This window comes from Periplaneta americana, chromosome 17, assembly GCF_040183065.1.
Source record: "Periplaneta americana isolate PAMFEO1 chromosome 17, P.americana_PAMFEO1_priV1, whole genome shotgun sequence".
In the NCBI taxonomy this organism is placed as follows: Eukaryota; Metazoa; Arthropoda; class Insecta; order Blattodea; family Blattidae; genus Periplaneta; species Periplaneta americana.
In genome coordinates this window covers 123,890,264-124,034,442 of record NC_091133.1, presented here as the reverse complement: position 1 = coordinate 124,034,442, position 144,179 = coordinate 123,890,264, and the positions used below count along the sequence as shown (strand labels likewise).

At 35.1% G+C, this 144,179-nt stretch overlaps 4 protein-coding genes across 8 annotated transcripts in view; 3 read left to right on the top strand and 1 right to left on the bottom strand.

Annotated features, from left to right (window-relative positions):
* Positions 1–41,532, top strand: part of LOC138693266 (protein jagged-1b-like) — a 728,512-nt gene extending 686,980 nt beyond the window's left edge. The window contains exons 8-19 of one of the 2 annotated variants that reach the window (XM_069817112.1): positions 10,597–10,710; positions 10,825–11,031; positions 15,657–15,784; positions 17,182–17,332; positions 20,476–20,640; positions 21,684–21,797; positions 25,372–25,599; positions 28,454–28,798; positions 28,914–29,113; positions 33,109–33,444; positions 38,312–38,474; positions 39,940–41,532. In XM_069817112.1, coding sequence (XP_069673213.1) covers positions 10,597–10,710; positions 10,825–11,031; positions 15,657–15,784; positions 17,182–17,332; positions 20,476–20,640; positions 21,684–21,797; positions 25,372–25,599; positions 28,454–28,798; positions 28,914–29,113; positions 33,109–33,444; positions 38,312–38,474; positions 39,940–40,643 — 2,855 coding nt within the window. In that variant the 3' untranslated portion in view covers positions 40,644–41,532. The remainder of the gene's footprint in view (positions 1–10,596; positions 10,711–10,824; positions 11,032–15,656; positions 15,785–17,181; positions 17,333–20,475; positions 20,641–21,683; positions 21,798–25,371; positions 25,600–28,453; positions 28,799–28,913; positions 29,114–33,108; positions 33,445–38,311; positions 38,475–39,939) is intronic. The other variant, XM_069817113.1, reaches the window with a different exon arrangement.
* Positions 41,533–51,246: 9,714 nt separating this feature from the next.
* On the top strand, positions 51,247–59,829 carry SdhD (succinate dehydrogenase, subunit D). The gene is made up of 3 exons (XM_069816169.1): positions 51,247–51,433; positions 56,559–56,916; positions 59,493–59,829. The coding sequence occupies exons 1-3, from the start codon at positions 51,388–51,390 to the stop codon at positions 59,668–59,670; spliced, it is 582 nt and encodes a 193-aa protein (XP_069672270.1). The 5' UTR covers positions 51,247–51,387; the 3' UTR covers positions 59,671–59,829.
* Positions 59,830–72,651: 12,822 nt separating this feature from the next.
* LOC138693243 (serine-rich adhesin for platelets-like) lies at positions 72,652–92,716 on the bottom strand. 3 transcript variants are annotated; one of them, XM_069817061.1, is made up of 5 exons: positions 92,362–92,716; positions 86,280–86,482; positions 82,830–82,918; positions 80,152–80,233; positions 72,652–73,874 (listed from the first exon to the last, which is right to left on the bottom strand). In XM_069817061.1, exons 1-5 carry the CDS (start codon positions 92,395–92,397, stop codon positions 73,736–73,738), a joined length of 549 nt encoding a protein of 182 aa, XP_069673162.1. In that variant the 5' UTR covers positions 92,398–92,716; the 3' UTR covers positions 72,652–73,735. The 3 variants fall into 3 exon arrangements, with proteins under 3 accessions (XP_069673162.1, XP_069673163.1, XP_069673161.1); XM_069817062.1 differs by lacking the exon at positions 72,652–73,874 and adding an exon at positions 73,901–74,852; XM_069817060.1 differs by lacking the exon at positions 72,652–73,874 and adding an exon at positions 73,908–77,422.
* A 735-nt stretch (positions 92,717–93,451) lies between these two features.
* Positions 93,452–131,170, top strand: LOC138693373 (protein GOLM2-like). 2 transcript variants are annotated; one of them, XM_069817293.1, is made up of 6 exons: positions 93,452–93,918; positions 94,002–94,224; positions 103,275–103,406; positions 105,642–105,720; positions 124,637–124,756; positions 130,273–131,170. In XM_069817293.1, exons 1-6 carry the CDS (start codon positions 93,752–93,754, stop codon positions 130,350–130,352), a joined length of 801 nt encoding a protein of 266 aa, XP_069673394.1. In that variant the 5' UTR covers positions 93,452–93,751; the 3' UTR covers positions 130,353–131,170. The 2 variants fall into 2 exon arrangements, with proteins under 2 accessions (XP_069673394.1, XP_069673395.1); XM_069817294.1 differs by lacking the exon at positions 130,273–131,170 and adding an exon at positions 117,614–117,787 and having other exon boundaries at positions 93,553–93,918; positions 124,637–124,761.
* The last annotated feature ends 13,009 nt before the right edge of the window (positions 131,171–144,179 follow it).

Below are 144,179 nucleotides of genomic sequence, written 5' to 3'. Positions count from 1 at the left end.
TCTCAACCACTATAGACAAAAATGGCTTAACCATGTCAATAGGATGGACCGTTCCAGACTCCCAAGCCAAATTCTCCACTATATAGGCCTACCACATGGAAGACGATCTTTGGGACGCCCCACGAAAAGATGGATGGAGACCGTAACAGGCCACTAGGCCTAATACCTGTAAGGACGATGATGATGTAACTAGTCAACAATGTATGTAATGGAGGGAGAAAAGAAACTGGCCACTCTACCCATTATCTCCTGGCTTAGTTGCCTTATTGGTATCACTTATGAGGTTCAGACCTGTCTTCAGACAGTTGACTAAACAACAATAACAATTTAGGAATTATGTCTTTATTTTTCCCTGCATCTCATTTCCTTTATAAATTAGCAAACTGAAGCCAGCTCTGTTGAAGCTGTTACAACTATGACTTTACGCAAGAAACACGGCAAATATTTTTGCCAAGGACATCGGTCTACGGCTTAAATCTGTTCCCGCACTACGCCCTCTTAATCATCACTACAGTCAAACACAAGAAACACTGCAAGCGAATACATCATTATCACATTGTTTTCCCGCGCAGTTGTAGGCCTAAGTGTATCTCTGGTCTTGTTTCTGATATACATATGTTTGGTGAATTCCTTTACTTCAATAAATATGTACATGTACTATGCTGTCATAATAACCTTACCGAGCGAGTTGGCTCGTATGCGAGAGGTTCCGAGTTCAAGCCCATTGACTAACCAATCTGACGGATTTTTCAGTCACAAAGGCAAATGCCGGATTTGAAATTTACATACCATGAGTCATCAACGTCTCAATCATCAATATCATAAATATTTAATCAAAATCAGTTACATGAACACAAGCCATCTGGAACTCAACATTAGTAATCACGGTCTACTTGTATACCTACAGATTCTAAACACGCGATATGACTACAGATGTTAAATAAACTTAACAAAAAATACCTTACAGTAACTGAAAGCAGCGTATCTTATCTGTAAAGGTAGCATAAAAACTAAATAAACCTGTGCTAACGTTAGAATTTTACTTTTAAAAATGTTATGTAGGCCTATTGTTTCCAGAGTTTGAGGACCTCCCATATATATAGCTTATTAACAAGCTCCTAATTTTTCCAGTACTTGTTGCGTTACTTTATTTAAAAAGAAAGAGGGATAAACTGACTTGCAAGCAAAAACTTCACAGACAGCAATCAGTAATTGAACAATAAGTTTTAAAATTAACTTTTTTTTGCGATTAGATGGGTTTTATCTCAAGCACTCACTGACACAGTTAATAGACAGGTGTTAGAATTTCAATGTTACAGTCACTTTAACGCATGAACCGTCTCTTTGAAAACAAACAATGAATGTTTCGATCAAGAGTGACATGAAAGCAAGTTTGTAAAAGGTAACCGATCCTCCTTTTCATCACGCTTTATGTTGTAACACCTACTGTCACATTTTTTCTAACACTTTCATAACTCTCCGAAAGCTTCTTTAAGCGTATTATTCTCGGTGTAAGAGATCTAGAAGAGTATATTATGTAGTACACAATAATTTAAAAACATTTCACACTTAGGACTATCAAATATTGTCTATCCAAGCCAAGAATCGCACTAGATCAAAGCACGGCTTCCATCATAAAATGTGTCACATAAATGGGAGTTTCATGTGATAACGGATAAGTGTATTTGCAAACTCTGTGAACTAAAATGTGAAAAATACCACGTGCTCTATTGCACCAAGTGCTCAAAATCAATGACAGAACTCAGTATGTTGTTGTTGTTTTCTAATGCCAGTCGTTTGACAATAAAGTCATTTGACCTCTTGCACTCCAATATTTTTCAAAGATAATATCATGGTCACCCACTGAAGCACAGATTTTGAGGTGTTCCGAATCCATTGCTTGGTTTGAGTTGCACAATGGGCAACAGAATTCAGTATTGAAAACTAGATATTTCTCCATTCTTACATACTTGTGCGCATTTCACTTATTATTAATAGTCTGAGTTCTCAGAATCAAATAGGTTTATGCCTAGAATAAATCATGGCATGAGTATTTATCAGTAACATTTTTATTAGGCCTACATTCAAGTACGAGTTACTTAAATGAAAATAAGAAACGAAGTTGTCCAATAAACTAGGCTAAGTGAATACTCAGGCATCATATGCGGACTATATAACAATCTTAAAATGTTATCAAAGACATTTTGAATTGTGTTCTTCCACACAATAAATAATGTTCTTTAATTTATAACAATTTCATAAACATCCATTACAGAATTAAAACTTTTAAAATACTACATTTGGGTAAAGTTTAATTCGGATTTCTTATGTAATTTCTTGAACTTTTTTTTTTCCCCACACTCATTTGACGGGCCCAGTATAAGGCAATATACGCCACAATAATTTGGTAGATGAGATGGACTATAATTTGTTGTGTTCGGCTAGGTTATGCATTGTCACATCGGGTAGATTATAACTTCAGTTATTAAGTAGCGTCAAGCACCCTTTTAACTGTATGTTTATGTTTTCTCAGACTCGAGTTTCAACTTTCCGCATCACTTATTTTACGTACCGTCAACACGCATCACTGGTTCCGTGAGAGTGTGAAACTGACATGGGAAGTTATTCTGTTTATATAGTATTTGCTTCGGATTGTTTAATGTTTATTATACTATAGTGTCAAAGTACTTTGCTATCAGTTCAGTTTTATCCTCCAAGATTCTACCACATCTTTCTGTTTTCTCCATTTCTAATAGAATTGAAGATGGAAATGTTTTGAAGTTGATATTTTTATGAAAGCCTTAACTTGCATTCTAAACAGTGTGTAACTGATTATTCATATAAAATACAACGAATTCAGAACTTTGTGTAAGCACACAAAAGTAGCTAACAAATCTGTTAAACTAATAAGATTTCCTACGTGCTGTATCTTGTGAAACATATGTTATAAAAACGAAAAGTGAATGACTCTGGGATACAGGTAAATAGCGGTAAAAAGCTATAAACCGTCCCATAACATTGTGAGAAACCAAGGTCAAATGTACAGGAAAGTTTTTGAAGTAATCGATAATTCAAAGGAAAATGCTCTCTTATTATTCGCTTTTTTTGTGCAAGGGAAGGTAGGCTACAATTTTTTCAGCCAGGGAAAATACTCGTCTTTATTCGCTGATCAACAATATCACTCGTTTTAACTTGATATTTTGTAACATCTGCTAAGCTAACAAAGTCTCAGGTCCAGGGATAATTATTCGGAATACATTGTATAATTTGTTTCCCCCTCTTCTTTGGTTCGAGGCTCGACACGGCACGGTCACTACTAACAAAAACTTTGCTGTTAATACTGGAGCAGTTTGCTTACCTATATTCCAGAGTTTAGCATAGGACTGCAAATTCTATTTCAAAACAAAGCTATTGTTTAAATAAGTAACATAGCCTACCAGCATATTTACTAATCTTACCTGATTTTAATTTGTAAGCAATCCGAATGATGAAACTTCGAGCTGTTAGAAGAAGCCACCGAACTTCAACACAGTTTTACTGTATATCACAACACATTTTATATCAGTCACGTAACACAATAACTACTACGGATATTCTAAATAGTACTTAAGCACATTAATCACATATAGGATACAATTCACAGTTTATATCTCTATATTCACACGTTTATGCGAAAAGTACGCGGATACCGCCAAAAATAATTATTGGTTATAAGACACAAACTAGATCATCTGACACGAACAAGACTCTTCTTTCGGAGTTTAGAAGACACGTTTGATAGCAACTATCATTTCCGAAAACTTAGCGTAGTAAACCATGTAAACTGTTAATATTGTGTATTAAAACGATACTTTCAAGAGAAGAAAAACTGTAATGAAGTTCTACTTCAACAAATCGTATGTAGATCTTAGACAAAAATATTATGTAAATGAATTACTATAATACCTAAAACTAATAGTCGTGTAATCGTACAGGTATAAGCGAAATAACTAAAATATGTTAAACTACTTCCAAATGAACTCTACTTGACCGAAACAAATGTCGAATCTTACTACGTAATATGAATCTGTTGAAGACGAGAGATGATGCGTAACTTACAGAAGCTAGTAATAAATGTATCGAAATATTCGATATCTTGTTAATAGCTTCATCCCATTGATTCTAAATGCGTTCTAATACCCATGTGGTCCACCGCTGTGGAGTAATGGTCAGCACGTCTGGTTATGAAACGAGCGGGCCCGGGTTCAAATCCTGGTTGGGACAAGTTAGCTGGTTGGGGTTTTTTTCCGGGGTTTTCTCTCAACCAATCGAAGCAGCATTGCTGGGTAACTTTAGGCGTTGGATCTCGGACTCATATCGCCACCATTAATTCACATATTATAATCATTCATACAATAGTCCACACCTGTGGAGTAACGGTCAGCGCGTCTGGTCGCGAAACCAGGTGGCCCGGGTTCGAATCCCGGTCGGGGCAAGTTACCTGGTTGAGGTTTTTTCCGGAGTTTTCCCTCAACCCAATAGAGCAAATGCTGGGTAACTTTCGGTACTGGACCCCGGACTCATTTCACTGGCATTATCACCTTCATTTCATTCAGACGCTAAATAGCCTAGATGTTGATACAGCGTCGTAAAATAACCCAATAAAATGTAAAATAAAAAAATCCATACAATAGCCTGGTTAAGTTCACGGTGCAGCGTGCTGTACTTGTACAAGAGCGCGGACGTTCGGCTACCCAATCATTGACAAAAATAGGAGTGGTAAGCACAATAAGCCTCAGGCTGCAGTGTAAGCCTTCGGGTCCCTCCTCCGTACAAGAGAAAAAAAAAATAAAAAAAAAATACCCATGTGCACACTGCTTACACACGGTGGTTTAAAAGTATAGAACAGATAAAAACATCATCGTCATCATTCTCTTCTTCTTCTTCTTCTTCTTCTTCTTCAGTAGGTGCTACAACTTCGTCGAAGTTTTGACCTTCTCAATTAATTTACGCCATTCTTTTCTGTTATGAACAAGATTTGGCCAATTCTTTACATTCATTGTTTTCAAATCGTTGGTTATGTTTTCCTTCCATCTACTTTTTGGTCTTCCTTTTGCTCTTTTAATGATGGGGTTCCATTTATATATTTTCTTAACTGTTTTTCCTTCGTCCATGCGATTGATATGGCCGAACCATGCCATCCTTTGCGCTTTGATATAGTTTACTATGTGTTGGTTTTGTATTAAAATATTTAACTCTTTCGTCATCATTCTCACCACACCATAATCATCGTCTTTATTGTCGTGAGCTACTGGCTTCCTATAAGAATAAAATATGCCCGGGAATCAATCTTCATTTTTGGATCTAAAACGAAAGTTTGCAAAGAAATAACATTTGCTCTGCAATAGAATTCTTTAAAAAAATAAAAGGCAACACGGTAGCCTTGACGTGGCATCTGCCCCTCTCCCACTGTCACAAGCACGGTTAATCTATTTCCCTCACTCTACTGAGTCTCCTTTTCTTACCTGGATGGTCGACCTCAACAAGTGAAACTTTGCTCTTCCAAGACAATCTAATTTAAACTCATCGATACTACCCTAGCCAATCTCTTAAATTCGAGCAGTAGACATCGAGGAATACCCTAAAATTATGACGAGAAAGGTAGACCATATAAAGGAGGAGAAGTTAGCATCTTTTGAAAAGTGTAGAAAATAGTGACAGAAAGCACTTCTTTAAAGTTGAATAGGTTGTGTTTCGAGGGGCTCTTAATGAGGGATGTGTGGTGGTAGAGGAGGCCTCAAGGAAACACAAGGTGTCTGTTGTAAAAACACATAACGGACAGTGTTGCACATAATAACTAACAACACTCCTTCTTCATAAAAATAACTGTCATTTCACAAGTAATAAAAACACCATCACTCACTGCAATCCTCACTCATCCGCTGGCTTGTCTACCTGTGAGGAATCTTAGTGTAACCGAGTCAGGAATTCCGTGTAGTGGTAAGCAGTTTGTACAGATAAGTTGCCTCTGACAATAATGACATGGTGATATGTCGTGATTTCACTCAAGGGGGGCATATAAATCTCCGGAAGCCAAAATGTGTTTTTTTTTTCTTTTTCTTGAATGGACTTTCCTCAATAATAATAATAATAATAATAATAATAATAATAATAATAATAATAATGCTTTATTTTTTCTGGCAGAGTTAAGGCCGTGAGGCCTTCTCTTCCACTCAATAGTATGGTGAAAAAAATATTTAAACATTTCTAATACCGGTACTTTTCGAGTACTGACCTAAAACGTGAGACTGTGTCAGTTGACTTGGTCATTTACATATGCACAAAACTTCTCATCTTCGATAAGTTTGTCGCTTATTTCTGATAACTTATGTTTTCAAAATCCATTTTCCTCATAACATCCACTTTTTTTTTAGATAGAATTCTGAAATTTTGCAGGGAAGTGTAATTCATACTGGAGAACAAAATCTCTCTTTAGCACTGTTTCATCATTTCAAGTTTTTTTTTCATTAAATAAATAATTATTTATGCATAAATAATTAAATTTTACAATTCATGGCAAAAAATCGCAAAACAATGTTTCTTTTTTATATATTCAGCTGATATTTAGGCCTACATATTCAGCTGATAATGGCTGGATTTATTAGCACACCATTATGAATAAGATAGAAAAGAAAGCATTAAAAATATTCAAAATTGTACAAACCATTTTTCCCTGCACAAATTACTCCCTCAAATAAAAATATAATTACCCTTAACAATAAAAGATTTTTGGATTATAAAAATTGTTTATTAATCTATAAGAGTATTAGCATTATACCAAATTTAAATTCAAAGTTAATTCAGAATATTTTGTAGAAATTAAATTTTGAATTTTACTAAATTTATACTAGCGAAAGGTGTACATACCTCCTCAAGGCTTCTCAACTGAAATATACCTCAGAGATTAAGAGAAATTATCTACAAGTGTTACTATCTATCGATAGATATCAAATTAAGGTACCTACCATAATTAAAAAATGTCCGTCTTTTTAGTATATTTAGTACATTGTACTTTTTTATTTGACATCATTTTCGATGGGACTGATTATTAAGTCTTTGAAGTAATGAGGATAATAATTGCAAGAGTAATGACCATCATAACAACAACGACGATGATGATGATGACGACGACGATGATGATGATGATGATGACGACGACGATGATGATGATGAATAGTTTTATGAGAAGAGAGTTGAGAAGTCGGTTTGGTTGTACAATCCCATTATTTATCTGAAAATACCCTTTGTTGTGTTAAATCTTTGGAAGTACAATCAGTGCTTTTGTTGTTAAAAATTTATTTTGAATAAGAGACAATTTCCCTAAATGATGGTCATGAGATAACGCGATGAAAATGTATCACCTGTGTGATATATTTTGCGAAACGTAAAACTTTCTACTACCTTTCAGTGGAGGATGAATGAAACTTGGGCCAAAACAAGAAACGTCACTCTGTTGGGCATGAATAACACACTACACCTTCTATCATTAAGGAAAAACGTCATGATTTCATGATTGATTGGCCAATATTAGCATATGCATAGTTTGTTGTTGAGATAACCATCTCAAACCTGAGGTTGGTGTTCGAAAGTACAAGAAGTCAGCTACCAATCAAGTTATCAACTACGTTAAGAGAATTATAATTCCTACTTCATCCAGCAGCCCTTCCTAGTTCAAAGAAAATATAAATGTGCATATTCTTAACATGTCTTTATTTAAGTATAGTCATTTCTCTTTCAAATTATATATAATTTGCAACATAAAAATATGGTAATTGTCTGGTTGTTTACTAACACATCCATCTCTGAGGTGAAGAGGAAATATATTTATTTTTATCCACTGATTATAAACGTGATATAGGATACATCATAGCAGTATGATATAATGTGTGAAAAGATTTTGATCCATAAATTTTGGTTAATGGACTCCTATTCAGGAATGGGATATATTTTTTTTTAACATTCAATAAATGTATACGATACGAGAACACCTGCCTTACATCCCTCCTGACGGAAGTCATTCCAACAATTTTATTTTTATAGCCATTAGAAATGATCTTCTTAGCTGTGTTTCAGCCTCAGATTCGATACTGGCAAGTGTGGGAAACACTCGACTACCAAGGATGACATCATTTAATAAAATTATGTAAATACAGTAGAACTTGGTTATAACGAGATCCAAGGGCCCTTAAAAATTACGTCGTTATAAACGAGTGTCGTATAAACCGAGATTCATATTAAACTTAATTAGCCTTATTTTAGATTTATGTATTCACTTTTAAGCCTATCATGAACATAATAAAATACATGTACAATTATAAATTCAGTATTTTGTATTAAAATAGTTTGTTCAGAACTCACCAAACTTCTTTAGTTTACTTTGGAGTGAGGTAATCAGTCATTTTACTCTGTTGGCTCATACTTGCCCAATACACACTTTCTAAATTACGTTCTATATTCATTATTTCAGTTGCAATTTCATTGCTCCATCCCCTAGCTTGATAAATTTTGTTCAAATGCAACAATTTCATCCTTGCTCTTCCAAATCGTTTGGAATTAACTAGGCCAAACTCACGACACACGTCAGCTTTTTTAATTCCATTCTCAACTTAATGAATCGCTTTAACTTTTTCTTCCAACGTTAAAAATTTTCTTTTATTGGCCATATTGCGTTAAAATGCGTGCACTTATGATGGGATATGATGATAGAGACTGGATTAATCTTGAACAGGATCGGGACCGATGGCGGGCTTATGTGAGGGCGGCAATGAGCCTGCGGGTTCCTTAAAAGCCATTTGTAAGTAAGTAAGTAAGTATTTCTTAAAATACTTTGGTTCTTAGAAAATCTTATTCCAAACTGAGGTTGAAAATGACGTTATATGCGAGGTAGACGCATATACGTTTGTCGTATTAAGCAAGGTAGAAAAGCATTTGTCTTACGGGGAATTATTTGGGACCACAGAATATTTGACGTTATAGGCGAGATGTCGCACAAAACGAGGTCGTTATAACCAAGTTCTACTGTATTTCAATTCAAGTTATAAAGGACAAAGGTCAAATTTTTGTCATAATTGTAACTAGATGAATTCCAGTGCTCTGATTCTAGAGCATGGCTCATAGATGTCGCTAGTGTCGAGAAGCATAGACCACTTAGTTCATCAGAGACTATCCAGAGTGCACCACGGCACTCATAATGAATTATGATAATGGAGAATTGTTGGGATGTTATAGAGGACTTGGACCACAGGTTTGCCCAACGGAAGTCATAAATTCAGAGTGGATCAATTGGGACTTGAAACAGGGTCCTCTGCCATACTGATTTACTAGACTACTAAAAGTAACAAAAATTGTCTTATCATAATCATGTCCTTGAAAATATTCAATAAAAGAAATATGTTTGAATTTTGAACACAAACAGTTCCATAGAGTGAATTTTTCAACAGTAGGTCAGTAATGAGCAGTGGCTTATACGGTTAAAGGGTTTGGGCTACCGCTGACCCTATTATTACACAAAATATATCTAACAATTACTTTAATTTTAATTACTATGGTAAAACTAATAATACAAAATTATTACATTATGTTATATTATAAACTTTTTCTTTTGTAATTTTCTTGGGCTACCGCTGGTAGCCCCGGTAGCCCGCAAAATACGCCCCTGGTAATGAGGGGCTAGCAAGCTGGCCAGTTGCCAGCATTCAAAATGGCTGGCATTATTAACATTTAGAAAATTAATTGCACATATCATGAGATCAAAGTACATGCATTACTAATCTTAATGCAATTAATTAAAACTTCACTACACCAAGAAAGTAACAACTATGCTCAGGATTTTTTCTCAGTTATTACATTCCAATACACATTTTAACAAAACCTCGAAGACAAGCAGTAGCACATTTCCGATTGTTTACAGGACACGATTGTCTCATTGAACATCTCAATAAATCATAACAAACTGCCCAAATATGTAACAAAAATGAAATTTTGAACAGCTAGCACCTTCTTCAGTGTAAATAACTGGAATATGATAGTAGGAAGAAGAACAACATTGAAACACTTTATTGGGAAACTGGAAAAAGAATTATGCAAATCAACTTTTAATAGCCATTCGAGAACAACACATTCCAATACTAAAACTAAAAACTTTCTATGTAAAGATTATTTTTTTGGTCTTACAGAATTATCTGTGATGACTACCATTTGTTATTAATGGAGAAAAATTCACTTCAGCGCTGAGGATCGAACCCAAGATCCCCAGTTCTATGCACTGGGTGCTCTAACCATTGAGCTATGCCGAAGTTCAACCCACCACACCAGACCATGGTTAGAACCAAAGGAGAAAGATTCGATCCGATGCGGTGGGTTGAACTTCGGCATAACTCAATGGTTAGAACACCCAGTGCGTAAAACTGGGGGTTCCGGGTTCGATCCTCGGCGCCAGAGCGAATTTTTCTCCATTAATAATAAAAACTTTCACAGATTCATCGATAACAATTTGAAGACTTTTATTCTAATGCTTTTCCATAATTAATTTAACACTTCTGTATCTTTCTATTACAGATGTGGATGAATGCGCTTCTGCTCCCTGTCAAAATGGTGGAACATGTGTTGACTTAGTAGACAGCTTTCGTTGCATCTGTCCAGCTGGATGGGAAGGCAATGCCTGTCAATTTGGTACGTATTCATAATGCAGTTCGCGGTCACTTCAGTGTGGCGTCCTTCCATATGTATAACACGTGCAATAAGATACAAAATTTTTACAAGTTGATATAATTACTAAATTTTCAGATGCTGATGAATGTCAAGGGAGTCCCTGCATCAACGCATATTCTTGTCAGAATCTGGTAGGGGATTACCGATGCAAATGCCAAAAAGGTTGGGCTGGGAAGAACTGCGACCATAATATTAATGACTGTGTGGGACAATGCCAGCATGGAGCCACCTGCATCGACCTGGTCAATGATTATCACTGTGCATGCCAGCCTGGCTACACCGGTATGTTCAAAAACTTTACTTTCCCAACTTCCAAAGTTTCTTCTTCTTCGTCTTATTATTATTATTATTATTATTATTATTATTATTATTGTTGTTTTATTTCTTTTAAAGCAACATTCTCGTGGTCTACCCCTTACTCTTGTCTCTTCCGCTGTCCAATTCAGTATCTTCCATGGTATTCTATTCTCAGTCATCCATTTTAAATGTCCATAATGTCCATACCAACTCAAACATTTTCCTTCTATTGTCTCTAAAATATTTCTGTCTATCTGCATAATTTCTCTGATTCTGTTATTGTTATTATTATTATTATTATTATTATTATTATTATTATTATTTCATTCTTTTTATTGAACCAACATGCTCGTGATCTACCCCTACCTCTTGTCCCTTCCACCGTCCAATTCAGTATCTTCCATGGAATTCTGTTCTCAGTCATCTGTTTTAAATGTCCATAATATTCACATCAACTCAAACGTTTTCCTTTTGTTGTCTCTAAAATATCTCTGTCTACCTGCATAACTTCTCTAATTCTATTATTATTATTATTATTATTATTATTATTATTATTATTATTATTATTATTATTATTATTACCGTACAGTAGGTACAGACAAGACAGACCTTCAAAATACAGACAAGTACTGATAAAATACGGACATTTGGTAACCCCACTACCACTATAATCATCATCAAATATTTAAGATTGTACCATGTAATCTCTTTCTATTAACCTCAACACAGGTGCTCTTAATAGTTTTGTCGACACTGATCGTATTTAATCTCGACATCCTAGAAGAAAACAAATAATCTAGTTAGAGATATACCTTTCCATGCACTGTAAATGATCAACTTCTCTAGTATTTCCTAATATCACTGACTTTATATAACAGTAATCTATTTTAAAAAGGTAAAAGTAATTAAAAATGCCGATAAAAAGGCACCTACTACATTTTATAGTTAATATTACACATACTAGTTACTTTGTTCGTGAAAAAGGTGAATCCAATAAACTTTATGAATAGATCTTCAACTTATTCTGAAGATCTAATAGCCAGTGGTTCGAAACATCTGAACTCATTAACACGTCTGAACAGTGACATATTGGAAAATTCAGGGGCTCCCCTGGAATCCTCTTCTGAGCATCTTGACTCAATAACAAACAAATACCAAAGTCATCTTTCTTTATATCATGCAGAAGAGTATCAGTTCAAGAATACAAAAACAGGTGAGTAATTAAAAAGATGACAAAGTATTCATAAAATCCCTATATTTATGTTTATGTGGAATGTTTAAGATGTTTATTCTATGGGTTTGGATGTTTATAGGTTACGACGTGTATGTAATAAATTAAAGATCATTATGCACATTGCATTATTAAGAGTTATTTTATTTGTACCATTAGTGTTACATAGCGGATTGCATCAGCTCGCTGCCATTAAGGAGCGATGATATGTTGCAGGTTGCATCAGCATGCTCCTACTAAGAAGAAAAATTAACACAGAGTACTGATACTGGTATTACAGAAATGATAATGGACATGTTTCCCGAATAAACGCCCACTTAAAATGTTCTACGTCTATAGAGTTGAAATTAAATTATGAAATATCGAAATTAAGAGACCTTATAACAATAACTATACCTAATGGGATATATAATAGTGTAAACCTAAAAAATTATAAATATAAAATATACCAACCAATAAAGGAAGATATGCCAATAACTGACTGTAGTTGTTGTCACAATAATTAATTGATGAACTAGTGGACTTACTCGTGTTAAATATGTAATATTTGTCCGGCTTACAGCTTCCAACACACTAAAACACACCCTGATCAAATCCTCAACACACAGATCAATTTCAGTACACACACACTATTCGACTCCACACTTCAACACCTTCCAACAATAAAACACACCCTCTTAACAGCCAGAGAAGTTCGAGATGACGCTGTGATCTAGTAGGCTCAGATGATGGTGCGTGAAGCACTGAAACAGCTGTATTCAAGTGTTAAAAGTGGTGTACGCAAGATTCAAAATGTTGTCACAATATCTGAAGGAAGGACTGAACGTGTGAAATATGTTTGATTTCCTTGCAAAATTTCTGTTATACCGTACTACTTAAAGTGATATTATAATGTCATATGTGAAGCATAACAGTTATGATCTCATTTTTTAACTAGGAAAAAAAAAGAGACTGCAGTGGACGTATGTATTATTTGGCAAATGGGAGGAACCAGTAAATATAAAATGCATAGAGGAGAAGAAAGGTGATCTTTTAATAGCCTGCTATGTTTTTGCATGCTTACTAAAATACTAAAATGATTTCAGCTGTGGTGTTTTACTTGGCATCTACACATGATAGATATCAGCTGGAAACTCATCTACAATAATTATGAAGAACACTTTTCCCTTCCAATATGATGTTCATTGTGATGGAAATATGGATATTATTATAGCTTCGAGCTAAGGACTCATCTTTCATACTTATGCATAAATAAGCAAAGTCATTATGTGTGATGTAACACAGTTTGTAACCCTGAATTATGCAAGTTTTTTTAACAGCAGATACTTACCTTGTTCATTCACCCATTAAGCGAGGAAAAAACACAGGGAAAATTATCAAAGAAAGAATAGAGAGAAAGATTTGATGTCCACACCTGTGGAATAACGGTCAGCGTGTCTGGCCGCGAAACCAGGTGGCCCGGGTTCGAATCCCGATCGGGGCAAGTTACCTGGTTGAGATTTTTTCCGGGGTTTTCCCTCAACCCAATACGAGCAAATGCTGGGTAACTTTCGGTGCTGGACCCCGGACTCATTTCACCGGCATTATCACCTTCATTTCATTCAGATGCTAAATAACCTAGATGTTGATACAGCGTCGTAAAATAACCCAATAAAATTTAAAAAAAAAGATTTGATTAAATCATCAGCCCTCCAGTGAGGGTGATCACAAGGACCCTGAATATAGAACAGTTATTTTTTTATACTTGTTTTTTTGAAAGATGGGCCATGACAGGAGCGTTGCGATCGGAAAAACAACTGAATGTCACATAGCGTGGTAGGCCTGTTGCTATGCCAAACTTAGTTTCCACGTGGCGAGTGCTTAATAGCTCTCTTGGCGACATTTATTGTGCACACAATGTTAGTATTGGTACGTTTCGTCTGTGATTCTGTGTAGATTTTTCTATTGTTTTCTTACCTTCGCGTCAATTGTCAATGAATGTTTTAACGTCAGCCATCTTAACGACAACAGCTAGCTTCCATCAGCTAGCAGCATGGTAGTCCATATTGGCAACATGACACTGTAGTTCCAAGCTCGGCCGCTTAACTGTCATGTCCCATCTTTCAAAAAAACAAGTATAAGTCGTTAGTTAATTTAAAACAAAAAAAAAAAAACTTAATTCTGAATTTGAGATTCGCTTGATGCCAAAATGTCATATTGACAAAATTAGCTTTTTTTGAAAATATATATAATATTGGATAATATGTAAAGAGTCCCTAGGAATTTGTAACAGGTTGTTTTGTATTTGAAAGACTTTGAATTTTAATTTCACTAGTAGTTGAGAGGTAGAATGTGGAAGGGAACCTCTCGCTTCAAATAACATACCTCTGATGACCCACTGATTAATATGTAGGCCTATGTTATACAGAGTGTAAAATCTGTGTAAAATCTGTATCATCGATCTTATTGAAGATACATTTGTGCAGAAAAAATTAAAGCTTCAATAGAATAATTGCAAATCCATGGCGCTACAGCCCTGAAGGGCCAAGACTGACCAGCCGGCTGCTGGCCTCACGTCCACATGCAGAAGCAGAGGTGGATGATCATTCAACCAGAATGGAGGTATCGTGTGGTTAGCACGATGATCCCCCCAGCCGTTATAGCTGGTTTGTGAAACCGGATTTTCGCTACCTATTGTAGCTCCCCAAGTGCATCACGATGCTGAGTGGGCACTGGTCCCATACACTGGCCGAAATTTCATGAGAAAATTTCTTCCCCCATGAAGACTCAAATCAGTGCGCATTCCATAATGTGAGTCCTAGGCAGGACGGCACGGCGCAGAATTCAACAGAATAATAGTCCGCATTTTATGTAAATATTCAAACAATTCTACTACTACTGGCATTGTTTCAAATACAGATCATTTTACAATTCCTCAGGAAAGGGAAATACATTACATATACAAAATGTTAAATATTATGTAATTGTATTCCAATATCTTTAGGTTTGGTTTAATCGATTTTACGATGCTGTATCAACTGCGGTGGTTATCTTGCATCTGAGTGAAATGAAGGTTTTAATGCTGGCGAAATGAGTCCAAGGTCCAGCGCCGAAAGTTATCCAGCATTTTCTCTTAATGGGTTGAGGCAAAACCTCTGAAAAAATCTCAACCAGGTAACTTGCCCCAGTCAGAATTTGAAACCAAACCCGCTCGTTTCACTGTCAGACGTGTTAACCATTACTCCACCGCAATGGACTTACCTTGTAGGTAAACAAATACGAAATCATAGCATGTATACAACGATTTCCTACACTGTGACCTTAGCAACCTCCATCTTAAAAGAAATACCGAATTTTTTTAAATATGAGAGAAATGTTAATCAGTCATTTCACTCCACAGGTCGTGACTGCCATACGGATATTAATGACTGTGAAAGCAATCCATGCCGTAATGGTGGAGAATGTTCGGATCAGGTGAATGGTTATCGCTGTATCTGTCCTGTAGGATTTACAGGCGATCAGTGTGAGGTACGTATTATTACACAACTACAAAATCAATCTCGTAGCTAACACATAAATACAGTAGAACCCCGATTAACCGTCACCCTATTAACCGATTAGCGGATTAACCGTCTTTATCTCTTTTTTTTTTTTTTTTTTTTTTTTTTTGCTGCAGAAATATATGAAGTGGTGCACATTGTATTAGCAAGTTAATTTTTCTTTTCTAGAGAATGTTATTACAAGCGTTTTCCTTTACACAGTATGGTCTACTGTTCGAATTGTCGTACTGTATAAACTTCTATATGAAAATTTAATTTAATGTTTTGTACGGGTGTCAAAAGAAATCTCATTGTGCTAAGAATGGAAAAAAGAAAGTGTAAATAATTGAATGGTTTGGGGAAAGAGAAACTGTGGCTCATCTCGCATCAAAATACGAGATTGGAGTGTATAAAGTACGTAAATCTACAATACGAGACTTTCACTACTCATATCTTTCCACAGACAGCCATTGCAAGGAGTTTCCTTGCCCCTTAAAAACCCATCGTTGATAACCAGACATAAATTAGTGAACTTCTGATCCTCTATCTAGCATGTTAAACGCAACACCACGAAGGTAATTACGAAAATGTAAAAACATTATTCACTAAATTTACGAAAATCTTTATGGTACGAATTATCCGATTTTTTCGATTAACCGTTCAGCTCACCCCTTTCATTACCACGGATAATAGAGGTTCTACTGTACCGAATTCAAGTTAAAGCCTTGCAAAATGTTTACTGTACTACTGATATGTAATATCTTATAACATTTATTATGTATGTCTACAGATGTTTCTTTATTTTCTGTCCATAAAGAAAGATCACAGACTAACAATAATTGTTATTCTTCCAAAAACTGTAAATACACATGGATTAAAACTTGAACCGAAAGTTTAAAAACATTAATAACAATCATAATAATGCGCAAAACAAACAATCCAAAGTAAATCTATTCCATTTTTGTAATAAACTTGATATTTGTTAACTTACAAAGCATGAATCCGTGAGAAAAATTATGCAGTGTAAGCAAATATAAAAATACAAATACAAATGGCTGTATGTACAATGACGTGCAAGGATGACATTGAGTAATCACATCTCATTAAACTTCGCCATATTTCTGGAGAGTTGAGATCATCTGTCACAATATTTAAACATCTACTGTCACAATAAGAAAAGTGACATCATTTCCTGTACCGGTACCTTAAAGAATATTTAACTTCAGAGATATTTATTTTATTAGCAACGAGTTATTATTATTCGTAGCGGATTATTGTCATAACTGTATTCATAAAGTTCACTCTTTTCATTCGTGCGAAAATTTGCTGAACATTATCATAATCTGCCCTAATTTAATGATGACGTCATCTTTCTTTAATTTCCAGGTGGATCACGATCATTGCAGTCCTAATCCCTGTGAAAATGATGCTCCTTGCTTCAATACCCAAGCGGACTATTATTGTCATTGTCCAGAAGACTGGGAAGGAAAGAACTGTAGCACGCCTCGTTTACAATGTAGCAATCCTCCATGTGAAGGTACTTCGTCTTCAATTGATCTAATTTTCGTATCTTATGATACTGAAAACATTTACTTCATTACCTATAAACCAAATTGTTCTACCTTATAATAATTTAGATGATTTAAATGCCGTCCAGAATACAAAAATAGAAACTATTCATACTCTCTGATTCTGATTCTGTGGATCATACATAGAGAAAACTAATTACATGTATTAATTTCTTTTCATCAAAGTGTTTTACTGTAGCATGCAAAATAAATTAATATAACTTTTTTTCTAATTTAGAGTAATTTCGATTTCATATGAATCTAGCAAAACTTATTTTTCAACATCTATTTCACTTTTTTAAGTGGGTGCCTATTCGAGAAAATAGTCCATTAACATCTCTGTAATATTTATACGCAATTTGCCCCTTAGTGGGAGCACGCCGATGCAACCCGCAATATATCATATTTTGTCCTTAGTGGAAGAGGGCTGATGCAACCTGTAACATATCATTATTTGAAAAATAAATTAAGTGTGATTTGTCAATGTTTTTTCACAAAAGATGATCATAAACTTACCTGATTTTGATGTAATAGTACAATATTTTATTTTATTTCATGATAAACGTTTTCGGTTTTTTAAAAAACCATCATCAGATCAGAGTAACTCTCGTTGAACAGTTACATTATAAATATTGAAAGAAAGACAATGGGTTACATAAAACCAAATCATATTAAAAGTGTAAAATCATGCAAAGGAAGGAATAATATCATAAAACTTTAAATGTGTATACAAATTTAAAATTGTTAAAATGTTAAAATTAAGCAGTAGGTCTAATATGAAAATTATTATGTGGAGTATACAGCATGCACTTCCTTGCAAGTACTTCTATGAAAAGGTATCTTATAATTGTCATAATGTCTGCATTTACAAGCCACAAGTTAATATACAGTTATAAATCGGTGAAAATGTGAAGATAATATGTATGCAGCATCATGCTTATAGCTGTACGTAATGCCTGAAGGCACATGAGTATTAAATTAATTAAGTGTGAATAAAATCGAAATGTATTACATCTTGCATATTTTATTTTCTTGCACTGTTTGTGATATTCATTAAAATATTAAATTCTTTGTTTTATGTTTATTCTAAGATAATTGTCATCAAGTCGTGAGGCAGTAACATACGATTATATGAAATCACACAATCATCAGCCAATTAAATGTTCCACGCAATTATAAGGGATTCTACAAATCCCCTGCTAACTTTTTATTCTGTAGATCAAAAGAATAATTTTTCATAGAGTAATATTTTCAAACATTATATTTATATTTAGAGTACTGAAAGTAGGTAGGTAATTTAAAATATAACGTTTGGAAAGCAAGTCACTGATATAGATCAGGCATTGCAGCATTTTCCTGATGATCTGGAGCTTCTCTCTCTTTTATGTGGATCATTCAAGTCTATTTCTTCCATACCTTAAGGACGAAAATTGCTTTGTGAAATATGAATATTCTAGTTTCAGTCCACCCTGTGGAGTAATGGTCAGCGCGTCTGGCTGCGAAACCAGGTGGCCCGGATTCGAATCCCGGCCGGGGCAAGTTACCTGGTTGAGGTTTTTTCCCAATACGAGCAAATGCTGGGTAACTTTCGGTGCTGGACCCCGGACTCATTTCACCGGCATTATCACTTTCATTTCATTCAGACGCTAAATAACCTGAGATGTTGATACAGCATCATAAAATAACCCAATAAAATAAAAATTCTAGCTTCATTTCAAGTAATGATAATAATATCATGGATTTATTAATTTGTCCTACACAATAATCTCTGTAATGTTGACAATAATTAATATTTGAGGAGAAAAATTCGCTCTGGCGCCAGGGATCGAACCCAGGTCCTTGGTCAACATAAACGTCAACATATATGACTAACTTGGAGTCAGGCCACAAAGGGAAACACTGAAGGAGGAAGATTCGATCCGGTGCTGTGGATTGAATTCGGCATAGTTCAGTGGTCAGAGCCCTTGGTACATAGAACCAAGGACCCGGGTTCGATCCCCGGCATTGGAGCGAATTTTTCTCCTCAAATATTAATGATAATAATAATAATTTTAAACAATTGTATAAATTATGTTAGATTCAAAACATGACCCATTATTAATTTGAAATGTCAGTTATTACTTATAATTTTGTGCATAAATTTTTCAAACTGGCATAATAATTTCAACATGCTAAATTTTTAATGTGCTGTTATTAATGTGCAAAGAAGAATACGTTTATAACTGCATTAGCGACATTAAGTCACCTCTGTGGTAAAATTTCAAAAATTTAATTTTAATAGTGTTGGAGTGTACCAGGCAGAGGTAGCCAGTGGGACCATTGGAAAGACAGCAGGGAGTCTCATGGCTCCCTGCTGTGACGAGAAATGGAACCAAAACCAGTACCCCTAAAAAAATCATATAATAATTCTGCCTCCAGGCTCGGTGTAAGTCCATTCCAACTTCTTAAAATTAAACAGCTGTTAAAATCTCATTATAGCCGCCGCTCAGTTGGTGATGCAAACATTACACTGCTTTTCTCCCCAGTCCCATCCTCACTTAACACCATCTACAAGACACCGGGGAATTATGTAACCTGTGAATCGGTTTTCTTTCTTCCTTCCTCTTCCATTCTTTGGTAAACATCACAGCTTCGTCTAGTGAAGTGAACAGACAAGGGAATAGATTTAAATTATGATCGCATTACTGATGAGTAAAGCCCGGATTTCTAAGCAAAATGCATATTCTTTTCCACATTTTTAAAGGTACTAAGCAGAAAGGTTATACTTCGTAAGACACACCTAGATAAGCCGTTTTAACTGTGTATGTTAGTGCTTATAAATGCTTATTTCGCAGGAAAACGTTTTTGCTTACTTATTTTATGATTTTTAATTAAAACAGTATATTTTACCCAAATAATAATAATAATAATAATAATAATAATAATAATAATAATAATAATAATAATAATAATAATAATAGCAGCAATAACAAGTTGTTGTTGTTGTTATTATTATTATTATTATTATTATTATTATTATTATTATTATTATTATTATTATTATTCACAGACACACACACAAAAAAGAGACATATATTATTACAATATTACCTAAACAATTTTTTCTTTTCAGTTGTTGACAGCTGCACAGTTCCAGCACCGTCTAATGCAAGCAATAATGATGCTGTATTGGTTTCTTCCGGAATTTGTGGAGAACATGGGAGCTGTGTTAGTCAACCAGGAGGAGGGTTTCGGTGTTCCTGTGACCCAGGATATACTGGAAAATATTGCCATGAAAGTGAGTTTTCACTGATTAACCTTGCTGCATAACACAGGATGTGGAATAATAGAATACTTGAATAATTTTGAGGGAAAAATTATTCCGGGGCCGGGTATCGAACCCGGGACCTTTGGTTAAACGTACCAACGCTCTACCAACTGAGCTACCCGGGAACTCTACCCGACACCGATCCAAGTTTTCCCTCTATATCCACAGACCTCAAAGTGGGCTGACAACCGTCAAGCAAGCAACAATGAGTGCACACTAACTCTGTGTGACTTGAATTGTGATTTTCTGTTAACGAACAGTGACGTGTATTATGCAAATCAAGCTTATTATACTTATTATCAAATTAAATATTTATTCTCAAATATATACCCATGTAGATGAAGAAAATTAATAGATAATAAAGAAAAAGTAATTATACGTACCTACATTTAAGAGTAATGTGGTATTTTTTAAACTACACATTTAGAAATGAAGAAACTTAAAATCAAAATTTCGTTTCCTCTGAGAAGCAGAGTCACATATAAACATGCTATATGAATACAATGTGACAAAAACCTACAGTTTTTAGAGACCTGACAAGGAGGCTTCAGGTTGAGAAGGTGAAATTCTCTGATGAAAGTCTGACTGTTAGATTCGTATCGCTACAAACATTAATGTTCACAGCAATATTACATTAAAATATTGTTCTTCCACTCCTGCCTTTGAAAAATATTAGTTAAAATATTACTTTCAAAATTTATAAAATAAATACATAATTATATTCTAGCAATAGGGGACCCAAGTGGTAAACAATTTTTATTATTGCCATGTGAATGTAAAATTGTATTCAATTGTGAGTCCAAAATAAAAAGAAAATAGATTATCATGCTGACAAAAACAGTGAGTGCCTGTATATTAAAATACTGTCTGCTAAAATTAGAATTTCCAGTTCAATACTACACTTGCAAAGTATTTATTCTCACGATTATTTGGAAGAATAAAGCTTATTAAAACTTTGAACAGATTTTTCTATGCACGAATTTAATTTGAAATATTCTCTATTTGCATTATAGATATTAACGACTGTAAGCAGAATCCTTGTCAAAACGGAGGCACATGTGTGGACAAAGTGAACTCATATCAGTGTATCTGCAAAGAAGGTTGGGAAGGAGAGATCTGCAGTAACAGTAAGTTTCGCGTCTAAAATAATTTATTCTTCTCTCTAAGTCAGAATTCAAACTCACCACAAAATCCGTAACATACTATTGCTTACTTACTTACTTACAAATGGCTTTTAAGGAACCCGAAGGTTCATTGCCGCCCTCACATAAGCCCGCCAGCGGTCCCTAACCTGTGCAAGATTAATCCAGTCTCTATCATCGTATCCCACCTCCCTCAAATCCATTTTAATATTATCCTCCCATCTACGTCTCGGCCTCCCTAAAGGTCTTTTTCCCTCCGGTCTCCCAACTAACACTCTATATGCATTTCTGGATTCGCCCATACGTGCTACATGCCCTGCCCATCTCAAACGTCTGGATTTTAAGTTCGTAATTATGTCAGGTGAAGAATACAATGCGAACAGTTCTGTGTTGTGTAACTTTCTCCATTCTGCTGTAACTTCATCCCGTTTAGCCCCAAATATTTTCCTAAGCACCTTATTCTCAAACACCCTTAACCTATGTTCCTCTCTCAGAGTGAGAGTCCAAGTTTCACAACCATACAGAAGAACCGGTAATATAACTGTTTTATAAATTCTAACTTTCAGATTTTGGACAGCAGACTGGATGATAAGAGCTTCTCAACCGAATGATAACACGCATTTCCCATATTTATTCTGTGTTTAATTTCCTAGCGAGTGTCATTTATATTTGTTACTGCTGCTCCAAGATATTTGAATTTTTCCACCTCTTCGAAGGATAAATCTCCAATTTTTATATTTCCATTTCGTACAATATTCTGGTCACGAGACATAATCATATACTTTGTCTTTTTGGGATTTACTTCCAAACCGATCGCTTTACTTGCTTCAAGTAAAATTTCCGTGTTTTCCCTAATCGTTTGTGTATTTTCTCCTAACATATTCACGTCATCTGCATAGACAAGCAGCTGATGTAACCTGTTCAATTCCAACCCTGCCTGTTATCCTGAACTTTCCTAATGGCATATTCTAGAGCGAAGTTAAAAAGTAAAGGTGATAGTGCATCTCCCTGCTTTAGCCCACAGTGAATTGGGAAAGCATCAGATAGAAACTCACCTATACGGACTCTGCTGTATGTTTCACTGAGACACATTTTAATTAATCGAACTAGTTTCTTGGGAATACCAAATTCAATAAGAATATCATATAATACTTCCCTCTTAACCGAGTCATATGCCTTTTTGATTTCAAAAAGTATGAATAACTGATGTACTGTACCCTTATACTCCCATTTTTTCTCCATTATCTGTCGAATACAAAAAATCTGATCAATAGTCGATCTATACATACTATTGCACAATACTATAAAATTCAGCTTACTTAGAACAATCAGTTTTGTCTTGTGTTGTTGACTCATTTCAATAACTTATTGCAGGAATAGCATATTAGGTGTTTTATTTTAGTTTATGTCTTCAATTTAACAGTGAATTTCATCAAGAATGTAATACTATAATTTGTCTGCATTTAGGAAAGTTAGTATCTGTTATATACTGATATATTTCGCAGTTTTTGGTCATTTTCCAGAAGAATATTGAGACCAGGGGCGTATGCAAGGGGTGGGCAGGTTACCGGCTTTGAACCCCCCTCCCCCCCTCTTGAACTTTAAAAGAACTGACATATTTAGATTTGAGTATTTTTTTTATCCAAAATCGTTTTTCCTTCTCTAATTTTTCACTGTCAGAGTAACAAAATCTACATCGACATGAGGCATAGTCCTTCTACCCCTCCTTCAATATAATTCCTGTGCTTGGTGCTGCGGCACGTTCGAATTACTTATAACAATGCTATCTTTATTATAGAGAGACCTACCAACCTTGCAATAAAATGAAACTAACACAAAATTTAACTTTTTTTGTGGAACATATGGAAAAGGTTGTTTTGACAGTTCTCCATTGCAGATGTTAAATATTGTGCATTGTCGATTTTAAAACTCATTTTAAGAGAAGTATTTATCCATTCGTTCGTTTCAATTCTGACTTTATTGTGAAACATTCGTTTAACATTTTGTTAAACAGAAGTTAAAATTTGTTAAAAATTGCATGGCTGTGAAAAAATTACATTTCAAAGATTTTATAAGGATATTCATGAATATATTCAAATATTAGAAAATAGTATAATATTAATAATTATACCGTAACATAATAATAATAATAATAATAATAATAATAATAATAATAATACACATTTAAAATACCGATAATTTAAATTGTAAACAATTTTAATAATGATCCCTCCTCTTAATACAATTCTGCGTATGCCATTGATTGAGATAGAACCTTACTAAAAGTCACGATCGCTATTTTTCTCAAAGTTATGATTCCATCTTCCAAAAGTTTATATACCGATATCTAATATCTTTTAAAATATTATTCAGTCACTGATGATATTACTTCTGCAGACGGGAAGTGAATGTCGTTAAAATAATAGAAAAACATGAAACATTCTCTTATCTTAAAGCTTGAAACACTGACTCACTTTTCTTCTTTCGCTAAGACACGTACATAAACCTTGAATTGTGTTTCCTATATCCATCTGTACAGTAAGAGTAATTTAGATTTAATGTTGTTTGTTATTGTTAAAATGTCATTTGTTATAGCTGTCAGGATTTCAAATGTTTTTTAAGGCATTTAATTTATGATGGAACTAATGGCATTTTTTACATAACACTGAAAATTTACAAGAATGAGAGTTGAATAAAAAAAAGTAATGTAAATTACACTGAAAAACAGTTGTTCATAAAAGCAATGTTTGCATTGTCACAGTTTCTGCAATAAAGTCATATTCGTAGTATGGAGGATTAAAAGAAACATTTTTACTAATACATACAGAATTTTAAAGTTGTTACGTAATTTCTTTAGCTGTCTTATGGAGGCATATCAATTCATTATTACTTCTAAAGTAAAGCATCTCTTTACTCACATTTCCTATTATAATTATACTCAGCTAGTAGTGAGGGATTTAAAAAAATAAACACATTTTGATTAATAAGGCATTTGTGTAAATTTATGTAAGCTATTTTTGTGTCACATTAAGTTAAATCAGTTTTCGGAAAGAGTACAGAGTTCACATATATGTCAATATTAAAATTAAGAATAATAACGGCTTTCTTAATGGAATAATATTGATTTATATTATTATGATGTACCGAAGTAGATATGATATTTCCATGCAGGAATTCTGCATTATCATATGCTGAAGGATGGATAGAACAGAGAAAAAAAAAGATTGATTTAGATTATTCAGTATAATACCGTTAGTTTACAAGCAAAACACTTTAAGTCAAAAACATTACTTCTGAGATAAAGGCGTATAGGTATAATGTACATAATATATGTGCATAAACTTAGAATTGGAAAATTAAATACACATAAATAGAAATAAATTATACTAAAAATAATATTTTGAGGATTCAGTTTCGTCAAGGGCTTTCAAAACTCTTTTTTCTTAGAGGTAATATTTTTTACTTAATGTGTTTTGCTTGTAAGCTCACGATATCAGTATACTTACAATCTGTTACGTTAATATTGACTGTATAATCACAATATTAATTTTTGGCACAGATAAAGATGAGTGCGCCCCTAACCCATGTCGGAACAATGGCAGCTGCACAGATAGCGTGGCTGACTTTATATGTTCATGTCGTGATGGTTGGAAAGGAAAAACCTGTAACCTGAAGGACAGTCACTGTGATAGAAGTACTTGCCGTAATGGCGGAACATGCCAAGATCTTGGTGACACTTATGTGTGTCGTTGTCCTCCAGAATGGGAAGGCACTACTTGTCACATTGGTGAGTTGAATTTGGTCACTAAAATGGCTGAATTAATATTTTACTTACGACATTGTTCATTCTTGAATACACTCTTTTAACACTAATATAATCTTTGATGGACTATTAAATTACTGATATTTAAATTAAATAGATAATGATTTCACTGTATAAACATTTTAAATTATGGTGTTGTTGTTGTTTTCTAATGCCAGGCATTTGACAATAAAGTCATTTGACCTCTTGCAATCCAATATTTTTCAAAGATATTATCATGACCAGCCACTGAAGCACAGATTTTGAGGTGTTCCGAAATTATGGTGTTGTTTTACCTGGTTGATTAGTTTCCTAGTCAGGTTTCAGAAGATGATGGAAATAACATCGAAACTAGTAAATCATGTAAAACAACATCATGATTTAAAATGTTGACACAGTGAAACCTTATTTATTTAATGTAAATAACATAAATGTTCATTAGGACATTGTCATACTGTAAAAAGTTGTTGAGTCATATTTATACACCTGACTTCGAAACAACAAATTATTTTCAAAATGAAAAATGTACGATACTTCATAAATTAGCACAATAGGTTGATGTACCGCAAACAGTGAAATCAGTCAATGTAAATTAAAAATATATAAATGTTTCATTAATGAAACTTGAGCCGTTGAAATTATTCTAGAAAAAGAAATGGTCAGATATGGCATTTGGCTGTATCTATGTCATCAGAATTTAGTTGACATCTTGACAGTGCTTAAAGTGAACTGGGATGGACCGGGTACAGATCCGAAACTTGGGAAGCATGCCAGTGTGGCATACTTTAATAACTCTGATAAAATGTAATTTAATATACCATCCATCCCAAACAATTAATTTAATTTAAGTTTACATTTAATTACATGTTATGAATACGATGAAAGCTCCTTTACTTAATTTTTAATGAAATTGTTATCAATTATTATCAATTTTTTGTGTAAACAGCCAACAACTTCTAATAATTCTAGATAGACAAGATTCATACCTTGTTGACACGTATGACACCAGTATGTATTTCAAACTGTATTAGACTACACAATATGTCCAACACGAGAGGAAAAAAAAAAAAAAAGAAAGTCTGGGGAGTTGTGGCTTCCTGTTGTGAGTCCCGAATATAAAGTTAACTGTCTTACCCTTTAAATAAATGTAGTAAGATATGAATAACTTTCTATTAGTGTAATTTTTAAGTTATGTTGCATGCTAAGAGGTTATTTGTAGTTTCTATAATTGAAGTTTTTAAGTATGTCATAATTTGAAGTTAATTTTTCTAAATAATTACTAACTCTCAAAATTATCACCACCACCTTTCCTGTATTTATTCATATTAGCTGCATACTTATCCAAGTAAGTAGGCCTAAACGTCAGTAACAGATGCTTCTGAAGGAATTAATGGAACATATAGATCCATAATACACGCATCATCAGGTCAATGTGTCAATGAAGGCCAATAAATTCTGCAACTAGCTCAACCTTGGTACATAATTGTTACTTTCTGCCACTGGTTTTGAATAAGAATAGCTTTTTTAATATATAATTTCAGCGTTTATTAACTTCTCTGTTCAAAATAAGTGGTTGAAATATGTCACGTACAAAACTTAATTTATATTACTTATGAATCGCTTCATAAAGAAAGGGCATCAGTCACATTTTTTTCGAAATTGAGTTTCAAATTTAAAATTTATTCACAATTTAACATTTGAAATGATAACATATGAATAGATACCCGAAATGAGCATATGCTTGTGCTCGGGTACAGTCCAGTAGTCCACATAAATTTTACAGAGATCAATGATAATGTTGATGATAGAAATAATGGTAATAATAATAATAATAATAATAATAATAATAATAATAATAATAATAATAATAATAATAATAGAATAACCGCGACGGAGATGATACAAAGATAGTAATGCAAATTAATTCATTAATACTAATAATAATAATAATAATAATAATAATAATAGTAATAAAATAAAAATATTTACAATAATAAAATAAATACTAGGACGGATAAAATAAAATATAAAACCACTTAGCGAGAGTTAACACAACTTAAATAAGCATAATATAATAACCAGGAAAAAAATGAACTCGAAAATCAACAGAAAAGTTCGTTGCATTGCAGATGACAGCAACCGCCGTATTGACATTGTATTATGTATTATTGGTAGTAGAGGGGGAGCCGAAGGTCTACGTAATTGCCGTTCTCTTCGAATCTTCTCATACAATCATGGGAAGTTAATGCTGAAAAACAAAATGTCTACGAGTCAAACTGTTCATTATTACCAGGATAAATACAAATAATACTGAAATATATTAATCAAGTTTCAGTTATAGATCTCCCCTTTTGTGCAAGAGGTATCATATCAAAATAGTTTTTGAACGACGGGGAAAATATAAATTTCAAGAACTCTCTAGTGACAGAGATAGTGACAAGTACAATCAAGTTAAAATTGAATTTCCCATCTTCAATGCTCAACACATTTTATCAAGAAAAGAAACCAGTCCAACATTTCTTTCATCGTGATATTGTGTTCGGAATGTGAGCATTTTGTAAAGGAAGAGGCATCGGTCCAGACAGTTTTTCTTCATTTCCCACAACTTAGCTAAACTGGACTGAAGCCCTTTCTTTATGAAACGATTCTTATGTAATTAACACAAAATTTAAAGAAAAAATTAAAGCGACTGCATTTCTTCAAATGAAAGAGTTCCAGACGTAAAATTTCTCTATGAACTGTTATTTTATGACAAGCCTCAATGAAGGGCATAATATTATTATCTTGTAGCGAAGTCCTCATTTCTCATATCCTCCCCTTTTTTCCCTCTTGTTTTCAGCCAAGACTCATGCCTGCAAATCGAACCCGTGTCAGAACGGAGCGACATGTGTAAACACCGGCGACTTCTACTCCTGTATTTGCAAAGAAGGCTTCGAGGGACAGCACTGTCAACATGATATAAATGACTGCAATCCACCGCCTTGCTTCAATGGTGGGAAATGTGTGGATGGCATAAATTGGTTCCTCTGTGAATGTGCACCAGGGTTTACGGGTCCAGACTGCAGAATAAACATTAATGAATGTGCTTCTAATCCCTGTGGATTTGGAAGCACGTGCGTAGATGGAATTGGCAAATACACTTGTGTTTGCCCTCCTGGACGCAAAGGAATTCGTTGTGAAGAAGGTGAGAAACTTATATTAACAAGTCACAAGATTGGAAGTAAAAATTACATGAAAATTATAATCAAATTCACGTGTGCGTTATTTTATTTGTTAAAATACAGCCTATATTGTTTCAGTGGAGGAAATGGCATATCTCAGAGGGGTGTGTCTGTGGAAAGGACAGTATTACGCGAACAACGCAACTTGGCAGCATGAATGTAACACTTGCTCTTGTGTGGCCTCCACAGTCAGCTGTACACAAGTGTGGTGCGGTTTGGGCAATTGTCTTGGTCATCCAAATCTCACTGTGGGCTCAGTTGTTTGCCAGTCAAACCAGGTAAGCACAACTGCAGCAGCATGTAAATAGTAATATGCGTTACAAGAGCAGTATGTTGACGTTTTCATGTTCGAGGAAAAGATTGAAAACAAACATACCGCTCGTGTATCGTACATTATTTTGTGCGAAGATCGTTTATTACATACCTGAAAGACGAATTTCTAATTAGTTGCAATGAATCCTCCATGTTGGTTTCTGTTTAATGACGGCAACTTCGGAAAACCAAAATATCTTTCTTCAACATTGTTGCTATAAAATGTTTTCTGTGTTTACTATGCTCCAGCAGGCCGTGATATACGTCTGTCTTTTTTTTCCCCCAGTCTATAAATGCGAACTTAAAACAAACGGTAAGGTTATGTAATGATTTATTTTTCATTTTAATATTTTAACAATATTATTTATATAACATATTCCAGTAATAACATCGGCATCTGGAATCTTGTTGATTTTTTCATGGCTTCCTTAATGTTACTTGTATCAGGAATGTAAAAAGTTTCGTGGAGTAGTAGACTTTACTTAATTTTTGCAAATATTTAAAAACAATAATTAACATTGCAATTTAGGTGAAATTGCAGTGGTAAGTTTCCAATTTATAATTATTATTATGTTAAACGTCTCTAAAAATAATATGTTAAAAGCCTAAAGCAGTAAAATGAATGTCGCGCTTAAGCGGTAAGAAGAGGGAAATTGTTATGTGTGTTACGTTGGGAATATTGAATGTGGTATTTCACACTTACCGCGTATTGGTTCTGTGCGGAAAACAAGCAAATATGCACGATCTCGCACAAATGTTTATTTCACTTAAGTTCCTTTCAGATACCGGTACTACAAAAATCTTAACAACTTCCCGACTCAAAAGGTGTGACAAATCCCCATTAAGTCAATTATTTTGCTTTTTATTTTCTTTGATACTTTCAGTCCACATCTGTGGAGTAACGTTAGCGCGTCTAGCTGCAAAATCAGGTGACCCAGGTTCGATTCCCAATCGGGGCAAGTTACCTGGTTGAGGTTTTTCCCGGGGTTTTCCCTCAACCCAATATGAGCAAATGCTGGGTAACTTTCGGTGTTGGACCCCGGACTCATTTCACCGGCATTATCACCTTCATCTCATTCAGACGCTAAATAACCTAAGCTGTTGATAAAGCGTCGTAAAATAACCTACTAAAATAATAAAAAAAAATTGATACTTTCTCCACACATTTTTGTCATTAATACCCATTATTTTATACATATTTTTAATTGTTTTTCTATACATTTAATAATTCAATTTTAACGTCTAGCCTAATCCTATGAACCAGTTGAATTACCCCTTCAATAAAGATTTGTCCGACTATGCCTGCTAGTTTGACACAAGTGATCGCAAGGTGTTTGTGGACATGTTGGCAACGTCATAAATGAAAAGATGAAGAAAGTTTTGAATAATAATAATGTAGGTTTTCACCACAACAACAATTCCAAGTCACACAGAGTTTGTGTGCATTCAATGTGGGTCACTGGCATCTCGTTAGCCCACTCGAGTTGTGTGGATATAAAGGGAAAAATTGAGTTGGTGTCAGGTGGAGTTCCTGGGTAGCTCACTTGGTGCAGCGCTGGTACGTTCAACCAGAGGTCCCGGGATCGATACCCGGCCCTGGAATAATTTTTCCCTTGAAATTATTTTAATATACTATTACTAATTTATAATTTTAAGATTTTATGTAGCTTTAAGATTTCGACAATGTTAGAAACTTATATATATAATACAGTGTAATACAATATAATATTTGTTTTTATTCAGTCTTATGACAAATTAATTATTAAAAACAATGACATATATTTCATAACATGTAGTCATTGAGTTTTATATAAAGTAGGTTACGAATGTTTTCGCCCATTCAGGCATCTTCAGGTTCATGTATACAATATCTCATTATAGTCTATGATAAATATAATAGTAGTCGATGAGATGGACTGTTTAAAATTAACCATGATATATATAAAATGTACAAGTGTATGGATAATTAAAATGTAATCATGTTACAAGGTCATAAAAATTGTGGAAATTGTGAACACGTTTGTAGTGTTCTTCATTTTAAACTTCATAATACTCATCATTTTAATGGATTCTACAAAACAAGATCTACATACTGAGTATTATGAAGTTTAAAATGAAGAACACTACAAACGTGTTCACAATTTCCACAATTTTTATGACCTTGTAACATGATTACATTTTAATTATCCATACACTTGTACATTTTATATATATCATGGTTAATTTTAAACAGTCCATCTCATCGACTACTATTATATTTATCATAGACTATAATGAGATATTGTATACATGAACCTGAAGATACCTGAATGGGCGAAAACATTCGTAACCTACTTTATATAAAACTCAATGACTACATGTTATGAAATATAAATGTCATTGTTTTTAATAATTGATTTGTCATAAGACTGAATAAAAACAAATATTATATTGTATTACACTGTATTAATATTGACAATCTGAATATTTTCAACATGCTTTCCAAGTTACATATATAAGTCTATTGACAACTAATAAATGAATAATGAATAGTGCATTTAGACTGTGCAGCACCCTCTGTGAGCAGAATTTCTTGTGGTCACTGGCACGTGGTTAATGTTTACATTAAGACCCAAACTAAGAGTGGACTGACTAGTTATAAAACCACAATCCTGAAGTGATTAGTAAACAACAAGTTTAATCTATACTAATAATAAATCTGTAGCCGAAATTTTTCTGGTAATTTTCGATTTTCCAAAAATAATTGGTCCTAACATATATAATTAACCACCCTGAAACCGAAAATCGATTTTTTGAAATTTTTGTTTCTATGTCTGTCTGTATGTTTGTTATCTTTTCACGCGATAATGGCTGAACGGATTTCGGTGAAAATTGGAATATAAATTAAGTTCGTTGTAACTTAGATTTTAGGCTATATGGCATTCAAAATACATTATTTAAAAGGGGGGTTATAAGGGGGCCTGAATTAAATAAATCGAAATATATCGCTTATTATTGATTTTTGTGAAAAATGTTACATAACAAAAGTTTCTTTAAAAATAATTTGCGATAAGTTTTATTCCTTGAAAAATTTTGATAGGACTCATATTTAATGAGATAAATGAGTTTTAAAATTAAAATAACTGCCACCTAAGGCCGTGTAATGAATTAAAAAACAAATGACTTCGTCTATAAGAGGCCTTGGACAGCAACAATCGAAAGCTATGAAAGATAACTTACAGAGAATGTTTCTGTGTTTGTATGAAGTAATACCAGAAGCTAAATTAAACAATTTGTATAATTAATTATTATTTCACCATTGGAAAGTGTAGTTTCTCTAGATGGACATAATGCTATAATGTTATTAGAGTAACTTCTGATATAATATAATATAATATAATATAATATAATATAATATAATATAATATAATATAATATAATATGTAATATTATATGATATAATTTAAGTTATTTGAAGGGTTCAGAACCATAGTGGGCCAAGCGCCATTTACTGAATACGTAGAAAACAAGGGTTAAAATTAAGTTATTACCATAATTCAATGGAAACCTATAACAAGTATAATAAAATATACACATTAAACCTAAATGATGTCAATCTTTATTAAGCTATGGTTGCATGTAATAAAAATTAAGAAACATGTTAAAGGAATTGTCATTGCACCAAATGAGTGTCTCTGGACCAAAATGATCGCATTTTAATTATTTGGATGCAATTTAAATTAAGTAACATATTAAACGATTTATCCTTCTATCAAACACGAATGTTCCCTGGATCAAATGTCCTATTTTAATTATGTAATTACTTTATATTTATTTCTAACGGGTGCAGCGGAGCGTACGGGTACGGCTAGTATATTAAATAAGAATAAATGTCTTTTGGAAGGAAGAAGAAGGGAAGGAATTGAGACAGTGTCTCAACCTACCTAAAAGCAATGATAAAGTCTGTAATCTTTTGCACCAGGTGTGTGTACCATCTCCACGTGAAGCATGCCTCACTCCCGCGTGTGAACCGTGGGGCGAGTGTCGCGACTTGGAGAGTGGGAAGCGAGTGGGGCCGCCCTCGCTGCCTGCGCCTCCGACATGCTGGCCTAACCAAGCAGTGCTCAGCAACTCCTGTGCCCGCCTCACTCTGCTACTGGACCGGGTCCAGCTGCCGCGAGGCGTCACCACCGAGGGTCTCTGCGTGGAGCTGCGTCGCCTTGTGGCCTCCCACCAAGCAGCCATCAGCGCTTCACATCGCCTTGTCCTGCTCTGTGACTTGAAGCAAGGCTACAATGACACACTTGAAGTCACTATGGTACGAGTCAATTAATATCATTCTCATAATCTGTACGCAGTGAGTTGTTTTGCAACACATCCAGTGTTTTTTTTATCCAATTTAATAAACCCTATTTCCTTGGCATCAACCCCTTTAATTAGATTACCCCCCTTTGATTTTAATAATAATAATAATAATATTTATTTGTCAGAAACCAGTGTACAAGGCCTGGATATGACATCGTCAGGTTCGATAATACACACACACGCACACATACACTCACACATGCACAAACAAACTTAGCACAAATAAATATAGACAAGTAAACAAATAATTATAAGCAAATAAACATACATAGTCAAATAAACAAACACTGAGAAATAAACAAAACAAACACTGAGAGATAAACAGAGTATGCTGTAGGTTAACACATTTATATAAGGACAAAAGTATAATTAAAATACAAAGAGACAAATTAAAATATAAAGAAAGGGTTACATTTCTAAAATACAATATTTACATCACACTCCATGAATTCATTCACTGAATAAAAAGGTCTGTTCAGCAACCATCTACGTATGCAGGACTTAAACCTATTTATTGGTAACTTTCTCGCCTCCATTGGTAACTTATTAAATATATTTATGCCATTAAAAAAGCAGGTATTTGAGCTCACACTCAATCTGCACCTTGTGTAATCTAATTTATCTTTATTTCTAGTGTTGAAAGAATGTATATCTGATCTAGTCTGATAAAGATCTATGTTGGATCTAAGGAATATCAAGGTTCTGTAAATGAATAGATTGTAAACTGTCATTACCTTTAACTCTGGAAATAGTGGTCTACATGATTCCTTGGTATTTTTATTGAATATTACCCTCAGTGCTCGTTTTTGTAGTAATAAGATGTTATTGACTCCTGTTGCACTTCCCCATATATGAATTCCATAGTTAATGTGAGATTCAAACAGTGCAAAATATACCTGTCTGAGAGTTTCTGTTGAAACCAATGGCCTTAACTTCCTAAAAACAAAAATTACCCTCGACAATTTAGTACATATACTTTCTATGTGTTTGTGCCATCCTAATTTTGGATCCAAATAAAAACCTAACAGTTTAACATAATAATTTCGAATAATTTCGAGGGAAAAATTGTTCCGGAGCCGGGTATCGAACCCGGGACCTTTGGTTTAACGTACCAACGCTCTACCACTGAGCTACTCGGGAACTCTAACCGACACCGATCCAATTTTTCCCTCTATATCCACAGACCTCAAAGTGGGCTGACAACCGTCAAGCAACCAACTTCGAGTGCACACTAACTCCGTGTGAATTAAATTGTGGTTTTCTGTTAACGAACAGTGACGTGTATTATGCAAATCAAGATTTCAGGTATAACTCCCTGTAAAGTTGATTTGAATAATTTCGAGGGAAAAATTGTTCCGGAGCCGTGTATCGAACCCGGGACCTTTGGTTTAACGTACCAACGCTCTACCACTGAACTACTCGGGAACTCTAACCAACACCGATCCAATTTTTCCCTCTATATCCACAGACTTCAAAGTGGGCTGACAACCGTCAAGCAACCAACTTTGAGTGCACACTAACTCCGTGTGAATTAAATTGTGGTTTTCTGTTAACGAACAGTGACGTGTATTATGCAAATCAAGATTTCAGGTATAACTCCCTGTAAAGTTGATTTGAATAATTTCGAGGGAAAAATTGTTCCGGAGCCGGGTATCGAACCCGGGACCTTTGGTTTAACGTGCCAACGCTCTACCACTGAGCTACTCGGGAACTCTAACTGACACCGATCCAATTTTTCCCTCTATATCCACAGACCTCAAAGTGGGCTGACAACCGTCAAGCAACCAACTTCGAGTGCACACTAACTCCGTGTGACTTAAATTGTGGTTTTCTGTTAATGAACAGTGACGTGTATTATGCAAATCAAGATTTCAGGTATAACTCCCTGTAAAGTTGATTTGAATAATTTCGAGGGAAAAATTGTTCCGGAGCCGGATATCGAACCCGGGACCTTTGGTTTAACGTACCAACGCTCTGAAATCTTGATTTGCAGTTTAACATAAGATATTTCATTATCTAGTGTGTTGGGGAGGCCTAAGATTAGTTTCTGGGTTTTTTCTTCATTAAGCATTAACTTGTTTGAGTGAAACCATTGCTTAGCTATGTTAAGATTATTCATCTGTGACAACTTTAACTGGTTAAGATCTGAGTGAGATGTTATTAAGGTGTTATTATTGATTACCTGGTTGGGTTTTTCCGAGGTTTTCCCCAAACCAAAAGGCAAATGCCGGGTAATATTTTGGCGAATCCTCGGACCTCACCTCATCTCACTACATCTCGCCAAAATATTGTAAAAAATTACACAAAATTGTAAAAATTGTAGAAAATTACTAAATTATAAAACTATAAAAATTTGTAAAAATTGTAATTGTAATATTGTAAAATTTTGACTTGTTCCACATCTTAAAGCTTCATTGCTCATGTAAGATCTATGGAATAAAATAAATGAATGAATGAATGAATGAATGAATGAATGAATCACCCTGAGGTATATTAGGGTTATAGTTGGCATCAAAATACATATTTTATAACCAATAAACAATAGTACAGTTATAATATAAAATAGTGGTCACGATTACAATTCACATGAATTATGTAGAAGAATGCACCTTAATGAAAAAATGGATCCTGTTAAAGATTAATGAGATGTTTGAGGAATAATCAATGCAAAAGATATACAAGAATGTCTAACCGTTTCAGAGTAAATAAACGACCTAAAAAGATAATCAATACAGTAGTAGATTAATATAACAAAGTTTGACTTTCACTTTCAAATTAATACTTAATTCATGAACAATGGAACAGTTAAGAGTAATAAAGGGATATTACAAGCAATGATTTACGGTTACAAGTTACATACGCGATTCAGGAATAAGTACGATAATTAAAATAATAACACAAGTAATGAGTTACAACTAACGAATAACGAAATTCTTGAAGGGCAATATATAATAGTAGGGGCAATAAAAAAAATTTAAAAACAAATGTAAACAGTAAAGGAATAGTAGAAAAATTGACTTAAAATTACAAGTTAAACACATTCTTTTTAAAGCAATAGGTAACAACAAAAAGATACTAATAACAATACACTGACTGTAGTTACAGATTAAACACATTATTTTAAAAACAAACACGCAAAGGGTCAATAGCTATTTTCAGGCATTATATACATGGACCATGTCTTTAATTCACATCATCTTGACGTTACTTCGTATATTACATATCCACTGGGTTTAAAGTATTGAAGTCATATCAGGTGTGGAGTAACGGTTAGAGCGTCTGACCCAAAAACCAGCTGGCCCGGGTTCGAATCCCAGTCGGGCCAAGTTACCTGGTTGAGGTTTTTTCCGGAGTTTTCCCTCAACCCAATATGAGCATATGCTGGATAACTATCGGTGCTGGACTCATTTCACCGGCATTATCACCTTCATTTCATTCAGATGTTAAATAACCTGAGATGTAGATACAGTGTCGTAAAATAACCCACTAAAAAAATCATATCAGTATTCGTGGGTTAGTCCACACCTGTGGAGTAACGGTTAGAGCGTCAGGCCGCGAAACCAGGTGGCCCGGGTTCGATTCCTGGTCGGGGCAAGTTATCTGGTTGAGGTTTTTTCTGGGGTTTTCCCTCAACCATATATGAGCAAATGCTGGGTAACTTTCGGTGTTGGACCTCGGACTCATTTCACCGGCATTATCACCTTCATCTCATTCAAGTGCTGAATAACCGAAGATGTTGATAAAACGTCGTAAAATAACCTAATAAAATAAAATAAAATAAAAAATTCGTGGGTTAAATAAAGTTTAAGCACTATGCAATTATAAGGTTCAGAGTATATATCGTGTCCCAGAAGAATTTTTGTAGTTTCACACTGCCATTTAGATGAAACCACGTCTCATCTAAGAAAAACACAAGCTGTGGATCAATTACGTCACCTTCCTTCCACGAAATCTAAAAACCAATTTCATCGCAAATGTGGATCACCTTCTTTTAGAGCATACACTGGGGTACAATGATAAGATTTAAGATGTAATAAACGTGTTGCGTTTCTTGTAGATGATACAGACATGCCAGTCTACTGAGCTAATATTTTTAGCGATTTTGTAAAAAACTTACAGATTAGCACCAATGTCATCTAACCTAGCTTATGTTGAAATTAACCTGTTTCTATGCCGTTTTCTGTTTAATACCGACCCCATGTTCTCAAATTTATTTACTAACTTGTGTAATGCCTGTCTTCTCAGCAGTCGAGTATTCGGCAATTTTTCAATAAACTCCGTACAGGCCTGGCAAGCCGCATACTTCTAATATGTCTTGTACACAAACACTTTTTCTTCTACAAATAGTGAACCATTCTATGCGGTATCTCACACGAAAGTACACTCACATTAATAGCACAATTGTACAACATGCATGGACGTGTCCAATATGAAGGGAATCAGAAAGCTGGCCATAAGTCAGTAAACCAAACCAATAACAACTATGAAATAATATACTAGGATAATTTTTATAACAAATTAGCGTCATGATTTTCAAATAGTTTTCTACTTAAAATGACTTATACATGGATACATATTGAACTGTTTTGTCCTTGTTATAATTAGCATTTTTAAATAACTAACTTACTGGTATTTTTAATTAAGCAAATACGCTTAAATTTCAATAAATACAATACTGTAAAAATTATTATCGTTGATTTAATTATGATAGCAATATAACATATCTTTTCTAAGTTTAAGTATCAGTGGTTATTCTTTTCGTGTTTTATAATTTTCTATTGTAGTTTATATTAATTACATTGTTCTTATTAACTTCTCAGTCATCTTTGTCGCCTTCATCGGGCCCAGAAGAAAACAGAGCAGTAACAGAAGGAATCCGTGTTCTGGGTGAATTCATCAGTCGGAAGCAAACCAACCTATCAGCTCTCACGTCTATTGTAGAAGTTAAAGTCGAAACTGCGCTCGTCAGTGAGGAAAAACAAGGTAAGTCCAAGAAGTGTCTAATTCTACCACTAGCTACAATCATGAAGCACACCTGAAACATAGTCAGGAAACAGGAATTGTAGTGACTAGGGTAATGGTTTACTCTGTATATTTCACAATATTTTGAATATATTTCTTCTTTGAAGTTTACTTACATACGGTATTGTATTTATTTACTTGTTTCTTTGTTGGTTGGTTTGTTCACTTATTTATTTGTGTATCATCCTCTGAATCCTGATGCAAACAACAACGAAACTAGTCATTCAGTTAACATGACACAAACATTTATAATGCTAACACAATGAAGTCGTTATTTATTTACAGTGAAACCTCTCATTTACGGACATTGAAGGGACGTAACAATCTGTCCGCATCTGGGAGGTGTCCTTTATTGAGAGAGAGGCTCCCCAATCTAACAGTAAATTTATAATATGCATTATGTATCCCTTCACGCTTTAAATGAAATGTATTACTGTAGTTTAATTCTAAATACAGTATACTGTACTACAGTAAATTCTTTGCAACTTTGAACTATAGTAGATAAGACCGAAAAAGGAAAATACAGTACTGTGCCATGCAATTTCATTCTAGGTCTACAGTTATGCAGTACTGTAATTTACAGTTTTCAACTTAACCTTTACGTTCAGGTACCATGTCTCTCCATACAGAACAACTTATTGAAGTGAAGAGAATAATCCTACTAACCCTATCATGTGTCGAATACAATTTCACGATCGCGAAAACCTTGGACTCATCAGACAGGTCAAATTTTATGACTTTGTTTATCCACCCGCTTCCAGCTAACAAGGGGTAGCCGGCTGGGCTAGTGGTAGCCTACAAGACCCTTATTGTCTTATTTCATGTTAAGGAATTTCTGTACAGTTCTTAAAATTAAATTTTCCATTTTTGTAACACATTAGGTCCTGAAATCCAAGCTCTGTCCGCAGTCAGGAGGTAAAGCAAGCTTTAGGACTGTGAAACAGCTGTCCGTGTCCGTGTCTGAGAGTGTCCATAAACGAGAGTTAAATTTATCATTATTTATGTAATATTTCAGTTGGGACATAAAAATCTGTCCGTATATGAGGAGTGTCCGTATCTTGGGGGTGTCCGTAAGGAGAGGTTTCACTGTATTTTATTTATTTATTTTATTTATTTATTTATTTATTTATTTATTTATTTATTTATTTATTTATCAGTACGTGATTGGTTACAGAATTCTTCATTGGTGAGAAAAAAATTTTGAATTTCACCAATTTTTCAGTACACCAAGCTGTATCTCCCCCCCCCCCCAATATAATTTTCTTGTCTTACAATGACAATGGTGAACCATACTTGACATCTGATACAAAGAAAACCACATACTCACGTCAAGACTGGAAGAATAGGTCGTATAGCTCACATGAACTGTTTCGTGATTTACATGTTTCAGAGTGAGAGATGCTGAACGCACACTTTTATGTTCCAGGTAATGGATATCTCATTGCATTGATCTGCATAGTCCTCATCATCTTGTTCGCTGTGGGAGTTGGTGGCTTGTATTACTGGCACCAAATGCTAAGACGAAGACATGGTGCAGGCACCCTGGCAGGTTCAAGTTCTCTCGGAGGACCTTGTCACAGACACCACGATGATGAAAAATCCAACAATCTGCAGAACGAGGAGAACTTGCGGAGGTATGCAAACCCCCTGAAAGACGAAGCTGGATCTGCTATGGCGGGGAGTGCTTCCAGCAAAGTAGGACCAGGGACGGGACCCGGTGTAGAAGGTTCCGGCACTTCGGATCTACCACGTGTTAGCGTTGTAAGACCCCTGTCATCGACTGCGGGACCCGGCGAACCCCCTGGAGTGGGAGGCGGAACAGAGATGATGGAGCTCATGGATGAGACCGTGACGCCCGGCCTGCGTAAGAGCATCCCCGGCCAGAGCTCCGACTCGCATCCCGGCCTCCACTCCTCGCATCGAAGCAGCCAGATCCTGCTCTTCAAGGCGCAGAATCCGGACGTCAGAAAAAACACTGCAACCACATTCGATGACGCAGGAGCGCATAAAGACTTTGCCAAGCGCATCATAAATCTGAAGGTACTTCCTCCAGTACAAAGGACGTTGCAGCCTCCTCAAGGAGAACGAAATGGTGGAGGTGGTGGTGATGTGCTTACAGTGATAGTGTGAATAACATAGCAATGCTGACACAATTGCCATAAAAAATTAATTTAAATATGTCTTATTATTTAGGTTTCTCACCATTATTTTTTCATGTGCATTGGGGTTAAGTGCAATGCTGTCAAAGTTTTTAACTTGCCATTTTATTTAGTTTGTATTAATCATCATCTAATACGTCACCTCCACAAGAAAAAGGATGAAAATGTTGCACATCAGTGATGGGAAATGAATACTCATATGAATTTGTGTGGTTTGTAGTAATAACATTAACTTCTGTTGAAGTCACAGTAGAGTTGAGGTTATTTCAAACCAGTAACAGTTGCTGACTATACTCCAGACATATTTTGTAACATTTGTACTTGATTTTATGTTTGGAATAAATAGTCACTGCAGACTTTGTAACTTGACTTGAAATATAATTTCTCAGTTCAAGAGTCAGTTACTTCGTTAATTCACATTCCTGGAAGACACATAAACCGATAAAATGATCTCGAAAGAACGATAGCCATGAATATTCTTCGGTGCTAGCAACAGACTGGAGGGTACAACAAATACTTCACAGAACAATGCAGCGTGTGATATTACTTATTTTATTACAGTATAACTTGGCAATAACAACTTATGTGTAGGCGTAGCTGTTAGTGCCTTACATAGACCTTAGTGTTGCAGCAGCTGAAGAGGGCCAAGATATCAACAAAGACAATCCCTTTAGTTCATTTTTATAAGATTTTATAGATGAGTTATACTGTAATGTATTTGTATAATTTGTATATTTATTTGATTTGTTCCTGATGTTCTGTGTGAGATTATCACCAACTTTACAAATTATAAAGTATGAAATCATCATTATTTCAGATTACTGTGCCCTATAGATTACATTATCTTAGCCTGCTGAAGCCTTCAAGCTGATTTTGTGATGGTTACAGCTCTGAGTAATCAATTATTCACTGTTGTACAATCCCTACAATTAGAAACTGGTCAAAAAATAATATTTCCATCCACTACAAATTCCCATCTTGAACTAAAATTGAATAATATTATATAAAGTTTATAAAAATATCTTCAACTTTTGTTTAATGTTGTAGTTAGTGTGAAATCTATTTAGATTTTAGGATAAGGGATGAATACAATAAGATAAAAATACGTTCAAAATTATCAAATGAACTATTATGTGAACTGAAAAGAATTTTAAGAATTGACCTGATACATTTCATAGATAGATTTTGGCATTCACGATCTGGTAAAACCTTTACCTATCTACTTGTTACAGTTTTCCTGTTAACAGTTTATTACGTTGGAAAGCTGCTGCAGGTATAGATAGTTTATACCGGGTGGGCCAAGATAAACAGAATTCAAACCAAGTAATGAACATAAGATCTGCAAGGCTATTTAACTCGATTGTTGCAGGTGTTTCCTTCACAAGCAAGCTTTACCCCCTCCCCGCGCCTTACCCTCACTCCGTTCAAGGTCAATGTGCCTTATTATTATTGCGTGCTGCTATATCGAATATCTTCTCTGATATTGGGTTCGGTTTATCTTGATCCACCCAGTATATTTCTACTCATGAAATCTTTCCTATGTCAGACGAAGATTACGGGTTTGTATCAATGATATTTTGTCACCATCTCTGTTTAATTCAATTCTCAATTAATCTTGTTTTCATGTTATAATATATTCAATCAGTTAAAATTATGCGAATGGGAGGGAATACATTAAAAACTTATACCGGTAATGAAACTCTGTAGATGTAAGTTTGTAGGAAAGAAAAAAGACTATATTTAATAACGTGTATTCATATTTAAATAAGTAAATTCATTACGAAATGCATAATAATTCTTTCCCTTGGTTCTTAAAATTAACTTTATTCTGTTATCTATAGTCGCGATGCTGTTATTCCTGGTGTGACTCCTCCTCTTTGCTTACATCTTAGGAAGTGAAGGCTCTATAAAGTCTAGGTAGGTAGTATCGTTCGCCATTTTTGTTCTTTCGTTGCCGAACTACCAGACGAGGGATCTATTTGCCGCACCGTTAAACATGATCATGTCATAGCTCCTATGATAATAAATCAAACGCACTGTAATTGAGCAAATAATTGAGCGGCAAATAACGTCCTCGTGTGCTTTCTGCGAACTCAACGAAAGAGCCAAAATGGCGGGCGATTATATTAAGTATTTATCGAGCCTTAGGAAATGCATCAGCGAATCACAAGACGCACACGTTTAAATGTAGCCGACCGGCAACATGATTGGCTGCCGGAAATTAGAGTGACGGGACTATAGTTTTACGTACCTTGTAAATTATTTTTACCGAACTTATTATAAATGAAATTGTTTTTTCCTTAAAATGAATTAGTGAATGTCATTTTGAGTTTCTGAAGTAATATTTTTGTGATTTGAGATGTGAACAATATCTCTAAATGCAGCAATACAGAAACGAAAATTAAGTATTGTGTAGGGATTGTACTGCACACAGATACCAAGAGCCAATCCATTTGTACATATGTATGTAAATAGTTTTAATTGTTTTTAAGGGCTAATGCTAAGACTGTATAATATAAATATATTTATACATTTATAAAAAGTAAAAAATTCCATGCTAAGCATTATTCAGGTAAACTCAGTTCCACTATTGGATGGAAACCGGCATTTTGGTTCAATCATTGCATAAAGGGGTCATGTCATTAGAAGTATAATGAAACGGTATATAATCGTCCCAGATATTAATATATGAAACATATGATGAATATGAAATAAAATATATGTAGTCTTGATCCCAGTTGATGTTCAGTAAATTTCAGTTAAGATATAAAATTGTAGTTCTCGTGACCAAAACTCTTTATACAATGATATTCATATAAAATCATTTTGTAAATTGCAGGTAATAGTAGTTCTTAGATTAAGTTGTGTGCTTTTGAATTTGTTTAGCTACCATCCATCCAGGTATCATCATAACAGCTTTTAGTGACATTTAAGTAAGTAGTTTAACTGTGGCAATGGAATTAGATGGCTCTTTTTTCAGTTGGGTGGTCAGTGGTTGTTTGTACTTAGCGATTCTTGAGTCAGGTCAGGAGATATGCAAGGTTGTGATTTGTACATGGTATAAACAGTTGCACTGCATTTTATTAATTATATGTACCTGCACTTTCCAAATGTAATTTAACGCCCAACAGTTCTGTCCTTAAAAATTATATTTTCTTAAACTCTGTTTTACGCTAAAATATGAATTTCCAAAGTGCCTTGATGGTAAAGAGCTGGAAGAACGTTGTAAAACTATGGACATCAATTAAAGTGCCTCAATTCAAACATTATTGTAAAGATTAATACCTAATTTATATCTGGAAATGTTTCCAATTTATAAAGTGCTTGAAATAGGGATACAGAAACTTTCTTCGGAGAAAAAGAAATAAAATTTTATATGAATAGTCTACAATATTCAGCTATAGTTTACAAAACAATTGCAGGCTTCACTGCGTTATAATATTTATGAAGTTTAAAATGTAATTTACATAAATAATCGAGGAATTTAATTTGATTTCATATAGCATACGAAATGTCATTTTATGCTATGGTTATGGATGTATTAAATACTGTAGTTATTTTTGTAACTGAAAGAAACGTGTACCATTAATATTCAAGTACAGGAGACCCTACTATTGAAAGCTGTTGTTATCTGTATTCTGGTATGAGAATTTAATAACTCAAAAAATAAAAGCCTGATCCGTTTATTACAGATAGAACATAGTATAAAGTCTTCCTCCCTTGTTAACGTACATTTTTAAAGAGACAGTATAACAATTGAAAATGACAGTAAAGAATGGTTTTGTATGTGACAAGGAACTGTGATTAAATATTAAGTCGCCCTGTTTCAAGCTCTGATGATTCATAACCTAACCAATCCTGCTACAGGCTGTTGACAATGCATTGTGTATTTGCTCTCCAATGTTGACACATACAATAAAATTGGAGCATACACAATTGTATTAAGGTATTATTGTGTTACCATTGGTAATGTTTGGAATGAAGATTGTATTATAATATCTGAAAGTAGGCTAAGTAACGTTAGATGATTAGCAGGCAATTGAAAATCATATTACTTTGTATGATATTACTGTTGTTATTTTTATTTCGAAGCTAGAGGACTCAACCCCTCGAAAACATAAAAATGCCTGTGCTTATATTGGAATAAACTATATTTTTATGAATTAGTCATGTTTTATGTAAATAAAATTATAAAAATACCTATATATTCACTACTAGAAGAAAATGAATCAGGCTAAATGATTTAGTTAAGTGTCACATCATCAGTATTGAATCACAACAGTTAATGTTGCTTTGGAATTCAACATCCTTAACAAAACAAAACAAACAAATTTACATATAGTACCAAGTCTATTCAAGCAAAATAAATTCCAGAGTTACAGAAACTTTGTTTACTTCTGTATATTTTGTAGAGATTTTGATAAATTAAATTCTTTTATAAATATGAAGAAATATGACTGGAGAATTGGGAGGGATGTGCGAATGTGTTGCTTTATTTTGTGTACTATTTCATTTTGTATGTTGTAAGATACCTGCTTGTGAAAGTGGCAAAAAATAAAAAAGAACTATAATGTTGAATAACGAATGTTTATTTTGCTATGTAATTACAAATAATTATGAATAGAAAATGATCTTTTAAAGGAGAAACTGAATGAAATTTTCTACACACTAAATATCACCTTTTAAAATGAAGACCTTCCTCAAAGAAGGTTGTATATCAACGGCTTTTGCATATGATATACAACGTTCTATGAGGGAGGTCTTCAAATGTTGTTAAATAAAATAAATGAATATGCCCAGTGCTTTTCTTCTAGAGAAAAAGGTGGTGGAACTCTTTGTAGAAGGTGTTCCGGCATGTTCTGCTAGAAATGAAAGTACTGAATATATTTATTAAATAAATGCAATAAATCTCTGTTGCAAAGCTACACTTCCAATTTATAGTAAATAGACTGAAAAAATTATTGCTGACTTTTAAAGAAAAAGTATTCTAACAGGCAGTGGCGGCTCCTGCGTATTTCTTAAGAGGCGGAAAGAAGTTAACAGCACGAAATGATCTTCTTGAATAAAACATGCTACAAATTAGCCTACATGCATACATTTAAAACCAGGTAGTGTTGGAGTTGGCCTTCCCTTCTGTATAGCAATAATCTGTTCTTGTAAACTGAGTTTCCTAAATTTTACAAAATATATTATGTTTTCACTTCCATTCATTATTGAATAATTGCACAAATTAACAATTACAAGGAAATTCACAACATCGCAGCATTTCTCGCGCACATTACAGCATCACACGTGTTGGAAGAGACTATAGCTACTAACACGTAATCAGAACCGTTTTACGGAAATGGGAATGGGAAATAATCTGAGGAAAGCGAGAACACTGCACCCACCCACGTGGTCTGTGTTGCCACATGTACATTTCACAAGATCAGTATCACATGCTTTTGAAGAATGTCAGGTCTTGTGGCTGTTGCCCTGTCTAGTAGATAATGAATGGAAGTGAATTTCAGGGGCCAAAAGACCTGCGATACTAATGTAGAACTAACTACTTTCTCTTTGTTTTATATAACCCAACTTTAACTTCCAAATATCCTTGAAAGATTCAAACCATGAATAGTAGCCTATATAAAGTGCAATGAATAATATTTATTTATAATTTTAAAAAAAAGTTTATATGGTATCTTTCATAGCTTTGCGTTAAAAATGTTTTTATTGTGCCTCCTCCTAGATGTCTGGTTGAATGCAAGATCGTTAGATGGCAGCGGTAGCGAGCTTGCTGCACGACCAGTCGGTTTCTATTTCCCGCCCATGCACTGATTCAGAGGAGGATCTCCTCCCTCTCCGTTCATTTACTTGCTTTAAAACTCTGCTTCTTTCTCTGGCCGCTAGTGCGCTGTTGTCTAACTGCAGTAAAGGAGAAATGGATTGGCTTTCCTCTACACAAACAATCTCGTATCTTTCTCAGAGTTTTCTAGCAGCACAAGAGCGCACATCGTTTAAAACTCGATCAACCGAGGTTTTCTTACAGCTGAGAACTTAAAAATTATCGAATCTTCCTCGAATTTCAAGGCACATATTTTATTTGGTATTTACTTTCAAAAAAAAATGTGAGGAGGACGTTCCTCCCTTCCCTCCCCCGAGGAACCGCCACTGCTAACAGGAGACAGTGCAGTTGTGGACATATAACATTTATTATTTTATTTCAACCATTTAAGACACTAGTTCCTCTGATTGAGGTTCTGGCAGTACATCTCACTTATGATATGTGTTAGACAAAGAATAATTTGTTTGTATGATCAGTGAAATTAGTGAAATTACTAATCAGTACTAAGGGAAAAGAACTCTCCACCTTACCCCATTATTTCTTAGTTGCCTCATGAGTGATGCCTTATTGGTATTACTTATGAGCAGGGAACGGATTTATATGGACTAAAAATATATGAAATATGTAAATATATATGTAGTTATTTTTACCAAAATATGGAATTAAATATGGATTTTTACCAAAATATGGAATTAAATATGGACTTAAAATTATAAAAAAATGACTATGTACGTTAAATATTGGTACATTTTAATCAAACTAAACAAAAAATATAATGGACGTACCTTATCTTCCAATGTAGTTTCAACAAAACACAATTTTTATTGTCTGTTACCATAACAATAGGTTACAAACATTTCTTTCAAGTGCTGAAAAGTGAATCTTCTTCTATTGTCTCTGAGGATAGATTTATACTGACTAAAAGAGCGTTCGACGTCACAAGAAGTAACTGGTACATAATTCAATTTCACAATGTCTGCTGGGGATAAGTCCAAGTTAATCTTCACTGTTGATTCACCACTCATCACAGCAACAACTTTTGTAGTTCTTCATATCCAGGGTTTTTTGAAAGTACAGTGTCCACCTTAGCTCTTACTGCATCTGCAACTTTACCTCTACCACGATTCAGTTGTTCCACAGTACTATTTATAATTTCAAAACTTTCAGATAGTGAAAGGTGCCTATTTTGGAGACTTTTGAGCGTTTTTATGATGCATGAAAATGTATGCTGAATGTGAGCTAAGTCATTCTTCACACTTATGTCACAGGTAACTGTTTTCGCAGTATCAATTGAGACTGCATCTTCAGAGTCCAATGCAAGGAGAACATTGTTAATAGAGTCTATATGTTCGGCATAATATTCAACTGCTTCTAGCCATGTACCCCATCTAGTTAAAATTGGCTTTGGTGGCAATGGAATTTCAGGGTACATTTCTTTCAACACGTTAACTCTACTGGGAGCTTTGAGAAATACTTTTTTCACTGATGAAATCAACAAATCTACTTTAGGGAAATTGTCTCTGACCACTTCTGCCACACGATGAAATGCATGCGCCACACAAGTAAAATGAGTCAATTTAGGATATACAACAGATAATGCTTGTCCAGCTTTGACCATATAAGGGGCAGCATCGCTAATAAAGAATAACACATTATCGTACATAATACCCTTTGGCCACAGGATACCCATAGCTTCGTTGAACAGTTTAACTATAGTTTTGTTATTGCACTTTTCTAGAACATCACAATGTAAAAGAATTCGTTCAGAATATTGTTCACTTAACAAACCGATAACTACATTACCAACAAGTCTATCTTCTTTGTCGGGAGTCTCATCAATGGAAACCCAAATTGAACTATCTTTAATTTCATCTCTTATCTTCTGTATTGTCTCATCGTAGATGGATGGAGCATACGTCTTCCTAAGTGTTGACTCATCCGGGATTGTATGTTGAGTATATTTTTCAAGGAATTCCCTGAAGACCTTATTCTTTAGTTTGTAGAGAGGAATATCAGCAGAGATGAGAGAACGGCACAGGTCGATGTTAAACTCAGATCTTACATTCGATGTTGTTGGTTGTGTTAAAAACAATTGTCTCTGCTTGGAATTTAGTTGTTTGTTGGCCTGATGTTTACTAGTTGTAATGTGTTGTTGCACCAGGAACTTTTGTGTAGATGATACTGCACACTGACACAAATTACAAAATAATATTTTATTGTCAGTTGATAAACCATCTTCTTTAAATTCTGAAATGTAACTTGTTAGTTTTGATTTTAAATTGACTGAATGACGTACTTTTGGCATATTTACCGTCTTTATAGTATGATTTACAAAACTGAACCTATGTGTACTCTGACTGGCATTTAACTGTTGAGCTGTTAAAAATTTTAAATTAAATTAATACAGTTTTGTAACTTACTTTCCCATTGTTGATAGGACTGCTAATTTTCAAATAACTCTGATGTTAAAGGGATTACTGAACATGTGTTTAAATCTCTATTGTTGAAATGTATTTTTAAAAGTTAATGGAATTTTGTTTTGTTTTATTGTTAAACCTAATATAATATGGACTGTTTTATATGAAATATGGAAAATATATGGAAATTAACGAAAATATGTACTAAACTCTAAAATATGGAAAAATATGGAAAATAAAAGTAGGATTTTTCAACCCTACACATTGTGAAACATAAAGATAATGCAAAATATAAATTATATTAGCTTTATAAGTAAATATGTATTTACATATAAATCCTTTCCCTGCTTATGAGGTTCAAACCTGTCTTTGAACTGTTGACTAAACATACATACAAAGACACTAGATTGTGTAACATTTCTTCAAGAATTATACTTAAATGAATTTATATGACGAATACTCATTAAAAGAATATTTCATCTAGGCTTGAACCACAGAACTGGCATAAATGTAATCGAAATTGGTTGAGATATTATAATACTACCCTATATAATATATTACAATATAGCTAGATGAAGCAACTGAGTACAGTATGAAAAGAAGGAACTTAATTTATATGTGAATCCATTTCCACCTGTAGCTCTGAACCTGCTGTTATTTGTATCAAAGGACAAAGGAGGAATGGGAGTTTCTCTAGAAGGTAAGATATATTTAAATACTATCGATGTAGGCCTGTTGTATGTTAACTGGTATTAACTCAAGTCACAAGTACGAAAAATTATTAATTTTACTTAGACTAGAGTCTGGCTGGGCTGAAGAGAAGGCCTGCTGGCTTTAGCTTTGCCAAATTAAATAAATATATTATTATTATTATTATTAATATCTGCTGAATTTATAAGTGGAAAAGAAATGGTAATGATAGCACAAAGTAGTAGGCATATTTGTCAGTTTGTTAATAGACTTACAAATATCTGACTGCATATTTAATTTAACAGGACTACAATAATTACGAATTATGACTGTATAGATTCTTCTAAATCTAGTGTAAACTAAATTTAATGTAATTATAAATGAATATATTTGAAAGAGAACGTTATGAATAACAATAGTAACATCATTAGCAGCTTAAGTTATTGAAATACTTAATCGTATTATTAACAGTTCTCTTCAACTACCGGTAATGTTTATTTATTTATTTTTGGATAAAATTATCATCACTGAGTGACATAAATATATTAAAGCTACAATATGCACTATGACTCCAAAAATAACCAAAATCAAAGAAATACCTACATGATATAGGTCTAATCAAACAAATACTTACCAGAACATTGTAGAATTATGACTATGAGATTGCAGACGCATTATCAAAAAGGAAAGTAAAATCCAACAACTAAAAACAATATGCGGCTACAAAAGCCCAATTTCAAAATTATTATCTGCTCCAAAAAAGTCCAAACTACATAACTCCATCGCCACAAGGAACAATAATCCGCCAACTGAAGTACCAAGGTTCAAAACAAATGGTTACAATCCTTTAAGTGAAAGTCTGCCCTTGTGTCAAATTGGTCCCATCATGTGCCCATTTTATGCTATGTCGATTAAAACTCAGAAAATTATTATTATTATTTTCTCTTTGAAGAAAAAAAAAATACAAAACAGCTGAGAAAATTGGGTAGAGTTTGTAAGGTATAGAGTACCAATTTTCTTTCCTACAGCATTGTATGAAAGTTATTATTATTTACTTACTTACAAATGACTTTTAAGGAAGCGGCAGGTTCATTGCCGCCCTCACATAAGCCTGCCATTGGTCCCTATCCTGTGCAAAAATTATTATTATTATTATTATTATTATTATTATTATTATTATTATTATTATTATTATAATATCATCATCATATGTATACATACCTGAAGGATAGACGGTATTTTTATACTGCAAACTTAAAAAAAAATGACTAGGTAAAATAACGTTTATAGTTTATGCAAATAATATTTTAAACTTGATATAAATATCTCAAAATTAAAGTGAAATAGCGTAGTGCACTTGATATCTATGGAAGGGAATGCCTTCCCTACACAACGAACCCTTCGAATTCATCTCTATACTGTACGAAATATTTTCGATTTATGAATTATTGTCAAGTAATAGGTCTTCTGCAGTTTTTAAAAAAACGCGCGTACGTCAGAAATCGTTAGTAGTAAAACACTCCACAACTTCTGAAGTGAAAAGGGAAATTTAAGTGAAAGGAGGGAAAATTAGGACTATTCTCTCTGCTTTATATTGTTAACATTGGTTCAATATCAGCAAAATTTTACGGTTAAGGCATGCCATGGAAAATAAACTAGAGGTGGCAATTGGAGCTAACCTCGGAGGCTGTACAGATCGTAGTCTCGTAGATTTGTGTGGAAAAGTTGGGTAGTCTCTAGTTATTTAAAAACTAGAAGCTCAGGCATTAGAAAAAAAAGGAGAGATGGCTCTTAATTGTTTCCTACGTAGTGCCTCACTTAAATTGAAGGGTAAGGAAATTGGGTGTGTTATAATGCTCTATTATATAACTGTAATTTTACCTGTAAAATTTAGGGAATGTAGGGCTACGACTGAATTTGTACGGTTTTTGCGATAAATATGAATTACTTATTAATTTCGCATAGTATATATAGATCAAGACCATATAAATAGATGTAGCTGGGAAAATAATTATAGTCTAAATTTTTAGCATTTTATCGCATAAATTTTCATACTGAGACGTATATCAATCTGTCAAATATAGTGCGTATTGTGATTTTCTTACGCTAAACTAGGAGATTACATTCTATAAATTCCTAACCTGAGTATACCTATACTGCAACAAATCTCCCCATAATCTGAAAGAACGGTGTAACAGCCGGTTCCCATCGCCTACCCACTTTAGGTCGGCATTTCGGGACTCGCGAGTCAACTCCTTAATACATAAACAGGACGGAGGTGTAAGGCATGATCTTCCTCCCTCTAGCCATCATTAATGTTCATTAAACATTTAGCAGTTTGAGAGCACAGGGGCAGCGGCATTTCTCTTAGTTTAGGTTGTGATAAGTTATGTTAGGTGACAGTCGAAATTTGTTTGTATTACCTTTGAAAAGTTGAGCATAAAATAGTCGTTTGTGGGGGCGGGGGGGGGGGGGGTTCGAAAATCGTGGAGTGGTCGTCCTTCAGAATTATCAAGCTATAGGCTACCATCTGTGCTCTGAACCTCTCAAATCATTTGATACTATCTGTATATTGTAATGCACTGTTGTAGCCCTCTCAATTCTTGATACTAACTTAATTACCCATGTAACATGGAGAGGTCCAGGACTAATTACTAGGGAAATAGTATCAAAACATGCTGAAATTGAACGTGTTTGCTCATTGTATGAATTTATATCTGTGGGGGTTGGAAGGGTCCGATTGATATGGCATCCTCATTTTTCGTTTCAAGATATGATAACCCTATCTGGGACTTTCAAAAACCGGATTTTAATGCAGCTTTGCTTTGTACTCATGACATCTCCATAGCAAACTTTTTCCTCGCCACTTTAATGTAATTAATTATTAGTATAGCTCTACTATCTTGGTATGTTCGTGATATTGGGTAGAAATTCCAATTATTACTTTCCTTAAGATAATAATATTGCTGTCCCTAAGAGGTTTAATATAAAAACTGTAATGCTAAACATAGGCCTTACTTACAAATGGTTTTTAGAGAATTCGTAGGTTCATTGCCGCCCTCACATAAACCCTCCATCAGTCTCTATCCTGACCAAGATTAATCCAGTACCTACCATCATATCCCACAACTATCCTCCCATCTATGTCTCAGTCTCCCCAAAGGTCTTCTTCCCTCATGTCTTCCAACTAACACTCTATATGCATTTCTGGATTCGCCCATTGTATTGTATTGTATTTATTAACATTCCATGGTATTCATACATGCTTACAGCTAGAATATGGAACAAGTCAAAAAACTTAATACTATTATCAAATCTTAATTTATAGTCAAAGTCTAGATGATATATATATATATAGACGAGATTTACAATATAGTCTACTAGTACAACACAAAGTTTTAGTATCAATTTCATGAAGTGTTACTGAATGTCATGAATTCACCTACAGAATAGAAGGCGTGAGAAATTAGGTACTTCTTTAATTTGGCCCTAAATAATTTCATGTTTTGAGTTTCATTTTTTATATTGATAGGGAGGCTATTAAAAATTTTTACTGCCATATAAGTTAACGCACTTCCATATGTGTTACATGCCCTGCCCATCTCAAACGTGTGGCTTTAATGTTCTTAATTATCTTAGGTGCAGTTCTGGGTTGTGTAACTTTCTCATTCTCCTGTAACTTCATCTCTCTTAGCCCCTAAGCACCTTATCCTCTAACACTCTTAACATCTGTTGCTCTCTCTCGAAGTGAGAGTCCAAGTTTCACAACATAGGTTTTCTCGACAGAATTTATTCGGAACTCCTTGATTTGAATTGAATATGTACAAATTACTGAAAATGAGCAGATAATAAAGAACTCTAACTTGTCACCAGGGTGGAAAGAAATCAGGATTTTCTTTTAATTGAAATCAAAATCAGTGTTTTTTTTTTTTTACTTAAATACTTGTAATTATTTTTTTAATTGGATTTATTGAAGTAAAGAAGGTACCGTATTGTTAATAACATATCACACCAATGACCAAACAGAAGTTCATACTTTTTCCACTTTTAAGAAGGAAAACAAATGAAAACCAGAAGCTCCACAACTGAATGCTCAACCTAAAATACACAAGCCTAATATACCAATCAGACCTCTAGTTAATACATATCTGCACCAGTATACAAGCTACTAAATAAGTGAAAAACATCATCAGAAACATAAATTCACCAATCATACTGCAGTCAAGAACACAGACCTAGTCAACCACATCCCACAATTCAACACTGTTTGACATTTTCACCAATCTATGCACTCACTAACATAATCATACGTGAAACACTAAAAATACTAGAACATATGTTAAAAGATAACACACCACAATCACAAATAGATGAAAACTCGGTAAATTATTGCATTTCAGAAGATGAGATCTCATTCTTGCTATTAAACCTTGCATTTCTAAATCACATATTGTACATTTTGCTTTGGAACCTACGTCACTGTTTGTTGAAAATTGTATAAAACCTCCCCATATAGAATCTCTTTTCTTCCTTACATTATACAGGGTGGGGCATAGGAACCAAGTGTTTTTAAAATAATCATAAAATAGTTAGTTTTTGTTTTTAACACATTTTATTCGTAGAACAACATTTGTAAGAACATACCATTTCAGTTATGAGCGGAAAATTACATCTGGCATGTGATGTCCGTCTGTGTTGACGCATTGTTTAAGGCGCTGACGAAAATTCACCTCTATTTTTTCCAGGGGATCTTTGTTGATTTGGGTGATGTGTTGATGTACTGTGTCCTTTAATTCATCTAATATTCGGGGCTTATCCTCGTAAACACGTGCCTTTAGGTACTCTCATAGAAAAAAATCACGTGGACAGGTCAGGGGACCGAGGGAGCCATGGAACATCACCAAATCTCGAAATGAGACGATTGGAAAACAGGAGGTAAAGAACTGCCATTGACGCTCTGGAGATATGCGCCGTGGCTCCATCTTGCTGAAACCACCTATCTTGTATGGGTGTAAATGTAAATTGTCATGCCAAATCCGTCTTACCGTACGATTGCTGATTCCAAGAGCAGCTGAATGTCTTCGAGCAGAGCGGCATGGGCTGCGCAGTATCGCTTATCTGACTGAAAGTTTTCTGGAGTACGCACTCTGCGTTGGGGGACGGGCGATTTATTCTTCAGTATTGCGCCTATTTTTTTTTAAGATTCTTTAACCCAACATAAGATTGTGTCACGCACGGGAACAGAATCATTGCGATTAATATTGAATCTGTAGCAAAACTCACGCCGTATCGAGGTCACTGACTCGCCATTTCTAACAAAACAATCATACGCAAACATACGTCCACTGCTCCATGATGCCGACTGCAGGTGAAATGCTATGAGCCACGGAATGGACTGTCACATGCCGCACGTCTCTCCCTTTCATAATGACCGAGTACAAGCCATTTAAAAAACACTTGGTTACTATACCCCACCCGTACTTTGTAGCAAAACGAAACTAAAACTGCAGATTTAAGCACAGCACACATGAGATAACTTTGTGGTTCAGTTACAAGCTCAAACTGCGCGCAGTTATTAGGTTGCCCATACTGACAATGTCCCAACGTTGGTCTGTAATATATGTATTTAAAAATTTTAAAGTTTCAATATTTACCTCACAGAATAAATTTTTATATATTTAAAATACGAATTTATTATTTGAATCAAAGATTAGAAAAAGAAATTCAGTATAAAAATCACCATACAAAGCACTTCACTAGTCTCTTCCTTAATTCTTTTTCCAGAGGTCCGGCCAAGATGCTCCTTTTTATATTAAAAACTTCTTTTGATATTGCTATCCTCCTTTTGACTTCCTGGCAGCACCTCATGTTACTGCTTATAGTACATCCCAAGTATTTGAAACTGTCCACTTGCTCTACTGCCTTATTTCTAATTCGCACGTTTACCTTTCTTCCTATAACCATGGTCTTCGTCTTGTTTACATTTATCTTCATCCCATACTGCTCACAGCTGTCATTTAGCTTCAGTAGCATATCTCTTAGTATCATGTCCTCTTGTGCTAACAATGCTACATTATCAGCAAATCTTATGCACTTTTATTCTTCCTCCTACTATCACTCCTCCCATGTTCTGAAAACAGCTCTTTACTAAATCCTCCAAATAAATGTTGAACAGTGCAGGTGATAACAGACAATCTTGACATACCGTACTCCTCTCCCAATTTCATTTCCTTCTGACATTTATTCTCCTATTTTATACTGGGTGTTCAGTTCAAAGTGTGTCATGGCTCGCTGTATGCCGTCGTGTGGCTAGTCGATGAGCCTAGAGAATTCAATCTTCCTACACTTCCACAGAGGTGTATTACTTAAGTGCCAGAAAAGTTGCCTAGTAAGTACGGCGTTCATTCAGAAGAGTACTTAGCGATACGTACAGTAACGCCGGTAGTGGAAGGAATGTGAACTGTTTCGAAACATGTACTGAGGTGAATTTTTTCTTACTGTCGGGATATGTGGAGAGGGTTAAGACGATTACTTACGTATTTGTTGACATTAACTTCGACGGTCAACATGGACACGGAGCATCTGATTTGTATTGTGGAATGTTGCCGTAAGCAACCAATGTACGACTTGCCCGCGAAAAACACAGTTCGAAAGAGGTTATGGTAGCACACAGACCGTACAGACCGCCATCTGTTGCTACGACGTTCAAGTTATACCGTACACGTTCTCAAGTTTATATTGAACGTCTTGATTAATAGGCAACTTCTCTGACACAAAAGTTGAAACTTGCTTCAAATCGCCGACTCATCAACAGTGACGTCATGACACACTTTGAAATGAACACCCAGTATAGGCTTATAGCAGCAAAATAATGTTAATAAAGGAAAGTGTAGGCAAGACAAATTTGAGTTTTAATGTATGGTAATGTAGATGATTTTCTCTGCGTTTATTTCAGTGTGCCCATTGCAGTCTTTCACTCGAAGTCAGCTGTTAAGATGCAGTACAATTTCCACCAACTATCAGTTCCACCATACGTCCACATCACAGTCTCCGATAAATTCCCATAGAAATATGGTTAAACAAAGTATTCTCGCTGTGAGGCCACCACACCAACCAGATTCCTTGATGCAGAATGCACAGTTCTCTGTTAGTGCAAAGCGTATGGCAGAGCACGGACATGATCACACGAAACTTTGGACTGCAGAAAAAGCCTTGGCTGTTGGTCTTCTTGGGATTGTACCTTCAGCATTCATTTTTCCATCACAGTTTATGGACTATCTGCTGGCAGTGGCGATTGTAACACACAACCATTGGTGAGTTAACTACTTTGGAATAAATACTGACATTGCACAACAAACTGTACATACTGACGACAAGTTTTGGATACTGTTGTCAAATAGTAGTTGTCCATAATTGTTTCAATTTTAATGACCAAGCGTCTTCAATCTTATGTGTACAATTGAGTTTAAATTGTATACAATATGAGAGGATAGTATAATTTTTCAAATTAAAAATAGGAGCAGTATTAATTTCAACTATCCATAGACCATGCACACCATTACCGAAACAACTAGTATCAGCTTTCCACCTGGTAACTGGGTTCGAACCCCAGTGGGTCCATGTGAAATTTGTAGTGGATAAAGAATGTTAGGTTCACACCTGTGGAGCACGTCTGGCTGCGAAACCAGGTGGCCTGGGTTCGATTCCCAGTCGGGGCAAGTTACCTAGTTGAGGTTTTTTTCGGGGTTTTCCCTCAACCCAATATGAGCAAATGCTGGGTAACTTTCGGTGCTGGATCCCGGACTCATTTCACTGGCATTATCACTTTCATCTCATTCAGATGCTAAATAACCTAAGAGGTTGATAAAGCGTCGTAAAATAACCTACTAAAATAAAAAATAAAGTGTGTTAGGTTTTTGTGGAGTACTCCCATTTCCCCTAACAGCATTCCACAATTGTTCCATTAATCATCATCAGTCATCACATTGGTGTGCTGTAGACCAAGTGCACCAAGGGAAAAAACAGTGACAGAGAGTCTACAGAAGTACAGAATGGAGTTTATCTTCTTCCTCAAACTTTCTGTCTTCCCATTCCCATAGTCCTCTTTTTTTTCCATTGCTTTCTTAATTTTCTGCAGCAAAGTGTTTTGAGATCTACTCCTTCCTTTTTTTCCCCGTTGGAGTCAATTTCAAAACTCTTCTTGGTAACCATTCATCCTCCATACATTTCACATGTCCATACTGTTCCAATTGTCTGTATTGTACAAAATCCAAAATTGTATTATTTTTTCATTCATTTGTTATCTAATAACTTCATTTCGTATTTTTTCAAGCTTACAATTTAAATTCAAACCTTTTCAACCTTGTAGAACTAAATCTTTTGTATTTTCACCACATCCCATATAAAATGTGTAATTATTATTTGGGCGTAATTATTATGAAATGGTTGGCAGTATGTATAGTTACATTAACTCAGTAGGGAAAAGTATCTCTCATTTGTTAAGTCAATGTCTGTTTGGAAAAAAATGAAATTTCAAATTGAAAAATGTGTATACACTAAACTCTCGCTAATCCAGTCTCCTCCTAGTGTACTTTATCAATTCTATTTTCTGAGAAATTTGCACTTATATACATGACATATGTGAAATGTTTTAGTTTCGATTTAGAAGTGCAAGTGGAATAGTTGGCACAGCTTATAACATTAAATTCAATGACATTTTTAAGCATTCTCAGGAATCCGACACCCATGTGCAAGGAATGGCCAGATTAGCAAGAGTCTACTATAGTTGCATTAACTCTATTTATGTAAAATGTACTGTTCACGTAAGCTACATTAATGTTTATTTAGGAAGACATGAATTTTTCCACTAGTGTTTTCATATTATAAAATGTCAGGACTTTTTAAAGTTAATGCCCATAATCATCCAAATTAATGTTAGTTTCTGCTCTGTCAGAATTAAATATCACCACTATTGATGCTATCAACTGGTCAGGTCGTAAAATTCGTAAACATTTAAGAAATGAATCATTCCAAACTTGCGTGGTAAAGGGGTTATTGTTTATAGTGATCTCCCCAAGGCTAACTCGTGGGTAAGCAATCGAAAGGGCCTATTTTTCTCAGAATGGACCAGTGCTTTAAAAATGTCAAGCAATATTTCAGTGGTTCATGCAATACTGGGCAGAACCTTAAACACAACCCACTGCCATTATCCAGACTGTAGTGAGCTTGAAACTTTTGGACACATGCCTGGACGTCCTAAAGGTGAGCTGTTGGTCAGTGTTAGACATCATCATGTACGACATGCTTTGGCAACATCATTGAAAACTTTAAATTGGGAGATTCATGAGGAAGTACATTGTGTATCATCAAATGGTTCTTTTAGATGGGCAGACATCATTGCTATTAACGGAAGCTTAAACAGGTTATTATTCTTGACCCTACTATTGTTTCAAAAGGAACCTAAATCAGGCCACGAAGGTTGATATTGAGAAGAAGTCTACAAATACCTTGTTTGACTCATCTTCCTCAAAAGTACATATCCCCATTAAATAATGGTCTGTCATTGGTTTGCTGTTTGGCAGTAGAGGTTCTATTACAAAATTCACATGGAATTATCTTAAGGAACTTCACATTTCTTTTGATTATGTAATGTCTATTATAAATATTACATCATCTCTATTTCAATTAGTTCACTTATATTTGCCTTCAACAATTAACTTTCTTTCTTTTGAATGTTTCAAATATCACATTATATTGTACATGTGGTCACTCAAAATTTTTGAGCTGATTTCTTTAGTGAATAAATAAAATACAAGCAGAAAGTAGAAACTCTGTTTATGTTAAAATTATATTTAAAAAATAATTTGATTATTGTTCATTTTGCTTTCAGGGGCATTGAAGCTATAGTTCTGGATTATGTACGCCCAATTCTCTTTGGGAATGTGATTCCCAAAATCGCTATTGGTGCAGTGTACGTTATGTCAGTGGCTGTTCTTGCTGGGCTCTTCTTGTTCATTACAAACGACGTGGGCATTGTCAACGCCATCAAACAGTTCTGGAAGCTGTAGTCAGTCATCTGAGAAGAATGAGATAGAGGCCTAGCTGATGGCATGCTTATTGTGTTGGAAATATTTTGTATTTCATATGTTGGAAGGAGATTTTTATCATGTCTGATTATTGCCACATATTTAGTATTGAATTTACAAAAATAAACAATTTGTTTGAAATGTGCTGTGAGAAATATGTACTTGGTTGTACAAACCCTAAAAAAAAAAAAAAAAAACTACATAAATATATTAATGAAAATAATAAATTTCGCACATTAGTATTGGTACTCATACACTCTAGAGGAAGGGGAAGAAGGGAGATTTGACTGAATAATGTTACTGCAGATTTATTTTATAAAGTACTATTTTTTCATATTCATCCTTTAATTATGAAACATTACAAGAATTTCCGTTTTCCTCTTGAGCAATGAATTTTTTTTTTTTTTTTATAATTTCGTTTATCAAAGAAATTAACTCCTGACATTGTATGATAACTGCATTATACAGAATCTCTTAACATTTTCATACGAAAATAACATAGACGTGTTCATTACTGGTTGGAACACTTAAAGATGTACAAATGTATTATCAAACATTCTCAGGAAAAGGGGGAAATAGACGAAAAATCAGTTTTTGTTCTGGCAGTTTCTGTAAGAAGAGACAGCAACATATCTGAAAATTGCAAGCCATTCTTCCTATAATAAGGATAAGATGTACCATTTCATTACAAATTATTCAATTTAAAGAGTGGATAATGTTTGAACAGACCCAGAAACAAAATTTGGGCCACCTGAATTTTCCGAGCTCCAATTATAACATACTGCGCATGGCCCAAATTTTGTTTCTAGGTCTCTACGTATGAACAGAACTTAAAAAAAATATATACAAAAATTTAAAAATATCTGGACCAACATTTTATGAATATATTTCATATAAGACCATTAGAACTTTATAGATCGATTTATGACATGTTTTATAAGACCACATAAGAAGTCTCTGCAGTAATTTGCAACAGAATATAATGAGGCACTGATTACGATATTACTAAAAATAAACTGAATGGCTATAGATTTAGTAGTGGTGTCGGTTAATCTACAGATATATCTGCATTATAATACTTTTCATGCAACTTGTTTCGTAAGTCTCATCTTCATTACTTCAGTATTTTGTCTGGGCACATGTAATACATTTCTTTTTAAACTTTACAGCTGCTTTGACATCTAGGTCATATCGTGACTGGTTAATGTGAAATTGATTACGTTTAACATTTACTTTTTTTGGTTATACAGTTATGAAACAAATTAGATTCGAGTCCAGTGACCAGTATTTTTTGTAGTATGGAAGTATCTTCAGATGGAGTTTGAGATTCTAGGTAGGTATCTAATGCTCTTGATTTAACAATTGAGTTATTTTTCTCTCTTGCTTTTCAGTATTTAGATGTAAGACTTGTATTTTTTTTTTTTTTTAATGCTTCACAGTGTGTTAAATGATTCATATCCATTTCTTCTTGAGAACACAATTCACAATTTGGAGTAAATAGGATGTCAGTTCTATGGAAATGTTTACCCAGACAATCATGACCTGTGAGGAGTCTGAACATGACCACAGCAGATTTACGTGGTACGACAGGAATTAAATTCCAATAGCAATTTTCTGTAGTATTTAATATTTGGACATTATAATTATTTTTAATTTTATTTTTAGTAACTTGTTTTATTGACTACAAAAAATTAGTTTTTTTTTCCCCCTAAATTATTTACTTTTAAGCTGTACTCTTATAATTGTCTTTGTATATTCTCTGTTTCTTTTGGTCATTGTAAGGTTAATGACATTTGTCAATTACCTCTGCATTAAATAAATAATAGTTTTTTGTTCAATTTTAGTGCCTTTCTTTGCTAGAATGTCGGCTCTCTCATTACCACTTATACCCCAATGTATGGTAATCCACTCAAGAACTACGATTTTATTTAAACTTTGGATTTGTTTAATCATTGAATGGATCTTTTATTTTTTCCCAATCGGATCTCCAGGAGGGGACTACTTTGAGAGGCAAACATGTAAGTTTGAGATTGTTAAACGCAGATGATGGATCATTAGGAATTCTGTATGTTTGTCTTTCATTCTTAGATTTGCTGCATTCGTTGAAAAGATGTTGGATGGTGAGTGCTTACATGTTGATTGTGGTGGTAAGAGTGGGTGAGGGTGAGATAGGAATGACCAATTCTGAGTCTGCTAAGTTTCGCCTGTTCTTGACAGGTAAGGAACTGGTAAGGTGAGGTGGTTCCTTTTCTTACATTGTCGTAATTTGTTCTAAGGGTGTTTCAGTTTGTTTATGGGTTCTTTGGAAAGATACTGTAAAATTTTAAAATTATTTTGAAAAACATACATGACAAAGTTATAGTCTTCAACTATCGAACACATATCAGAATAAACCTCCGATTACAGTAAAGTTTTCTATTTTATTAATTTTTTTATAAATTGTAATCAATATTAACCACTACAGATGGATAAAGTCTATCACTACTGTTTAGCTATGGTTCTGCTATAGCGTTATCGCTGAGCATACATTGGTGAGTTCACACCAGTGGAGTAACTGTCAGCACGTCTGGCTGCAAAACCAGGTGGCCCGGGTTCGAATCCCGGTCGGGGCAAGTTACCTGTTTGAGTTTTTTTTCCGGGGTTTTCCCTCAACCCAATACGAGCAAATGCTGGGTAACTTTCAGTACTGGACCCCGGACTCATTTCACAGTCATTATCACCTTCATTTCATTCAGATGCTGAATAACCTAGATGTTGATACAGCGTCGTAAAATAACCCAATAAAATAAAAAAAAAAAAAAACATTGGTGATCATCAAGTGAACGACAGCTGAGCTACTTCCTTTCGAAAATATTATGTAAATTTGGAGGCAATAATTCTGCTGAATCATTTAGTGTTGGAGACAAGTTTAGGGCTTATTTTTCTAGTAGAGAAGCAAGAGGGTAAATGGTACAGTGAGATATATTTGCGTAGGCTATTTATGCTACTTTAACCAGAGATGTATATTTAAATTATTATCCAAGTGAGCAATCTGTGTCAACAAAATGGAATCCTCCTTTCATCACATCGTCCAAGAAGATGACAAACAGGAAGAGCAACAAAATGTCTCCTTGTCTCATACCAGCCATTGTTCCAAACTCTTTCAAGATCTTCCCTGAAGTATGCAGTTAGTTCTGGCATATTCTGTAAAATCTTTTGAGTGCCCCTATTAAGCTGCCTTACTCGTAGCACTTTTGCAAAACACGCAAGAGCCCCTCCCATGGACTTTTATCAGTCTTTTTTCAGATCTAGGTACCAAACATGTGCTTGCACTTTATGCTCAATTAGCTTTTCACTTATTTGGCATGATGTAAAAATTAGGTTGTATATGTGCATTCTGACTAGAATTCACACTGGGGTTCTTCCAATTCGAAGTCTGCTCACCTATAATTAGAATATTCCCAATTATCTTTCTTATATATAGCCATGACAGTTCCCAATCCTTTGGTATGATCTTGTGCTTCCACGCTGGGTGTAGAAGGCATTTCACTTTTCCCCATAGCCTTTAGCATCTTTGGTATAATGCCAGCTGTCTTTCCTAGCTTCAGCTTCTTAACGGCTGCTGTAAGCTCTTCTTTTGAGATGTCTCGTGCAACTCATTGTTCTGGTGCATCTCTGCTTCTTCCTTCTGCATTTCCTGCTCTAAATCTAGAAGCTTCTGAAAATATTCCTTCTATCTGTTCATGATTTCCTCACCATCACTTAGATGACTTAAATTGTGGCTTCCTGTTTAAGTCACACAGAATTGTGTGCACTCAAAGTTGGGTTCTGGCGTCTTGTCAACCCATTTGAGTTGTGTGGATATAAAGGAAAAATTGTGATGGTGTCGTGTATAGTTCCTGGGGTAGCTCAGTCGGGAGAGCATTTGTGCACTAAGTGAAGGGTCCTGCGATCGATACCCGGCCCCGAAACAGGGAGCTACTACCTGAAAGCCAGATTTGCATAACATCATATTTACGAATATTGAATTTAACTTCTAAGGCTGCTGTATGTCATATTGCACCTATTACAGAGAAAGACTACTTACACAGATTTAGCAATTACCTTACATCTCATTCTGCATGATAATGTATAAATTCAAGGTTATATTTTCGAAACAAAATTTGCTTTCTCACTTAGTTCTTGTTACAAGATTTAATATGATGAAATATAGTACAGACAGTGGTTTTACAAATTAGTAAAATTAGCGTCAAACACTTATTACAACATACAATACAATATTTGTTTATAGAAGTTTCAAGCTGTACATTATGATTTGAAGAATATATTAACACCACATTATATACTGGAGAAAAGTCCTTGGGAGTTTTTACTAGCCATAAATGTCAAAGGCATGCAGTGCAGCATAAATATGCACCACAACAAATATAAATACAAGTATAATGTATGAAACTAGTTCTTAATTTTATTAACGACGCTTGGTGTGATGTTTTAATATTGAGAACTTACTAATGTTTAAATAGCTACCATGTTTCTTTCTTTCTATTTAATTCAATGTCCTTTTCTTGAAAGAATCACGCACATTTTTGGAAGACAAGCATTCCAGTTTCCGCTGCCAGCATATCACTACTCTATAATTAATAATCATCCTTATCATAAGTGCTCTATCATCTTTCATGAGGTGCCTACAGTAAACATTCTACATAGCAAGTAACTAGATCTCTGGAGATGGCACCAATGTACGTCCAAGTAAATAAAATGTCAGAGCATTAATAAACATCAACATAGTCTGAATTTTGTCCCTTTTAGGATGTGTATTTTCCGGGCTAGAGGGCCGTGGTCTGTCGGTGTTACAACCAAACGTTTCGTCCACTACTCCGGTGGACATCTTCAGTGGCGTGGTTCACGTGTGCGGAGAGATCTGATTGTTTGTCATAGTGTCTAATTGTCGGAGAAAGGGTTTGATGGGTGTGCTTCCTTAAGGAGGAAGGACTCAAGGTCAACAAAGCTTGGTATCCGGCCCTCAGGCAAACCCTTTCTCCGACAATTAGAACTATGACAAACAATCAGAACACCGAAGCCACTGGTGCGGACCATGCGCGCCAACAAGCAACAACAGCCCCACACCTTAAATATCGACGTGCTACCGGTCTCAATGCCAGTACCTGATACCAGTGGCGTAGCATGAAATTTTGAGCAGGGGAAGCTAACTCAAATTGTCTTCCATGTACATATGAAATAACTTATTGGAAAAATATAGTCTTAAAATAAATAGTAGTCAATGTCAAGTCAGCAGTCCGAAGATTGGTTGGAACCTCGTAAGTAATACCAATAAGGTATCACCTCAAATGGTACGTAGTAAAATATGATTTCATGGTTTACACATATCTCTTAACAAATAGACATGTATACGTATAATTTAACACTAGCTCACTCCCTGTCATATTTAGAGAAATCACAATATTAACGGTCAATAGATACAGTATTAGTAATTACGTATGTATGCGTCTGTCTTGGTTGTGTCCTTCATTGACAGCAAGGGAGTCGGTCGTTTGTTTTTTAAATCACACTTTTGTTCATAAGTCAGTCTTGATAATGGAATTGTCCTAGAAATTCAAGTAAATTAGTGTCAGCAACAGTTATTTCACTCATTATTTATTATACAAGCCACAATGCACACTATCACTTCAACTAAACACAACTCACGAAAGGGATAACTCGGAAACTAAATTCTTTTCAATGTTGAAGCTAGCTTCTTGCAAGCCTTGCGACCAGGGTAATTTTGTTAGAAAGAGATGGAAAATCTGCGGGTAGGGTATGCAGAAGAATGAGGGGATTGGAAGATGGTGTGTGCAGGCTTCTTGTTTACTGCTGCATCACAAATCATCCTAAGCTGCCGCATCACAATATTTAACGCGTAAATATAAATTCTATTAAAATTAATAAATAATTTTGTTCATAAACTGCAGGTTTGTTATGAAATTATTATTAACTGGGGAAGCTTAGCTTTTTAGCTTACATTGACGCTACGCCACTGCCTGATACACACAGCAGATCTCTCCGCACACGTGTACCACGCCACTGAAGATGTCCACCGGAGTAGTGGATGAAATGTTTGGTTGTAACACCGACAGACCACGGCCCTCAAGCCCGGAAAATACGCATCCTATCAACACTGGCTGTGAAAGCCTACATTCTAAGATTTGTCCCTTTTACATTCTTTTCACATGGCAGTTGAATGCCTGGTAGAATTAAACATTACGTGACACGACCTGTGCAATGAGAGTATAATAGTGAGAAATAAGATTCAGTTACTTGAAGGGTCCAGTTAATGTGTGACTGGAGAAGAAGAAATGCGAGCTGAAGAAACGAGGTCAGTCTACATTGAATACATAAATTTCTCAGTTACTTCTTATCAAACATATCCAAAAGCACTCTACTGTATTATAACTTTTGTAACATTCTATCATAAATACAACGCTAAATTAGTGACTTACAGAACACAATATGGTAACTTAATGGATTTAATTTTCGGATGTGCTATTCTTTACCCTGGTTTAACCTCATTTCTGGGTCTCACAAGCTAGTGCCCTTACAGAAGGGATAATTCTTTGGTTCACTCGTGAGACATGGACAATGAAGGAACTTTCCTGGTGAGGTATCAGCTTGATACAGGTCTAAAGGCAATACGAACACATATACAGACAATGGATAGAACATTCGGGGTACCTAGATGGAAAGTAAATTCCAATCTGGTATTCGCCTTTGAAAGTGGGGGGAAACTCTTCCCTCCCAAAAAAAACTCAGCTTAGATTGAACGGCCTCCAGATTTGAACCTGGGCCCCCTGAATACAAGTCCGAGACAATAATGCCTCAACTTCTCAAGTGAATTCATCTGTTTCTTAAAATGTTAATTAGAAGTCTTTACATTACCACAGACCTTCCTTACGTTTATTATTCATTTCTGAACAAAGTTAGCTAAGTAAAGATTATTAATTTTTTGGCCCTACAGAACTTTCTGATATGGTTATTATTTGTTGATGACAGAGAAAAATTCGCTCCGGCGCTGGGGATCGAACCCAGGACCCCACAAAGGGGAAAAACCAAAAGAGGAAGATTCGATCCGGTAATCTGGATTGAGCCTCAGCGTAGCTCAGGTGTAGAGTATCCAGTGCATAGAACTGGGGGTCCTGGGCTCGATCCCAGCTAAGTTAACTACTGTTGTCACAAAACCAAAATGGAGAAAAAATTGCTAACGTGCATTCCAGGTGAAGATACTGATGTAACAAGCTCATAGGGACAAATGTTTTTCCCTTGCACATATTTTCCACTAGTTTGCTTTTTTCAAGTTAAGATATCTGCAGAGCATTCAGGTTATCCAAAACAAAAGATTCATAAAAGCTAAGGTGATAGCTGTCTGCAAGGTTAGGTTTCTTCATTCAGTTCTGTTATTTATTCTCTAAGTATAAATGACAGTCAAGTGTAGATCCCAGCCCAGACATAACAAGTATTCAATAATTTGTCTCAACAAGAGAGATCAGAAACATAAAGACTTCCGTGACAAACAAAAAATCCTCATATCAATTGAAGGACTTTTAACAAAAATTATATTTTAATGAATGGCAATCAATTTTTTATATTCTTAAAATTCATGAATGATTAATGAACCTCTACATGAAGAGAACTACAGGGTGTCAACATGAAACCTTTACAACTTCAGATGTAAATAAATTATTGAGACACGATATTTGGATGCAGTTTTCTGCATGTTAATCGGAAACTGTCAAAGTTTTTATGGGAATTTTGTTGGATTGTTGAAATGATTTTTTTTTTTTTTGGTTGGTGTGAATTTTGGTGAAATATGACAGTGAAAGAGATGTGAACACCTCAAGAGGAGGCATAATGTGTATCCTGTTTATCGCGACATGATCACATACACACAAGCAATGTCATGTCTGAATCCAATATGAAAGAGAACCCCCATCACAGCCAACAATTCGGGAGTGGCACCAAAAATTTATAGACTTAGGAGTGTGCTGCAGCAAAGCACAAGTGTGGAGGACATTGAACGTGTGCAAGGTGCATTTGTCCCCAAAGAAATCCTTCCTTAGCATCAATTCTAGTCAGCATGTCGACAGAAAATGCTGCGTGGCGTGGACGATCATCTGGCTGAAGAGCTTGCACTAGCTGAACTTTGTACACGTACAGCCTCAGATTCTTGTAAAGGACTTTGTGGACAGTCGAATGCGGCAAATTCAATTCCCTGGCAGCACTACAAATGGACTTACTGATTGTGTCTCGATAGACCAGGATACATTTTGTGCACATCTCCTGAGGTATCCACATCTCCTACAGTCAGATTCACCAAAATTCACATCTGCAACCTAAAAACATAGTTCAGCAATCCAACAAAATTCCCATAAAAACTTTGACAGTTTCTGATGAACATGCAGAAAACCGCATTGAGATATCATGTCTCGATAATTTATTTACATCTGAAATTGTAAAGGTTTCATGTGGATACCCTGTATAACCAAAAATATAAAAGCGCTGGATGGGAGGGAAGCTGTTTTTTAAAAATATACTACCTAACATCACATGTGATAATCACAGCTGGTTTCGACATTGGATATTCAAGTAACATTGAAAAAGATCGATTGTATGACCTTGACAGCATCGACATATCGATTGTCCAGTTCAAAAGTGCGACAACTCAAAAATTGCCATTTTTTAGTTATTTATTCTACTGAAAGCCCCTTTCGGAGCTCTTTCCGATTCAGTATTGAGATAAGTCATATTTACAACCAAAAAGAAAAAAAAAACTAAATAAACTGCTTTAGAAGTAATTATAACTATGGACTTTACTAATCCATTATTAGTACATTTCGAAATGTATTAATAATGATCTGGAAGATTGTGATAAACTCGTCCTGAATACTGACTCATTTCTAATTGGATGCACTTATGCAATATGGAACCAACCACCATTTTATGAATATCTGGATTTCTATTGCAAAATGTGTCTTAATGTCTATAGTTTCTTATACAAAATAGAACCAACTCCTATCTGTAACGTGCTGCCCTATAGAGAAATCTGAACCAACCACCAAAAACAGAATCCATAGTGCAGTGTTTTGCAATTTAGAACCAACTCCAAGCTGTCAGTTCCCATGTTTGTTTTGTGTAAATATGGGAGTTTGAATACAATTTTTTTGCTAATAGGAGTGATATTATATTATATTATATTATATTATATTACATTATAGCAACAAGAGTAATGTTAATGTATCAAAGAAAGTTGTAGAACCGAAGATGTTTAGGCATCAAATATGTAACTGCAGAAGAAAATCCAATGAATTTTTTATTTTAGTAGGTTATTTTACGACGCTTTATTAACAGCTTACGTTATTTAGCGTCTGAATGAGATGAAGGTGATTATGCCGGTGAAATGAGCCCAGGATGCAACACCGAAAATTATCCAGCATTTGCTCATATTGGGTTGAGGGAAAACCCCGGAAAAACCTTAACCAGGTAACTTGACCCGATCAGGAATCGAACCTGGGTCACCTGGTTTCGCGGTCAGACGCGCTAGCCGTTACTCCACAGGTGTGGACAGGATGATGTTGATGGAATCAATGGTCCCCTTGACTTCACCTTGGAATGATAAGTCAATGTATGAACAAATGCTAATGAATATATATATTTTTTAATTTTATTTGTAATCCCACAATTAGTGTCTCGGATGTTTAGTTTTCCAATAATAAAGTGTTAAACATGGATTAGAACTAGAATGTTGCCTCTCATTTGAATCACACAAGTAGGAACCAAGTGCCATTTTTGCAATAAGCAATATGGAACCAACTCCAATGTTGCCCTTCTACTCTGTGTGAGTCAAATACTGATGTGAGCTGCACCATTGCACAGTGTTTCCAAGAGGCTCAAAAGCTGGCCAAAAATGATTTTTTCACTTTTAATTTTATGATGTTTGCAATATACCCCAACTATCTCCAAGGTCTGGCGGTCATAAAACAGCCACCCTCGTAGCAGGTCTAATTCTACGCAGTTGTATTCGAACCTTTGAAAGTAGTGCATGAAGTGTCGTTTTTGCTGTGTTGTGATTGTGTGTTTTTCAATTAGAATTTCAATTATATCTTTTGTACTTCTGTGGTTGATTTTCAGGTACATGTTATTATGGATTGTTAGAGTTATGTTTCTGAATTAAGAATACGTTATTATTATAATGATTAAGTATATTATGCTTCGCTGAGGAATCATAATCATATTATGTAAAATTTTATTTTGTGATTCCTTAAGTTCGGTCTTTATGCAGACCAGCAAAAATTGCCTCACGTTGCCCCGTGTTATTTCCTTGACCAACGTGTAGCCTGACATGTTTACTTGATGATCTTGAAAGATAAAATTGCCCATATTTGCCCCTTTTGATAAAATTTAGATAAATATATGTATTGGCGTACTTCAAATTAATCGTCTAAAATACGAATATTCTCAGTATCAGTTAATTTCTTCCCTACAGCAAAACTATGTTCAATTTGGCTATCAAATAGTTATAAAAGTAAAAAGTAACAAATTTTTAGTCATTTATTTTGGTTTCAGAATGGAGTACCGTTGCAAAGGGAAAGAATTGTTTGATACTTTACAGAAGGAAAAAAGTGGTCGTAAGAAACAGAAAGACGTAGTATTGCAGTTTCTTATTACAAAAATCGGTCTAGAAGTATCCCATGATCAAATGAAATTGTTAGAAAGACATGTTTCTCGTTTTTGCATTAATTTGTTTCGCAGAATCGATCAATCTAACAGGATGAGTGTTTGATTTAAAAAAAAAAACTAGCAGTTTAGATAAAGATTTTGTATGTGATTTAAATGCTATAAAACCTACTCTACAGAAAAGAGGACCACAGGCAAAGTTTGGAGAGAGCAGTAGTAGGTCTAAGCGTAGAAAAACTCAAAATGTAAGAAAAACCGCAGAGATTGCGAAAAATTTAAGATTCGCTGCAAAAATAAAGTAAGTGCAGAAATAACCGGCATTGTCAGGAATCTCATCCACAGATGTGGAATTATACTTAAAACCATATCCTGTGGATCTGAAATAAACACAAATGAATTTGAAAAATATGCAACTGAGACTGCCAGATTATTTGTCTCACTATACTCTTGGTATCCCATGCCTGCCACTGTACATAAAATACACATTCATGGTTCGACTATTATTTCCGAGGCATTACTTCCAATTGAATGGTGAATTTACAAAACGACTTATGTCCCTAGAAGTAGTTTTGAGAAAATTAAAGAAAACTGTTTTTGACTTCGCTGAACCATATATTGTTACAATATAATTTTTTATATGTAAGAGAAAAATTTTTAGTATAAAAATTCATACTTTTGTACTCTTCTTCAGGTTGTAAAAAATTTAATTATCTTCAGGACTTAAGTTGTTCTGCAAATTAACTTCAATTCTGCATCATAATTATTAGGTTATTGACACAAACATATTTAACTAAATTTATTTAGCCTATACCAAAATCATAAAATAACCTTATTGCAATTGTTGAACAACATTATTTTGAACAATTTTTTAATCACAAGAGCACAGACCTCTGATGAAGAAATGTTTCTGAGCACTTATTGCCATTAAGAATTTGATTAGTAGCCTGTTCTTATTTTGTCCCAGACAACTGTTGCAGAACAACCACAGTTCTTTAATATACTGGATGTGACATAGTTATCGAAGTAGTGTGCAGGAGAAAATTACATACCTAATTAAGACGTTTCTTGGGCTGTCCCTCATGGTAGACACAAAAGGACATTTCACTAGTTTTCATGCTGTGCACAGAGAAAACTGAGACGGTGAGCTGGCGATAGTAGTACATATCCTGAACTGGTGTTAGGCAAGCTACATTTTTCATGTAGTCAAATGTGACAGCAAGAAAATCCTCTCTCTCTAGATACTTAACTTGGCTCCATTTTGCAATACTTTTCACTTCAGCTACAAGTTCAGCACAATTACTGAACATATTGCTTTTCATTTTCATGCTCTGTTTTTCAAACGTAGTAAATTTTCTCAACTGAAGAATTACCAATGACAACAGACAAAAAACATTTTGTCAGCTGATTGTATAATTAAAATTACATATTATGTAAGTTTCTTCAGTACTTGACAGACAAAACAACTTAAGACCAGGACTAAATTCGTTTTACCCCTTAACCAAACATTCTGCTGCTAAGGAAAACCATACAAAAGTCGTGGATTAAAGTCATTCTGTTACTAAACGATGAGCCTTGCACATGGTAACATAATCATGCTCTCAACTCAAAACTCCCAAAATGTGGACTTAAGTCGTTTTGCAAATTTATCATTCAATTGGACAAATGTCGGAAGAAGCACAAGAAGCAAGGTATAAACACCTTAAGCAATTTCGTGAACTGTATGCCAGAAAGATTTCAAGAGAGGCCACTAATCGGGATATATTCAATCGACTCCTTGCCACCTCTGATCCTTTTATAACATCCTTCCGCCAAGAGAACCGAACAAAATACAAGAAAAGGACACTACATGTGGAAGTCATAAATCTATTGAGTTCTGAAACAAATAAGGGACGGCTCAGGCCTACTGCAAGTGCAGTCACAACTTTCGGAAGAGAGGACAGTACCAATACTAGTAACAGTGATCAATGAACATTCGTTACCCTACTAAAGTGCTAAAGTGTTTCTGATTCTGTATTGTGTACGTGCTCACTTAGAATTTATTATTTATTAAGTGCCTCCGTAATAAATATAATAAACAGTGTAGTTACTTTAACGTGTAACAACATTAAAAAGTTACTATTAAACAGTCATGGACATAATCGTAAAATGTTTGTAATAACTTAATGCACAGATTAATTCAATCAATACTAATATATATATATATATATATATATATATATATATAATACTTTATATAAAGTATTAAATTAAGCGCCTTTATCATGGACAAAAAAAAACTGGGTCTACCACTTCACTGTTCAAGTATATCCAGCGGAACGCGAGCCATCAGTTGAGAAACATTGCCCTATGATAAGCCAGTAGAGCTGATATATTGTTAATATGATATTATCTTTCAGTTGGGACCAAAAATTGGTAAAAAAAAGTGTTGAAGTGGCTTTTAGTATTTTTGGCCAGCTTTTATGCCTCTAGGAAAGACTGTGCATTGATCTGAAAGAGCATTTCAGAATGTTAATAATGGAATCATTACTTCCGTAATAGTATTGATGTAGAATTTTATTTGTAACGACTTGCTAAAACAGGTGTAGCTCAAAAGCTGTATTTTGGACTTGGTTCCATATTGCATAAGTGCATCCAATTGTCGTGGTTATGAACCAGAACTCTGCTCCTTTCTAAGTGATTTATTTGAAACTTGTTTTTTTGAGTTGTCGCACTTTTGAACTAGATGATCGATATATCAAACGCTTACAAGCAGTAATAATTTAAACCGTGCGTTTTTTTAAAGCAACACGTAAAGCGCTGCAGCAAGACCGTTCTTTTATTACATTTGCTTCACTGTCGCTGCAGCAGCGCTGAAGCAAGCATGCAGCAAATCAAAACTTCGCTTTACGAGTTTGCTGCATGATCCATCATGGCGGAATGCGTGTTTCGGTCTTTTGCAATGTTTATTATTGTTAAAATCATCTAGTAATAATAATTCTATGTCATTATCATGGAAGTCGAAACTATTTAACATGTTCGGTTCTTTTAAGGTTAAATTTATTACTGCAATAATAGAAGCCAATATTAATTGTCCACCATTTTGCAGTCAGTTGACCTACTTACGTTTTTTTTCGACCCTCATTTTGCTGCAGCAAAGGCATGAAGCACTTTAAAAAAAAAACCGCACGGACAGTGCGTTAACATATGAAATTAATAAAAAAGTAATACAGTATAATCTAAAACTGAATATAAATAAAGCAAAAACAAGGTACACTTCGTAAATGTAACACTACCACCATTCTTACCTTATTCATGGTTTCAGTATCACTGTCATCCTCTACTGCAGCATCACTTTCATCATTCTCTACTGCACAATCACTTCGATCGTCGTCATATTGTATATTACGACAGGTAAAGATAAAGGCAGCCCCTTCACATGCCCTGAAGGAACATGGGAGGGGGGGAGGGTGGAGGTAGAGCCCAATGCTTTCTTGACCTCTGCACTAGAATGAATTACCACAGGTAACAATTATTGAAAAAGTAATGCGTACATTATGCGATAATCCCCCCCCCCCACATATTAGTAAAAAATGGAGTGCATATCTTATGCGATGACATCTATTACGCGAGTAAATACAGTATTACACCATGAAATAATATAGTAAAGTTTCGTAATAAAATTCTTACACATGACTAAGTATAGCTACCCAAATAATTTTGCTTTCAGTACATTCCTGAAGTTTAACATCTTACAACTTTAGTCTAAAATATTCATCATCATCATTGGCGTTACAGCCCTTGGTGGGCCTGGGCCTCCCTTAGTAATTGTCGCCATCCGTCTCTATCTTGTGTAGCAGCCTTCCAATTCTTGCACCCCAACTTTCTGGCATCCTCTTCCACTCCATCAATCCATCGCAAGTGCGGTCGACCTAGTCTTCTCTGACCTCCCGGATTTGTTATTACAATTTTTTTGCAAGGTTCACTTGGGTCCATGCGTATTACATGTCCTGCCCACCTCAATCTGCTAGTTTTAACTGTATTGATTATATTTGGCTCTCCTAGAAGTCTATATAATTCATAGTTGCATCTCCTCCTCCAGAGACCTTCCTCAAATGTTGGGCCATAGATCCTTCGCAGAATCTTTCTTTCGAAAATCTCCAGTCTTTTTTCATCATTTTTGGAGATTGACCACGTTTCTGCCGCATATGTCAAAACTGGTCTCACTAATGTTTTGTAAAGAATAACTTTTACTTTCCTGGAAAGAGCATGCGAACTAAAGTGATATTTCAAGCCGAAATATGCTCTGTTTGCTTTCATTAATCGATTAGAGAGTCTAAAATATTGCTCTCTTAAATTTGGTCATGCTTGCTCTTTTATGATGGCCTACCTGGCAGAGTTGGTAGGTCCTGGGTTCCATCCAGGATGGTGACGGAATTTTACTGTTGCCGAAACTTTCAGAACAACTTCAAGGCTCACTCCACCTATCAAATTGAGTACCAAATTAATAGGGTGGCGATCACATCACCTCATTCTAGTGCCAAGGTTAAAAAGCATGGAGCTCTACTCAATGACATCAATGATCTTTATGGCATATTCAGGGGATACCTTCATGTTTTTTGGGACTCTGTTATACTCATAAGTAACAGGAATCACGACACATTTCCTCACATATCTAGTATCATGGTTTGTGTTGCTACTATGAATTTATCACTTTGCAAGTAAAAATACAGGTTGGTGTGTGGAGAAACTTCTGGCCTTATACAGCAGTCGAAACGTCAGCCACTAGCACCAAAACAACGCGGTATAAGCTCGGAAGTTTGCCCACACACCATGTACATCACCCAAGGAAGCCTATGCCAAAAATACAGGTTACTTATAAAAACAGAAATTTGAAACAAGATCTAATATACAGCTAGTTATTACAATATTCCCTCGACATTATGAACTGCAAACAAATGACAATAAAATAGCTGATTTCACACCTATTTATGTATTATCATAACCATCTTCGTTATCAGACAGAAATGGCATCCGTTTCCTGGCAACAATATAAGTGTTGTGTATTTTATCTAAAACTTCACTATGGGTAAGTGAAAACTCATCCATAAGAATCTTAGTAGTCGCTTCAGGAAGTAGAACCTTCATTAAATAATCATATAATTTTACAAAATTATTTTCTGTGCAAAAGTTTTTGCGAAGGAGATAAAGTAAATGATGTATTTGTTCATTTGTATAAGGAACTGTGGACAGAGAGTACTTCAGATCCATCGAATCAAAGCGACGGTTTTTGAACTGAATTTGGCGCCAACAGTACTGTTTACCATTCATAATAGCACGAAGATATTCCACATTTTCGTAAAATTTCTTCTCTAATTGCGCCAATGTCAGATGTGTGGCAGTGATATCATCTTGTACTGCACTGTTACTACTAGTAGACCTTTCTTCCATCTGACTACTTTCCACTGTTTTGCTTTCCAATGGAGATTCTGAATTTCTACTACAAAATGAAGTATTGGGCAACATAGATGGTTTTTCTTTTTTTTCCTTTGAACGTTCATTTCTTTTTAATTGTAACAGGGAAGTGTTAGATACTGCTGAGCTCTCAAATTTATGATTCTCTGATTGCAGTCTTTCACTTGCTGATGTAGTCACAGAGATACTGCCTTTTGAACTTCTCAAGTTCTTGAATATGGCAGATTCTTTAGTTTGAGCAGAAACAAAAGACTGACGGATATTAGTACTTAATTCATCTTTATTCACGTCTTTTACAGGCCGACTCCCCTTTCTCCTGCTGGAAAGTTGATTTCTTTTTTGTTTTGTTTGTCGTCTTTCTTCTGAAGATGTTACAGTCTTGTTACAATACTTATCACAATTCAAATTAACAATTTGAGACAAGCTTGACGATTTTTGCACTATTAGGCTATTGTCCGCCGAGCGTGAATTCTTCATCAAGCACTCTTTCTTTTCTGTAGTTCGAATAATATGAAAATTCGGCTCTTGCGGAGGTGTATCTGGCACACACTCGTCATCATTGTTTGACAGTTCTGATATGGATTCCTCCCGAATTTTAACACTTGTCTGTGCCGTACAACTTGGTGAAAAAGTAAAACTTTTCTTCTGAAAAAACTGTGTTATTGTTGAGCCATTTCCACACTCATTCTTACTAGACACTTTATGTTGTAACTTTCTTTTCTTTGTCTCCAATTTGAAATCTTTCGAAGAGTTATCACACTTTAATGAAATAGTCTCGGAAGTAGTACTTTTATTAACCTTTCCTTTGGAATTTAATGAGAATGAACTCGTTATTTTATCAGTTCTAGTTCCGTTATTTTTCCTCAAATTCCACTTTACACTCACAGTTTCAAAGGTGTTTTCAACTCCAGAAGCTTTCCTTTTTGTAATACTCCGGCCACTGCTACTACTTGACTCTAAATCAGTTTCATTTTTACTTTTTGTGTTAGTTTTCTTCTCTAAAGGACTCAAAAACCTATTAATCTTCTCCTGAGTGTTTCTTTGTTTGTGTTCTTTGATAATAAAAGTGCCACTAGAACTAGGTGTGTACTTTGTCTGTCCATTCTTTTTGGATTTTGGTGAATCTGAAGTTTTATTTTTAGTTATGTTATGCTTTTTTGACAGTTTTCTTATTTTTTTAGGTCTCAACTTATATGACTCTCCTGAACTAGAGGCATTACTACTTACATCTGACGGAGAACTTTTACTCTTAAAATTATGTTTATGATCAACATCCTTAAAAGAAACCACTGTACTCCCAGAATCAACAGTAGCCCAAGAAGCTTCTCCAGTGTATTTTGAATATTTCACTTCACTGATGTCCTGAGAATAACACATGTCAAAGGGATGGTTGAAATTGTCTTGGATTACAGATGCATGTTCTGGACTTCGGAAGTATTCATCTTCTAGTTTATGACTACTCATCTGGACTTCAACATTATCAAGAGTTCTCCACATTATTCCACTGTGAGATATTTTTTCTATTGGGCCACACCATGGATTCCGATAGTTTTCTGAATTTCTTCCACTTTCAACAGTACTGGAAATAATAATTTTATTATTGTAACAAAGATGCATATTATTGTACATACTTCTATAGTCCAGGTCTTCTTACTTTATACTGTAAGGGTGAAACCTAACCATTTCCCCCCCTATTACTACTTATTCTACTGGATTATTGTGATTTTATAGTTCTCAGGTTGAATTTTCTTTTGCTAACTTTCTTTCGAATTTCGGTACCAACAAATAAAACTGGCAGTTATTAACTGCTATGTTGACAACACTGTTTGCCATTGATTTCATGAATGCTTCTTCAAAGTTATTAGTGAGAGTTATATGAAATTTGAACATAATATTAATAACATGAATATTAATAAATGCAATAAAACTTCATAAATAAACAGCATACATTTTAAAGTGATATTCGGTTTTCGGAGTTCGTACTAATTTCATGTGGCCTAACAAAATAAATTTTTAGGTTAGGTCTCATGAATTGTAAAATGTTTTGTCAGACTGTTGCTGTACTTGCCGGTGAAATAAACACATTCACAGGTAGGCAAGCTTGACATAAGATACAACACATTACAGTAATTTGTAAAAAATATTAGTGAACTCATTTTAAAAACTTAAATTTATAGTGATTTAGATTAAAGGATTTTTTAAAAACAACGATAAACCAGCGCACAGGTACTTTTTATTTTGGAAGTTAAAATCATTGAATTTATAAAGGATATTTGTGTGAAGATGAAGTTGAAAATGTAAGGATTTTATAGCGATATTATTTGAAGGAAGAAAAATTGTTGAACATAGTAAATTACATTTGAAATGAGAAGTGTGTCATAATGGAGGTGACTATCTGGTGGTTTGTAGTGAAAAAAGGAAACGTAAGAATATAAAACATACGATATGCTAGGTTATGTTGTAAGTCTGAAGAAACAGCTAAAAACAGTTAACAGAGTATGAAGGGAAGCACCTGTTCGCTAGTTTAGCCAAAAACATTTTTAAGTTACACTGCATGACTGTTTGCATTGCAATTACAGTAGCGCGCAAATTAATCCGAACAGCGTAATTACTTATGCAAAAACACTCAAACGGGATAAAAAAAGGATCTAAGACATACCTCAGTAATCTATGTGGCCTCCCTTGTTCCTAATAACAGCTCTGAGACAATTTGGCATGGATTCCACTTATTTCCCACAAATATTCTTCATTTCTTCATCGCGAAATCATACACTAATGAGGGCAGAAATCATCTTCTCCTTTGTAGAACAATCCATTTTTTGCATTCTTCTTTTGCAAATTGACCACAAGTTCTCAATGGGGTTGATGTCGGGTGAGTTGCCTGGCCAGGGGAGTACCTGAATATTCTTCTTGTTGAAGAATTCTGTAGTTTTTCGAGACGTATGGCATGGTGCCAGGTCTTGTTGGAACACACCTCTGCCATCCGGAAATGATTTTTGCAGCTGGGGTACGATTCTGGTTTCCAATAAGTGAATATATTTGTCAGAATTCATCATTCCCTTGATAGGTATTAATGCTCCAGGCCCTTCATGTGTAAAACAACCCCAAAACATTACGTACTTTAGGGGGGTATTTGGGTGCTTGTTGGAGATGAGCTGCTGTTACTTTTTCGAATCCTTTCCGTACGTAAGAAACACAGTGGCCGTGGTCCTCGAAATGAGACTCATCGGAAAAAAGTACATTCTTCTAGTCATTCACTGTCCAGTGTTGATGTAATTTTGCCCACATTAAGCGTTTTTTGCACATAACAGGGGTTAGCAGTTGCTTCTTAATAGGCTTACGAGCCCTTCGTCCAGCTTCCAAAAGCCTACGCCACACTGTTGTGACGTGAATATTCGCCCCAGTGGTAGCCATTAACTCGCGGGTTAAGTCGACAGCAGTTAGTCTAGGATTTAATTTACTTTTCCTGACAATTAAACGATCATCTGCAGGTGAAGTCTTCCTTTTCCGGCCACAGTTTCCTTTTTTCTGGGGTGTGATGTATCCAGTATCCCTGTATCGTTTTATGATCGAATTAACAGTAGCCAAACCGATGTGACATTCTGCAGCAATTTGTCTCTGTGTCATAATGTTATAATTTTAGACCGTTTTCGTGGAGTTGTATCCATTTGTGAAGACAACAGAATGTACACAGGATTGCAGTATTAAGTCTTCAACACAACTTAAATGCTTATAAGTACAAAACTACAAGCAAAATGTCACATATTATAAAAAAAAAAATAATAACGACAGACCTTCAACAATGGAATTACACGTACTATAGATGTCAATTAAAGCGGTATGAGCAGCTGTGAGGCCAACAATGACAGAAAATGTAAAAATATGTCGTGTTCGGATTAATTTGCATGGCTACTGTAATTGAGTAAGGAATGGGGCAGAAAAATATAAACTGCCACAGGCGACAGGATGTCTAAATACTGCCTTTGTACTGGTACCACAGTTTTTATCATGGCCTCTCTCCCTGAATCTTCCCTGAAAGCCCTATTAACCATTCGAATAATTTCCACACGAAATGTCCAAACTGGAAGCAAAATTTGACGCAGATTCACTGATATTCGAACACTGTGAATGAAACAGTCAAATATTACACAAGATTGAGTAGCTTCATGTTCATGCAAGCTTAATAAGGTTTCCTCTGACTGGTTACAAAGTTACATCAAAGCTGGACAAATGGCTCTCTAGCCATTCAAAATGGCTGGATACTTTCCGGACACACATCATATATAATCATTTTTTAATGTTACCAACCTCCATATATCAGAATTCCGTTTTGGAGCAACACTGGCTATAATCATAACCTTGTATGGTTTTGATTCTATCCAACCATTTCCTGAAACAAAATTTACATTCATTCAGCTATAAAACTTGGTCAATGTATTTGTATATAAAAATGTACAGATCAGAAGGCGAGAACTTGCATGTGGGCTGCAAGACAGGAAAGGATGCTATCAGAAAGACAGCAGATTGTTAATGTTACACCAATTTACTTACATAATCTAGATCTCAAGTATCATTAGTGAAATATGTTACTAGTCAGCTGGCCACCCTACCCCATTATCTCCTAGCTTAGTTGCCTCATGCTGTACTGAAATTATTTGTTGCTATGGCTGCAGAAGATTCCTAATGACGCTGATATTGTTACAGAGTATTAAGTTGAAAAATGTTTCAGTAAATTACAGTAAAAGAATTGTATTCCAATGGATACCATCCCATTGTGGAATCCTGGGAAATGAGAATGCGGATGCTTTAGCAAAGAAGGGCAGCACTGCTACTTACAGACCTGTTACTAAATCTACGTATTACTCTGTGAAGAAATTGATTAAATCTACATACTTAGACTTCAACAAACAAAATTTGATAATTCAATCCCAAAGGGAAAAATGGAACTCTATGCATCAAAATCCACAGTTAATTCCCGATTTACCACGAAAATCGTCTGTAGCTGCATTTAGATTGGCAACAGGCCATGATTGTTTGGCCAAACATCTGCATAGAATTGGAATATATCAGTCCCCTAACTGCCCATTGTGCAACTCAAACCAAGAAATGGATTCGGAACACCTCAAAATCTGTGCTTCAGTGGCTGGTCATGATAATATCTTTGAAAAATACTGGAGTGCAAGAGGTCAAATGACTTTATTGTCAAACGCCTGGCATTAGAAAACAACAACAACATTTACTACATTTACATGAAGATTTGAATAAAATGTTTTCGTATTCAGTATAGGCCTACATCTGTTTACATGTTACTCTCAATACATATTCATAAATATATTCATCACACATCTACTTGTTTTCATTTCTGCAGCAGCCTCATCCCATAGTTTGTGTAAAACAAAGTGGTTGTGACATTTAGTGTCCTCCTGGTCGCAAAGTAAACTGCAATGAACAGTACTAGCTATTTTATTGGTTTTCATCTTTTAGAAGCAAGGATAAGAGTATTCCCAAGAAACTAGTTCGATTAATTAAAATGTGTCTCAGTGAAATGCACAGCAGAGTCTGTATAGGTCAGTTTCTGTCAGATGCGTTTCCAATTCAAGCAAGGAGATGCACTATCACCTTTACTTTTTAACTTTGTCAAGAAATGGATTCAGAACACCTCAAAATCTGTGCTTCAGTAGCTGGTCATGATAATATCTTTGAAAAATATTGGAGTGCAAGAGGTCAAATGACGCCTGGCATTAGAAAACAACAACAACAACTTTTTAACTTTGCTGTAGAATATGCCATTAGGAAAGTCCAGGATAACAGAGAGGATTTGGAATTGAACGGGTCACATCAGCTCCTTGTCTATGTGGATGACGTGAATATGTTAGGAGAAAATCCACAAATGATTAGGGGAAAATACGGGAATTTTACTTGAGGCAAGTGAAGAAATAGGTTTGGAAGTAAATCCCGAAAAGACAAAGTATATGATTATGTCTCGTGACCAGAATATTGTACGAAATGGAAACATAAAAATTGGAAATTTAAGCTTTGAAGAGGTGGAAAAATTCAAATACCTGGGAGCAACAGTAACAAATATAAATGATACTCTGGAGGAAATTAAACACAGAATAAATATGGGAAATGCCTGTTATTATTCGGTTGAGAAGCTTTTATCATCCAGTCTGTTGTCAAATAATCTGAAAGTTAGAATTTATAAAAGTTATATTGCCGGTTGTTCTTTATGGTTGTGAAACTTGGACTCTCACTTTGAGAGAGGAACATAGATTAAGGGTGTTTGAAAATAAGGTATTTAGGAAAATATTTGGGGCTAAGAGGGATGAAGTTACAGGAGAATGGAGAAAGTTACACAACACAGAACTGCATGCATTGTATTCTTCACCTGACATAATTAGGAACATTAAATCCAGATGTTTGAGATGGGCAGGGCATGTAGCATGTATGGGCGAATCCAGAAATGCATACAGAGTGTTAGTTGGGAGACCGGAGGGAAAAAGACCTTTGGGAAGGCCGAGACGTAGATGGGAAGATAATATTGAAATGAATTTGAGGGAGGTGGGATATGATGATAGAGACTGGATTAATCTTGCTCAGGATAGGGACCAATGGCGGGCTTATGTGAGGGCGGCAATGAACCTCCGGGTTCCTTAAAAGCCAGTAAGTAAGTAAGTTTCTGATTGAAGTGACTCTCTGCGCTTCACACCACTATGCAAGTCTAGGCCAGCAAACATGACTTTGATTTAGCTGCTTTACTCATCGCACTACTTGCTGCTTTGTTTTCGGCTTTAAATTTCTTGGCACTGAAGTCAGGGCCAATTGTCAACGACACTCCTGCTAGCTTAGTTATGAATTTAGTATTCATAACCAACAGGATGTCAACTCATTAGAGATCAGTCCATGTCATGGTGAGAAAAAATCTAGACTAAAAACTGTGGTTCCTTTATGACTATTATAATATGTTACATAACATTTGTTCATACCCGAGTCTTCAACAGCTTCTACAATGCCACTGATGCTATATGGCTGCATGACGTACTGGTACACTGCGAGATAGGGCTTGAACATCAAACTAAGGAGAACAATATAGACCATGCAGTTATGCGATTTTATTATACCTAATATATTATAGAACATAATTTATGCTCGACCATACCGAAATGTAGTAATTATACACCTGGTAGTAGCCCTTTAATACACCTCATTAAAGTACACCTATTCATTATAATTCAGTTATTCAGCCAATGAGAAATCACCATTGTACCATTATTGATTATTCTCGGATATGCAATCGAAAGACAATTAGCGAAAAGTCACAGAGGCTGGAAATCCAATACTGTCGCAGAAGGTTATGTTCTGTTACTATAATAATTATCGTTAATTGTAAATAATATTCAAATAAATTCAATTTGTCAACTCGTTTTTCAATTCTAAATAAATTTCCAGGTTATATCAAGCCTAATGTTCATGTTATTCTCTAGATTATATCAAGGTCAATGACGTTCGTGCCTTGGAAAAAATCAATACTTTCGCGTCTGCGCACATCTCACAATTGAGGTCAGTTCCGCTCCTCACTTACATAACCATAACATGAATACTCATGAATAATTTCAAGTTAGAAATATGGTCGAGCATAAAAAGTCGTATGAAACTTGCCTATAATGGTAATTAAGACGCTCGTATGAAAATTATGAAACTTGCTTGCGCTCGTTTCATAAACAAACATACTCGCGTCTTAATTACTACCATTATAGGCTCGTTGCATAATGTACTATTATTTTCAAATAGAAGCAAAAAACTCTATAACATGAAAAAGAAAAATTAATTTTACAATAAATTTAACCGGAAGCCTGTGTATATAAGGTTCAGTCTTATACCAACATATTCAAATTATTTTTAATATTTGAAACATCAATGGCATTACTCATTTCTCCACAAATGTATGACAAAGCTGGTAATAAAAAACTTTACCTAGCTGATCTCTCAAAAATCACAAAAACTACTGTCGTATTAAAAGATACTTCTTATAGACTGAACTCACGCTGTGAAATGAAGTGTTGGGTGCAATTCAAGCTTCTATAATTTAGGCTCTCTCAGAGATCTTGGATTAGGTGACTTGAAATTTACATGGTGACCACAGGAATGGTTACAAAAGTGACCAAGTTATTCACATATACACGAGTCGTGGATTTCTTTTAATGTGTATCAATATTTTGAGAAAATTCTTGCAATGCCAGCAAATCATAGCAAAAACATGTGGCATAAGTTGTGAGAATAAGCATAGATACTGTTGCGCTTGATTTTATTTATGATACAGTATTTATTAATTCGTCTAGTCCTCAGGCCTTCTCTTCCACTCAACCAGAACTAACTACAGTACTACAAACAATATAAAAATAGAATATAATAAACTAAAATAGATGCAATAAAATTTCATGATTTTACAATAAAGTAATGACAAAAAATATGTTTTAACCTAAAACTACAAGCTACACTAAGAAGTAAACGATATTATTCAGTCATTAACAATATTAAGCCTAGCAATTACATACAAATAAAATATTAATAAGAGAAAAGAGATAAAATTTATTTACATGGGTTATTTTACGACGCTGTATCAACATCTCAGGTTATTTAGCGTCTGACTTCATAAAGGAAGTAGGTTGTGATAGAATTTTAGAAATAAATGCTACAAAGTTATAAGACAGTGATTCCAAATGCGAGAAAGAAGTTAAGTGGGACAAAAAAATAATAATATATCACTGTGAATACAATGTTAGTACTTTAACAAAAAGTACTGATTTAAAAAGTAGTACAGTCTATCACTAGCAAACAATTCACTTTCACATGTTAAGTGACATAATAGCCATTCCATACCAAAATGAACCTAAGTGCAAATTTTGAAGTTCAATAAAAATGCATTTTAATTCAATATGAAATATAGGGAGAGGAGTACGTCAAGAATGTCCTTTATCAACTACCCTGTTCAACATCTACTTGGAGGATTTAGTGAAGAACTGTTTCCAGAGCAGAACTGTTAGCAGGAGAAGAGGAGATGATACTAAGGGATATGCTACTGGAGCTAAATGATAGCTGTGAGCAGTATGGAATGAAGATAAATGCAAACAAGACAAAGACTATGGTCATAGAAGAAAAGTACAGAAGATAAACTTGAGAATTCTAAATGAGGCAGTAGAGCAAGTGGACAGCTTCAAATACTTGGGGTGTACTATAAACAGTAACATGAGCTGCTGCACAGCTAATGAATATGTGGTTCGTAATGAATTAACATGGGAGGATTGCATTCTTGTTTTAGAGATGGAGTCGCTTCTATGACGGCCCGAGTGAAAGAATTCTTGGCTAAAGTACGTGAAGTAGGCCTATATCCTAACAAACGGGCGACCATTGTCTCATTCACCACGAAGCCACTGTTTTGCCATCTCCTCTGAAAATTGTGATGGACGAAGTAGTAAAAGTCGTGAACTTCATCAAATCGCAGTCCCTAAATATGCTGCTTTTTTCTGTTTTGTGTCAGGAAATGGGATCAGAGCACACTACACTCTTCTTACATAAGAACATTGAAATTAGAACTTCTCGAAGTGCCTTTGGAAACATTTTGGTTGTCAATAAGGAGTGAATACCCGGCTATCTCTGAGATGACAGTTAATATGAAGAGCCCACTGCAAGAATGATGGATGTCACTTTCTTGTCGAAAATGAACCAAGACTGTCAATGCATAGCTTGAGACATATAGAATGTACATACAGAGTTATATGGCATTAACAATGATAGTCATTGTCCAGTAATGATCGGAAAATCTCAGTTAAGCTTTGAGCGCTAAGCATTTCAAACTTTCAATTGCTTCTCCTGCAAAATGTATTCCAAATGATATCCATCATTCTTGCAGTGGACTCTTCATATGTTATTGCCATTTTCAACTACATAATATATGTGTGAACTGGGCTTTTCGATGTTAACTGAAATTAAAACATTAAGGACGGAGAGACTCAAATCCATCGATGAAGAAATTAGGCTTGCACTGTTAACGATTCTACCGCGGATTAGCCACCTGTGTGCAGCTAAGCAGGTCCAAGTATGTCATTGAAAGTATGAGTAGAGTTATTTACTTTAATATTAGTAACAGAAATGTGTATTTTATACAGTGAATTGAAGTTCATAAATTGGTAATAAATGCAAGAGTCGATTTTTTTTTACAATAATAATAGTAATAGTAAATTTGATTACATTACGTAATTAAATTAGGAGAGTCACATCATATATTTTTGAGGGGATTAACATTTTGGTGTGCCATGTTGAGCCTAGGCCTGTCTAGGGTGTGCCATGAGTAGAAAAAGGTTGTGGAACACTGACATAGACTACCTCCTTAAAAAAAATACCAAGAGAAATTAATATTATCAAATAGAACCACTTACGCCACTTCAACATCCTTCCCAGATGCCACAAGAGTTGTTCTATCTTTACTATTCATACAATATTCAGCACCTGTATGTAGAATGCTGTATACTTCTTGCCATTGTGTAGGTAGCAGCCACTTGTTTGTAGCTATTTGCTTGCCACAAACTGTCACCTTACTTTCAAGTACTCGGACTTCCACTATCACATTCTTTGAGTTAACCTGGAATATTAAAAATATAAGTGATTATGGTTTTTGTCTAAAGAATTTATATTACTACTATAAGATTGTTTATACAACGGCAGATACTTGACTTTTTGCCTTTCACCCAAGCATCCCAACTATGTGCGACGTGAAAGCTGCACTTCTTTTTGCCACCATAGGCACTGCACTCAGTGTACCATGGGATGCGAACTAGATACCACCACATGATGATGATTTAATACTGTGCATATTGGTGTATAGTCATTTATTATTATTATTATTATTATTATTATTATTATGTTGTTATCTGAGTGAAACATACAGCAGAGTCTGTACAGGCCAGTTTCTGTCTGACGCTTTTCCACTTCACTGCAAGCTAAAGCAAGGAGATGCACTATCACCTTTACTTTTTAACTTTGCTCTAGAACAGCCGCGGCGAAAATGCGACTAACGAGCACACTGTGGCTCGCAGTGCATTACTCTCGCATCCTACCTACTACCCCCACCCTCTCACTCACTGGAGTCAAACTCCGTTCTATTTGTATTTGTCTCTGACCTGCGAGTGGCGTATCGTCGCAATATCTCTCTCGAAACCATGTATCTCTATAAAAAACGAAAGTTTCAAGTAGGATGGGAGGATGCATTCCTTTGCTTACAATATGATGAAAATATTAAATGTATGATTTGTTCACAAATATTACTAGGAAAACGGTTGTATAACATAAAACGGCATTATAAGTTACTACATGTTACTGATGAAACATTGCAAGGTGAAGTGTTGTTGTTATTATTATTATTATTATTATCATTATCATCTCTGTACGTCGATTCTTTTACAGCAGATGTACGAATAATGCGGTTAGATTTTCAATTTAAACTCACAGATTTACAATGTGACGTTAAATGAAAGCTAGATGTAAGGACTTGACAGATATTGAACTTTTCAAATCTTTGGAAAAAAATAAATATTTGAAGCTTTGTTCTTTCGCTTGCTCTGTTGAAGCCATGTTCGCTGTAACTTACGTTTGTGAAAAATTATTTTCAACAATGAAAATAGTAAAAATCAAATTTAGATCACGACTGACAGACAAATACCTTCGTGATCAACTACGACTGACAGTAAGTGACATAATTCCTGATTTTGAAACTCTGTCGCAGAGACATTCTGAAGACAGTTAATTTTAGCTTGTGATAATGTGTCCTATGTTTTCTTGTTCATTTCTTTCTTCGTTACACGTCCTAAACAACTTCCCCTTCGGTTGTCCGCCTCCCTCCATAGGTGCTATGCACGTTGCAGCTTACACAGTGGCTCGGCACACCATGACCTTTTCGCCACGGCTGCTCTAGAATATGTCATTAGGAAAGCCCAGGAAAACTGAGAGGGATGTTTATGTGGATGACGTGAATATGTTAGGAGAAAATTCGCAAACTATTAAAGAAGATACAGGAACTTTACTTGAAGCAAGTAATGAGATAGGTTTGGAAATAAATCCCAAAAAAAAGTATTTATGATCATGTCTCATCAGAACATAATACGAAATGGAAAAATAAAAATTGGAAATTTATCCTTTCAAAAGGTGAAAAAATTCAAATATCTTGAAGCAACAGTAACAAATATAAATGGCACTCAGGAGGAAATTAAACACAGAATAAATATGGGAAAGTCTGTTATTATTCCATTGAGAAGCTTTTGCCATCTAGTCTGCTTTCAAAAAAACTGAAAATTGGAATTTATAAAACAGTTATATTACTGGTTGTTCTGTATGGTTGTGAAACTTGGACCATCACTTCGAGAGACGAAGAGAGGTTAAGGGCATTCGAGAATAAGGTGGTTAGGAAAATATTTACGGCTAAGAGGGACGAAGTTACAGGAGAATGGAAAAAGTTACACAACACAGAACTGCACGCATTGTATTCTTCACCTGACATAATTAGGAACGTTAAATCCAGACGTTTGAGATGGGCAGGGGTTAGAAAATATTGAGAATAGGACGCATGTTTACATGACATTTTTTTCTATTAATACACACAGACCTAAACTGGGCTCTAACCTTAGGGGAAATGCCGCTGCCCCTGTCGGAAGCGCGCCTATGTAGCATGTATGGGTGAATCCAAAAATGTATATAATGTTAGTTGGGAGACCTGAGGGGAAAAAGACCTCTGGGAAGGCTGAGACGTAGATGGGAGGATATTAAAATGGATTTGAGGAGTAGGAATATATAATGCTAGGGACTGGATTAATCTTGCTCAGGATAGATAGCGTTCTTATGTGAGGGCGTCAATGAACCTCCAGGTTCTCTAAAAGTCATTTGTAAGCTATAAAGGAAATGAATGTTCTAGGGTATGAGCGATAATGTGATGTGTTAGAAGTGTTTAGACAGTGAAACTTAATAATATGTTACGCTTTTTTAGAAATAGTCAACAAGGGTTAGATCTTGTGTATTAAATAAGTTTAAATGTATTTATGTTATTTACAAGAAAGAATTGTTTAGTTAGTTATGAGAAGGATGGGAGTGAAGTTGAATGAAAAAATTAGTATGAATAGTTATTAAGTGTAGCTGAGAATAAGAGACATAAAGGAGGGTAATTAAGTGATGAATTAGGAGGAGGAATAATTGAAAGTGAAGGGACATGAAAGACATAGTTAAGAGCAGGTATTAAGGTCACAATATGTCTGTGTTTTAATGTAAATAGTGCAAGTGAGGGACTGCTGGTCCGAATACAGAAATGTGAAGGGTCAGCAGGACCGAATGTGTTGAGAGAAATATATATCATATATCATATAGGAAAAGAAAAAGTCATTTGTAAGTTATTCAGTGCTTGACATTTGGCAGTGAAGTCATTAGCGCGCTTACTCTCCAGTATCTTCATTATGAACCCAGCAGGTAGAGATTTACAGGTTCAGAGGTGGTCTTCTGTCATTTCTTCTCCTTTGTCATATAGGGCAGTTTATTTAGATGTTCTGACAAATTATCATGTTCTGTGATGTCTCAATCTTGCTACTCAGCCATTCTTTTATAACAGACATTTCAAACTAAAAAATAAAGTTATTTACCCTGGTATAAAAATAAGGTCCCGCGCCGTGGCATCGCGGTCTAAGGCATCCTGCCTAGGAGTCCTCATGAGGGAAGAAATTTTCTCATGAAATTCCGGCCAGTGTATGGGACCACTGCTCACTCAGCATTGTGATGCACTTGGGTAGCTACGATAGGTAGCGAAATCCGGTTGCGAATGCCATCTATAATGGCTGGGGGGATCATCGTGCTAACCACACGATACCTCCATTCTGGTTGGATGATCGTCCACCTCTGCTTCGACATGTGGGCGTGAGGCCAGCAGCCGGCTGGTCGGTGTAGGCCCTTCATGGGCTGTAGTGCCATGGATTATTATATTATCATTATAAAAATAAGACAATAATGCTTAGCAAATTGTCTAAATATCTCATAGCCTAATATTTTCACCATATTTTTGTGAAGCATTAGTTTTCCACGTAAAATAAAATAAAAACATATTTTACATGGTACTTATCACATTCGTTACAGAAAATAACATTTTAAAAAATTAAAGTAGGCGTAAACAATCATGGACCTTATCAAAATAGATAGTTAATGTCATCCTTTACGTACCAGTAAAGAAATATTTAAAATATGACTGTTCAAAAAGATTAACAGAGTTTTAAGTTAAAATAAAATGAAGTGTTGAGATGGGTGATATTTTTGTCACATCTGTTCAGCACAAAAAAGTGACGATAAAATGGAAATCTTCAGAGCAATAATGATGAAAATTCACAAAGTATAAGAAAAACCGCAAGGTGACGAGGTGAGATTGGAACTTACAAAAAAAATCTGTTTACATTTTAAAAGAAACTTCTAAAACTGTGTAGGCCTACATGTCACATCCGCTATAAAAGAATGGCTGTACTGCAGTTTGAGGTGCTTGAGTGATGGCTTTTGGTAGGTTAACAATAATATTCCATTTTTTTGTCTTTGGTTTTGTTGTGCATTTTTCGTCTTTGGTTTTGATATGTATTTCTTGATTATATTTATCTTTGTATCTATTTTTAATCGTTCTTTTTATGGGCATGAAGGGTAAATTTGTTGTTCTATTTTGGGGTAGCTTAGTTCAGCGCCTTCTTTGCGAGAAATTCCATACAGTGCTGGTATGCAGTGTAATTGTATTTTTTCTGTAGTTTTTGAAGTCGTTCCCATTCTTTAATTTGGACTGACATCATTTCGAATTTATAACTTGAATTGCTGCTTTAGAACCTGAAAAAATGACAGCTTACTTTTAAATTGGTCTTCTATTATTATTATTATTATTATTATTATTATTATTATTATTATTAGTAGTAGTAGTAGTAGTAGTAGTAGTAGTAGTAGTAGTAGTAGTAGTAGTAGTAGTAATCTGCTGTCAAAAAATCTGAAAGTTAGAATTTATAAAACAGTTATATTGCTGGTTGTTCTGTATGGCTGTGAAACTTGGACTCTCACTTTGAGAGAGGAACAGAGATTGAGGGTTTTTGAGAATAAGGTTCTTAGGAAAAGATTTGGGGCTAAGAGGGATGAAGTTACAGGAGAATGGAGAAAGTTACACAACGCAGAACTGCACGCATTGTATTCTTCACCTGACATAATTAGGAACATTAAATCCAGACGTTTGAGATGGGCAGGGCATGTGGCAAGTATGGGCGAATCCAGAAATGCATATAGAGTATTATTTGGGAGGCCAGAGGGGAAAAGACCTTTGGGGAGGCCGAGACGTAGATAGGAAGATAATATTAAAATGGATTTGAGGGAGGTGGGATATGATGGTAGGGACTGGATTAATCTTGCTCAGGATAGGGACCAATGGCGGGCTTATGTGAGGGCGGCAATGAACCTCCGGGTTCCTTAAAAGCCAGTAAGTAATAGTTGTAATGGACTAACATATCGTATCAGGGAAGCTGACTAACAAATGATGAGTAGGCCTAATTAGCAAGGGACCACCCGTCTTTTACGAGGTGTGTCACAAAGTTAGTGGGTTACTTGCCAGGATATCTTTTAAGTGATGCGAGGCCGAAGATCTTAAATCACTGAAACCTTTTCACATATTCCTCGGCCTCACGTCACTTTGATATTCTCTCTACTAACCCACTAACCTTGTCAAATACCCTGTAAAAGACCGGCGGCCCCTTGCTAATATCAAAATATTTTAGAATAATACTCGCGAATTGTCTTTTATTCCAAATTAATAGTGTCATTTGGATAACTTTCAGAACACGGATTTCTTCCTTTCCTTCTTACTTCAAAATTCAAACCTTGTGCACACAAAAATAAATTATTGGCACTGAAAAGTGCCTTATCGTAATCATGATGATGCGAATTTGACAAACGCAGACAAATCTGCTATCTTTAGTATTGTAAGATATAATTGTCAGTAAGGACTCTGTATACTGAAATTATCCCTATCATTTTAGATCCAAGGAAAATACTCGTCTCTTGGCAATACTGACACTGAAATGAATCGTGCATAATCGGCGTTAGTCTAATAATAGAGCCTACCTGTCGAATATAATTTTCTTTAAATCTACAAAGCGTCAGTTTAGTTTCTTAAATTAGTTTGATGCACTGTATGCATAATACCATTTCCTAAAAATAAGGCCAACGTCACGTAAAATGTGCCACGTGTCCCGACAAGATTCCATATGGTGTTGTCATAACTGTAACTCACTCAAAGGAAATTTGTCTGTGTAATAAGGAGAAATTTTAATCATAGTTTAAGTACCATTACCATGTTTTACACAATTAAATTATTCTATGATATTTAACACCGATCGTGACTATTCATAAGATTACCGATAGGCTATGCTAACAGGAGTATATAACCTATAATACTGTACGAATAATCTATAAACTCACTTGAATATATTCCAAATAGCGACCAGAAGCGGACATGGCTAAATAAATGTATTTCAAGTAAGATGTGATTTTCTTTCTTTACGATTCCAAACTATTCGTCAAATTACAAAGAAAGTGATCATCTTCCTTTAGAATACAGAATGGTAGCTGCTTTCGTAATCTCATTTGTGTAAGCTGAATATCACACATTCAGACTGTAAGATGGGGAATCTGTGAGATGATTAACATTCACAAAAACCGCTAAATAAGCAAGTTTAATTATCGCTAATTGTGAAAGCTTTCACCCAACTCTCGTTCACACTATTTACCCGCCAACAACATTGAAAAATGGTATCGATCACACCACACAACCAGTGAGCTCACCATAGACAAATGACAGCTGCACACAGTCAGCGTTGCCAATAGAATGGAAATTCCGTCAAAAGTGACGAATTTCAATGTACCGGATGGGAAAAGATTGGTTTTGACCAAAGACGTTATAATGGTTTTGACTGGTGACGGAGTTCCTGGAGGAAATTACGATTTACATCGTCTTTGACTTTTTTAGCTGCTGTCACTTTTAATTGTTTAATTTTTGGGGGAGCGTATGCCCACAAAGTAGTACAGTACTAGAGGGAGATGATGTGGATGAATTATTATTATTGTAATCAATACTGGTAAGGAAGTTGCGTTAATAATTGCTTGTATTTATATATTAGATATATCGAGTGGATCTTTTTTTTTTATTTTGACAGATCCTGACGGATTTCCAGGAGATAGGGGATACAATTTATGTGTTGGCAACACTGCTCACAGTGCTCACAACACCGTCCCATTGTTACCGCGTTGCCAAGTTCTCTGCATCTATGTTCTCTGTGTGGATGGAAATCCCTTGGTCAAATAAAAATCCCTCCATCTTCAAAATATTCTCTCTAGACATATCCAACTAAAAATTCAAAAGATAACTTTTACGGTTTCATTGAGCAACTCTAATACATCCTCAACGACAGGGTAGTCATAGTAGCTTTCTTAAAGTTACGCACGTCAATTTTAAATATAGTACAAGTGTAATTCTTTTTACGAGAGCATGTAATGTTCTTCTTCTTCTTACTTTTTAACATGTCACAATTAAAAAAAAATACATTCCACTGAGGCATTTGCATTGGAATGAGGACTATGTTTACCTTAGTTCTTAATGAAATTAAACACGCTTATATTATCATTTGGTTGAACAATTGGTGTCTTACTTCATTGACTTCAATTTCAATGATTGAAAGTCGTCACATGACTTCATGATTCTTCTGCTAACGTGTCTGCGATTGGTTGAATAAAATGACATCCTATTGGATATAACCAGTTTGTTTTGCTGCGTGTCACCTCGTCTGCTTGTTAAGGCCCCTGAAATACAGAAATGTCTTTAGACAGCATGAGGGGCAGTTATGGACGGTGTCCACCATTCTTGGTTGCGGGATTGTTGGTTGTTTGTATAATTTTGACTTTTAATTGGTGGTCTTTATCTTCTCAAAATTATGACTTAATTAAGCAATTGGAGGAACTGGGCGAACAGTTAAAAATAAGGTAAGGAATTATAATAATACATGAATTATTGTTATGTATCACCATTCATAGTGGCATTCAAATAGGTGTTAATTATTTTGCAGTTCAGAAGAACAGGATTTATGTGTGCATCAGCGACTTTCTGTGGAAGGGCGGGTAAAAACTTTGGAGGAGGAAATGGCTCAATTGAGAGTCAGACTCGAACAGCAGAGAGCAGAGAACGATGACATGAAGAAGGTCCTGGAGACAAGAGATGATGAATTGAAGGAGTTTAAAAAGGAACATGATAAAGAGCATAAATCGGCAACACTTTGTAATACAGAATTGGTAAGTCCTTCTTGCTGACATTGAATATAAATTGTAAATAAGGGCGGGGCATGGTTGAATTGAAGAATGTCATTTAGAGTATTTTGTCTTCACAGTGCTCATGACATTATTAGTGTAATTTTTCTGATAGATTCGTAAAACAAAGATGTTTCTGCATGGAATATAACATCGTGTAGTTTACTATACTCTTCCCCGATGTTTAATGGAGAATTTTGTATCCTATAATGCCAAGAAATGTCTACTTTACAACTTGAAGAAGCTTTAGAGAGATATGAGTAATGCCGCGTTATAAGTGACACTGACAGAGATGTAACATTGAGTACAGAATAGAAGTCATGTCGCGCCCATTTATTTACACAGACAAATATCTAATCTAACTTATCATGCTTCCCAATAGAGGAACGTAATGTACCTGTCACCTGCCTGTCATAATATATTGGTTGTTTAGTCAATTGTCCGAAGACTGTATAAATCTCACAAGTGATACCAACAGGGTAACACTTATGAGGCAACTAGGCCAGGAGATAATGGGATAAGATGGCCAGTTCCTTTCCCCCTAATATACTAGTATAAGTACGTAATACACCGACGAGTGTCATGGGGACTAGTACAGTTGTTGTTTTATATATTGTATAATAGTAATACATAGACTGCAAGCGTCACGTTTTCAATTTCAAAGACAGAGTTAATCATTGTTTGGCTGTGGATGGGGACATTTTGAGCACCTTTTATGAATTGAAATCATCACGTGATATAACACAACAATGCTAATCTTGGTTTTAATGGGTTTTCTTCCTTTAAAATCCATGTGTTGCATTACTATTGCAGTTAAATTTCAATGGTGCACATCCTACAATGTGTCTTCTTTAAATTATAAATTTAGGTATAATTAGTAATCATTTGTACCCAAGAAACTTTTATTGTAAATGATTTCCTATGTTTTCTTATCATTTATCTTAATGTTTTTTTTTTCTTTCAAATTGTCACATAATTGTTTTTAATGATTATTCTTTATGAATTGATTAGTAGGCCGATCAAACCCTTATTTAGGGCGGCTTTTGTTAATACAAATTTATTATTAATATTGTTATTCACTTTTTAATTAGCTTTATTCACTTGTTTCTATTAGCTTTTGTCTTACTTACTTACAAATGGCTTTTAAGGAACCCGAAGGTTCATTGCCGCCCTCACATAAGCCCGCCATCGGTCCCTATCCTGTGCAGGATTAATCCAGTCTCCCCACCTCCCTCAAATCCATTTTAATATCCTCCCATCTACGTCTCGGCCTCCCTAAAGGTCTTTTTCCCTCCGGTCTCCCAACTAACACTCTATATGCATTTCTGGATTCGCCCATACATGCTACATGCCCTGCCCATCTCAAACGTCTGGATTTTAAGTTCCTAATTATGTCAGGTGAAGAATACAATACGTGCAGTTCTGTGTTGTGTAACTTTCTCCATTCTCCTGTAACTTCATCCCGCTTAGCCCCAAATATTTTCCTAAGCACCTTATTCTCAAACACCGTGAACCTATGTTCCTCTCTCAGAGTGAGAGTCCAAGTTTCACAACCACACAGAAGAACCGGTAATATAACTGTTTTATAAATTCTAACTTTCAGATTTTTGGACAGCAGACTGGATGATAAGAGCTTCTCAACCGAATAATAACACGCATTTCCCATATTTATTCTGCGTTTAATTTCCTCCCGAGTGTCATTTATATTTGTTACTGTTGCTCCAAGATATTTGAATTTTTCCACCTCTTCGAAGGATAAATCTCCAATTTTTATATTTCCATTTCGTACAATATTCTGGTCACGACACATAATCATATACTTTGTATTTTCGGGATTTACTTCCAAACCGATCGCTTTACTTGCTTTAAGTAAAATTTCCGTGTTTTCCCTAATCGTTTGTGTATTTTCTCCTAACATATTCACGTCATCCGCATAGACAAGAAGCTGATGTAACCCGTTCAATTCCAAACCCTGCCTGTTATCCTGAACTTTCCTAATGGCATATTCTAAAGCGAAGTTAAAAAGTAAAGGTGATAGTGCATCTCCCTGCTTTAGACCGCAGTGAATTGGAAAAGCATCAGATATAAACTGACCTGTACGGACTCTGCTGTATGTTTCACTGAGACACATTTTAATTAATCGAACTAGTTTCTTGGGAATACCAAATTCAATAAGAATATATTATAATACTTCGCTCTTAACCGAGTCATATGCCTTTTTGAAATCTATGAATAACTGATGTACTGTACCCTTATACTCCCATTTTTTCTCCAGTATCTGTCGAATACAAAATATCTGGTCAATAGTCGATCTATTACGCCGAAAACCGCACTGATGATCCCCAATAATTTCATCTACGTATGGAGTTAATCTTCTCAAAAGAATATTGGACAAAATTTTGTACGACGTCAACAAAAGTGATATTCCTCGAAAGTTACCACAGTTGGTTTTGTCCCCCTTTTTAGGTCCTCCAGCTTGGGGGTTGGGCGAAGGGCTAACAACCCATCACCGTAAAAAACAGCTTGTTACGAATCCCTACAATAAGCTTTTGTCTGCAATTGTTTAATCTAAAGGCTCCTCAAATTGATGTACTGAAGCATTAAAATTTCCTTTGTTCAGTACATATACATTGTCATCAAAAGAGGTAATTTTTACAAAACAATAGTTTAGAAATGGCAAAAAAAATATGATTTTGTGCGCACTGAGACCTGAAGAATCCGAAAATGGGGAAATAAGTAGGCTACATGTAGGGTTACCGTACGTTATCTTTTCTCTGGATATGTCCTCTTTTTTAAGTAAAAAAAGTGTCCGGGCGGATTTTACGAAAAAGGATAATAGTCATCCTTTTTACTCGAGGAAAAAAAAAACTACTTTTAAGGGGAGACTGTACTTCCATATCTTTCAATGTTAAATTCCTCAATTTTGGGAACACTTTTCTCAGAAGTTATAAACGATACAAATGTAGAAAAAATCGGGCAATGTAACGTATCTTCATGTATACAACCGGTTTAATAGGTACGTATCATACATATGTTTACAAGTACAAAGGAAAACGTTTTACATCACCTACAGTGTGGTGAAGGAATAAAATTGCTTGTTATTATGTGCATTTCTTTGTGCTTTGCTGGGGATGTAAGGTTACTCAACTCATTCACTGTGGCTTTTATACATAATTGCAACTTTTAATTATATCAATCAATAAGTCGATCAGTCTTTATTTAGCCAGAAACTCCAAGAACATTTGAGTCAAAAACACATTACAATAAAAAAAATGAGTAATTAAAAGACAATATGAATAGAAATATAAAAAAAAATTCTTGAATATTATGGAATAGATTATTTAGGAGCCAATTGTGGATAGATGATTTAAATCTCTTTTTGATTTACTTATATATTTGGATAAGTTATTTTTCACCTGAATTAGGCAATGAAATATGTATAGATTTATTATGGTAAGTATGCCTTTACTAATAAACAAAGGGGTATAATGTGCATCAAAGTCTGAACCACTGATTTTGCAATTTTAGAACTCTATATTAGAACTGTTTTCCCAAATTTGAATACCATATAGCAGTATGCTATTAAAAATGCATAACAAGCGTTCTTAAGAAATCCCTTGGATACAAAGCTTTTTAATCATCTTAACAAATAAATCCCTCTCGATAGTGTAATACATACATAATTTATATGCGGTTCCCATGTTAATTTAAAATCCAGAATAATTATACCAAGTAATTTTACATGGCACTGAGCTTCGTCAAGTACGGGCTGTATTACAGTAAACTATATTTTCTGAGTTTTGTTAGTATTAAGCTTGAATTCATTTTCCTGAAACGATTTACTTACTTCTTCACAGGACACAGTCATAATATGGCTTAAATCATTGAAATTATTACTGGATGAATACAGCGTTGTATCATCTGCAAAAAGTATATGTTTACTATGAATATTAAAAGTCAAATCATTAGCCATACTTAAATATAAAACAGGACCCAATACCGATCCTTGGGGAACACCCCTATCAATTGCGATAATGTTTGAATATTTACCACTATAATATTATACACTTTGGGAATGATTTGATAGATAATTTTTAAACAAATTTAAGGCAACATCTTTTATACCATGATACTCAGATTTACTAATAATTATTTTATGGAAAACACAATCGAAAGTGTTTGATAAATCACACAAGATAGTATAATAATCATTATGGTTTTCAAAGCACATAATGACTGAAGAAACTAAATCTTCGACAGCATGCACTGTCGACAATTTTTTTTCTAAATCCATATTGAAAACCAGTAAATAGTGAGTTTGTTTTAAAATAATCCATTAATTAATGTTTCATGATAGTTTCGAGAATTTTTTAAAATATTGGCACAAGGGATATTGGTCTATAATTTTCGGTCCTCGATAGATCGCCCTTTTTGAATACAAGTATTGTGTTTGCAGTCTTTAGTAAATGGGGAAATACTCCATTCGTTAAGCATTCATTGACACAATATGTCAAAGGTTCAGTAATTAAATATGATACTTTTTTTATCAGATCTACATTAATGTTATAACCAGGGCCGCCGAGAAGGGGGGGGGCAAAGGGGGCGAGTGCATATGGGCCCGTGAGCAATAAGGGCCCGTGAGCAATAAGGGCCCGTCAGATTAAGTGAGTCTGATTATTGTTTATTATCATGAATAATTATTCGTAGATACATATGGATACTATAAAATTTTGTAAGAACATTTGTTACATATCTGACATATTAACCAACAATAGTAGAATTAATACAAATTACCACTTCATATGCAAATATTTGACTTTTATATAATAGAATATTGGTTTCCCACATTAATGTTCACCGACACGACAATTGAGGGCCCTGGCATTTGCCTGAACTATGTTCCCATCGTAAGAAGAAGAAATGACTGAAGATCATCTACAAACCTGTGAATCTCTACCTGATGGATCCACCACAGAGAAATATTGGAGAGCAAGAATGCTAATGGCTTCGTTGCCAAGGCCCGGCATTAGATAACAACAACAACAACAACATGTTCCCATCGCTTGTACTGAACATGTTCAATTATTTATTGGTTTGTCCTTTTCAACTACCAAACCCCCCCCCCTCCCCGCCCCACAAAAATATGGTAGTGGACTCTCCCAAATCGAAGTCGCAGGATCACGTTTTCTTTTCAGTACATTGCATGTTTCGCGTCGAAAATTTTGTCTTTTCGTTGTCGTAACTTTCGTCTTTTCGTTGTCGTTTGTCTACTAAATTCTGTTCATTAGTGTTACCAGTTACAGTTTAACTGCACAATGGACAAGTACAGGCATAAGTCAGGAGCTGAGAAGCACAAGGAGAGACAGAAAAATTGGAAGATATTAATATGGGTGCTAGACTGCGTGAAAAATATTATGAAGAGATTAACAAATGGATCAGTAATGAGCCGAAATATTTAAAATAAATTCATGCCTCTAATTTAGGGCCAACCCACTGAAACCTACGAATCTCCTAAATAGTCTGAGGGAATTAAAACTGGATACTTTATTTCCAAATATTTGTATAGCCATTAGAATAGTCTATACAATTCCTGTGACAGTTGCCGATGCTGAAAGATCCTTCAGCAAAATGAAGGCAATAAAAAATGTATTCAGATAAACAATGTGTCAAGAACAACTGAGTAACCTTGGCTCCTTAGTCTGGAGAGCGATCTTGCTAGGTGTTTAAATTTTGATGACATAATTGATGATTTTACATCAATGAAGTCAAGGAGAGTTGTTTGTTGATGTTGGACTGCAAGTTAGAAAATAGAGGTGTTTAAGAATAATGTTTTATGAATGTAATATATTGTGCTAATGTGAAGTTTTGTTAAAAGTTTTCAACATAATAAAAGTGTATATTTTTAAGTTCGTATCTGTGTATGGAGTTATCTTTTGTTTATTTTGCAAATAATTATTATGGTTAAAATAACTGGTAACTTGTAATTGTTACTTTTTTCAATGGGGATCCGAGCACAGTATTGCATAGGGGCCCATAAATTGTCAGCAGTCCTGGTTATAACCCTTGTATTATATTAGCTACATCTAAACAAGAAACCAATTTCCATGCAAAAATATAATGAGGGATTTTATAATTAACTAGGAATTTGTTAAATGAGCTATTCAGATTATATTTTATGTATATTTGTCAAATTCTTCACAGAATTTACAAAATGCAAATTAAATTCATCTGGTCCAATCCTTAAATCATTATTTTTACGTTATATCCTTTGCACTTTTCTAGTAATAGACCTGTAAGTCAGGCATGCAGTCCTATAAATTTATCAGTTTAAACCAGTGGTACTCGCGGGTTGAAACTCTCTCCTTTAATTGTATTAATTGAAAATATATTCAGACGAATGAATGTTCAGAACTTATTTGTATTTACATACTTAATTTGGAAGGTGTTTCCGAAAGAATAACAAACTACGAATAATATTTGTCGCATAAAATATTTACAGGAAAAGTAAAATTTACAATTTCACTAAATTTCATGCATAGAAAACAATTGGAGTGCTTTCAAGAAAATCCTTTCTTCTGAGCTATAATGTGTTTTTGTATAGGTAACACAGTACCTGTTAATGTATGGAACCTGATAAGAGACTACAAAACATTGGCCTTGCTTCATACCATAACGTGGTGATAACTTTTAATATTTCATACGTAGAATGCATGATAAGAAATGTGTTGCACAAAATATCACACGTCATTCCCTTGCTGTTTTGTCGTTTAGCTGCACATACTATACCTTCATTGCAGTCTTTTATTGTATTAACTTTGTGTCTACAGTAATGGATAATGGGTGCAGTGCACTGATGAGAACGCTAGCACATTATACAATAGCAAAAGTTAAGAATATCAGATAACTTTAACAACCCCAAAGTCCCCCCAAAAAATAATAAAAAACGAAATGCTGTTGAAGCTCTGCAACATTATAACAGTAATTCACTTCCGGTAATATACAACTTGTTTACAATAATGACAATTCTCCCTGTAACTACATATGGATAATCCTAAAAAGTTCTTTTCATCACTAAAAGCATTGAAAACGTATCTCAGGAGCAGCACAGGGGAGAAGCACATTAATGAACTGGCTATCGTATACATACATGAGAAAGTTTTGTGAATGAAAATAGGTGCTGTCTTCCCCTTGTTATCCTTGTATTCCTCTTTTCTGTGTATTCTCCTTGTTTTCCTCTTGTTCTCCTTGTCTTCCACAGGGCAGGAGCGTCTTAATGGATTGGCTCTCTACATACACACATGAGAAAGTTTCTATGAATGACATAAGGTCCTCCCTGTCTTCCCTTGTTCTTCTTGTATTCAATTTGTTCTTAATCTATTCTCATCTTCCTCTTGTTCTTCTTATCTTCCACTTGTTGTCAGTGTATTCCTGTTATTCTTAATCTATTCTCATCTTCCTCTTATTCTCCTTGTCTTCCTCTTGTCCTTGTATTCCTCTTGTTCTTAATCTATTTTCATCTTCCTCATGTTCTCCTTGTCTTCCTCTCGTCATTTTATTTCTCTTGTTCTTGTTTTCCTCTTGTTCTTAATCTATTTTCATTTTCCTCTTGTTCTCCTTGTCTTCCTCTTGTCCTTTTATTCCTCTTGTTCTTAATCTATTCTCATCTTCCTATTGTCCTTGTTTTCCTCTTGTCCTTGTATTCCTCTTGTTCTTAATCTATTCTCGTCTTCCTCATTTTCTCCTTTTCCGTGTATTCCTCTTGTTAATCTATTCTCATCTTCCTCTTGTCCTTGTTTTCCTCTTGTCCTTGTATTCCTGTTGTTCTTAATCTATTCTCGTCTTCCTCTTGTTCTCCTTGTCCTTGTATTCCTCTTGTTCTTAATCTATTCTCATCTTCCTCTTGTCCTTGTTTTCCTCTTGTCCTTGTATTCCTCTTGTTCTTAATCTATTCTCGTCTTCCTGTTGTTCTCCTTGTCCTTGTATTCCTCTTGTTCTTAATCTGTTCTCATCTTCATTTTGTCCTTGTTTTCCTGTTGTTCTTAATCTATTCTCGTCTTCCTCTTGTTCTCCTTGTCCTTGTATTCCTCTTGTTCTTAATCTATTCTCATCTTCCTCTTGTCCTTGTTTTCCTCTTGTCCTTGTATTCCTCTTGTTCTTAATCTATTCTCGTCTTTCTCTTGTTCTCCTTGTCTTCCTCTTGTTGTCCTTATATGTGAAGGCAGCAGTGAAGCTCCAGGTTCCTTAAAAGCCATAAATAAGTAAATAAGTACTAAATTTCTGAACTGTTGTGAACAATTGGCAAAAGATATCTAGAGAAAAATGAAGAAGAATATGTGGTACAGCCACCGGCATGGCTCAGTCGGTTAAGGCGCTTGCCTGCTGGTCTGAAGTTGCACTCAAGTGCGGGTTCAATCCTCGTTTGGGTTGTTTATCTGGTTGGTTTTTTCCGATGTTTTCCCCAACCGTAAGGTGAATGCCAGGTAATCTATGGCGAATCCTCGGCTTCATCTCGAGAATACAATCTCGCCATCAACAATCTCATCGGTGCTAAATAATCTAGTAGTTGATACAGCGTCGTTAAATAACCAACTAAAAAAAAAAGTATGTAGTGTTTGTGGATCTGGAAAAGACTTGACACCGTAGATTGGATTAAATTTTTGGGGATCCTGTCAACACTAAATAATACGCTAGTTGATATGGCGTCATTAAATAACCGACTAAAAACGATATGCATTGCAGCCACTAACACTGCTCCTGCTGATATTGTTTTTGTTGTTATACATTTATTTCTCAATTCCCATCTGATGCATATTACATTTTGATCAGCCACTATAGTATAGATTATTAATGGGACATAAATATTGAATACTTTTGAACAAAATCCAACTAGTAGTTTTAAGTAGGTTCACAGTATGTTGACAATTATTCTTTGTGTGTGATGAATAAAAGAAATGTAATAAACTTTTGCAGTATCATCATATTTTGTATTTTAGTCAAGTTTCAACACGATCTACGTTTGGATTGACATGTTACAGGACTCCCTCAAGAAACTTCAAGTGTCCATGGAGGGCACAATTCAAACACTCAAGCTTGAGAAGAGTCAGTTCACATCACAGCTGGATGAGCAGAAACAGGAGATTCAGCAATTGAGACAAGATCTAGAGCAGGTAACTTTACATATTATCATCATCCAATTTTAATTAAGCCTGGCATGCATTCACTACATGCCCAGTTTGCTCCATCTGCCTAGCAAATCTTATCGATAAACTGAAATGAGGAAATAATGAGACATAGTAAACAAATATTATGAAGGGAAGGAGAGTCCCGTCATTATAGTATGTACTATTTAGCTTTAGATAAGAGATTTGTTCAAAAAATTCTTATTCAAGTTGTTGGTATTGGAGCACAGAAACGTTTATTATGATCCTGGGAATGACACTTGACTATTTTCCATTATAAATGTGATTAGTGGTACAGCTAATGTCCTGGATTAAAAATAGTGGTACATCTTTGAAAATGGTTGAGAACTGTTTCTCTAGGGATGATAAAATCAGGGTTTGGGCAACATCATCGAAATGTGGACATTCACCTACTCATTTTCATCACCAACTTCATCTTCAAGCCAGTACTGCATTATTTTCCGAAAGTTAGGATTAGTGGACATAACTGACAAAGTGTGATATGTTTGCAACAACTGTAAAAAAAAGTTAAAGGTATCCCCATAACATTCCATGAAGGCACTTGGGGGGGCATGGAGGTAGAGCACCATGCTTTCCATGACCTCGGCACTAGAATGAGGTGGTGTGGTCGGCACCACGCTCTGACTGCCTTTTGCCCCCGGGAAAGACCCGGTACTCAATTTTATAGAACCTCAGGGCCGTTCTGAAAGTTTGGCAATGAGAAAAAATCCTGTCACCACCTGGGATCGAACCCCGGACCTTCCAGTCCGTAGCCAGCTGCTCTACCAACTGAGCTACCTGGCCGTCCTTGTAATAACTGTAGGACATAATAAAAACTAATTACCGAAAAGAAATTAAACACAAAACATACTTACAACAATATTGAAGTTGACGAAATACTACATAATGCGATGTACGAGTCTGTGAGACCGACAAATATAGCAGGCAATAATTACATACTTTAATAACAAAGAGTGACAACAATGCAGTGAACAGATTTAGTTGCTACCAGACTACAGCAAACCTAAAGAAGGACTAAAGAAAACATAGCTCAAAGGATAAGACATAATATTGTAATTTTTATACAACAATAATGTTACTTTTATTTCTAACTTTAACTACACACCCGTCAACAGTGGGTATTCCAATCAACACTGCAACACAGTAGTCGTTATTGCACTCCACACAGGGACAATGACAATTCACGTGTATTATTGAAAAGAACAACAATGTACTCCTAATTTCAACTGATGTTCACAAAGCACTATGTACAAAACAAAACTGTCAGTTCTCAGTTCACAGTTCGTTCGCCTTGGCTAGTTCTTCTAGCTCACTTACTCAAGTTCACTGTACGTCGAACCCAAGCCTTCCAGATACAGTTCACTGCACTTCGAACCCAAGCCTTCCAGACGCGGTTCCCTGCACGTCGAACCCAAGACCTCCGGGTACGTTGCACTCGCCTGGATACTACCACAGTTACGGACTCACTCATGTTCACTGCACTTCGAACTCAGATCCTCTGGATACATCTCCACTGACTGAAAACTAATTAGCTCTCTCTCGCAGCTGACTGACTGCCTTCTCGTCGCAACTCACAGTGTTATTTATTTACCACCATTGTCTAGAATGTTCTGCGTCGCAAAGTCTCTGGAACCCACAAAAATCGGTTTCCAGACGTTTTCCTCGCTCTCTCCGCTGCACTGTGCCGTAGCCTTGTTTCCCCTCTCTCCGCGCCGCGTCCCAGCGGCCACCAAAGCTCGAGCCTCGCCTCCCGTGCCTTTCTTTCTGCGTGTACACTCCTGAGGCAATCAGCCACGACTAAAATGTTCCAGACAGGTGCCACGGATAAGACATAATATTAAGCAGTGTTGCAAATATTCAAGAAACAAAATACCATACCGGTCTGGCTGACTGGTATTTTGGGTTAAGGGATAACTGTGGAATCGAGTTCCAATTCATTATCATAACATCACTCCAAAAATTAATTGTTTGAACAGTAAATTTTCTTACTAATTAAAATGACGACGACTATTGTCACTGTCTTTTGCTGCCAAATATGCTTTCATGCCATCCAGTTTGAACAGAAACTCTTACAGCTAAACAAGGCTCAAGGTCAATGTGAAGTGGTACTATTTTGCTGTTGTATTCTCATGCCATTCAGTTTCAAGACGGACTGTTTTGTTAGAAAATGTGTTATTTGAAGAGTGAGTGTTTTGTTTGCAGGCTCGTGCCGCGCTGGACGCTGCAGCTTCAAAAGCCGTCAAGCAGCCGGTGTTCTCAGTTCCAAACAAATTGTCTACAGGTAATATAACATAACCCGATATATCCACGATTAAGCATGTACTTACATTTTTTTGCCTGTTTATATATACATTTCCAAGTTTTAGAACTGTTTTATTCTATTTTATTTGACTTTATCATTTTCACGACTATTTTGTATTGATACCGTAAAGTGGGGTGACTTTGAACTCCGATGTGACTTTGAACAGTAATTTAGCGCCCTTCTAAATTAAAAGCTGTACCCTATTTCGAAAAAACTGAACTAATTTATTGGCAACTTAAACAGTTTTTACGCAATTGGGTACAGAATTTAATTTAGAAAGGAGCTAAATTACTGTTCAAAGTCACCTCAGCGTTCAAAGTCACCTCACTTAACGGTAACGTTATTGTTCTGATTTTGGTGCAATTGCACATATGCAAGAACTACCTTATATCTTCCTCTTGACTGTCCATCCATCCATCTGTTCACACTTGCATCTGATCTTATACATAAAAACAACTCGTTTTTTTAGGGGGAGGGGAATTTAAAGAATTTTGACAATTAGCAATTTCACAAAATTTTATCAAAACATCTAATTTTAGTCAAAAGTATTCAATTTTCATGTCAACCATTAACCGTGTTTTACTGAGTAATTGTCAGTTCAAGTGAATGTTGTTATTTAGTCAGCAGTCCGAAGACTGGTTAGGAGCTCATATGTGAGACCAATAAGGCATCACTCATGAGGCAATTAAGCCACGTGGCTAGTTCCTTTCCTGCTCCATTGCTTACATCGTTGACTAATAACATAATTCACTAATCAGACGTCTTAAGATGTATACAAACAATTGTTTCTCTTCTGACACATTCGTGAAGTGAGATGTAGGATGAATATCATGAAATCTGTGAAGATGTTATTCCATGCATTATATACCTGTTTATGATTTTCAGTTCCTATATCCATAAACTTTGAATTGATGAATTGTGAATTTCTGTGGTGGGCATTATAAACACATACCGGTACCGTAGTAAAGAGATATATAGGCTGGACTGTAAGTAATGTCATTAAATACATGGGATTATTCTTTGAGATATTTCATACAAAGTTTAATACAGTTTTGCTCGTTTTTGCTTCCTTTTAGAAATAAAAATGGTTTTATATTAAAATATTTCATAGCGTGTTTTGGAAAAGCCATTGGTTGAATTCCCAATATGCTCAGTCAGTTTAAGAGAGCAGTGTATTATGATAATAAATGATTGAAAGGATTTTAGTTTTGTCCTTTAAATGTACAGACATTTGTCCGAACAAATGTGACTTTTCATTCTGCAAAGTAATTTTTCAAAGTTACATTTGTTCATATCCAATTTCTGCATTTGTCCGAACAAATGTGACTTTTCATTCTGCAAAGTAATTTTTCAAAGTTACATTTGTTCATATCCAATTTTTGCATTTGTCCGAACAAATGTGACTTTTCATTCTGCAAAGTAATTTTTCAAAGTTACATTTGTTCATATCCAATTTCTGCATTTGTCCGAACAAATATGACTTTTCATTCTGCAAAGTAATTTTTCAAAGTTACATTTGTTCATATCCAATTTCTGTATTTGTCCGAACAAATGTGACTTTTCATTCTGCAAAGTAATTTTTCAAAGTTACATTTGTTCATATCCAATTTCTGTATTTGTCCGAACAAATGTGACTTTTCATTCTGCAAAGTAATTTTTCAAAGTTACATTTGTTCATATCCAATTTCTGCATTTGTCCGAACAAATGTGACTTTTCATTCTGCAAAGTAATTTTTCAAAGTTACATTTGTTCATATCCAATTTCTGCATTTGTCCGAACAAATATGACTTTTCATTCTGCAAAGTAATTTTTCAAAGTTACATTTGTTCATATCCAATTTCTGCATTTGTCCGAACAAATATGACTTTTCATTCTGCAAAGTAATTTTTCAAAGTTACATTTGTTCATATCCAATTTCTGTATTTGTCCGAACAAATGTGACTTTTCATTCTGCAAAGTAATTTTTCAAAGTTACATTTGTTCATATCCAATTTCTGCACATTTCAGGACAAAACTAAAATTCTTTCAATGATTTTTTATCATAAATACACTGTTCTCTTAAACTAAACGAGCATATTGGGTATTCAGTCAATGGTTTTCCCAAAAAAACGCTATGAAATGTTTCATGTGAAACAATTTTTATCTCGAAAACGAAGCAGAAACGAGCAAAATTGTATTAAACTTTTTTGTTCGAAATATCTCAAAGAATAACTCCTGAAATTAATGACATTACTTATTCTCCGTCCTGTATAACATTGTAGAGGAAAATACAAATGGAGAAATATTTGTTCTATAATGTGTTAGATTAAATAAGAGTAGCAAAATGGTGTACAGTTAAATGTTCCGTTTTAAAATCCTGTTCAAACAAAAATTTCGTGGCCCATTAAATTGATTCTGAATATTATGAAAATAACATTCTTGGTTACATTAGACTATTTTGTTACAAAGGTGCAACGAGGGCTGGGAAATAGGATTTTACTAGTATAATAACCTCAAAAATATAATTTATGATCAGTGCATCATGGTAATTTTTTTCTTGGCCATACGCTCCACCATTTATTTTTTTCTCTTTAAATATATCTTGCTCTGACCATCATTTAATGAATGTTTTTGCTTCATCTTTTAATTGGATTTAAAGAAGATCCAATGAAACTTTTACAGTAGATGCACACTTGTCTTGACGAATCCTGAAGCCTGTATCTGCAGCACTTCAGTGTTTCTTTCAATAATATATGGTTCTGGATTACAGTGCTGTAGAAGTGGACCATTTTATGTTACGAATATCAAAGAAGATAATTATATTAGGACCAGCAAGTGATGATATAAGATCAGTACAGATCTCTATGTACAAAACTTGGGTACCCATACACCGAATGGGCAAAATTTTCTCTTCCCCAAACGATTCATTAAAAAATTGTAGGTTCCTATATGCTAGGGTGACCAGATTCCCAAAATAAAAAAACGGGACATTTATTAAAGTTGACATGAATCAACATTTTATCTAAACATTCATTATTACTTGTGTTTATATAATGTCGGTGAGCAATAAGGTCCAGTTTTATTTATTTTAAAGTAATAATAAATAATAATATTAAACTGCCCCCCATTGAGGGTAGCCCTTGCGGACTCAGTATATCCTCAAAAAAAATTATTATTCATATGTAAACATAGATATTAAATTAAAAAAAAAGGGAAACAAAGAAAAGGGCGTGAAAAATTACAATTGCTATTAATGTGGCACCATGTGATTAATTAGGATTGGGCAGGATTTTTTTAACACCATTATCACGATGTCATCCCTCAGAGATGTTGGCAGAGCAAACTGCCGTCGAAATTCTTCGAAAAAAGCTGGTATAGTCCCTCGAGCACCTATGAGCAAGCTGAATACCTCAACGTGAATTAAGGCATATTTCAGCTTGAAATAGTTGACTGTAGGCTCATAGATCAACTTCTTCTCAAGGTGGACCTCGGCTGACTGATGACATTCTACTTCAAAACGTATCGTGGGGTCCACAATGATGCCCTGTTTAGTGTCAGCATTGTACGCTAAAATATCTACTCGTCTCGTTGACCCATTTTCAGCTAGACAGGAGATTTCTTCTTCTACTATCCAGCCCTTATTTCTTAATGCGGCAGCAATTTTGGATCTTACAAGATGATGTCTAGAGTTCTTCAAGAGCAATTCCTGTTCACAGAATTCCAAGATGTGTGCTAAAGTTTCAATCTTCGGGCAGCCATGTCTGCACCGGCTACCGTTGAGAGATCTGCCGGGAACAGAATGAACAGCTGCTAAATTTGCTGTCATTTTCAGGCTAGATATCCATTCACTAGTCGAAAGTCCTTTCTTGTTTGCAATCCAATTTTTGGCAGCTGTTACTTCGCTATACATCTCAACACCTTTTCTCCGTCCTGAAAGGGACTGTTCACAATAACTAGGCCATAGGCCTACTTGGCTTAAGTCATTGTTAACTATATTTTTATATTGCTAGTTTTTTGCCTCATATTACCTTTTAACTATTTTAGCATTCTCCATGAAGATGAACTGTATTTCTTTGATAAGTGAATTTGCTCTAGAAGTGTTGGTCTTTCCTTCAGGAAACTATAGAAGTCCATGCAAGACATTTTTTGAAATGACATTTTGTGATTACCATGACCTTTTTTAATTCATTACAGTGACATCTGATGGAAATAATATAGAATTAATCAGTGTTTTACGTGATCATTAAATAAATTGAAAGAAAAAGAAATATCTCAATAATAATTTAGGGAAATGGGACGCCATTTAAAAAAAAAAAGGGACATTTGACGTCCCGAGCATACTTTTCTCAGGACAGGGGACGAGGCTGAAAAAAAGGGACAATCCCGTTAAAATCGGGATGTCTGGTCACCCTACTATATGCTGTATGGCCCCCATGACAGCACTATATATGATTCTCACTACTGACTGCAAACCTACATTAGAAACTAGCACTGATGATTTTGAAAAACCATTCAATTTTCGTTGAGATTTTATTTTTTCGTACATTACAGATAATTAATCAGCAGCACATATAAAACGACAATGTAGCATATTATGCTATAATGCTATCGAAAGGAAAACACACATTAATCATATCGTAAATATGTATATTCTCCTGTCTTTATTAATTAATATGACTTTGTCCAATATTTGACTATCATTTATGAACAAAGAATTTTGTTTAAAGTGTCATTCATACGATAGAATTGAAATATATTGTGAGGCAGGTGCAGAAAATACTAGTCAAAATGCAGACATGTTTTGTAACATTTATACAATATGTTTTCCTGAAATGGAATATTTCTTGAAGTCATTCGGAAGGGGTTTGTTTTGGATTATTTCCATTGTTATACATATGTGTGACAAACACGATTTTTCGAAAGTTGGATGTACCTTTGTTGTAAGGTGAAGAGGAGGAAACTGAAAAATCTACCTGAATGCTTCATAATAGTTTCCTATTTCATTTGACTAGACATAGTCTAAATATTTTTTTTTTTTAGTTGAAGAAAATCTTTAAACATGAACCACTATGCAGATTATGTAATGAAGAGGAGTCCACACCTGTGGAGTAATGGTTTGCGCGTCTGGCCGCGAAACCAGGTGGCCCGGGTTCGATTCCCGGTTGGGACAAGTTACCTGGTTGAGGTTTTTTCCGGGGTTTTCCCTCAACCCAATATGAGCAAATGCTGGGTAATTTTCGGTGCTGGACCCCGGACTCATTTCACCTGCATTATCACCTTCATCTCATTCAGATGCTAAATAACCTAAGCTGTTGATAAAGCATCGTAAAATAACCTACTAAAATAAAAATAAATAATGAAGAGGACGAATCAGTCTCTCATATAATCTTCGAATGTGATGCATTAGCTATCAGAAGATACAACCTTTTTGGTTTCATCAATCAAGAAGAAAATTTCCTTGTAAAAAAATTATTGGAACTCGTTAGAGGAACAATAGTAATATGCGTTACAAGAGCGGTATGTTGAAGTTTTCATGTTCGAGGAAAAGTTTGAAAAAGCGAAACGTAGTTGACCTTTTTTAATTTCCGAGAAGTGAAAGAAAACATATCGCTCGTGTATCATACATTATTTTGTGCGAAGATCGTTTATTATATACCTGAAAGAGGAATTTCTAATTAGTTGCAATGAAATCTCCATTTTGGTTTCTGTTCAATGACGGCAAATTTGCAAAACAAAAATATCTATCTTCAACATTGTTGCTTTAAAATGTTTTCTGTGTTTACTATATTCCAGCAGGCCGTGATACACGTCTGTCTTTTTTTTTCCCCCAGTCTATGATGAGTCTGGAATCTTGTTGATTTTTTCACGGCTTCCTTAATGTTACTTGCATCACAAATGCAGTAACTTTAGTGGAGTTGTAGAGTTTACTTAATTTTTGCAAATATTTAAAAACAATAATTAACTGTGCAATTTAGGTGAAATTGCAGTGGTAAGTTTCCAATTTATAATTATTACTATATTGAACGTCTCTAAAAATAATATGTTAAAAGCCTAAAGCAGTAAAATCAATATGTCACTTAAGCAGTAAGAAGAGGGAAATTGTTGTGTGTGTTAGGTTGGGAATACTGAATGTGGAATTTTAGACTTTCCGCGGATTGGTTTTGTGCGGAAGCCAAGCAAATACGCACGATCTCGCACAAAACTTTTTACATAGGAATAATGAAGACAGGAGAAATAGAATAAGCCAAAGGGCTTCATTGTTAGGGTGTAACTAACCCGACTCCTGCTTCAAGTCAATCTCATTAATCTAGTTGAAGAAAAGTGATTATAATATTAAACGAATACTCTTGTAGTAAGTTCAGAAAGTACACACCTATCCATCCTCTCACCTGATGACAAGATATAACTTTTCTGAAGATTTTTTTCACACATATTTATAGCAACAGAAAAATTTTAGGTAATTAAATTTATTGCTCATGGAAGTAAAAATGTTCGAATGTGAAGAACATGAGCAAATGTGCAAAGAAAAGCTGCCACTTGACAGTACAGATCAACAGTAGAGGCACCTGTTTTCGGTGAAAATTTTTGCCAAATTTCGTCAAATTTCGAAACTGCGGGACTGGGTTCGAATCCCGGTTGGGGCAAGTTATCTGGTTGAGGTTTTTCCGGGGTTTTCCCTCAACCTGTTAAAAGCAAATGCTGGGCAACTTCCGATGCTGGATCTTCAACTCATTTCGCTAGCATTATCATCTTAATTTCATTCAGATGCTAGATAACCATAGCAGTTGATAAAGCATCGTAAAATAAATCATTACAAATTGTCAATTTTTTTATAATGGTTTCGATATAGTTTTCGCTATTTTTTATTTTATTTCGTCATGATTGTCAGAACATTTGAATAAGATTGGAATAATTTCTTAACCACCATCTTCAGGAAGAAAAGGATCAAGTTCGTCTTCAGTGATGTTCAGTCCTTTCTTCTGAACTCACTGTGTGTAAGAAATATTGAAGAGGAAGAGAGTTAATGGCTTTATTGCCAAAAACTCGGCATTTGTTAGCAACAACATTTTATTTTGTCAACTATTTCGCTATTTTTTTATTTAGACTTTATAGTGTCCCAGTCTGGAACTATTAATAATGGAATTCCTCAAGGATCAATATTAGGTCCCCTACTTTTTCTAGTGTTTATAAATGATCTTGCCCCCCTAATAAAAGATATAGGTCATCCCATATTATTTGCAGGTGACACAAATATAGTAATTACAGCCAATAACTCCAACACATTCCAATCTTCAACAGAGGAAATTCTCTTTAAAATATGTGACTGGTTCTCAGTCAGTAAATTAGTATTAAATTGTAACAAAACTAACATAATTCAATTTAAATCCTGTCCAAATTCAACGTCGCAAATTTCTAGCACAATAATTAATAATAGATCCCTATTAGAAACAACAACAACCAAATTTCTTGGCTTAAAAATCGATAATGTGTTAAATTGGAAAAATCATATTAAAGAAATTACCCTCAAACTAAATTCAGCTTGTTTTGCTATTAGATCTATGCAAAAGATAGTAAATATCAATACCTTAAAAACAATATACTTTGCATACTTCAACTCAATAATGAGTTTTGGAATAATATTCTGGGGAAATTCCACAGATAGTAGCAATATATTTCTATTACAAAGAAGAGTAATTAGAATAATAGCAGGTGCCAAATCTAGGGAATCTTGTAGGACAATTTTAAAAAACTACAAATAATGCCCATGGCTTGTCAGTATATCTTTTCATTAATAATCTTCCTCTTATGTAATCGTGAAAACTTGGTAACTAATTCAACAGTTCATAGCATAAATGCACGTCAAAAAAATAACTTTCATACTCCATTGGCAAGTCTATCGTGCTATCAAAAAGGAGTGCGTTATATGGCAGTAAAAATTTTTAATAGCCTCCCTATCGATATAAAAAATGAAACTCAAAACATAAAATTATTTTGGGCCAAATGAAAGAAGTACCTAATTTCTCACGCCTTCTATTCTGTAGGTGAAATCGTGACATTCAATAACACTTCATGAAATTGATACTAAAACTTTGTGTTGTACTAGTAGACTATATTGTAAATCTCATCTATATATATTTCATCTAGACTGTGACTATAAATTAAGATTTGATAATAGTATTAAGTTTTTTTACTTGTTCCATATTCTAGCTATAAGCAGTATGAATATCATGGAATGTTAATAAATACAATACAGTACAATACAATACAATAGGCCAAATCTCTGAAATGCTGTTTGATGTCTTTAAGTAAAGATGAATGATATTGAAGCGAACCTGTTGTCGGCAGCCACAATCACAGGAAATCTGTCCCGGAATTAAATCGGTTGCATCCTGAAAGAGGGACGATTACACAAAGTTGGGTGGGAAATCTGATTAAAAATTCTGAGAAGTATTGTAGACAAACTGCTCAGTGGACCAGTGAATGTCAGCAGACGAGCAGACAATAAGTTTTCTCATGCAAGTGTTGTGTAATCGGCGCTATTTCAGGATGCAACCGATTTAATTCGAGGGCAAATTCCCTGTGATCGCGGCTGCCAACAAACAAGGATCCCTTGAATATCATTCCTCTTTACTTAACAACATCACGCTGGCTTCAGAAGTACCTGTAAAGAGGAAGAAACAGTATTTCAGAGATTTGGTCTATAGTTCCAGACTTATGGGACACCCTGTACCTGTATAAATAATAATAATTTACTTTAACAAGTAACCTACACACACAATTATCTTACCACTCAATCAGTCAGTCTTTATTATGTCATGAGCAACAAGAGATGAAATAGACATGAATGTAATACAAGATAAAATAAGTTAATTCAAGATACGTTAAGTAACCAATACAGGATAAGATAAGTAGGCCTATATATATTATGTAAGACAAGTACTAACATAAATACAGTGCTGTGCAGATTACTTGGGACAAATAGAAAATTAGAGATACAAGCTTGATATGAACATTTATTATTTTTCTTTTATATTTTAATAAGAAATGCGATCTCTTTTCACTTTAATTACTTCTTTCATGTTGAATCTTTCGTACACTACTTTTAACACTTGAATATAAATAATCAAATCAACAATCAAATACATAGCACAAGAAAATGGTTACAACCCAAACATAGGTAATAGACAACATCATAAGGAAGACAAAACAAAAACTCAACAAACACAAAAACACACAAAACAAAACACAAGAAATACATCACACTAACATACGAAAACAAAAACACACACAAGATCGCATCCTCATTCAGAAAACAGAAATACAACATAGCATACAGAACAGAAAACACACTACAAAGACATCTCAACACACAAACAACACAAACAAATAAATACAACCACACAAGCGTATACAAACTCACATGCAATAGTTGCGATAGTTTCTACATTGGACAGACAGGCAGATCATTCCAAACTCGATACAAAGAACACATTAAAGCAATAACCAGAGGACACAATACATCTACATATGCCGAACACATAACTAATGCTAACCACACATACAATAACATAAATACAGATATGGAAATCCTACACATACAACCCAAAAACCAAAAACTCAACACACTAGAACAATACGAAATATACAAACACACTAAAACACACCCTAATGAAATTCTCACACACAGATCAATTTCAGAACACGCACACTATATGACACAACTCTTCATTACATGAACGCACCCACACAACAGACAGCAAAGTTGAGATAGCTCCGAGATCTCGTAGGCTCTGAGGATGGTGTCAAGTAACACCGAAACAGCTGTAAGCGACACATGCTTACATAATTAACACGAGTAAGATCGCCATTTAATCAATTATTTACTTCTTTCACCCTCTTACATATTGAATCAATGAGTTTTGTGCACATTTCCTTCACTTGTGGGATGCAGTACCAGACTTCGATGCCACTCTCGATCATCATCTTTTATGGTGCTTGACAATCTTTGACACACTGGATTTCCTAACGCCAACTGCATCTGCTGTCTTCCTTATGCTCATGTCCGTATTTTTACTCTAAGGAATCATCTTTGCTCTTTTATGGGATAGAAAACTAAAAAAAATCCTTCGGAAAATAATATCAGGTAAGATGGTGGCCAATATGTCCTAACATCACTAAATATGAATTCAGACTAAATAAAGTAAGGAATGGTCTGTTAAATTAGTGGTCTTCACTAGTTCATTTCTGTGCCGTTCTAAAATGAAGGGTACAGAGCTACAATGCAATTTATTGTGTAAGGTAAAATTCGGCCTTGTCCCAACTGATCTGCACTGTACTGTACAGAAAAATAGTACAGGGTACGACATATGACTAATGCACTCAGTTTACAAGTAATGCTATCTTCAGAAAGAAATGGATCAGAATCATCTTTAGCGATGTTCAGCCCTTTCCTCTAAGCCCATTGGCTTTATTGTGAAGAACTCAGCATAAATTAACAACAACAAGTAATACGAGGTAGGCTATATCAATTGTATGACCAATTATCACTTTTTACCGCATCTCATCTCGAATCATTGCTACTAACTTCAAATGTCGTAATTTCACGTAATATCTTTGATTATTTCGCGATTTTGCTTAAGGGAACACTACACTAAAAATGGAAACTTTTTTCCTAATCTTCTTTTTTTTTTTTTGCAACTAAATTTTGAGAGCATGTTTACTATGTAAAGGACTAACAAAATTCAAACTTTGCACTCCCAAATATTTTTAGCTTTTGATTTATTATTTTTTGTTCTATTCTTTCTATAAATACTTTCGAACTCAAGTTTTTTTAGTGGAAGATCTCGATTTTTAATCTTCATTCGTTTTCGTTACATTCACAAGACTTTTCTATGCATTCATTTTATGAAATATCTAATTTATTCCCTTCAAAAACTTTTTTGAATTTTAAAGATGTGATTTTTCCTGCAATTCATGAAAAAAATTAATAAAATAAACTAGCACAATTTCTTCCAAAATAAATGCATAGAAACATGCAGCCACCTCGTAAATAACTTACTTGCAATAAAAATTTTATTCAGATTGATTAATATTTGGCATAAAAAAGTTGGTGTTGAATCAAGAAAAATAAACTTACGTTACGGAAAAATAGATTTGAAAGTAAAATGAATATTTATGTAAATTAAAATTCTCCTCAGCTACATTCATCTAGTAACTTCAGGGTGCCAACTTTAGAACAAAAAGTTACTAGATTTGTAATCAGAAATTTGTAAAAAGGAATTCTTTGTTGAAAAAATAATTTTGACAGCTCTTTAAATGCCACGCCCCCTTACAACCTTAATTTTAAAAAAATTAAACATATTTGTAATCAGAATTGACCTAAATTCATTTGGGGTATGAAAATATTTTATTTATTTTGCAAATGGCTAATACATGACCAATGGAGTCATTGACTACAAACAAACAACAAAAACAATAATATGAAAATTGCAGCTAACTGAAATGACACATTTTCATGAAAATATACATTCTAAAGAAGTGAAATAGCCAATAAATTTTTTTTGGAAAATATTCATGATTTTCAGTAGAATCTACCTTTAAAAGTAAATAATTTCGCGTTGCTGGTCATATTCGTATAATTTCGTAAACATTTATTGGTTTTGTGCTTCACGAAAAACAGGTGCCTGTAAGCATCAGGAAAGAGAATGCTAGGCAGACAGCAGAGAAAAAAAGTGTACGTAACTGTTAACTGATAATTGTGATAATGGCGAGTGTGTTTTTATGGGCAGAAATAGTCCAAGGACAACCTGTTTCGAATGACAAGTCGCCATTATTTCCTGCTTTTAAAACGATAATTGTGTAACGAGTGGGCTGGCTGGATGTCTGTTATAGCCGCCCATCTGCGGGCAGGGGAGTTGCGTGAGGTGACGAAAGTGCACGTGATGGTGCCAGGCCTCAAAGGAATGGTGCATCGTTGGGGGGTGCCAATCCTTCCCCAGGACCCTCCTGATGCAGTCCGCCCCCCACCACGATTCAGCGTGATCCACCTCTGACACTACCCTGCAGGTACTACCACACTCTCAGGCCAGCTACAATGTCATATTACTCACGCTACTACGTATAGTCTGTGACTTTTTAAGGCCGGGATTACGATCGACGTTCGTTTGCATTTCGTCACGTTGCGTTCATCTGTACGTTGAATTTCTACCAAACGTTCAGAGGCTGTGTACAGTAGAACCTCTACTGGGTGTCCATTTCAAAGTGTGTCATGACGTCACTGTTGTTGGGTCACCGATTTGAAGCGAGTTTCAGCTTAATGTTAGAGAAGTTGCCTATTATTTAAGGCGTTCTTCAATCTGAACTTGAGAACGTGTATGGTATAACTTGAACGTCGTAGCAACAGATGGCGGTCTGTACGGTCTGTGTGCTACCATAACCTCTTTCGAACTGTGTTTTGCGCCGGCAAGTCGTACGCAGGGTATTTGTTATCATCCATTGCGTACGGTAACATTCCACAACACAAATCAAATGCTCCGTGTCCTTGTTGACCGTCGAAGTTAATGTCAACAAATACGTAAGTAATCGTCTTAACCCTCTCCCCATATCCCGACAGTACGTATTTCCAAACAGTTCACATTCCTGCCACTACCGGCGTTACTGTACGTATTGGTACATACTCTTCAGTATGAACGCCGTACTTGCTAGGCAACTTCTCTGCCTCATAGGTTATACACCTCTGTGGAAGTGTAGGAAGATTGAATTCTCTAGGCTCATCGGCTAGCCACATGACGGCATACAGCGAGCCATGACACACTTTGAACTGAACACCCAGTATTATCCGTGGTAATGAAGGGGATGGACTGAACGGTTAATCGAAAAAAATCGGATAATCCGTACCATGAAAGATTTTATAATTTCCTCCATGGTCTTGTATTTAACTCGCTATGTAATGGATCAGAAGTGCACTGATTTAAATCTGGTTATAAACGACGGGTTTTTAAAGGACAAGGAAGCCCTTTGTAATAACTGTCTCAGGAAAGATAGGAATAAAGGAGGTCTCATGTTGTAGATTTACATACTTTTTTTTTTATTAAAATGCGCAGTTGTAACTCCAATCTCGTATTCTGAGGCGAGATGAGCCACAGTTTTTCTTTCTCAAACCATTCAATTATTTCCATTTTTTTCGATACTTAGCACAACACGTTTTCTGTTAATACCCGTGGAAGACATTTTATATACAAGTTATATTATAGAACGGCAATTCGAACAGTAGGCAATGTTGTGTAACGATAAAGGCTTGTAATAAAACACTATAGCAAAAACATACGTAGAACCTACTAACATAGTCTAATATATACAGTCATGAAGCTTGAGTTGTGAGGGTACTAGGAACAATAGACTGTGTCGGTACTATTTCGTATTGTCTGCAATGAGGCGGTAGTAGCGATCCCAGTGGTTAGCAACTATCTATGGATGCATATTCCCTACGTATTGAGCTTCGAGACTGTATATACCAGACTGTGCTACTAATATGATATACAAAACAGTACTTTAGATAAGTTATTTATTTCTGAAGAAAAAAAAAAGCACGAGATATAGACAGTCGGATAATCCGCCAATTGGTTAATGGGGTGACGGATAATCGGGGTTCTACTGTATTGTGATTGACGTTCGTGACAACTATCATGCTCTGCCGGCCATAATGAGTACTGAAATGGACACTTCAATCAGTCAGCTGTTTATGATAAACATTGAATTTTATAGTAACTTTGAGACAAATAAAATAGGCCTACCGGTATTACAAAAACATTTACGACAGAATAATATAGAATGACAATAATAAAGCAATAATAATAATAATAATAATAATAATAATAATAATAATAATAATAATAATAAAAACTATATACTAGGGAAGACTGCTGTACCTTGAAACACTTTTCACATTATTTATTTTATTTTTTTTTTTTAATTTTGAGAAATGAAATTTTTAAAATGAAAAATCCTTGAAATAATTATTGAAGTTTCCTTTACAACTTCCTGTATGTATTTTCGTGTTTTACAGATCTAATAACGAGGAAAAAATAAAATAAAGGGATATGTAATGTGTTCGAAGGTACAACAGGTTCATGTACCTTGGAATATACCCTTTTGTAAGTTGAGACACATGGAATATAGGTAGGAATACAGCTGTAAAAACTGACAATCATATTTAAAATATATTTCCCATCATAAACCAGAGTAGGCTTCTCTGATTGAGATTTTATTTCTTGGTTTTGTGTTAGAAAACATATATCAATGAACGAAATGTTTACTTCTGGTACTAAAAAAAATATTTCGTCCATAGAACTCACTTTGCAATAAATCAAACCGAAATTACGACCAGAGCTACTGAGCGACTTTCTCTACAATCTACTTCAGTTTGAGTCCTCTGGGTAGCAGCAAAACTTAAAAAACAAAAAATGTTCAAAGCTATATACTTATGCTGAAGGTACAACAGTTTTCCCTATTAAATAGCTGAACTAGTGCGAATTACGAATATATTATTTTTGTAGTAAAAGCCCCTTTATTTCGGGTTAAAATAAAATAACGTATCTGAAATAATGTAAATAAATGATTAAAAAGATAAAAAAAATAAGTTTACCTCAGGCTCGAACCAGTGTCCATCTACTCCACGTCTTGTTATTTGACCAATACGCTATCAAGAGCTGTGAGGAAAAGTCGTTAAATTAGGTGTTATGAATGCTTTCATGTTTACTGCCTATAATGTTTAATTTTAAACAAAATGTGTTTTATGCCATATAGAGGAAATATATTCAAGTGACGTGCCATATTCAATCAAAGATCGTTCCTCGTGTTATGTAATTTTTAATTAACATTATTTTATTTAATATTTCAGTAGCAATATGGCGCATCTACAACGAAAGAAGAGGTGAAAATATATTAAGGGTTTCTGATCCGTGATTGGTTGACGTTCAACTTACGTTTCTTTGCGTTCGTGAAAGCTAAAAGCTTGTCCTTGGCAATGTTGAATCAACGCCGTCATTCTAACGTTGACTGTAATGAAATACACGGAGCTTATATTTGTCAAACTTCAACGTACTTCACCGCAACGTAATGTAACGCAAACGAACGTCGATCGTAATCTCGGCCGAAGTAAAATAATAGTTTCTACATAAGTTCCTCTGTTGCACAATATGCATAATTCTTCATGGATGTAGAATTTCCACTGTATCAATGTAAGACAATGCCACAGAGAGTTGGTAGATGATGTCGGGACATACCGGACAGTTGCAAGGTGGGTAGCTACTTTGAGGGCCTTTAGAATGGGTATATGTGCTGTAATGATTCTGGCACAGAAACCCTATAATGTTATGGCAACAACGGTAATAAAGATGAAAAGCAAAATGTTGGCGTGTTGTTAAATGCCCGTACATTTCGTCCATTCCTTGTTCTTTGATCGTATATATCACATTTTCCACCTACACTCGAATTCTCACAAAAAAAAAAATAGTTGCCATGACTTGCCCCAACCCTCGGTATTTGTTTGAGATTTTCGGGATTTTTCTCTCTCTTTTTCTTTTTAAAATATGGATACACTTACGCATTATGACTTAGAGATTTTCTGGTTGGAGTTAATGTGTGAAATCTGATCCTCTGGCAATCCATAATGATTGATGCATAGTGATGCATGCACAAATAACATGTTACCTGACAATGTTATCTTATATTTTAAGAAGTAATATAACACATATTAAAGAAATCATGATTTTATACTAAATTATGTTTAATATATTTTTTTTAAATCTGCACATATTTATAGAATTACAAATATCATTTAGTATTGTTTGACATCATGCTTCTTTCAATTGTACGAAACTTTCAAGCAATGTACTGTATGTTTTATGAAACATAATTATTTCGTAAGGGAATGAGTTTCTCAAACCTATAATAGCTCATACTTTATTCAAGATTATGCCTATTTTAATTACATTTATAACAGCACATGTTTACTATTCTTATTTTTTTTTTATGCTTCATACAGATGTAATGTTATTTTCTCGAATACAATCTTAATGTTTTACTAGGCACATACTTATTCAATAGTATTAAATAAAAATTCCGAGGCTTATTTTGGGGTTTCGTAACAAGTTGTTTTTTTACGGTGATGTGTTGTTAGCCTTTCGCCCAACCCCCAAGTTGGAGGACCACTGCCATTGGCTGTCCGCAACTGCTTATTCAATATATTCGCAGCTACTCTCCATATCTGGAGGTCGTCTCCTCTGTCTGCAACCTGAGGATGTGCTGTGCCGTGGTGATAGGAACCTACAATACATGAATTCTGAAAATTAGAATTTATAAAACAGTTATATTACTGGTTGTTCTGTATGATTGTGAAACTTGGACTCTCACGTTGAGAGAGGAACAGAGGTTAAGGGTGTTTGAGAATAAGGTGCTTAGGAAAATATCTGGGGCTAAGAGGGATGAGGTTACAGGAGAATGGAGAAAGTTACACAACACAACTGCACGCATTGTTGTTCTTCAGTTGACATAATTATGAACATTAAATCCAGACATTTGAGATGGACAGGGCATGTAGCACGTATGGGCGAATCTAGAAATGCATATAGAGTGTTAGTTGGGAGGTCGAAGTGAAAAAGACCTTTGGGGAGGCTGAGACATAGATGGAAGGATCATATTAAAATGGATTTGAGAGATGTGGGGTATCATTGTAGATACTTACTGCTTACTTATTTACTGGCTTTTAAGGAACCCGGAGTTTCATTGCCGCCCTCACATAAGCCCGCCATTGGTCCCTATCCTGAGCAAGATTAATCCAGTCTCTACCATCATATCCCACCTCCCTCAAATCCATTTTAATATTATCTTCTCATCTACGTCTCGGTCTTCCAAAGGTCTTTTTCCCTCCAGCCTCCCAACTAACACTCTATATGTATTTCTGGATTAGCGCATACTTGCTACATGCCCTGCCCATCTCAAACGTCTGGATTTAATGTTCCTAATTATGTCAGGTGAAGGATACAATGCGTGCAGCTCTGCATTGTGTAACTTTCTCTACTCTCCTGTAACTTCATCCCTCTTAGCCCCAAATATTTTCCTAAGAACCTTATTCTCATATACCCTCAATTCTGTTCCTTTCTCAAAGTGAGAGTCCAAGTTTCACAGCCATACAGAACAACCGGTAATATAACTGTTTTATAAATTCTAACTTTCAGATTTTTTGACAGCAGACTAGATGACAAAAGCTTCTCAGCCGAATAATAACAGGCATTTCATGATTGTAGATACTGGGTTAAATCTTGCTCAGGATAGGGACCGATGGCGGGCTTATGTGAGAGCGGCAATGAACCTCTGGGTTCCTTAAAAGCCATAAGTAAGCAAGTGTTAAATAAAAATTAAGTCAGGGCAATAGTATCAACTCTAGACCGAGTCACAGGCGGATAATAGCACAGAGAAACCCACATATTCGAACTTAATTAATTATGAAAAGTAAAGTAGGCCTACACTTCTTCACTCATGGATACATTCTTTTAGCACTTGTATAATCACTGATTGACGTTATTGAACAATAACTGCTTTACTATGTTAATATTATATAAATTCTGATGGTAAATTACCATGCTGATTAGTTTCGTCTGGAGAATGACTCAAACCACGTCGAAATTAGTCAGTCAGGTAATTCACCACCAGAATGTATATAGCTAATATTAACACAGTAAAGTAATTATTACTTGTCCAATAACGTTAAGCAGTAAAGTACACTTCCATCGTAGTCTTTTGGTGTGTTTTTATTGGCGTCACAATGTATTATAATCTTATAGTACTGTAAATGAAGGATTCAGAACCATAGTGGGCCAAGTGCCATTTATTAAAATCAAGGGTTAAAATGAAGTTATCACCATAATTCAATGGAAACATATAGCAAGTAATATAAAGTATACACATTCAAACTAAATGATATGTCAATCTTCTTTAAACTACTGGGTGTTCATTTCAAAGTGTGTCATGACGTCACTGTTGTGAGTCAGCGATTTGAAGCGAATTTCAGCTTTTATGTCAGAAAAGTTGCCTATTATTCAAGGCGTTCAATCTGAACTTAAAAACGTGTACGGTATAACTTGAACGTCGTAGCAGCATATGGCGGTCTGTACGGTCTGTGTGCTACCATAACCTCTTTCGAACTGTGTTTTGCGCGGGAAAGTCGTACGCAGGGTATTTGTTATCATCGGTTGCGTACCGCAACATTCCACAACACAAATCAAATGCTCTGTGTCCATGTTGACCGTCCAAGTTAATGTCAACAAATACGTAAGTAATCGTCTTAACCCTCTCGCCATATCCCGACAGTAAGAAAAAAACTCACCTCCGTACGTGTTTCCAAACAGTTCACATTCCTGCCACTACCGGTGTTACCGTATGTATTGGTACATACTCTTCAGAATGAACGCCGTACTTGCTAGGCAACTTCTCTGGCACATAGGTAATATGCCTTTGCGGGAGTATATGAAGATTGGATTCTCTAGGCTCAACGACTAGCCACATGACGGCAAACAGTGAGCCATGACACACTTTGAACTGAACACGCAGTATGGTTTCACTTAACTTTAACCCTTGCTTTCTCCGTTTTTAATAAATGGCGCTTGGCCCACTATGGCTCTGAACCCTTCAAATAGTGCTTAGTGAATTACTTTCGTTTTCGAAACATGTAAGATATCTAAAAGAGAAACAAAAAAAAAAACTTCATGTTATGGGTTTCTTATGAATCAAAGTTGGAATTTGTATATTTCATAAACGATTTTCTTTCTGTATTCACTGATAATGTTCTTTGCCGCAGCTCCATAAAATTTGAGGTTGATTCATTTATAGATGTCACTGCTGCGTGTGTTGTTTCAGCACCCTCACCGAAGCCAGTAGATAATGGAGTTTCAGAAGGCGGAGACCACGAGAAAAATGGAGCACAAGAATTGGACAAAGCGGAGAATGAAGAAAACAATGCAGGAGAGAGGGGTGATGGTGAGGAAGGATAATATTGTATGCTCGTGTTGGGAACAAACCATTATTGTTAATTTGCAAACTAAAATTTTGCTACGATTCCAACCTATGCTGCTTATCTTGAACTTAAGAGAATTGCAGAATACTTTAATATTTAAATATATTAAAAACTTACAGAAAATAATTTGATTTGAAGTATTGAATTTCATTTTGTGATGATGCTGAAAATTTGTTTTCAAAGGTGTTAACTATTGGCGATTAGTTGATTATTCACTCAATAAGTGAACAGCATGTGAAAACAAGTAATGGCTACAAGTACTTATCTTATCAGGCATCATCAGGTAGCATAAGAAATTAATTTGTATGAACGTAAAAATAGAAAGTGTACTAAATAGTCATCTTACAGTATCATAAACGACATATTACAAGACATGTTGAGTTTGTAAAATGTAGGTATACAAGAATGGTAGAACATATAACGTATTGTTGTTGTTATCTAATGCCGGGCTTTGGCAACGAAGCCATCAGCGTTCTTGCTCTCCAATATTTCTCTGTGGTGGATCCATCAGGTGGAACTTCATAGGTTTGTAGATGATCTTCTTCTTTGTTGCATAGAGGGCAATTTGGATTTGTGTAAATTCCTATTTTATTCAAGTGTTTGGCCAAATAATCGTGTTCTGTAAGCAGTCTGAATTTTGCTACTGCAGATTTACGTGGGATTTCTGGAATAAATTCTGTTTTGTTTTATTAAAATGCTCCATTTTTTATCTTTGGCTTTGGTACATAGTGCTTGGTTTTGCTTGATTTTATATTTATTTTTAATTAGTCTTTTGATGGATGTACAAGGTAGGCTTGTATTTGTATTCTGAATTAAATTGGATCCTTTTTTGGCAAGAAAGTCAGCAGTTTCATTTCCAGCAATTCCGCAATGTGCAGGTATCCATTGCAATTGAATTCTTTTCTGTAGTTTTTGAAGTTGTTGGATCATTTTGTGACATTCTTTAATTTGGATTGACATCATTTTATATGAATTTATTGCATATAATGCTGCTTTAGAATCAGAGAGAATGACAGCATTTTGAAATGTATCTATTCTGTACAGTAGGTGTTGGAGTGAGATATGAATAGCCATTATTTCCGCATCAAAATTTGTTGTATGATGTCCTGCTGGTTGATAAAATAAGAATAACGCACACGTAATTCCTGATCCTGAGTTGTTATCGATAGTAGACCCATCTGTGTAGATATGTAACCATTCTTCTGGTGGGTATCTATTGTTCACAGCTTCTAATGCCAGCGCTTTTAGTACAGGTTTGGAAGTTTCAGATTTTGTAACTGGTTCTTCTAAATCTAGTTGAATGTTAATTGGTTCGAAGGTTAGAGGGTTTTCTCTGCTTAAAATGTTTTCTTTAGATTTAGGGAGATTCAATTCTGTTTTATTTCCGTGACTTTGGACAGGAAACTTGTTTGTGTCTTCAACTTGGTTGGTTGTAACAGTCTTTTTTCACATATAACATTGTGAACATACAACGTGATATCTCAGGTGAGACAAGTTAAAATTAATTAAGAATAAAAAACCATTTAACATTGGAATAATAAACCACCCTCCAGCTTGGGGGTTGTGCGAAGGGCTAACAACCCATCACCGTAAAAAACAGCTTGTTACGAATCCTTCAAATAAGCCTTGGAATGGGACTGATTCTCTGGCTGGGAGGCCGGCGGGAAAAAGACCTTTGGGGAGGCCGAGACGTAGATGGGAAGATAATATTAAAATGGATTTGAGGGAGGTGGGATATGATGGTAGAGACTGGATTAATCTTGCTCAGGTTAGGGATCAATGGCGGGCTTATGTGAGGGCGGCAATGAACCTCCAGGTTCCTTAAAAGCCAATAAGTAAGTAAGTATAATAAACCACTGTTCGTGTGAAACATAACGAAGACTATTTATATACATAATACCAATAAATTGAATATTCAGTTCGTGAAGTATGATGTCGTCAAAAAAATGTTTAATGACATGTTACGTAAAATTACATAGTGTGTAAATAGGCCAATAAAGTGGGTACAGTTATTGAAGTGTGGTGGAAATGTATTCTGTAATGTAAGAAAAAAAGATATTTACTTTAGAAACTAAGTAATGGGTGTTTAGAATAAAATTACCATATGTAAATGTGAATTTAAAGATGTAATGTGGAGCAGACCTTACATGTAATGCTAAATGATATTAGGTGGCAACGTTTCACTATAGCTGCACAGCGAATAGGGATTATAAAGAATGGACACTTCGCGTCGGTACCTTTGATGTAGCCGGACTGATTTCAATGACCTTCAAGCCAGCTAGAGTGTGAGATTCTGCTTTCTCCCTAGAGTTGGCGCTGACATCACACCAGCTAGCAGTCGACACAGCGGAAATATAACACATACAATTAATACATCTTAGGTACATTATGTATGTACTCAAAGGCTCAATAGCTATTTTCAGGCATCATACATATGGACCATGACTAATTCGCATCTCCTTGACGTTACTTCATTTAACATCATGTGTTTCAATATAATTCAAATTGTTTATTTTTCACTCTAACAACAATTTATCACTAAGCCTCAAGGCTTTTACTCTATTGTATCATGGTACTCTTTGTCGATGGCAACCTGTAGTGGTTACAGGAAGAAATTAAATTAATGTATGTATGTATTTATTCACACTGCAATGGGTATATACCCGGTGGCAGTGGTAACTAATTACACTCAATAAAGACAATAATAAACACAATTAATAAAAAATACAATTAATAATACTAATAATTAATACTAACAATAATTAATAATAATAATAATAATAACAATAACAACAACAACAGGGAACATCCTAAATTAAATGAAGCACGATCAGTTAAAATAACATTTAAAGTAAATCTAATTTGTACCTTAAACCTATGTTCGAACTAAAACCCACGAGTATGATATGTTCATATTGCACAAGTACCTTTCAACACTACACTCATTTCGCTGTCAACTCACTCACTGCACTGGAACTACGACACATTTCACTGATTCTATCCTGATTTCACTAACACTTCAAAAACATTTCACTGTTCAAATACTTTGCACTGCCACTATAAACTATAAAGCTTCACTGACAGGAACACGTTTCACTTACTCAACACACTTCACTGACACAACACACTTCACTGACACAACATAATTCTTCACCGATAGAACACTTCAATAACAAAATATCTATTACACCCTTTAAATACTGTGTATAATTATCGTCTCAATTATCGTACTCAAATAAAATGAATTGGATCCATAAAATAATAAATCCTTCATTAACTGCAATGTCTAGACTCTAGAGTTCCTTTATAATGAGAGTTGAGACGTTGACCCCAACAACAATTAAAATATGTAATGATTTGATAGCGCTGAAAATGGAAAAACAAAACTCTTACGAGAAGTAAAACCATATACCTATATTATATTATTATACAAATATTAAACGAATTCGATACTTAATTTTATAATGTATTATATTATTTTATAATATAATTTATTATATCTGAAATATAAAACATTATTATTACAACTAGTTTGTCACTGAGAAATAAGGAAAAGCTGTTAACTTGAATTTATTTGAAGCAAAGCGTTACTGGATTATGCAATAAGGTAGGCGATGTTTGGATCCTGTGCCTCAACTTTATTCTCAATTATTATCTTAGCGTATGCTCGATTACACTACCTCTAGCGCTTGAAAGTGGAACTAGCCGCTGGCGCACAGAGAAACAAAACACAGGAAAATTCGCTCAGTGTCTATTCTTTATAATCCCTATTCGCTGAGCTGCAGTTCAAAAACTGACTCAGACAAAAGATGGCCTTAAAGAGGGGGAGGGGGTTCATGTTAAACGCCAGTAAATAGAATGGATTGGATACGTTTTTAAATTGTTCATTGATTAGTGGAATATTGCTGTTGTGGAATTTTGCTATGTAGAATTCTTCCACATTATTATTAAAACACTCATCATTGATCAGCTTTAATATATCCATAACTTCTTCGATGTCTAATAATTCATGGCCATTCTCAATCAGATGTGTAGCATATTTAGATTTGTTTGTATGGTGTTTGAAGTCTGCTTTGTGTTATTTATATCTAGTTGTAAAATTTCTCTTAGTTTGACTTATATATTTGTAAGGGCAGTTCCTACAGTTCCTGTACAAGTTCAAAAGTACTTCACTGATTTTTAAAGTTCGGGATATATTCACACTTATGTTTATAAATAGATTCTATGAGATTCCTCACTAATATTAACAGCATCAAAATGACAATAGAAGAAAAAGCACTGATTCAATATGAAAAACTTATTAGATTACCAGGAAACAATTGGCATTCATACAGTCCTCTCTGTAGATTGAAAACTCAAAAAAGTTTCATATCCATTGTTCAAGAATTAAAACAGAAAATCAATATCCCGAATTTAAAAGAAAACCTACAAATTAAACCAAACCCTTTAACACTATTAAATATGGAATATAATCTAAATTTAACAGAAGAAATATTGAAATCAGAAGTAAACACTGAAATACTAAAACAATTGTCTTTAGAGACAATTAATATTAGATACCCTCCACAAAACTGGCTTCATTTATACACTGACGGATCCTTGATCTCCAGAGAACAAGGTGCCGGTGCAGGTGTTACGTGCTGTCTCTTCTCACTTTATAGATCTCTTGGGTATGGAACAACAAGTTTTGATGGAGAAATCATTGCAATAAGTGAAAGTCTCAGGAATTTTCTATGCCACATCAGTAAATTTAAAAATGCAGTTATATTATCAGACTCCAAAGCAGCTATTCTATCAATAGTCTCTAAACACACACCTTCATCTCAAACAGCAGAAATAACCAAAATGCTCTCTCAATTAATATCACTCAATAAAATAATTGTATTCCAATGGATACCATCCCATTGTGGAATCCTGGGAAACGAGAATGCGGATGCTTTAGCAAAGAAGGGCAGCACTGCTACTTACAGACCTGTTACTAAATCTACGTATTACTCTGTGAAAAGATTTATTAAATCTACATACTTAGACTTCAACAAACAAAATTTGATAACACAATCCCAAGGGAAAAAATGGAACTCTCTGCATCAAAATCCACAGTTAATTCCCGATTTACCACGAAAATCGTCTGTAGCTGCATTTAGATTGGCAACAGGCCATGATTGTTTGGCCAAACACCTGCATAGAATTTGAATATATCAGTCCCCTAACTGTCCATTGTGCAACTCAAACCAAGAAATGGATTCGGAACACCTCAAAATCTGTGCTTCAGTGGCTGGTCATGATAATATCTTTGAAAAATATTGGAGTGCAAGAGGTCAAATGACTTTATTGTCAAACGCCTGGCATTAGAAAACAACAACTTATGTTTATAATCATTTAAAGCATTTTCTGTGCTTGATGTCTCATATAATAAAATCATACTGTTTCATGACTTTATACTAGTGTAGCATTGCTGAACTGTTGCTGTCGTTTGCAGATCCCAATGCAGAGGAGGGTGCTGGTGACAATGGTGCAGATGACCCAGTAGTGCACCTGGAAGATAATCGAATGCAGTGAAACAAAGTGACGCTTGTTCTAGTACTTATTGAAGTGCCAATGTGAGACATATCAGACCACAAATAAGTATGAAAGCGGCGTGAATGTACAGTTTATGAAAGTGTGATATTGTTCCCAATACCGTATTTACTAGTATGATTTAGTTTATTAAAACTAAAATACAAGGAGCAAGTAAATATGGTATTAAAACTATGTGGCAACTAGTGGATATTCAGTCTCCAGGTGGCCTTGTGTAACCAGGTTATAACGACTTGCAAAGGAGTCCTGCTGATATGTAATATATATGGATACTCTGTTTAAATACGCTCTTGAGTACAACTGGAACATAGATGCTTAGAAAATACTTTCCATTGCTTACACACTCAACAAAGAGAGAGAGAGACTGTAATGGAAGTGATCCAGAATTGCTGCCAACGAAGCATATTAAAAAGAAAAACGAAGTCATGAATCACTCATAACAATTCGAAAAATGTATTTAAAATTTAAGAAGCAAGTTTTAAGTACGAATAACGATGTTCTTTTATTGCTTTTTAATGTATATTCAAAGCTAAAAAACGGGGGAATGAAAGAGAAAAAGAGAGCGTGGATGATGTATAGTAGCACATATAATCATAGATAGGCTACATCTTTATTTAATTTTTCCACGTAGCAAGTGATGTATTGTGTTGATTGATATACCTGTTTGTAACCTAAATAGAATATATTGTTATGGTACTCATTGTCTCATATCCTTTAGCAGTATTGAACACTTTCTTACAGAAAGTTTGCAATAATCTTAAATTAATACAGACAAATAAAACTGAATTACATAATTTTAATTCGTATTCTACCAATTTAGACATAACTAAAATATGTCAATTCCTGTATACTTTTATTGGTTTATATGTACACAGATAAGTCAGTAAGTTGCAAATTGAAGTAGCAACTTACATTTTTCAATGAGGTGCCTGACATCACTGCTAGATGGCAGTACTATAGATTTTGCAGAAGTTAAACAAAGAAGCAGCTGTTGTAAGATGGCAGCACCTCTGCACAAGTGTACCATTGTCGAGCAACGCTTTGTTGTACAGTTTTTCTGGGAGAAAGGTCTGGCAGTCAAGGATATTCATAAAGAAATGTTACCCATGTGTGGTGAGCATTGCCTGTCACATCAAGCTGTATGCAATTGGGTGCAGAAATTCTCTGAAGTGTGGATAAATATCGAACACCAAGTTGGCCAATCAATGGAGATAGAAGGCAAATGTGGAACAGGTTGGTGACTTGATCTGAGCAGACAGGGTGAAATGGATGATAATTATGCTAGCCCAGATAATCACAGATGTCCACACCTGTGGAGTAACGGTTAGTGCGTCTGGCCGCGAAACCAGATGGCCCGGGTTCGATTCCCGGACGGGGCAAGTTACCTGGTTGAGGTTTTTTCCGAGGTTTTCCCTCAACCCAATATGAGCAAATGCTGGGTAACTTTCGGTGTTGGACCCCGGATTCATTTCACCGGCATTATCACCTTCATCTCATTCAGACGCTAAATAACCAGAGATGTTGATAAAGCATTGTAAAATAACCTAAAATAAAAAAAAAATAATCAGAGATGATTAGTCTTGGCTGCAACATTACCAGCCAGAGACAAAGCATTCATCAGTGCTTGGATCATGTTACCATCCGTCTTGCAACTGCTGCTTCTTTGTTTTGTTTGTGCGGATATCGATGATACTGCCATCTAGCGGTGATAGCTCATCACAACAATTTGCTCATTATACCCTGCCACAAGACATCTTTATGTTCTTCAGCCTTTAAAGTTTCAGTTGCTAGAAATTGGAACTCGCTTCCAAGAGAAGTAAGAATTGTTGGACAATAACTTCATTTAGATCAAAACTACATAAATTCTTGCTTAACAGATTACTTACTCAATATTTGTTACTTATAATTATACTAACATCTGCCCACTCTCATTATTACCATTGTTCTGCAGGTCTTTCACTGCAAACCCAGCATTTTCCAGTCTTACCTATTTTATGCCATTCTCTTAGTCTCCGCATATGATCCATATATCTTAATGTCGTCTATCATCTGATATCTTCTTCTGCCCCGAACTTTTCTCCCATTCACCATTCCTTCCAGTGCATCCTTCAGAATGCAGTTTCTTCTCAACCAGTGACCCAGCTAATTCCTTCTCCTTTCCCTGATCAGTTTCAGCTTCATTATTATTAACATTAATTTCTTTAAATAGAATACAAAACCTCTAATTGCAAAATCTCATTACATTAATATTATTCTCATTATATCAATATATTTTAGATTTATATTTTGTTCCCTATAACATAGTCCTAGTAAACTACTATTAAATTAATTCTCATCATTTACCCAACTAGCTATCTCAACTTAATTATAATTCTTTACATATTGCATGTAGATCAAATTGAATTATATTGGTTCATAAATTAAGTTATTGCTTTTTCCTGTAGACTTTATCTCAAATTAAATAAACATGTACTAGTTGTTAAAATTTAACTCAGGATATTGCTGTAGAATCTTTAGTGCATTGTAAATATTCATAATTTAAATATGTATGTCACTATTGTATTGATTAAGACTGGTTGAGTGGAAGAGAAGGCCTTTTGGCCTTAACTCTGCCAATGAAAATAAAACATACTCTTCTATTGCTTCAGGCACCTCTTTCAAAAACGTGGGTCACTACTTGAATTTGTAACTTACTTACTGATTCTCCCTTGTTTAATCATGCAACTTTCCCATCCTTCACAAATGTACTCCCTTTAGAGTAAAAAGTATGCTGAGGTAGGTAATTATCGACTCACTGTTAGTAGTTATACTAACTTAATGATAGAATTGTTATTTTCGAAGTATACAGAACTTTAATGAATCTTTAGATGCATTCAAATGCGGTTTGTTCATGACATTTAATTTGGACAGCCAACATAATAGAATTGTGACATTATAGTGCATATAAATGCTTATTTAAGTCATTCGTGCATATTTCAGTGAAACGTGCATATAAATGCATATATTGCAAATTTTTTTAAATTTCACAATACAATATCAAGCATATTAGTTATTTTTTCTAAAGTGATTCTTGAAGTATAGTGCAGTCGCTTCATGCTTGATCCGAAGAACACAGAGCAGTCCCAACCACTGATTGCTTCATGCTTCAAGGCTGTGCATGTCTGTATGTTACCCATTGCTGCCACAGCTTAGTAAAGTCTTAGGTGTTAGTGATAGAAGACATGTGTGCTTATGTACTTTTAAATATGTTTGAAATGTGTGTGCTGTGCATTAAATTAGTTTATGCTCGACCATGCCGAAATGTAGTAATTATACACCTGGTAGCAGCCCTTTAATGGACCTCATTAAAGTACACCTATTCATTAAAGTTCAGATGTTCCACCAATCAGAAAATACCATTGTAGCAATATGAAAGCGCAAGTATCGATTATTCTCGGATATGCAATCGAAAGACAATAATAAATCAATAAATCACCTATATTTGAAATAAAGACAGTTCTGTTACTATAATAATTAGCGTTAATTGTAAATAATATTCAAATAAATTCAATTTGTCATCTCGTTTTTCAATGTCTAATTCAATTTCAAGGTTATATCAAGATTAATGTTTATTTTACTCTCTAGATTATATCAAGGTCAATGTCGACATTTGTTTCTCGGAAAAAATCAATACTTTCGCGTCTGCGCACATCTCATAATTTACGAGGTATTGCAGAAGGTCAGTTCCGCTCCTCAGTCAGATAAGAATAACATGAATACTTATGAATAATTTCAAGTTAGAAATATGGTCGATTATAAAAAGTCGTATGAAACTTGACTATAAAGGTAATTAAGACGCTCTTATGAAAATGATGAAACTCGCACTCGTTTCATAAACATACTCGCATCTTAATTACTACCATTATAGGCTCGTTGCATAATGTACTATTTTTAGATAATTGAAATCCCAGCTGAAAAGTTTAGAACAGCTGTCACTGATCGAGGTTCTGGCTGATATGTACATCTATTATCAGGCAGTACACCTCACTTGACGGTATGTATCGAGAAAGAACAATATTGTTTGTATGCATCTGAAGTCTGATTAGTATACATGTAGCTAATCAGCGATGTATGCAATGGAGGGGACAGGAACTGGTCACCTTACCCTATTATCTCCTGGTCTAGTTGCCTCATAAGTGGTGTCTTGTTGGTATCTCTTGTGAGGTTCAGACCTGTCTTTGGACAGTTGACTAAATAACGAACAACAGCGAATATTTATGTATGAAACTTACGTCAAAACAGATTCATGCCGACAAGTGTTTAGGCAATTTGTAGAGAAATTCCCTGATATTCGACCTCCAAATGGAGGTACTGTTCGAAACCTTGTCATTAGATTAAGAGAAATGGGATCGATCGCTGAACTATAAAATTGTTAGGCCAAAACTAAGGGTTGTAACAGAAGCAAAACTTGATGATATTGGTGCATCACTTGAATGTCCTCCTAATAATCAAGAATGACAACCATTTATTTTAATATAATTGTCACACAGAAGTTTTAAAATTACATCATTAACCACATGTAATAAGCAGCGGTGAGTTCCTTAATTTTATTGTCCCAAATGTGAATATAATTGAAGCGTTCTACTATAAATCTCTAGAACTAAATAGTGCTCCTAGCAATGGAATTGACGTTAAGCAGGAACCACTTGAGAGCTGTATTACATAAGCAATGGCTTTGCCATTGATCATAATCCACTGCTCGTAAATTGACTGAGCGGTCCACATCTGTGGAGTAACGGCCAGCGCATCTGGCTGCGAAACCAGGTGGCCCAGGTTCGAATCCCGGTCGGGGCAAATTACCTGGTTGAGGTTTTTTTCGGGGTTTTCCCTCAACCCAATACGAGCAAATGCTGGGTAACTTTCGGTGCTGGACCCTGGACTCATTTCACTGGCATTATCACCTTCATATCATTCAGATGCTAAATAACCTAGATGTTGATACAGCATCGTAAAATAACTAAATAAAATAAAATAAAAATTGAATGAGCATTTTGGGGAATTAATCAATGGCTTTCCCAAAGCACGCTATGAGATCTTTCATATAAAACATTTTTCATCTCAAAAAGGGAGAAAAAACTAGCAAAATTGTATTAAACGTTTTTGCTTGAAGTATCTCGAAGAATAACCCCTGAAATTAATGACATTACTTAAGATTTTCCCTGTATAAGGTTTTACTTCAAAAATGAATAGTACTCTTGTGAATGTGAGGCTAGAAATGATCTTGGCTCTCTGTGGGCTGTTGCTTCACATATTTAGTTTCCTTTGTGAGTTTACATTAAAAATTAATAGAATCAAATTGTCTAAAGGAACAATTAAGAAATACCTATACCGTACTCAAAAAATTGAGAAAACAGTCACTTAGTAATCACTCATTGAAAGACTAGCTATAGTTGTGGTCCTACAATAGCGTGATTAGACGTCAGACTAATATAAATTTAAGATTGACCCATCTGGTCAAATTGCAATATTCGTGACATAATAGAGCCCAGCAATATCCCTGTCTTTAATTCAATGTGGGAACGAGGGGAGAAGAAGAGGGGTTTATAGGTGGAGACAGATAGATAAATACCAGTATTGCACGCAGATGTATAGACGTCTACAGGGTGTAACAGAATAATGATTTCTAATTTTCTCATTGATCGAGGACATGAAAATAAACATTTTTTCTTAAGCAAAACTGTCCGGAAATGCTTCATATAAAAGACAGAACTCATCACTCACATTATGGCTGCATTTATGTTTCAGCTGTTGTTACCATGATAATAATAACTGAAGTTAGTTTGTTGATGTATGTCACAAAATATCGTCTGTGAGATCTGTTTAGTTAATTCCATGGTATTAAAATGCATTGGTATACAAACTGAACTGGCAGACATGCATAAGGTATTTGGAATAGCTTACAGCAATGCTAATTTGGCAAAGCGAATCTATGAGGAGCAACACTCTCAGCGCTATATTCCTTGCTATACAACATTTTCAGGACTGGATCAATGTCTTCAAAATAGTGGCCAGTTCGAGCTCTTGCCCATTTGATGGGTACTAGTCTCATATCTGTATGGAGAGTCTTAAGTGAGTATGAAAAGCATCAATTTCGTATCCAAAAAGTACAAACATTAACCCCAGTTGATTATTCTGACAACAATTTACTGAATGGTATTTACATACCGTTAACAATGAGCCTGATATTGCTAGACGCATATCATGGACAGACATATGTTTTTCATGAGATTGCTTTTTTTTTTTTAAATACAACAGTCACATTTGGAGTGACATAAATCCTAGAGCTGTGGAAAATCTCCGCAATCAATGAAAGTTTTCTGTAAATATTTGGGTTGGATTTGTTGATAACTATGTAGTGGGGCCATATCTTATGCCTGCTCGATTGAATGAACATGTTTATGGTATATTTCTTGTGCAAATGCTTCCAGAGCTACTTGAAGATGTCCCAATTAATATTTGGAGAAACATGATCTTTCAACACAACGGTGCACCTGCACATTTCGGCTTAAATTGTCGAAATTATTTAAATGTTCATTTCTCAATGGATAGGGAGAGCAGGTCCATTTGCTTGGCCGGCACGTTCCCCAGATATGACTCCAGTTGAGTTTTGTGTTTGGGGGTCATATTAAATCAATTGTTTATGAAACACCTATCAACACAGCAGAAGAATTAGTTGGTAGAATTATTCTTGCTTTTCGTGATCTTTGTAATCGACCACAGATATTTCGAAGGGTTCGTCATTCAATCATATAGTGTTATACTTTGTACGTGAACAATGGCGATCGCAATTTTGAACAGTTCCTATAGTTTGTCAATACCATTTTCTTAATATCTGGCATTAGATAAAAAAAAGTCACTCTGTGACCATAGAAAGTAAATAAAGTAACTTTCCAAATTGAGATTCTTTCATTTTTTCCTTCATACCACTATCACTTGAAAAGGAAGCATTTCCTGACATTACTTTATTAAGAAAAAATGTTTAATTTCATGCCCTCTATCACATCAGAAAATTACGAATAGTTATTTTGTTACACCTTGTATTATAAAAATATTTTCCAAGATCTGTGTGTGTGTGTCTCTGTCTGTCTGTCTACTCCTCCTTACCGAGCAGCAGTAAACAGTCGATTATTGCCATGCAGAACTGTCTCCTTAGCAACAATTGTCTGCTGGTGCAGTAAACCAATGAAAAGACATGTTACAATGATGTATGGCTAGTCGGCTGTTTATTTCTGCTCCACGGGCCTGCACATCCTGGATTGAGTATAATATTTGTTTAGGCCTACTTGACGGGTGCGTTAATTACTAAACAACGAAAGCTCACGGAAAACGGTACCAATTGAAATCTTGAAGTGTTTTGTCAGGAAGAGAGGGGTATGAAATATGCGCATGAAAGGAATGCGCATCAGTAATAAATGACCGGTAAAAACAAACAGTTGAACGAGCATAAAGCAGGCGCCATAATAAGTGGAAGTTCATAAAGCTGGCCTGGAAGAAGTGAAGATCGTCATGGAATTGTGCAGTTTCTTTGTGATTGAAAAATGGTGCATTTTCTACAATTCGGGTTCTCGTCTTGGAAACCTGAAGGAATTTGCCAATGAAGATACACTAAGTCGTAAGTGAGCTACATAGTAATAGGCCTATGTTATGAATTTATGAAACTAGTTTATATTGTTGCATGGAATGTTTAGGATACTAAATTAAAGGTAATCTCGAGTAGTCCGTGACAACTAACGCCTCATCAAATTTCCTAACCTTGCTACTGACAGTGAGGCTACTTGCGGCAAATACCCAGGGCCGTATTTAAGACTAGGCAGCTGCCTAGGGCGGCAGATTTGAGGGGGCGGTTTTTAAGCTATTTTACTGTTAATTTTTTTATATTTTTAAAATTGTATTCGCAATTCTTTTTTAGAGTACATGAACTTAAGCACACAATGAAAAGGATATGAATAACACTGGCAACAATCAGTTCAAATTTAATCAACAGTCTGCCAACGGAAAAAAGGACAGTTTTTCAATAATAGTGTCACAATACAATCTATCACTTCTTTAAATGTTATGCACTGGGGAGGGAAATGAACTGATGGCCACCCTATTCCCTTATCTCCTGATCTAGTTGCCCCTGTCTTCGGACAGTTGACTAAACAAGAATACCGAAAACTCGCGAAAGACAAGGTAATAAAAAAAAAAAAAGGAAATTGTGAGAAAAAGTGCAAAAATAGATGTGCTATTTAAAAAACAAACACAGCCAGCTTGTTCCAGTTCCAGTCCAGATACATCAGAGTGTAATAATGTGGCGAACAGTACCGAAAATAATGGAATGTGTGGTTTATCTGAGTCAGACGTTTTCGATATTAGAAACAGTACCTAATAATGACAGGGAATCAATTATTTCAGTTGATACAAATGACGCATATAGGGTGAAATAAGAGGGCAGAAATATTTTTCTCTGCCTAGAGGCGCCAAGTAGCTAGATTCGCCTTTGGACAGGAAAAAAATCGATGTGTCTCCATCCTTTCTTTCCTCCTGCATTTGAGATCAGTGAATCCCCACATAGTGCGGCCAGAAAAATTAAATCAATGGAGAAAATTCATGACCCGATAGAAAATCGAACTTGTGACCTACCGGCTTTGCAGAGTTACACCTTAACCGTGGTGCTACGGCACGCCCCATTTTTTTTTATATACAATAAGTTATATATTATTTTCTGTTTGTTTGCATATAAAATATACAGACAGGAACAGTATTTAACCTAATTGGAATTGTAGAAAGTATACCGGTACCAGGACTTCCGAAAGTTAATTTAATTCTTAGGAAAGTACTGATGTGTTTATTATTAAAATAATTTTGAATATGCAACTTTCTTCTGCTGCATTATACTTTCTTGCATAACATCTCTTCATATTATTTTATTGTAATTGATGATAATTCCTGAATGGAATCAGAATTTTCAAAATCCCATTTCGTCATTTTAGAACCTATTTTGCGTTGGAATGAAGCCTTTCTTTAGGTAACTAGATTTTTTAGAACCCAAAAATCTGAGGCCTACGAGTGATTAAAAAAGTAAGGTAACAAGAGCTCTCGAGGGTGATGTTTTCCCCCTCTTGTTCGAATTTTCCACCAGGGCTGCAGCAGCAGATCACAGCTTTATCACGCAGCCATCAGATGGCGCACATGTTTTATCAGACTCTCGCAATATCAGTTGTAAGGTGATTGCACGCATGGAAACACAGTCAAATGTGGAAGCGCATAGTGTGATCCGTTTTTGCGTCTGAAGGGCACTTCACTAGCAGAAATTCATTGTCAACTTGTTGAAGTGTATGGTGTGAAACGGTGCTTCCAGTGGGAGGTACAGGACCATTCTCCCTACAGCCCCGACCTGGATCCCAGTGACTTCTCTCTCTTTGGACTGTTGAAGAAGCACCTGGGTGGTAAGCAATTCAACACCAATATGTTGGAACAAGCATGGTGACTGTGATGTAAAGTAATGCATACCAATGCCCTACTACTGTGCATCAGTATACCTGCCTGTGAAATTAAGTTTGTCCATGAGAGCTCTTGTTATCTTACTTTTTGAAGTACCCTCGTAGTTATGACTGTTTAAAAGTCAATCAGTGATAGTTAGAAATAAAGGGTGCGTCAGAAAGAACGGATGGATTTCAAACTATTGATACGCAACGAGGAGAGAGAGATATAGTGAGGGGGACCACGACTGTTGGGTCAGCCAGAGAATGCAGTTTCAGTTGAGAACATGGTGTTGGTCTGGTGTAGAACATGCTTTCATCGTAAAGACATTTTTGAAAAATTAAGAGTCTGTGATCGCCACTCAGGACTCATTTAGACATTGGACGTTACGCTAGGATTCCAACTCGGAATACAATTTTGCGGTGGGTGGCTTCATTTCTTACCACAGGTTTAACATTAAAGAAGAAATCACCTGGACGAACACGGAGCGCGTGTACACCTGCAAATGTGGAGACAGACAATAGGTTGTCCGGCCACCTCAACGATCAGCCCGCAAACATGCTATTGCACTGAGATTGTCCGAGGCTACTTCTTTCTTTGAGGCCATTTGAAGGCATAAGTTTGTAAACATCGATCACATACACTGGACGAACTGAAGACAGCGATTCGTGAAGAAATCGTGGCAATTGCACCAGTTATGACTGTGAAAGTGATGCCTGTATTGAATAAATTTTTGATTTGATGAATCCTTACAATTTTCTTGCCATGTGAAATCCATCCGTTCTTTCTGACGCACCCTGTATTAAATTTCATATTTTCAATGGAAAACTCATGTATAGGAATGATACTGCATGTAAAATATAAATGAAACGATGCTTTATGCAAGATATTAGAAAAATAAAATAATAGTAGGCCTACTATTCTTCTTGATTTTTTATAACACTTTAAAAGTTTAATAATTTTATTCTGAGTCTTACATTCGTGTCCAGTGACTTAACTAATTGGCTTCTACGCTGTGGAACAATAGAGAAATTAACAGAAAACTGTAGAGTTCAAGTCAGGAAAATGACATCTCATCCTGTAGAAATGTAGAGATGTTTAAAGAAAAAAAACAATTTTATTATTGTTCTTATTACATTGAGCCATAACAATATCAAATCTTATAAATTCTATATAACATAACAAAATCATGTAATACTTCCGACATTTAAGTCTCTGAGCTTGAAGATGTAATATTTCAACATGCATAGCAATCTTAAAAGACTAAAAGTACCACACACTGTTAAAAATTGGCACACTCATGATAAAAATGTCAAAATTTGTCAGTCATAATCTTCATAAAAGCACTTAAGTACAACATGTGGTCTCAAACTTCATCCAGCAATATCTTCGTAATTTTCTCATTCATTTAATTTCTAATGTACAATGCGCGTCCGAAAATTAAAGTCCGGTTTGTAATAGTAATAATTATAGCTGATTATATAGGAGCAGGGTTGCACATGTACATAGGGTTACCAACTTTCAAAGACTGTTGGGTTGAACAAACTACAAACTCCCTCATCCACAAGGACCGAAGGAGAAACCAAATTTGTTTAATTCAATCTGTTTCTTATCATTTCACAAATGAAAACAGTCAAATAAAATTAAATATTTCCCATTTAAATGTGAAAGTAATTTACAATAAAATATCAATATTAATAACTTAAGCCTATAGAATTCTCTTTGTCACCTACTTTCTTCAACGTTATTTAGTGAAGAACTGTTTTCAGAACATGGGAGGGATGATAGTAGGAGGAAGAAGAATAAAGTGTATAAGATTTGTAAGATATGCTGATGATATGGCGTTGTTAGTAAAAGAGGAGATCATACAAAGGGATATGCTACTGGAGCTAAATGACATCTGTGAGTAGTATGGGATGAAGATAAATGCAAACAAAACAAGGACCATGATTATGGAAAGGAAAATAAAGAAGGTAAACCTGCGAATTCGAAATGAAGCAAATGGACAGCTTCAAATACTTGGGGTGTGCTATAAGCAGTAACATTAGTTGCTGTGAAGAAGTCAAAAGGATGATAGCAATGGCAAAGGAAGCTTTGCATTCAAGCCACAGGGGGTTATTTTGAGCATTTCCTGTAATGTTACACTTCTCCATCATTACTGCAACAGAACTGTACTGATAACTTGGAAACGCGATACAAATATACACATGTTCATATAGCATTTTTTCGTCGTTTTGGTGTGTCCTCACCCCTGGTGGCTTGAGTCTCAAATATTAAGATTCATTTTGTATATTTTTTCATGAAGAGTCTTGAAAATACTGATTGCATTATTGATCATAGGACCAATATGATTTAAAGCTGGAATCTAATTCATAGAAAGCAATCAGTGTAATGCAGTGAAATGTTAAAGATTCGACCAGTTAAATTTGGTAATTGTTCAGTACATCACCGTCAATTATTAGCAACGCCATATTGTATTTTTGGGCCAGAGAAAATACTACTAGTCTTTTGCTTGAACATTCGTATTTTTTACAAATAGGCTACTTGTGAAGGGCAGATTTAAAGCCCTGTCTCATCAATGTTAGGACAACCATGTAAATGCCCATTATCTACTAAACTATCGCGTTAAAAACATGATTTTTTTATAGAGCGTTTATTCTTTCCTGTTGAATATATTGATCATCAATAATTTTTAAATATTGATTTAAAAAATATTATTTTTTTATAAACTTCCTATTTTTTAAACAAATTTTCAGACATTTTATTTGTTTAAAGATTAACTATTTAAGAAAATTTAACGAAAAAATAATGTCACAGTCTGAATTATGTAAAAATTTCATGCTGCTGTATGTAATATTTTTTGAGAAAATGGGACATATATGTTGAACAAATTACTTTTGAGTAAACTGCGTTTAAAGTAAACGTATACTTAACAACAGAAAAGCACAAATACTAAAAAAATATACAGGGTGATCCGTTTGGGTGTGGATAAAATAAAAACACCATAAAACATTTATTACTGAACTTTATTTGTTGAAACTGTGCATACAACACTGAAAGATGGGAGATTCCTCAGAGCTCAACATGACCCCCATTGCGCACCCTGCACAACTCATAATGGTGATGCAATTCAGCCCATGTCCGTTGTAACATAAGAGGGGTGATTTGTTGAAAAGCTTGAGTAATTTTTACTCTCAGATCATCAATGTTCCTGAGTTTCTGTGAATAGACAATGTCTTTAACAAAACCCTACATGAAGAAGTCAGGAGGCGTTAGATCTGGGGAGTTTGGGGACCAAGCCAAGAGATAGCTGCTTCTTGTACTGGGTTTCGCCTGCGATCTCCTGCATGTTTTTTTTTTTTTTTTAACACAGAACCTTTTCTACAAATGTTCGATACCACAGCATTATGGTATATTGCGCACACCATACTCACGTCAAAATTCCCTTTGAACTCTTTTTAACGCTCTCAAATTTAGCACACCAAAGAACACATTGTGCCTGTTGTTGAGTTGTAGTAGCCATTTTAATCATGTACGATTTTCATTTGTCCTTTCAGATTATGCATTGTTGATTGTCATATATGGAAACTCCCATCTTTTAATCATAATGTAACCAGCAAGAAATTTTTCCTACTATCATAATACCTTTATAATAATAAATTAATATTCTCCATACCCAAATGGATCAGACTGTATGTATCAGTACCATATATTTTAAAATATTTAACTAAATCAAACACCAAATTAAGCAGAATGTTACATATATTCAGATTCTGTATAAAAATAAAAATTTTTAAATTTGTCAGGATGTTGTTGTTGTTGTTTTCTAATGCCAGGCGTTTGACAATAAAGTCATTTGACCTCTTGTACTCCAATATTTTTCAAAGATATTATCATGGCCAGCCATTGAAGCACAGATTTTGAATCGTGAAAAAAATTTGAAAACCTTTTTTTAATGTCTCAATCGATAGAATATACTGGGTGTTCATTTCAAAATGTGTCATGACGTCACTGTTGTGAGTCAGCGATTTGAAGCGAGTTTCAGCTTTTATGTCAGAGAAGTTGCCTATTAATCAAGGCGTTCAATCTGAACTGGAAAACGTGTACGGTATGACTTGAACGTCGTAGCAACAGATGGCGGTCTGTACGGTCTGTGTGCTACCATAACCTCTTTCTAACTGTGTTTTGTTCGGGAAAGTCGTACGCAGGGTATTTGTTATCGGTTGCGTATGGCAACATTCCACAATACAAATCAAATGCTCCGTGTCCACGTTGACAGTCGAAGTTAATGTCAACAAATACTGTACG

Coding starts and splice junctions, on each gene's coding strand:
- LOC138693373 (XM_069817293.1), top strand. CDS start 93,752: ATGTCTTTAGACAGCATGAGGGGCAGTTATGGACGGTGTCCACCATTC. Junction 93,919..94,001: donor GGCGAACAGTTAAAAATAAG/GTAAGGAATTAT, acceptor ATTATTTTGCAG/TTCAGAAGAACAGGATTTAT. Junction 124,757..130,272: donor TGCAGGAGAGAGGGGTGATG/GTGAGGAAGGAT, acceptor TGTCGTTTGCAG/ATCCCAATGCAGAGGAGGGT.
- SdhD (XM_069816169.1), top strand. CDS start 51,388: ATGGCTCTTAATTGTTTCCTACGTAGTGCCTCACTTAAATTGAAGG. Junction 51,434..56,558: donor TGCCTCACTTAAATTGAAGG/GTAAGGAAATTG, acceptor CGTTTATTTCAG/TGTGCCCATTGCAGTCTTTC. Junction 56,917..59,492: donor ATTGTAACACACAACCATTG/GTGAGTTAACTA, acceptor TTTTGCTTTCAG/GGGCATTGAAGCTATAGTTC.
- LOC138693243 (XM_069817060.1), bottom strand. CDS start 92,397: ATGTCCGCTTCTGGTCGCTATTTGGAATATATTCAA. Junction 82,919..86,279: donor GGGAAGGATGTTGAAGTGGC/GTAAGTGGTTCT, acceptor TGTTCTCCTTAG/TTTGATGTTCAAGCCCTATC. Junction 80,234..82,829: donor AGAAGCTGTTGAAGACTCGG/GTATGAACAAAT, acceptor ATTTTGTTTCAG/GAAATGGTTGGATAGAATCA.